The sequence below is a fragment of the Lissotriton vulgaris genome, chromosome 8 (assembly GCF_964263255.1).
Source record: "Lissotriton vulgaris chromosome 8, aLisVul1.2, whole genome shotgun sequence".
NCBI classification, from domain to species: Eukaryota; Metazoa; Chordata; class Amphibia; order Caudata; family Salamandridae; genus Lissotriton; species Lissotriton vulgaris.
Genome location: NC_141696.1, coordinates 819,310,145 through 819,454,323, shown reverse-complemented (window position 1 = coordinate 819,454,323; position 144,179 = coordinate 819,310,145). Strand labels below are relative to the sequence as shown.

The following is a 144,179-nucleotide window of genomic DNA, read 5'->3' as shown; positions in this document are numbered from 1 at the left end:
GAGTAGCACTATAAAAGAAATACACATGAGAGAAGGTCTATGTGAAGATGAGGGGCGCCATTGGAGGGTGGTAGCAAGGGCAAAGTGGCCGGACAGGGCATCAGGTGTTTTCTCTGGGAACTGGAAAGGTGGGGTGGTTTTGTTACCACAAAAAGACCTGCACATTTACTTAAAGCTGTTCGCATACTGAAAAACCCTTAAGTGCACAATTGTCTCGACCTAATATTAACTTTTTTTTCACTTGTACTTAAGTGGTTGTCTATTTATTTACTTATATACTATTGCGCAATCTCCTCTGATGTGTCTGTAAAACTTACCTTTTGTCTTGAATTTTGACCTCCTGTCCTGAATTTTGACCCTTTGTCCTGAATTGTTACACTCACTGTCCTGAATTTGCACCCATGCCAGTTGATCACCCTATCCGCATGGAATGGCGCTTGCAGTGACAAGCTAAAAGATGACGAAAGTGTTTGTAAGAAATGGTGTACATTTTACAATACTGAGATACAACATTGCATATGAAAGGTTGGGAAACAGCCAGATAGGGTTAACAATGTAAGCCATGCTGTTTGCGGAAGCAGAGAACGAGCTGTTACAATCTGCGGGGCGGAAATGGAAGAGAGGGAGGGGGGGGCACAAACGTAGACTTGAAATGACCTTTGCTGAATGTGATTTCGGCGGCCATGTTTGAGTAGGTCAGTGTAATGAATATACAACAACATAAGATTGAAAACACAAATTACTAGGATATTTTTTATCTTTACTAATATTTCTTACGAACTCTGTATTGACAAAGTGTGTATTTTATTGACAATTGGTATTGATATATTTGATATTAAATGTAACCAAATCAAAAAGTAATTTTACATTTAATGTCAAAAATATGGTTAATGTGTTTCCGTGTTTGCAAATGTTAAAAACAAGGAATAAACTGTTTTTTTCGCGAAGTACTTTTAAAGCCTAATGGCACAGCTTATTTATATTCACATCCAAAATGGCTGGATGCTTTTGAAGCTGCACGGCGTGTCCGGTCTCATTTCTTCCTACCCTTTCAGTCAGGGAGACGGTTTACTGAAGGGGATCAGCATAGGGTCAAGCCGGCTCTTTGTTCTCGGCCTGCTGCTACCGAATGTGCCGCGTGCTTCTCTTTTGTTTACGCCTCTTTTGTGGCTCGTGTGCGGCCTCCATCTGCCGCAATCTTGCAAGAGTCGCCCGTCGCCTCGAGTACACCCACAACAGCCGTGCAAGCTGCCTGTTGAAACGCTGACATAATCCCTTGGGGAGGCGGTGTCTCTGAGCTAGACATCTGGCAACCCTTTGATGCTGCCCACACTCCCTCCCCATTCCATTGACAAAGAATGCAGTATCAGGAAGCCATATGTGTCTGAAAACGCATATTTTCAATTATCAATCGAAGGGTTTGCGTCATATACCAATGAAAGGAGGCACACTAAGCCTGACTCCCTGGGGTCAGCAGTGCACGCCTTATATTACGGCCACGGGTGCCTGTTTAATGAATATAGTTCTTATCAGCCATATTCTGGTTGTGTTACGCAGTACAGGGGTGTGCTAAATTGGTAATATTTTGTGAAAACTTAACAAATGACACCATTTCTTTAGGTCTCACTGAACCAATGCGTAAGCATTGTTCGGCGAGATTATAGTAAAGCTTCTGAAAAGTCTCCCCAAACTGCGGATTAGGCACAGTTCATGTGAGCCAGGCGCGTGCACATCGCACTCCATACACCATTTGTCTGAGCCTCGGCATCAGACTTAAAAGGAAGCCACTCCCTGCTCCTCCCTCCATCAGACTTAAAAGTAATGCGCAACCCCGCCCCGCCACAGCAATGCTACTCCCCTAATGAAAGTCTTTACATAGTCCATTCTCCCCACATTTCTGTGCACATTTCAATACCGCTTTTCTGTGCCTCGTACATTAATTCATTTATTTTTATATTCATACAAGTGTTTTCTTTTCAGCCTGTCTCCCAATCTACTTTCAATGTTGGTCTGTCACCAGCGTCCTTCTTCCCCACCAGCTCTGCACTGCTCTTTTTTTACAAGCGCCAACAGTGGATCACCCTTGTAAATTTCAAAATAAATAAAATACTATGTTATCGAAAACATATTCTATGTATCTGTTAGGAGCCTGGCGGTAGCAATATCTGTTCCAGATGTAGTTTTCTGATGACCTGCACTTAGTTTGTTTAGTTCTTTACCTTCTTACTGATCAGCGTGCCCTGTATCTGGAATTTATATGGAGGATTTGCTTTGTATTTCAACCAAACCCTTCCGAGGACCCATGTCTCAGGTTCCAGGCGCGGTTATTCAGAGGATGAGGAGGGCTGATTATTTTTCTTGAGTTGCAATTTCACAACATGCTTCACTATTAACGATTTCTATGAAATTACATTTTTGCCCCATGGTTGAATATGTGTATATTGGAAATGCACAGGTGTGATTTCCATACATCAAATATGATTGAACGATGGAGGTGCGGGAGTTTGTTTCAATCCAAGCAGGTGGTGTGCATTGAAATGCAGGTACCGTGGCAAGCAGGCACTGCGTCAGTTGAGTGAGTTGGCCCCACTGAGACTTGAGAAGAACACGTCTTCTCTATGTAGCTTGATAAGCAGCATCGTTGAATCTACCGCCCTCACTCTACCACTCTACCGCTCTCGCTCTACCGCCCTCACTCTACCACCCTCACTCTACTGCTCTCACTCTACCGCCCTTGCTCTACCACTCTACCGCCCTCACTCTACCCCTCTACCGCCCTCACTCTACCCCTCTACCGCCCTCACTCTACCCCTCTACCGCCCTCACTCTACCGCACTCACTCTACCACCCTCACTCTACCACCTTCACTCTACCACTCAACCGCCCTCACTCTACCGCCCTCACTCTACCACTACCGCCCTCACTCTAACGCTCTCACTCTACCGCCCTCACTCTACCGTCCTCACTCTACCACTCTACCGCCCTCACTCTACCACTCTCCTGCCCTCACTCTACCGCCCTCAGTATACCGCCCTCACTCTACCACTCTACTTCCCTCAGTCTACTGCCCTCACTCTACCGCCCTCACTCTACTACTCTACCGCCCTCACTCTACCACTCTACCGCCCTCACTCTACCACTCTACTGCCCTCACTCTACCGCTCTCACTCTACCACACTACCGCCCTCACTCTACCGCCCTCACTATACCACACTCTCTACCGCCCTCATGCTACCACTCTACTGCCCTCACTCTACCACCCTCACTCTACCACGCTACCCCCCTCACTCAACTGCCTTCACTCTACCGCCCTGATGCCCTCACTCTACTGCCCTCACTCTACCACTCTACCGCCCTCACTCTACCACTCTACCGCCCTCATGCCCTCACTCTACCACCCTCACTCCACCACTACCACCCTCATGCCCTCACTCTACCGCCCTCACTCTACCAGTCTACCGCCCTCACTCTACCACCCTCACTCTACCACTCTACTGCCCTCACGCCCTCACTCTACAGCCCTCACTCTACCACTCTACCGCCCTCACTCTACCGCCCTCACGCCCTCGCTCTACCGCCCTCACGCCCTCACTCTACCGCCCTCACTCTACCACTCTACCGCCCTCACTCTACCACCCTCACTCTACCACCCTTACTCTACAATTCTACCGCCCTTATGCCCTCACTCTACCACTCTACCACCCTCACTCTACCACTCTACTGCCCTCACTCTACCACTCTACTGCCCTCACTCTACCACTCTACGGCCCTCACTCTACCACTCTAATGCCCTCACTCTACCACCCTCACTCTACCACTCTACCGCCCTCACTCTACCACCCTCACTCTACCACTCAACCACCCTCACTCTTCTACTCTACCGCCCTCACTCTACCACTCTACCGCCCTCACTCTACCACTCTACTGCCCTCACTCTACCGCTCTCACTCTACCACACTACCGCCCTCACTCTACCGCCCTCACTATACCACACTCTCTACCGCCCTCACCCTACCACACTACCGCCCTCACTCTACCACTCTCACTCTACTGCCCTCACTATACCACACTCTCTACCGCCCTCACGCTACCACTCTACTGCCCTCACTCTACCACCCTCACTCTACCACGCTACCGCCCTCACTCAACTGCCTTCACTCTACCGCCCTGATGCCCTCACTCTACTGCCCTCACTCTACCGCCCTCACTCTACCACTCTACCGCCCTCATGCCCTCACTCTACCACCCTCACTCTACCACTACCGCCCTCATGCCCTCACTCTACCGCCCTCACTCTACCAGTCTACCGCCCTCACTCTACCACCCTCACTCTACCACTCTAATGCCCTCACGCCCTCACTCTACAGCCCTCACTCTACCACTCTTCCGCCCTCACTCTACCGCCCTCACGCCCTCGCTCTACCGCCCTCACGCCACCGCCCTCACGCCCTCACTCTACCGCCCTCACTCTACCACCCTCACTCTACCACCCTCACTCTACAATTCTACCGCCCTTATGCCCTCACTCTACTGCCCTCACTCTACCACTCTACCACCCTCACTCTACCACTCTACTGCCCTCACTCTACCACTCTACGGCCCTCACTCTACCACTCTACCGCCCTCACTCTACCACTCTACCGCCCTCATGCCCTCACTCTACCACCATTCAAAGAGAATCTACGCCCTAATTCAGGAGGATGAAAGCCCCGGCACCAGTACAGGTTCAACGCAAGCAAACATCAAGCAACTACTATACATGTCCAAACGCATAGTTAACCAACGATTACACGCAAGTACTTTAATAAAGTACCACAAGGCACAGCGAATTCCACGAGGTCTACGGATATCCCTTAAATCAACTCTGTGTAAGAACAATGCTCGCTTCACAGAAAAATGGTTCGCAATATTGAATAAATGTTCCCTTGATCTGATACTACTTATCATAGAAGAATTGGCCAAACTTATTGAAGATTTAAATAAAGAAACAGCTGCACTTAAGGATGAATTAAACACCATGTTAACCAAAGAGGAATGGGACGAAGTACTACAAGACATTAACAAACAACTTGACATCTACACCAAAGAGATCAATGAACGCAAAATTAGAAAGTTCAAAAGGGACACCACTGATTACCGCACCGGAGAAGTATACAATTGGGCAGATATATATGCCCGCAGACGACAACAAAAACCTCAGTACAAATCATCGGACGAGATTTCATCAGACGATTCACAATCCAACAGAAAAGGCCCTACAACTTCAAGAAATGCTCAAAGATCCAGAGATGAAAATCAAACACTTGACTCAAACCAACAACAAGCAACTACGTCCACCACCACATCGACTCCTTTTTTAGAGAGAGGCCATGGACGCCCAAAAGAACCAGGAGGGGGAGAAGCAGGAAGAACAAGAGACCAACAACCAGAAAGTATAGCACAGAACACCAGAAGTCACAGGACCTAGTAATCAACATTTCGAGCCAGAACATCAACGAATTTCAAACTAAAACTCTACAAAAAGGTACATCATTCGTCCCTACTTACCACTCGAACTTATTAGAAACACAAATCTGTGTTTATAAATTTCTAAGGAACTTACGCCTCAGACATTTCTTTTCTAATGTAGTAGAGAAACCAACAACAGACACCGAAACAGACAAACTGAGAGGACTCAGGAACCCCAGCCGCTACATACCACCAGTGAGCCACAAGGTACTCGATGCCTTTGAAAAAGTAGTAAATCAAGACGTCTTAAAAATCTTTAAAGCACCCAGACCCAAAAGAACCAACTTCACCCAAAAGGAGAGAATGGCCATTCAAAATCTGGCGGAGAATAAAAACATCGCCATACGTCAGGCAGATAAGGGAGGCGCCCTTATAATCATGGACACCGAGTTTTACGAAACGAACGTGAAGGACCATGTGAACGACAATAACACTTACATGAAATTGAGAGGAGACCCAAACAACGAATACAAAAAAATCCTGACTACCATCATTCTAAAAGCTGTTGAAACAGGAATTATTGGCAACAAAGAAAAAGAATACCTCATCAAACAGAATCCATCAGTACCCTACATTTACATGATTCCAAAAATACACAAGCACCCCACTGTTCCCCCATTCCGGCCAATTGTTTCTACAGTCAATTCAATCCATGAACCAGTAGGAAAATTCATTGACAAACATTTACAACCACTAGTACAACAGATTCCGACATATATCAAGGACACCACCCACTTCTTGAACATTTTAGAAGAGCACAAGTCTGCATTCACCACTGAGATGATCCTGACCAGCATTGATGTGAAGGCATTATACACTTCAATTCCTTACGACTTAGGACTAACAGCACTTGAGAACACACTAATCAACAGTGAAACGGTTGAAACAAATCTGAAATTGCTAATCATGGAGTTAATGCATTTTACATTATTTCACAGTTATTTTCAGTACAACAATGAATTTTTTGGACAATGCAACGGGACTTCCATGGGAAATTGTGCCGCCCCGGCATATGCAAACATTTTCATGCACTTTTATAAAACAGAGTACATCCTCAATAACCCATCATGGAAAGACAATCTCATATTGTACAAAAGATACATAGACGACATTTTTCTACTGTGGAAAGGATCAACCACCGAACTAACTTCAGCCATTCAAAATCTCAATAATGTCAATGACCGGATCCAATTCACCTACAACATCAACCAAAAACAATTATCATTTCTGGACGTACTAATAATCAAAGAACAAGACAAATTACACACTACAGTATTTCAGAAATCGACAGACAGAAACAACTTGCTGCATTTCCAAAGTTTCCACCAACCCTCATTAAAAAAGCATCTTCCTTACTCCCAACTGCTACGAGTAAAACGTATCACATCCTCAACACAATTGTATGAAGAGCAGAAAGAAAACATGATGAAGAAATTTAGGGACCGAGGATACCCTGCAACCATACTGGAACCAGCTGTGGAAAGAATAAAACAAATGAACAGACAACAACTCTTATTACCATCCACTCCAAGGGAGGAACGGAGATCCGTGTTCATTTCAAAATACTCCACTAGGAGTTACAACATCAAAAAAATCATACTAAAACACTGGCCGTTACTGGCCTTGGAAGATGATTTCAAGGGAATTTTTTCTTCAAATCCCAGATTCGCATATGAACGAACGAGAAACCTCAAAGAATTATTGAAACCAAAAACAATGCAAACTCCCACTACATACAAAGGCACGCTGCCTTGCCATAATTGTGGTAATTGTAATTCCATTATCAGAGGGAATGAAATCAACCATCCTTCCAGCGGAAGCAAAATCAAATTGAAAGTTAATGGCACTTGTGATAGTGCCAACCTTGTGTACATGCTTAAATGTCCATGTGGACTCCCATACGTGGGCAAAACATCCAGAAAAATAAAAACCAGACTGACTGAACATCGGAGTAACATTCGCCTCAAATCAAGTAAATCCACCGTGGCAGTACATTTTAATGAACATCACCACAATCCCAGTCAACTGAAGTTTTGCATTTTAGAAACAGCACCATTACTTCCAGGAAGAGACAATGACCAACACTTGTTAAGACGCGAACTATACTGGATCAATAGACTGTCATCCACAACCCCAAGAGGTCTCAATGAACGTTTGGAATTCAGTTGCTATCTGTAGATAAATGTCTTATTACAATTTGTTAAAATGAATTTCCCTGTCACTTGAACACATGCTAAAGGTGTGAAAGTTTATATATATGAGTTCACGATACTGATTAGTATTCACACAGTATGCATTTATATTTTTCATTTAATTCCTTTAAATCCTTTTCTATTCGTTCCTCATTTTTCCACACCGTTTTACATCCAAAGTTCACCCTCAAAGTATTGTACCGGTTTGAGTGAATATCATGTATCACACGTAGATTCTTCCGAATACACACTCGATCCGTAAACACACCGTCACGGACTGTTTTTAACACGTGACCCTCTGGTAGCCAATGGTAACATTTGGCACAACGCACATACCCGGCCAATCAGCTTCACCCTGACAATACTTTCCGCCCGCATTCAAATCCCTGAACGCGGAAGAATTTTCGAACGCGCATTACCGGAATCCCATCCAGGATTCAACGAGAACTTTTCACCCAGTAAGCTTGCTCATTAAACGGAGACGAGCTTCGTTATCCGATTTTCGTTTCATTTTTTAGATGAACGCGCAGACCAACCACAGCTTACGATGGCACTTATCTTTCTTGTTTTTCCCGTAACAGATATATCTGACGCCTGTGTGGCATTACAACACGTCAGACCAGGTTAGATTTCGTGAACCTTTTGAGCACTCATACACCGTTATGTATATTCTCTAGGCACTCCCAAAACACCTTTATTCACGACCAACATCGTATACTGAGTACTCACTCTTTCACACCCACAGCGTTTTCCATTCCTTAATACCTCTGACACCCTTTTCCTTCCTCCCTTGCATGTATAGAAAATATGTACAACGCTTGATCGAGTTTATACCTACATGAACAAATGTAGAGATAACATTTGTTGAAACTGTACTTTATTTGTCATTGTTACAGAATTGCACAGGGCCCCCGATGAAGGGCACAGCCCGAAATGCATTGGGCCAATGATTTGAATAATCATACACCATGAGATGAATCATGAAAGGAATAATAAGTAAAGAAAAGCTTTGAAACAAAACTACATGTTTATTGAACTTTTTTGAACTTTATTGAACAAATCTTTGAACATTTAATTTCGAGTGCCCTGGGGAGACACTATTCTCGATAGAACAGTGCATCACTGACTCACTCTACCACCCTCACTCCACCACTACCACCCTCATGCCCTCACTCTACCGCCCTCACTCTACCAGTCTACCGCCCTCACTCTACCACCCTCACTCTACCACTCTACTGCCCTCACGCCCTCACTCTACAGCCCTCACTCTACCACTCTACCGCCCTCACTCTACCGCCCTCACGCCCTCGCTCTACCGCCCTCACGCCCTAACTCTACCGCCCTCACTCTACCACTCTACCGCCCTCACTCAACCACCCTCACTCTACCACCCTTACTCTACAATTCTACCACCCTTATGCCCTCACTCTACTGCCCTCACTCTACCACTCTACCACCCTCACTCTACCACTCTACTGCCCTCACTCTACCACTCTACGGCCCTCACTCTACCACTCTAATGCCCTCACTCTACCACCCTCACTCTACCACTCTACCGCCCTCACTCTACCACCCTCACTCTACCACTCAACCACCCTCACTCTACTACTCTACCGCCCTCACTCTACCACTCTACCGCCCTCACTCTACCACTCTACTGCCCTCACTCTACCGCTCTCACTCTACCACACTACCGCCCTCACTCTACCGCCCTCACTATACCACACTCTCTACCGCCCTCACCCTACCACACTACCGCCCTCACTCTACCACTCTCACTCTACTGCCCTCACTATACCACACTCTCTACCGCCCTCACGCTACCACTCTACTGCCCTCACTCTACCACCCTCACTCTACCACGCTACCGCCCTCACTCAACTGCCTTCACTCTACCGCCCTGATGCCCTCACTCTACTGCCCTCACTCTACCGCCCTCACTCTACCACTCTACCGCCCTCATGCCCTCACTCTACCACCCTCACTCTACCACTACCGCCCTCATGCCCTCACTCTACCGCCCTCACTCTACCAGTCTACCGCCCTCACTCTACCACCCTCACTCTACCACTCTAATGCCCTCACGCCCTCACTCTACAGCCCTCACTCTACCACTCTACCGCCCTCACTCTACCGCCCTCATGCCCTCGCTCTACCGCCCTCACGCCCTCACTCTACCGCCCTCACTCTACCACCCTCACTCTACCACCCTCACTCTACAATTCTACCGCCCTTATGCCCTCACTCTACTGCCCTCACTCTACCACCCTCACTCTACCACTCTACTGCCCTCACTCTACCACTCTACGGCCCTCACTCTACCACTCTACGGCCCTCACTCTACCACCCTCACTCTACCACTCTACCGCCTTCACTCTACCACTCTACCACCCTCACTCTACCACTCAACCACCCTCACTCTACCACTCTACCGCCCTCACTCTACCACCCTCACTCTACCACGCTACCGCCCTCACTCTACTGCCTTCACTCTACCGCCCTGATGCCCTCACTCTACCGCCGTCACTCTACCACTCTACCGCCCTCACTCTACCACCCTCACTCTACCACGCTACCGCCCTCACTCTACTGCCTTCACTCTACCGCCCTGATGCCCTCACTCTACCGCCGTCACTCTACCACTCTACCGCCCTCACTCTACCACTCTACCGCCCTCATGCCCTCACTCTACCACCCTCACTCTACCACTACCGCCCTCATGCCCTCACTCTACCGCCCTCACTCTACCACTCTACTGCCCTCACGTTCTCACTCTACAGCCCTCACTCTACCACTCTACCGCCCTCACGCCCTCGCTCTACCGCCCTCACGCCCTCACTCTACCGGCCTCACTCTACCACTTTACCGCCCTCACTCTACCACCCTCACTCTACCACCCTCACTCTACCACCCTCACTCTACAATTCTACCACCCTTATGCCCTCACTCTACTGCCCTCACTCTACCACTCTACCACCCTCACTCTACCACTCTACCACCCTCGCTCTACCACTCTACTGCCCTCACTCTACGGCCCTCACTCTACCACTCTAATGCCCTCACTCTACCACTCTACCACCCTCACTCTACCACTCTACCGCCCTCATGCCCTCACTCTTCTGCCCTCACTCTACCACTCTACTGCCCTCACTCTACCGCCCTCACTCTACCTCTCTACCACCTTCACTCTCCCACTCTACCACCCTCACTCTACCACCCTCACTCTACCACTCTACCACCCTCACTCTACCACTCTACCGCCCTCACTCTACCACTCTACCGCCCTCACTCTACCGCCCACACTCTACCGCCCTCACTCACTCTATTGCCCTCACTCACTCTATCGCCCTCACTCACTCTATCGCCCTCACTCACTCTATCGCCCTCACTCACTCTATCGCCCTCACTCACTCTATCGCCCTCACTCACTCTATCGCCCTCACTCACTCTATCGCCCTCACTCATTCTATCGCCCTCACTCACTCTATTGACCTCACTCACTCTTTCGCTATCTATCTATCTATCTATATCTCACTCTCCCTCCCTCTATCTATCACCCTCCCTCAATCTATCTGTCGCCCTCCCTCTATCTATCTATTGTTTTCCCTGTATCTATCGCACTCACTCTATCTATCGCATCACCACAGCATCACTCAGCACCACCAAAGCATCACTCAGGGGCACAACAACATCACTATGTGCTACCACAGCATCACTGAACGCCACAGCATCACTTGTCGCCACCACAACATCACTCAGCGCCACCACAGCATCAATCTGTGCAACCATTCAACAACAACTGGTTCAAATATGTTCTCTCAATGTTTCAAGCTTTATTACAAATGTCACAAAAAGATGTTATTATTTCACTTCTGTTCTTGGATTTTCGTCACAATAAAATACACTGAACATAATCTTCACAAAAGTTATTTACAAAAGGTTAAGCTATTGCCATTATAAATTACAATAACTTTTATTTAAGTATTAATTATTTAAAAAAATAAAAACCATTGTTATTTGTAATATCAATACATCTAAGTCACGTAAATACAACACATATTGCATTACGAATGCTATAGGTGTCACATTTACGAAAGTTAAAACTATTGGAATTGTAAATGACAAAGCTATTAATTTAGCTATTTATAAAACCAAAACATAAATACAAAATTTGTCATTTACAATACCAATAGCTCAAACTTTCCTAATGCGAGACCTATTGCATTGCAAATGCTTGTTTTAAGTTGATGCCAATATCTTGCATGCCTTCTTTTTCAGCGTGCCTCTCCTCTAAAATAAACAAACAATTGCAATGCAATAGGTCTCGCATTTACGCATGTTTGAGCTATTGGCATTGACAATTACTTTTATTTATGTTTTTAAAACATAAATACAAGGTCTTGTCATTTACAATGCCAATAGCTCTAAATCTCGCAATTGCAAGACCTATTGCTTTGCAAAAACTTGTTGTTTCTTACTTCTTGATGGTGTTATCAGTCTTTGGTAGGAGTGAGCTTTACCTCCGAGATGAGCGAGAACTTAAGATGACCATAATGTATGCCTATGACTATGCTGACTTTAACTGCAATGCCAATTGAGATGTTGTCGGTGATGTTATTGAACATGTCATGATTGAGCCACTGAAGCGCATTGACAAATACTCCGGCCTCATTTCTTGCGTTAAGGTTTAAAAAAAAAAATAAGAATATCTCTAGTCAACGCTATATGTTGAACTATGAGAACGAGTTATTAATCGCAATTGACGTATGCACGCTGGATGTAACCTTCTATTGTCCACGTATTGCTTTTTTAACATTCATACTATAGTCATCTTTTTTTAATATCTCAGGTGTTCTATTTTTTAATATCTTTGTTTATTAGTGTTTTTGCACAGCTAGCGCTCTCTCTATATGCACTGTTGGATTGAGTGCCCTGAAACACTCCGGAGAGTTGTCGTTTTTCCTTACACACCTGCAGACAGCTATTGTTTAAGAAATCTATGGTCTGGAGCCCGTGAACCGTAACAACCCTAATAGTGGGTGCCTGCGAAGAGGGGTGGTGTTAAAGAAGCGCTATGCTATGAGAGTACTGTAATAACCCTAGTGGGTGCCTGCGAACAGGGGTGGGGTTAAAGAAGCGCTGTTATGAAGCAGAGTTTGCACACCGAGGGAGGTGGTTCTCTACGGCGTCACACGAGCTGCTGGTTTGTGCGCCCTCGTGTTTGTGCACTCTTGGCCTCTCAGCCGCGTGTTTCTTTCCATGCTTGCTTTAACAGTGACAATAAATCAATACCGGCAAACTGCAGGGTGAGAGAGCCGGCTCTGAGCTGTGTCTTTGAGGTCATAATTTAAATTTACACCAAACGGAATTCCAATTAAACTTACGGCGCAGCTAACTTTACCCTCCACCTCGGGATGCCCATGAAAAAATGAAGAGCGCAACTCAGGGAAGTTTAGTTTGGTATGGGAGAGGGAAGGGAGGAGTGGGTAGGCTTTCCAATGAGGAGCCAGTAAACAAGCTACCGGCACACCCTCCTACGTCATGCCAAACAAAGATGGCGTCGGCCTGTCCAGATGGGCCATCCGAAAAATGGACAGGGCGGTAAAAATGAAGCCTGATTCCCAATGACATGCCAGCGTTTACCCTAAATGATGATGCCAGCCAATGGAAAAGAGGGGTGGGGCTTCAAGTCCCCTTCTGAAAGTGTATTGATTATAAGAAGCCCTCGCAGAGCGAGCAGCGCTTTGCGCTGCAATGCCAGGCGAGACCTAAAAATGACGGATGGAATGCTTGAATTAGTCTCAGCCACTGGTAATTATTCTTGACCCCAGTCGATCAGTAGTTTGCTCACCCTGCCACCTCAGTTTAGACCCAATTATATGGGCTCATTAGTCAGAAATAGTTTGGTTCTAGTGGTAAAGAATGCAAGGGACCCACATCTGGCTATACCATCACACTTCGTGTCACACTGAAGTATACAAAAAGGTGATGGATAGAATGCCTGAATTACTCTTAAGCACTGGTAATTACATGGGGCCGCAATTCCAGTCCACAGTTATTTTGCACATCATGTCACCTGCGTTTGGGCCCAGCAATATGCAAATAGGTCTTAACCCTTCTCAAATAGGAACAGCCCATCTTGAACTGCCAGGCCCTCCCTGAAATAGAGCACAAGCACCCCTTTAACCGCTTTCACCATTGTTAGAGCTTATCAGTCAGGTATAACTTAGTTCCAGTGGCACAGTGTGCACAGGACCCATGCCTGGGAATGCCTGTCGCCGTTGTGCCATGAATCAGAGCACAAGCAATATCAGATGGGTATGGGGCAATCCATCCATTGCTGTTTTGTATACTTCAGTGCAATGCCCTAAAAGGGACCGGTATGCCCAACCGTACGTCTCGTGCTGACTGGAATGTTGTCTGACAGATGGTTTCTACTATTCATTTTTTAAATTTTGTTTTATTTATTTATTTATTTTATAATTTTAACCCCTTCCATGCTGATGACGAACCCCAGCCGTCATGCACTATGGTGCTCGTGTGCTGATGACGGCTGGGGTTCGTCACGGCCCGCCCCTGTTCGTGCTGTTTACAGCACACCAGGGGAATCACGGCCGCATGGAAGGGGTTAAAGAGAGCGAACCAGACCTGTGAGGGTATCAGAGCGCTTTACAGGATTGAGGGTGGTATACAAAAGAAGTAGGAGGGGAGGGAATCAATTGGGTAAAATAGGTAGATCATTATACAAGAAAAAGCAAACAGTCAAAAGTCCCCGATACAGTTGGGATGAAAAAAAACAGGTAGGTACATTAAAAAAGAAGGCAAGAAGTCTCAACTCTTGGGTGGGATGCCCAGGAGTGCAGGGTAGGTATCATCCGTAAAAGCCATGGATGATGCCGAAGTGGTGGGTGGAACATGTCGCTGAGGTGATTGTAATGTGATCGTTATGCAAGGAATTTGCCCATTAGGAAAGTTTTGATCTCCTTTTTAAAGCGCGCCAAAGACGGAAGTCTTCTGATGGCAGGCGGGAGAGTATTCAAATTACTTACTGCAGTGAACAGGCGAGCAGCGGAATTTGCAGAGTGCCTCATGTAGGAAGGTCCAGGAGACCTTGTCAAAAGCGTTTTCTGTGTTGAGCGCCATCGTATTGGGGGTGAGTACGAAGACCGAGCTTTATCGTGGGCATGGCAGAAGACACTGTTGTTGTAGGTGGCTAGCCTTCCATCCAAAAATCCACTTTGAGTTGGGGCAATGATTTTTTGTAGTACTTTCTCTAATATTTGGGCCAGAATTTTGGCATATATTTTACAGTCAATATTAATAGGCGATATTAGCCTTTAGTTTTTGACTTCCAGTGCGTCCTTCATTTCTTTCGGGATAACAACTGTTGTGGCTTCTGGGGCTGAGGCAGATACTTGGCCTGTAGAGGCAAATGATTGGAACAAAACGTGAAGGGGTTTTGTTAGGGTGGCATAGCAAGTTTTGTAGAAGGCCCCTGTATAACCATCTGGGCCAGGAGCTTTGCCTGGAGTGATGGATTTAATGGCTTAGTAGATTACATCAGAGGTGATTGATGAATTAAGTAGGGATCTGTCTTCTGCTGAGGCTGATGGAAATGAGCAGGAGTTCAGATACGGAGCGCAGACTTTAGGGTTGATTGCGTTTTTTGGTGTTTAGAGGTCAGAGTAGAAGTTATGGAAGACCTCCAGAATATCATTAGGGCAGGCTACAGGGTGACCTAAATAGTTTCTGAAGGCAGCAGGGATGGTTCTGTTTATAGAATATTGTAAATAATAAGCAAGTGCCCTACCAGCTTTGTTTTGAGTGTTCGATTATTCGCATTGGCAACTTCACCCATTTCTGCGCTCTGGTGCTTAGTATTTGGTTGTACTCATATTGTAGTTTGCATAGTTTGGGAATGTCTTGTGGCCCAGCGAAGTGTCTGATGGATCCACTTAGGGACTTGATCACAGATTCGATGGATTTGAGGCAATTGTTTAAGGATTTGTTTTTGTTAGCGGCTAGAGACATTAGGGTACCCCTGAAGGTTGCCTTCAGGGCATCCCACAGAAACCAGTCCTAGGTGTCCCCTGCTCTATTTTCTACTAGGAATTGTTGGATTGTTTCCCTGGCTTTAGATTTGAATAGGTTGTCTTCTAATAGTGTGTTGTTAAGGCGCCAGACTTTTTTGGGGTGGGAGTGTGTCTAACTGAGTTCAAGCAAAATACATGCATGGCCACTAATCAGTATGGGTACAGTTTTGGGGTTCTGTGCTGCTGGTACTAAAGATTTATCTATTAGGATGTAACCAATTCTTGTGAAGGTGTGAGGTGGGGAGGAGTCGAATGTGTAGTTGCTACCAGTTGGGTTGAATAGTCTCCATGTGTCGATTAGATTATTATTCTTGCAACAGTTTTATTGGTTTGTGAGACCTGCTGCCAAGACATTTATGTGCAGAGATTCTATCTAGGACACTGTCAATTGGGAGGTTGAACTCACCGCCCACAATGAGGCCGACGCTATCTGGGATTTCTGGGATACGCTTGTCCAGATCTTGCCAAAAGGCAACAAGTTATTGTTAGCTGCATAGATATTTACTATGGCCAACTCTCTATTTCTTTGTAGTCCCTGGTGATTATGCAAGTGGTAAAGGACAGGGTATACACCCGTTACAACGCATCTTTTACTCCGCACTACCATTACAACGCGACTTTTACTCCGCATACCATTACAACGCATTGCGCTGGGGGACGCTCTAGGATAGGGAATAAGTATAATTTACTATCCAACACCTTCCCTAGGGTCCACGGGGACTGGAGTTAGAATAGTAAATTATACTTACCACTATCCAGCACCCCAAAGCGCTATGCGTTGTAATGGTATGCGTTGTAAATACCGTGTTGTAACGGTATGCGGAGTAAAAGTATGCGGAGTAACATGGTACATCCAAAGGACAGATATCCTGGATTTGTTTGCAAAAAAGCTAATGACAGTGTTTTTCTTGCTATGACTGGGGAATTTAAAGTATCTGCGACCCAGGAGCAATAGAATATGGCATCTTTGATTGACTCAATGTGGGTCTCTTGTAAGAGAATGGCATCTCCTTTCAGTGTATTGCAATAGTTAAAAAAAAAAAAAACGCTATTTACCATTTTGTCATATTCAAATAAGCCTATGGTACATGTCCATAGTACAATGTTTATGATACATACTGCACAATACACGTTACAGCATGCTCTTTACCAATTTCAACATCACCCTCTACCCCTCCATGTACATTCATGCTACCACTCCTTGGAATCTTATGTCAAAAGGTATGTAATCCTTGTACTTGTGATGTGAAGGGGGATCTATCCCACTCCTGTGGGGACTATTCCCGACGACGGATGTGGCGAGGTGGAATTCTCAATCTCTAGTAGATCTGACTTTAAAGGATTCCAAATATCTTTGGGTCTGGATGCCCTGGGTAGTGTAGTTGAATATAAGTCACTATTTGTGTTGCAGTAGATGAGGCTCTTTAACCAGGCCTTAGAAGTAGGGATGAAAATACTCCCCCTGTGTAGAGCTATTTCTCTTTTTTCTAGTAGTTGCGCAATGGATGTTCATCTGCGTAACTGCTTGGGAATGTTATGGACATACCACAATAAGGCCACCTCTGGGGTAGGATGTAAGTTTAAGCCAGTCATGAGAGCACAAATAGCATACACTGCGCTCCAGTAGTTCCCTATTTTAACACAAGTAGATGAGGCTCTTTAACCAGGCCTTAGAAGTAGGGATGAAAATACTCCCCCTGTGTAGAGCTATTTCTCTTTTTTCTAGTAGTTGCGCAATGGATGTTCATCTGCGTAACTGCTTGGGAATGTTATGGACATACCACAATAAGGCCACCTCTGGGGTAGGATGTAAGTTTAAGCCAGTCATGAGAGCACAAATAGCATAGACTGCGCTCCAGTAGTTCCCTATTTTAACACAAGTTCATGTCATGTATACAAAGTCTGCATAATTCGCTTTGCATTTGGGACATATATGTGGTTATGAGGGGTCTATAAAATTAAGTTTGACAGGTTTCAAATAAGCTCTCCACAGAAACCTAAAGTGGAGCAGCTTATGCATGCTATTCAGTGACACTTCATTAATCTGTGCGCAGCAAAAGGACCATTGTGAATCATCATTTGGGTGCCCTAAGTCCCATTCCCAAACCTCCCATATTTTAGTATCTCTGGCGGGGACAAGTGCCATGCATGCCTTATATAGTCTCAAAATTAGGTGATCTCCCTCAGCACTGGTAGTCAGAACTGTCAATGGCAAATAGGACTCTGGTTCTAGGGGAAATTCTGCAATTTGCGCTCTCAACGCACAACGAAGCCTGTTAAGGACAAATTTGTCCATAAAGGGTGCTTTGCGGAATCTTGCTTCTTCAGCACTGTGAAATACATGACCCCTGGGAAAAGGTCTCCACATGTGCCTAAGGAGTAAGTATGGAGCGTGTGCTGTACAAGCTTTCACATCTATTAACTCCTTCGAGCCGGAAGGAGTTCTTATTCAAAGATCATCTTCAAAATGATGAGATTGCCAGTTACTATCTGCATCAATGCATGTGTATAGCTACTAGTCTATGCAGTTGCTGCATCCGTTCCATGTACTTACCAATCGACCAGCGTTTCAAACTGTAGCTGTGTACCTGTAATGAGAGAGAAAGATTAAGTGTACTCCTCTCTCTTTAATAAAACAAGTCCACCCATGGACTCCCAAAGATGACCCCTCAATGTTCGGTCTTAGAAACTCACCCCTCTGGATGTGCTTGTCTGCCTCAAGGGGGTAGTGGGTTCAAAAGTATTCAGTCCCTAAAGATCTTTATTTTTTTATGCCAAAGTCCATCAGTGCTTGCTTCTCAAACCTCCTTAAATACTGGAGGCAACATGGACATAAAATTAGGTCAAGAAACTAAGCGATCAGTGGTGCAAAACTACATGTTCCCACCTACCTGCATCCCTACAACAGTCATAGTCTCCTTACCTGTATTCTTGAGGGCCTCTCACCAACTCGCTGTCAAGTGAGCTGTGGCCGGTGTTCCCTGCTTAAATGAATTGCTGGGACACCATGTGACTATGTCACATGGCCATGTGAGGTCTGCTGTCTGTGAATGCTAACGTGGCGGCCATCTTGACCTCTGTTGCCCCGTCAGGCTAAACGTGAGTATGGAAGCAGTGCGGTGAAGCGGATAGTTACTACCGCAGCCCTGATTGAAAGAAATACATTTTCTTGATAGGCTCATGTCTAACAGAGACTCGTGATAATGTGAGCCGTAATTCCATAGATCAGTGCTTACATCATGTGAAAATGTCACATGGTCAAAAAGAGGTCTGACGCCCGTGACTAGAAACGTGGTGGCCATCTTAACCTCTGTTCCATCATATAGAGTGTAAGGGCTCAACGATGTAGTAAATGTCTACTCACACCCCGAATGGAACAACACAATCACCAGAGGGATGCGACACACCCACTTGTGGTTGTGCTTGTTGAGAAGAACATTAGAGATTTTGCGCACGTAAATGGGAAAACATGGTGGCTATCTTGAAAGTTTTTCCCCCTTACTGATAAAGAAGGTTAGATAAACACGTCAGAGGGTCATACAAAAAGGTGTGACTGAGGGCAATGAATGATTTAACCCCTTGCGTGCGGGGCGTATTTTCCGCCTGTGCTGACTCCGCCTTGCGCGGGCGGAGTCATGACGGAATGGTTCCGTCATCAGCACAGCTCAACCGATGCTGATGACGGAACCGTTCTGTCATCAGCACGCAAGGGGTTAACATATACATTCACAAGATTACAAAGTGGCACATGAGCCAGGACCTGCAGCAGGGTTGTGTACGTCAAGCGCTTGTCCCTCTAAACATGACCCGTTGCTGAACCGAATGGTTGGACAACCACAACGCAGTCGATTACCTCTGACCCGATTGTCATTTTAATGGTGGTGGCAGTTCACCAAAACGGCCACATAACCAAAGTGTAGTATAAATAGGTCATGCCTGGCAGGTTAAGGACAAAAATCAGTTATGTATCAGATATATGTCAAAAGGCCAGTTTGCCTATTCGTTTCCTCAACCTCGTTTAAACCAGTACTTACTGAATCCAAGACATGTACCCACTTGCACTCCCTGGTGTTGAGTTTAGACTCTATGTCTCCTCCTCTCGGTTCTCGTCTCACTTTCTCAATGACCCACCACCTTAGGCTTTCCACTGAGTGTTTTTGTTCATGGAAGTGTTCCACCAGAGGTGATCCTTGTGTCCCACATCTAATCCGGCAGCAATGCTGCAAGGTGTGTTGCTTAACCTTTTGCTTTGTTTGGCCTACATAGATCCTATTGCAGGGACACCTTATTGCATATATAACCTCCTTAGTGTTGCAGTTGGTATGATGGTGTACTGTGTATGTACGACACAAGTGATCAAAGTACCTGCCTTCTGTGGTAAGTTCACAGGCCTTGCACTGCCCACACTTAAAATGCCCTACAAGTGGAGGGAGATTTAGTTGTGTGTGAATGTCAGAATTCTTCTCAGTTTTCCAGAAGGAACTAACCACATAATCACAGATGGTTTTGTTCCTTTTGAAAGCAAAGAGAGGTTTCTGGTGTGTGTCAATTTTAGTGCCGACTAAATTCCAGTATTTTTTAACGATTTGTTTGATCGCATTGCTCTTGGTATTGAAAAAAGTCATGCAGACAAGTTTGTATCCTGTGTCTTCCTTGGATTTGATTTCCAGCAAATTCTCCCTAGTGCAATACCATGCCATTTTCATCGCCCTTAGCAAGAGGCCCCTGGGATAACCTCTTTTGCCTAGGCGCTCAAGTAAAGTGCTAGTCTCCTGAAAGAAATCAGTTCTGCGTGAGCAGTTTCGTCTCAACCTCAGAAACTGTCGTACAGGAGATTGTCCCTTAGATTTCTGGGATGATGAGAATCATATTTGAGTAATGTGTTCCTCTCTGTAGGCTTTCTGTATAAAATGGTGTATAGCTTGGAGTCTTCTACCAGAAGATATATGTCAAGGAAGCTGATAGTGTCTCTGTGGTACGTCATAGTGAATGGGATGTCTGGTGATCTTGCATTGATTCAATTGGAGAAGTCAATCAGACTCAGCTCATCACCGGTCCAGATCATGATAACGACATCAATCAATCGTTTTCAGATTGATATGTTATTCAGGAAGGGGTTGCCATGGTCATATATGTGTGCATCCTCATAGGCATCCATAAAGAGGTTCGCCAGACTGGGCCAAATCCGACGCCCATTGCCACTCCCTTACACTGGATGTAATGTTGGTTCTGAAAGAGAAAATAATTATTTTTCATCACCACACATAAGAAGTCTAACAAGAATTCAGTCGGTTCCTAGTATGGACGTTCCCTCCCGTCAAGTACCTTGCGTATGACTTGAAGAACTTCCTCTTGGTGAATGCTTCTATAAAGCGATGCAACATCTAATGTCACCAATAATTGTCCAGTCTCATCAAATGGTTGCCCTCCTACCAGCAGTATAATATGCATTGTGTCTCTTATGTTTGATCTTGTTGTTGTTTAAGGAAGCTGCCAATATATTTGTTGATAGGCTCCAGGACATAACCCAACTCCAACAACACTATTGGTCTACCCGCTGGTTGTGTCTGATTCTTGTGAACCTTAGGTAGTGTGTATATTGTTGGTATACAGGATCCTTTTGGTTCAAAAAGCCTGGTTCCTGTTTTATCAGGGAACCCCCTTCCACCCCACTCGTTGTCAGATCATGTATAAGTTCCTGAATCTCTGATGTAAGGTCTCTTGCAATGTTGAGGTAACTGTCTTGAACCCTCAATTGTTTCACAATTTCCGTAATCAGTTGTATCTTGTATAACTATTGGACCACCCTTATCAGCTGCCTTTATGACAATGTCTTGATTGTTTTTCAGGGTCATTAAGCTGTATCTCTCTCTGGCTTTGTTACATTGTATTTAATGTAATATCAGTTCTTTAAAGCCGCCATTATTTCTTTCAAAACAATCTGCTCATAACCCAAGATTTTATGGGATACCATTTGCGCCGCTGGCGTGAAATGAGAGGGAGTTCTAAATGGTGTTGCAGCCTTTAGCCTGTTTTGAGGAAGGTTTGTCATAAAGTAATACTTCAGTCTGATCTTTCTAAAAAGATGGTGTAATTCAACCTTGGTGTTAAATGAATCTGGAGGGGTTGTGAGGGTAAATGATAGTCCCTTACCGAGGAGGCTTTTTCTGACTCAGTGAGAGTGTACTTTGATAGATTCATGATGGGGTTCATGCGGTCATTGGACAGACAAGGTATGGGTGGCTGTTCAAGATTTATTTGGTGGAATTGTTAAAGTGTTCACACTATTAGTAACTGGCTGGAGTTTGATGTAGAGGATAACTGGTTATGATTGACTAAAGTGAATATGGTAATTATCATACTATGAGAGACACACAGGCGACTCAATGGTGAATGTTAGTATAGAGAAAAAGGACAGGTGCAGTTAGGTGTTCACAGGTGTGCTAAAGCGTAATGGTAAGCACATGGACAGACGATTATAGAGGACAAACTCAGTGACTGGTCAAATAGACATGTCTGTTCGGTTCGCTGTGTCCAGGAAGGCCTGAAGATTGGCAGGAGTGCAGCTGACCAGTGGTTTGCCTTTGAGGAATATGTGGAATCTCGCGTGCCAGTAAAGCGTGCCAGTAAAGGAAAAGGAGATGTATTCTCTCAGATATTGTTGCAAGGCCAGGAAGCCCTTCCGTGTGGCTACAGTTGCTTTTTAGTTGTCCTGGGGGACCGTGTTGCGTGATCCCTTCTATATAACTTGTTGGTTTTTGCTCATGTGGGCAAGAATTAATTTGGTGTGACGATAGTGCAATGGTCTATACATGATTGTTCTGGGGCGAGTCAAGTGACCAGATGCAGAGTTGGGCGGAGTGCTCGAGCGGATCCTGTACGCTCGTTTAATTTCAAAGTCTCTGTCGAACTTGATGGCATCGTTCTCTGCTTTCTCGGTCAAGCCAAGATACGAAGGTTTCCTCTCCGCTTACGGTCTTCAAGTTCAGAGATTTCTCTCGCCATCGTTTTCATTGAGCAATATGAATGATCCTGGTGTTTTACAGTTGATGTGTTAGAGTTCAATGGGGCCACTTCTAGATTCAGCTTCGGTGAGTCTGCTGGAGAGACCCCTCACGTCGTTGTGAAGATCTTGGATACCTTGCCATATGGCAGGTCTGGATTTTGTAGCTTGGGTTAGATCATGGAGAGCACCCAGACATTGGATGATGACTTCCATGTTGGCAGACCTATCTCCTTTAGTTTTCACTGGGGAGTCCGGTAGTGGAGTGTCAGGTTAGGGTTGCTTGTGGGGAGCTTGACTTCTTTGTGCTCTTTCTGATCTTTGAGACCTTTTCTGTTTTGTGCGTACCATCTTGGAGAGAGAAGTACAGAACACTCTGTAAGTAGAGAAGACAGCAACTGCTGAGTACTGTTGTCTGCTGACTGTTGGATAATACATGTAAGCAGATGATGTCTGTTAGTATCTATAAGCTGTAACCCCACTGGTTGTTGGGAACCAACAGGTTGTTCACCAATGTTCTATTAGTTTAGTTATCTGGAAGATCTTCTGTCGAGTAGTTGGACAATTTGCCAGATGTAAGATGGTTTTCCTATTGAGTAATCTTTTTCCATGTTTTGGTTCTGTTTGTCACTCCAGATGCAGCTGGTATATAAGCAAGGGAGAGGGAGCCTGGATATGTTCTGTATTGTTTGATAAAACAGTTGCTTGATAATACATATTGACCAATGTGTTGCTTGTTAACACCGACTAGACTTGGCATGCAGAGGTCAGGATAGTTGTTTTTAGGTCTTGACTATTATATCGCACAGGGATTAATAGGCGAGTGTATAGTAGTTTAAACAAACTCTTTGACCAAGCAGAGCCCAAGCGGATTACGTGCAGTTCATGTGACCCAGTCTTGTGAGACGCGCGTCCACGTCAAACCCATAAGCCTTGCAGCACCAGACTTCAATGGAATGCCTCCCAAGCTGCTCCCCCGCCCTAAACGCTTCGCCAGCATGCGCTTGGCCTCACTCACACCCCATATGCTCGTTCCCTCCCACTCGCTCGCTCCCCTGCTCCCCCGCCCCCCCACCCCCATCCGCCTCGCACACCACCATGCTCCTTCCCTTCCACTCCCCTGCCCCCCCACCTCCATCTAAGCGCCCGCCCCCATCCGACTTGTATTACAATGAGTTTCGCTCTGGGCAAGCTGCGGCAATCAGCAGATTCTGACAGGAGCCCCTCTCTCTTGTTCCCCAGTACATACATGCAGTATTTCTGCTGCTCCCAGGCGGGATTTATAGAATAGCCCATGGCTAGGTGCTACCAGAATACTTTAGCAAGTGACAAAACCTGCTCCCCTGCCCCCCCACACCCATCCACCTTGCACACCACCATGCTCCTTCCCTCCCACTCGCGCGCTCCCCCGTCCCCCCGCTCCCTCCAGTCTGTGCCGCGCATCATCGCATCAGGCCCCATTCATTGCAGTTAAGAAGTGATAACATAACATAGACATCTATGACTCATGGCTCGCTCACTCTCCTGCTCCCCCGCCCCCCCACCCCCTTCCGCCTCGCACACCACCATGCTCCTTCCCTCCCACTCGCTCGCTCCCCCGCCCCCGCCTCCCGCTCCCCCAGTCTGTGCCTCGCATCATCGCATCAGCCCCATTCATTGCAGTCAAGACGTGATAACATAACATAGACATCTATGACTCATGGGATGTACTTCTCGGTTAACTTAGCTGTGATTTACAATACTTGACAAGGGGCAGCGATGAAAGGGTAGTGATACGTTTCAGGGTGTAGAGTTCTTTGTCACACATCAAATGGTGCATTTTATTTGCTAATTTAGCCTGCTAAGTTAATGTGAGGATTCTTTAGTTCGTAGCCACAGATAACTGAACAATTTTTACATTCCAACTGGGTCAGATGTCTTTGGGCCTGAGCATCACTGTCAGTATCAGACATAGGTGCACATAACTCTCCCCGATACATGTTCCATTTCCCCTATATTTTTGTCCATTTGTTCGGACAACTCTTACTCTTATAGATTACCACGCCACAGAATCACTCAGCGCCACAGAATCACTCAGCACCACTGAATGCCACAGCACCCTCAATGCCATAGCACCCCTCAACGCCACAGCACCCCTCAATGGCACAGCACCCCTCAATGCCACAGCACCACTCAATGCCACAGCACCACTCAATGCCACAGCACCACTCAACGCAACATCACCACTCAGCGTGCAGCATCCCTCAACGCCACAGCATCACTCAACGCAACAGCATCACTCAGTGCCACAGAATCAATCAACACCACTGAATGCCACAGTACCCCTGAACGCCACACCACCACTCAATGCCACAGCACCACTCAATTCCACAGCACCACTCAGCGCAACAGCACCACTCAGCGCACAGCATCCCTCTACGCCACAGCATTACTCAATGCCACAGCATCACTCAATGCCACAGCACCACTCAACACCACAGCATCACTCAGCACCACTCAATACCACAGCACTACTCAATGCCACAGAACCACTCAACACCACAGCACCACTCAACACCACAGCACCACTCAACACCACAGCACCACTCAATGCCACAGCATCACTCAACGCCACAGCATCACTCAATGCCACAGCATCACTCAGCACCACAGAATCCCTCCACGCCACTGAATGCCACAGCACCCCTCAACGCCACAACACCCCTCAACGCCACAGCACCACTCAATGCCACAGCACCACTCAGCGCACAGCACCCCTAAACGCCACAACACCACTCAATGCCATAGCACCACTCAATGTCACAGCACCACTCAATGCCACAGCACCACTCAGCGCACAGCATCCCTCAACGCCACACCATTACTCAATGCCACAGCATCACTCAACGCCACAGCATGACTCAGCACCACAGCATCACTCAGCACCACAGCATCACTCAGCACCACTCAACGCCACAGCACCACTCAACGTCACAGTATCACTCAGCACCACTGAATGCCACAGCATCACTCAGCACCACTGAACCCCACAGCATCACTCAGCACCACTGAAGGCCACAGCATCACTCAGCACCACTGAACGCCACAGCATCACTCTGTGCAACCATTCAACAACAACTGGTTCTAATATGTTCTCTCAATGTTTCAAGCTTTATTACAAATGTCACAAAAAATGTTAATATTTCACTTCTATTCTTGTTGTATCAGCCATACAGCTGACATCCTAAGGTCAGGTGGTGAGTTGTGCACTCCAAATGGGTCGCTGGTCATGTTAGGAACAGGCCTGACTTCAGTGGGTTTCTAAATGTCAGCTGCATGGAGAGCGGCCGCGTGTATGCTGGCGTCCCTGATTCCCCGCTGGGTTTCCATAAGGTAGGCCGTAGTGTGAGTCATGGCAGGAGTCACAGCCAGAGATACCGTCAGACGGCACTGCGGAGGTGATGCGAAATTGGTGCAATGCAGTCAGGAATAATTAGGTTGAGCATGGGATATGTGGCAATTGCAGGGGGCAGGGCCCATTACCAAAGGATCACTCATTGTGGGCTGAAATATCACAGGAGGCCGGTGTGTCATAGGCTGGGGAAGGGTCTTGCCACTGGCAGTTGGGTAGGCCTCCAATGCTAGCCATGTGGTGGGTGCTGGATTTTGGTCTAGATTCTCCGAAGCACCGTTGAGGTTTCATTGACAGCCTGATGGTGAGCCTCACAGAGGGGCGGTGTAGCAGCACTGGAGCTGGGTTGGATCGCAGCTAACTGGGACAGGTAGGTCGTACGCAGCAGATGTCGCTATTGCAGTGGGAGCTTCTTTATAGCATAGGGAGGTAGATCGCAGGAGCGCTTCACTCTAACAACCAGCGGGAAAACACTGCAGCAGTGTGTGACCCTATTACTGCAGTCGGTGCAACCTGCGAATCGCTTTCTGATTATGCTAAACAAAGTTAGAGGATGCAGTCAGGGGATTCAAAGCCGCACTGCCTGAAACAGTCACTACAGTACACAAAAGAACAAACAGAGAATACCGTTGCCCACCTCAATGGTCAGCTGCACGTTGAACATACATTATAAACATTTAAATACCCAAAAAGAAAGGCAACAGGAATGTATATTTAGTGTAAACAGATGATCGTAAGTCTTGAGTATTGATGCAGAGTTTATCTTTAATATATATTTCATAACAAACGCAGCCAACGTGTTTTACCTTACAAAAGGCTTCATCAGGGCTGCAAATACGAAAAATACATGTCATAAGTTTGAAATATGTACAGGCTAAGATGTACAAGATAATAATTAAAAACTGTTATTTTAAAAACATTTTAACTACATATAGCACTACATTCACATGACAGTCTACTGTTTAAGAAAAAAGGAGAGGGCTGAGTCCTATTTTCACAGACCAAAGAGACATAAGTATTAGACAATAAATTCTCAATCCATAACATTGGAAGAGTAGCAAAATTTATTTCTATACCATGCTAGACAAAATAGGCAACTCACACATGTGTGATTGCCTGCTCAAGGACTAAAAAACACCAGAAAGTGTAAAACCATAAGTATGGATTACAGACAGAGGAATGTGAAAAATGGGAAACAGCCATAATATTGCATGCCTTACATCGCATGCCTTTACAACGTGGTTGTTACAACGACTGCTTTGTTACAATGCGAACCATTACATCGCAAGTCGTTTCACGACTTGCTGTAGGGGGTGCACTGGGGTTGGATTTACAATTCAACACCTTCCCCGCTGTTGCAGAAACTGGATTAGGAATAGTAAATTATATTATTCCTAAATCCATCGCGCCCTCTATAGCAAGTCGTTGAAACGACTTGCGATGTAATAGTTCACATTATCATGATGCTGTCATAACCACTGCGTTGTAAAGGCATGCGATGTAAAGATGTGTATTCATGAAAAATAGTTCAGTATTAGGCCACGTGCACATCCGATTCTAGTTTAGTGATCTGTAAAGTTGGAAAAGAGGACACGTACACAGGTTCCCATACTACTGTCCATACAATGTGAGCTTGGAGAAACGGAAAGTCCACATTTATAGTGGGTCTATTACCCAATAATCTGAACCACGGTCAACGCGAGAATAATTTCAGGTAACTCCTGTTCTGACCAAGATCTCACTCGCAACACTACATGAACTATAAGTCGTGCCTTTATGATGCACCGCTTATACCCTGTGATATTACTTCACAGAGACCATGTGAAATCACAGCATTTGTAACAACACTTAAGACATCTCAAATTACATAATTTGTGACAACACTGTGCATGGTAGAGTGCTAAATTTTAGGTAATGTAATGTGAGCGAACTGACAATTCTGTGTACAGTGTTGTACAGCAGAGTCTCATACAGTGTAATGTAGAGTGGAGTGCTGTAGAGGGGTGTGTCATACAGTGGACTGTGGTAGAGTGTTGTACAATGGATTAGAGTGGCAGAGAGTGGAGGGGTATATTGTGGAATAAAGTCTTCTAGAGTTGAATGAGGTAGAGTGAAGTGCTGTGTCAGAGTAGACTTGGAAGGTCGTGGAGTATCTTAGAGTGGAGTGTTGTATAGTGCTGTGTCATTTAGAGGAGCGTCATCAAGTGAAGTCCTGTCGAGTAGGGTGTCACTGTCAGAGTGGAATAGAGTGGCGTAGAGAAGGGTTGAGTAGAGTGTTGTAGAGTGCATTGTCATTAGTTGAGTGCTGCAGAGGACAGTGGAGGAGTGGTCCGTAGAGTGGAGGAGAATGTCGTAGAATGGATTACTGTTTCGTATAGTGGAATGGTATGTCATAGAGAACAGTGGCATGCCCTAGAGGGTTATACAGAGTAGTAGATAGGCGTACAGAGGATGAGCATTAAGTGGAGTTGTGGCATAGAGTGTGGTGGAGTGTTGTAGAGTAGAGCTGCATGCAGTGGATTAGAGTATTTTACAATTGGAGCAACATTTAGTGGAGTATCGTACAGTAGCGTAGACTGGAATCAAGCTTTGTAGAGTGAAGTAGAGTGGAGTAGGGTAGCATAGAGTGGAGCAAAGTCAAAGTGGAGTGGCTTGTCGTACCATATAGTGGTGTGACGTGCACGAGAGTGGAGTGGCGTAGAGTTGAGTAAACTCTCACAAATTAGGGCCATTTCATACAGTAGAGTGGAGTTGCATTTCGTAAAGTATTGGAATGTTGTAGAGTGGAGTGGCATACAGTGGAGTAGCATACAGTGGAGTAGAGTGGAGTGGCATACAGTAAAGTGTCTTAGAGTGTGATAAAGCATAGAGTGTCAGAGTCAAATGGCATAGAGTGGAGTGGTGTACAGTGGAGTATTGGAGTAGAATGGACTGTGTTGTCAGAGTATAGTGGAGAATAGTGGGGTGAAGTAGCATATAGAGAGTTCCATAGAGTGGTAGAGAGGCATAGAGTATCGTATATTGGCATAGAGTGGAATAGAGTTTAGAACGCATACAGTGGAGTACAGTGGAGTGTAGAAGCATAGAGTGGAATAGTGTTGTAGAGTGGCATAGAGTGTAGTAGAGTCTTGTAGAGTGGAGTTGCATAGAGTGGAGTGGAGTAGAGTAGAGTGCCCTACAATGGAGCGGCGTAGAGTGGATTGGCTTAGAGTGGATTGTCGTAAAGTGGCATAGAGTGGAGTAAAGTGTCATACAGTAAAGTTGACTGAAGTGGAGTAACGTAATGTGAAGTTAAGTATCATAGAGTGGACAGGAGTCTTGTAGAGTGGCCTGGAGTGGTGTACTGTGTAGTGGTGTGGCATGGTGTGATGTATAGTGGAATAGTGTAGCATGGAATGGCGTAGAGTGCAGTGGTGTAGAGTGCAGTGGCATACACTTGAACAGCATATAATAGAGTGGGGTAGAGTGGAGCGGCTTAGAGCAGAGTAGGATGTCATAGAGTAGAATGGAGTTGCTTGGAATGGAGTAGCATGTTGTAGAATAGAGTGGAGTGTTGCAGAGTGGGGTGACATAGACTGTAGTGTTGTAGAGTGGAGTAGCATGCTATAGAGTGGAGTTGCATAGCGTGGTGGGTCGTAGAATAGAGCGGAGTGGCATAGACAGGAGTCGCATAGAGTGGAGTTGCATAGAGAGTAATAGCATACAAGGAGTGCGTAGAGTGAAATAGTGTATATTGTAGTGGCATAGAGTGGGGTGGTGTAGAGTAGAGGTCTTCAAACTCTTGGATGCAGAGACCCCCCTGTCAAAAACATTTAGGCTTAGGGACCCCCTACAGACAACATTTTCTAGAACTTCATTGATAACTATCGACAACCATAAATGCCCCCAATTCATTTAAAGGTGTGGCTAAAAACAAAGGGCCTCATTTATGAGGAAATGGCATAGGTCAGTGCCGCAAGTCTTCTTGCTGCGCTGCCCTACACCAATGTGAAAGGGCAGAAATGCACCTTATTTATTAAATATGGGGCTTTCCTCTCCTTTCCCCCTGCTTTGGCGCATACATTGCTGTCTAACGCCAATGTAGGCAGAATTGTTTTTGTGCAGGAAGGGGAACCTTACCACACAAAAACAATCCAGAGAGGGGTTTTCCTCTTTCCATGTGTGCTGCAGAATGCAGCACACATGAAAAGAGGAAATAACGTGGAGAAATAAAAAAATTCTCCCAATTTCGCATACTATGCGGAAGAGTAAGGTTTTGCCGCTGCCCCAGGTTTACATGGTTTTGTAAATCTGAGGCAGCGTCAAAATCCAAATGAGTTGCGTGGGAACACCTATCCCATGGAATGCCTACTTGACATAGAGTAAGGCAACACATTGAGTTTCTCCATATCTGTGAGGCCATGCAAAGCCACGCAGAGTGACTTTGCGCAGTGTCATAGATATGATTGAGACTCTTGTGCTGCCGGAGCGTCAAAAAAAGTGATGCTCCGGCTGCGCAAGCCTCTCATAAATTAGTACCAAAATATTTTGTTAGTTCTTTAGGTCTTTCACCGTCAGGTATCTACATATAATATAATGGGTAGCTTAAATGAAAAATACATTCAAAAAGTTGTTGCTCAGAGGGAAATGCACTGTACAACATTATGAAACCTCTATTAGTTAATGCACTGTAGAGGTGTGTGCATTACCAGCACGCCACTGAATTAAATTTGGTCGGTGCAGAGAATAGTGACTTGTGTATTTTTAGTGCTACGAGGTCACAGCCTGTGACAGAAAGCACTTTGAATGTCTGAGTCATTATTTTATGCTTGCAATAGACACATTATAAGGTAGACTGCAACAAACTGTGCAAATAGTTTTAGGATAAAATGGTGCTTCCAAAATGTAGATTTTAGTAACACATGACCATAAGTAATGCATTTGTTTTTGGCATAACTATCCCTTCAACACCTCCTCAGGGGTACTAAGCGCTGTGTAAATAGAATTATGGTTAAAAGCATGCACTTCACAGCCCAGTTGTAAAACTCTTAGTACTAACACTCAAACAAATAACTGAAGCTGAAGCATTTTAAAGATCAGAATGAAGCATCCCAGACCGGGAGCACATGTTCTGGATTCCAGGCAGAAACAAGGCCTGGAAATGCTCGACCCCCTTCCCAAGACTCCATGGCCCCCTTGGGGGTCGCGACCCACAGTTTGAATACCTCTGGTGTAGAGGCATGTCATAAAGTGGAGCTGTGTGTGGTATACTGGAGTGGCATGTTGTAGGGTGGAGTGTCGTAGAGTGGAGTTGTGTGGCCTGTCACACAGTAGAGTGGACTGTCTTAGAGTAAACTGGTGTGTTGTACAGAGGATTGGTATACAGTGGACTGGTGGGTCATAAAGTGGCGTGTAGTACAGTGTCTTAGAGTGGCGGGACATACAGTAGAGTGTTTAAAGTGAAAAAGGAAGTTGCAGAGCAGTGTGGAGTAGAGTTGGTAGCATACAGTGGAATACCGTAGAGCGAAGGGGCATTAGTAGAGTGGAGCAGAGTGACGTAGAGTAGAGCGGTTTGGAGTAGAGTGGAATAGCATAGATTGAGTGGAGTACAATGGAGTGGCATAGAATGGAATATCATCAAGTGGCATAGAGTGTGGCGTAGAGTGGAGTGGCCATAGTGAAGTGGAGAGGTATAGAGTGGAAAGGAGTGGAGCGGCATGTCTTAGAGTAGAGTGGAGTGTTATACAGTGGAGTGGCATAGAATGGAATAGAGTACAGTGGAGTGCATAGAATGGAATAGTGTAGAGTGGCGTAGAGTGAAGTGGCATGTTGTAGAGTGGAGTGCCTTGTGGTGGAGTGGAGAGGCATGTGGTAGAGCAATGTGGCATTGTAACATTGAGTGGTGTGGAGTGTCCAAGTGGACTGGACTGTTTTAAAGTGGAGTGGGGTGTCATAGAGTGGAGCCACATGTCAGAGTAGAGTGCTGTGTTATACAGTGGAGTGGTGTGTCGTACAGTATTGTTTAAAGAGAGGCAGTATGAAAATAGCAGAATGATTGTAGATGAAATTTGTTAGAAATATAGCTTGAAAGTTATAGTGTCTGATTCACAAAGGTAAACTTACAGTTTTGTGTAAGAGTACGATTTTTTAAACACAACTAAAGTGTCATTAAAACATGGCGGCCTTTAACTTTTGCAATTAGCCAATCGCATAATGCCTTGGCAACAACATGTACCGCAGTAGGTTCGCAAAATTTCACAAAACTATAGCAGCCTGATATATCACTAAGTTTAAACCCTTATAACTTTGAAGATGCTTACCCTACATACCTGTACTATTAAAAATGATCATCTGCACATCGTAATCTATAAACCTGCCAAATTTCATGAAACGTCAACTGGCTATTTGGCTGCTACACATGAGAACAAAGTCTCTGGAAAATGCATTGGGGGAGAAATGTGTTTTGGGGCATCCCTTTTTTCTGTACTCTCCTTGACCATTCAACAAAACGCAAAACTTTGCATCCTCCACCAATGTACAAAAAAAGGAATAGGCCTACAAAGTTTTGTATAGATTCATCAAAAGGTTGTGAAGGTATTAACGGTCAAATATCAAAGGAATGCCTAAATATAACTTGAGGAAGGAGTGTCTCTCTCTTTCTTTCTCTCTCCTGACTCACCCCCCCCCCCCCATTTGCAGCAATTATGATATTTGTAAAGAACAGCTACAGGAGCTTGTTAGATTACTCCGAAGGCGGGGCTATCCTTTTCAAATTCAAATCCTTTTCATTTGATAAGAGAACAAACTGAACACCAATAGCAGGAAACCAAAGTGACAGAATCCGATTTGTAGTATGCTACCACCCAACAGCCCCTAACTACAAAAACATAATGCAAAAAACATTTACCTCATTTTCTGCCTGTGAAAAATGACAAAAAGGTTTTTGCAAAACGTTCAGCCATTGCTCATCACAAGCTTCCAATTTTTAAGTTCTTGTTTTGAGAGGTGAAATCAAACAAGCTGTAACAAATGCAGTGCTTCACTCCTTTTATTCTGAAAGGTACATCATTTATGAATAACTTTAAAAACCCTGTCATTAACAAGTTCTGTATAGGCAGTATCAATGGCATACAGAACATCTGACATGTTGATCAATGCACGTCATTTATGTGATTCAGTGCCAATGCCGCAGCTGTAAAAAACAACATGCAGGCCAAACTGTTAATGACGTCTGAACTTGCTTCAGGAACCTCAAATAAGCAATACTTAATAAGAAACTTGAACCTCGTGGCAGAAAGTGGCTGTTGCTGCCATCCATCTAGAAATTCCTTGTTTTGATACTGGAGAACCTTTACATGAATTGGAAAATAGAACAATAAACTGATTACATTCTCTAAAGTCTTTTCTCCTTTCTAGATAAACTTAAAACGTATTTGTATGTCGGATGAGTGTAGTGCTCTTTCTGCTACACCTGAGGGGTTCTTTTAAGAAAGTCTTGACAATTATTGACTCTTTAGTGTGAAAGTCTGTCGGGACCTTAAAAATGAATCGAGGATTATTAAGTAAGATGACCTTGTCCTTGGTTAACTGAAGGTGAAGGCTGGTATCTCCCCGACTCTTCTCACAGAGGTGATACACAGTAGTAGAACTGTTTTCCGTAAAAGAGATTTGAGGAGCTTTTTCGATTGGCTCATGTGGCCTTCTCTTTAATTGGGATAATATCCACAACTCCTCTGCCAAAGGCCTCCCAAGCTCCTCCGCCAAACCAACCCAACCCTTAAGCATAGTTACCAGCATCTCATCCTGTATAGCATGATATAGATTAGAAATATGTTGTTTAGGGGATATAGCAGACCATTTGTTATGTTGTTGTTATGGTAAGTTGATTTGTATAGAGCACTAATCCCCTGCCAGGGTATCCAAGCACTTGGGCAGGGGTCTAGGTTTGTGGTCCCCAAGGTGCTTATTCGAAGAGCCAGGTCTTCAGCTTCTCGCAGATCTTAAGAAGTGAGGAGGAGGCTCAGATGTGTTGAGAGAGGTTGTTCCATGTCTTGGGTGCAGCGTAATAGAATGAGCTACTCCAGTTTTGCTTTTGCAGAGGTGGGGAAAGTGTGAGAGGCAGAGCGTAGGTGTCTGGTGGGTTGGCGCAAGTGTATGCAGCGGTATTCTGGTCCTTGTTGAGTAGGGCTTTTTATGTGTGCGCAAGAAGTTTGAAGTGGCTGCACTTGTAAATTGGAAGTCAGTGAAGCGTACTGAGGTGCAGTGTAATGTAGGTGTGGCATAGAAGGTTGAGTACGAGTCTTGTAGCAGTGTTCTGAATGGTATGGAGTCTGTGTAGGAGTTGTTTAAAGATTCTGGCATACAGAGTGTTGCCTTATTCCAGCCTGCTGGTGATGAATGCTTGTTTGACAATCCGTTTGGCATTCTGAGAAAAACATTTGAAGATTTTTTGCATCATGCATAGGATGTGGAAGCATGAGGTGCACACTGCGTTGACTTGAGCCGTCATGTTGAATATGTCGTCTAGGAGGATCCCTAGAGCTCTTGCGTGGTCTGTGGGAGTGGACACCAGATGGAGTTCCATGGCGAGGTCTTGTTGCCGAAGACCAGTACTTCCATCTTGTTGGAGATGAGCTGCTGGCAGTTTGGTTTGCATCCAGTCTGCTACCCTGGTCATGTAGTTGGTGAAGTTGATTCTGGCGGTGGTTGTTTTATCTGTCAGGGGGAGGACGAGTTGGGTGTCATCGGCATAAGAGATGATGGTGATGTCTTGTGATCGGATGATGTTGGCGAGCAGTGTCATGTATATGTTGAAAAGTGTGAGGCTGAGGACTATCCTTGTGGAACGCTGTATGTCAATTTCTTGGTCTCTGATGTGAAGGTTGGCTGCGATGAGTGCTGTTTTGGTGCTGTGGTTCTTTCTGAATACAGATTGAGTGTTGTCTAGAAGATAGTAAAATTTGAGGTTGGTTGTAAGTTAGTTGTTGATGACCTTCTCAATCACTTGGCTGGAACACGGAAGCAGGGAGATGCGTCAGAAGTTGCTCAGTTGATTTAGGTTGGCTGTGGGCTTCTTGAGCTCAGCCTAGTAGAGGTGTTGACATTGAGGTGTTTTGATTTCGAAGTCAATGATGGATTGGTCGGTCTACATGAGCGGTGTGGTGGAGTTGTATATGATGATGTCACTTGTGGTGAAGATGGGTTCCAGTGTGTGTTCTTTGATGTGTGTTTGTTCTTGGAGGGGCTGAGTGAGCCCGTTGTTGCTCAAGCGTTCAAGGAGTAGTACGAAGCAGGGTTTTTGTCAGTCTTCCAGGTGAAAGTTCAGGTCTTCAGGTCGCCGAGACGAATGTAGGCTCAGTAGTCCATGGTGAGCAGAGCAACAAAGTTGGTGATGAAGTTAGTAAAGGTGGCTGATAGTCTGGGTGGTCGGTAGGCAAGGGTTTCTTTCAGGGTGAAGTTTTCTGAGATTTGCAACTTGAAGTGTAGGTGTTCCATGAATGGGGTGGTGTTCTCTGTGGATGTTGTGCATTTGATGGTTTCCTTGTAGATGATAGCGAGTCCCCCTGGCTTGTAAAGATGGTCCGGTTAAGTGATCTTGTAGCCTGCTGGTATTGTCTTGGTAATGTCGGTACCTGATGAGGGGTTGAGCCAGATCTCTGTGATAAAGAGGATGTCAGATGCGTTGCTACTCAGCAGGTCCCATAATTAAGTTGTGTGTTTGCCGAGTGATCGTGGGTTTAGAAGCATGCATGCGAATGGGCTTTGATGTGTGGGTTTGCTGTGGCATGTGGTGTAGTGGTGTAGGAGTTGTTGATGCTTGTGTGGTATGTGTGTTCAGAGGGGGTGTTAGGAGCAGGTGTTGACAGCATTGTTAGTATTTGCATGGGGGTATGGGTGTTTGAAGCTACTGCCATTAAACCTAACCATCCACCCACCCTTTCATTCAATCATCCATCCTTTTGCTCATTCACCCACCCTTTCACTCCATTTATCCTTTAACTCCATCATCTCCCCTTTCACTCCTCCACCCAACCTTTGACCCATTCATTCATTCATCCTTTCTCTCATGCATTCATCCTTTCACTAATCCGTCCATCAATTCACCATTTCACTCATCCATCCATCCCTTCAACCAGCCATCCATCTACCCTCCCTTTCACACATCCATCCATTCTTTCACGCATTCTTCCATCCACCCTTTCACATAGTCCATCATCCAGTCTTTCACTCCAACCATCCATTCACTCATCCACCCATCCATTTATGCTTTGACTCATCCATCTGAGGTTCTGTAAAATCTGCCTTGTCCTGTTATATTATGGTTCCGTCACGATTTTGGTGATGTTGTACCGTATTTATCAAGTACGGCTAATATGGAGTGAATTTGTCATGTTAACTAGCGAGTTCATTACGTATTCAGAGACTTTGTCTCGAATATGGGTTCCATTTTGTTCGTACCTCCATTTTGGTGTTGCCATCACGTAGGCCCATGGAGGTAACTAGACGAACGAAGTTGCATGGGCTTCGTTGTTCATGCACTTAATAACTAAGCCTTTTCTTGACTCTAAGCTGCATTGTAATGAACTGACCTCTTTATCTGAAACTGACCCTTTGCGAGGCCAATTTCCTTAGTTGATCCTTATCTGAGATTGCAAGTCAAAGTTCAGGACATCGTTAGTTTTAGCTTTTCTACACATGCCTTATCTTGCTCGTTATCTATCATTGTTTCCTTTTTATGTTCCTTCGTTACATGCATTGTGCTTTCAATTATGGGTTTGTCCGGCTTGTGGAAATTGAATTTGGGACCTCCTAATAATTAACTTGTGGGGTTGGTACAATGTAAAGTGAGCCTTTTTGGAATGTGATAATGTATAGAAATGTGTTTCTATTGGTCAGAATTTGCTGCAGTGGGTGTCCATTTGTAATGTGAATATTGTGTATAAATACTGATGTCTTGCTCTACAAAATTGAGCAGTTTCTTGAGTTGTACACCGTGTTGTGTTGCTGGGATTACTGCTACTAGCTGCAGCTAATAAATTTGATCTCTGACGCCACCTAGAAGTATTCCGTGTCTCTGTTTGCCAAGACAGGAGAACCCGAAGACTTTGGGCGTGTCCCTGGCGCCGCTGGGTTCTAAAAACCCGGTTCTTCAATTGGCGCCCAACGTGGGGTGACTTCAGCGGTACCGGTCCAAGCCCGAGGATCGTGAGGAGCCACGTGAAAAATTTCTGGAGGAAGGCCACCACTTCATCGACCCCTGCATGTCGACGTGGACCGAAGGTATTTTCTGCGAGGCTTCCCGCTTTCCGACGGCTACGAAGGACTGCTGCCCTGACTGTCGCCCTGTCTTGGACCCTCGATAGATGCTTTGTAGAGCGAGACGATAGACGATCTTCTGGTGGCGTGACAGATATTTTGGTTAAGTATAAGTGGGTCGCTCCCACGACTTTGTTTGGTTCTTTGTTTGGTTCTTGGTTTGATTCTTGGTTTGGTTTGATTCTGCTACTGCAGTAATCGAAGCCGAGGGGCTCGTATATTTGCGAGAGTATCGATAGTTGATAACCCCTTGAAGTTTGAAGCTAGATTAGTGAGCTATAAGATGCCTGGTATTAGCAAAATTAGGAAATGGTTTAGTTGTGGTTGCAACAAGGATTCCCGATTGGAGGACTCGTGTCCGATACCTCCGGTTGGAACTCCAACTTATGAGCTGTATTCAAAACACGGAGTGGGTCCTATCACCTATAATGAGGTATGGATCCGCTATACTAGGAAAGATTTTGTCTTACGATGGCTCCAAAATGGTAGTTTCGAATCAAATATTTTAGATAACCTAGAAGTTGTGCTGTTCACGAAGAAAGCCCGGCTGGCAATCTTTGACTCTTTACGCCTTTGGCGAAAGGAAGCCAAACAGAGAGAAATTAAACAAGCAAAAAGAGATAGGAAAGATAAAAATATGTCAGTATTACAAGCTGCTAGGCAGTTTAAGGAAGATGGAGAAGAACGTGTGAGTGCAGTCTTAGATAGACAGCGTTGCATGGGCTATCGATAAATGTGGTCTGGCCTTGCCGCCTTCCCTTCCAAAAGTGAATGAAGACCCTGAAAAAGATCCTTTGATCTCTCATCTACTGAGATTGCCACCCCCCTATGTGCAGGGTGCTACTGCACCTCCATTACCCCCGGTTGTTCCACCCTTTGTTGTTCAACCTCCTGCTGTTGTTCAGCCAACCGGTGCTCCACAGATGGTTTTGCCTCCTCCTGCGCAACCTATTCTAGGGTCGCCAGCTTTGCTACCAGCTTTGCCTCAAACTCCTTTGCCTTCTGCTTCTGCATCTTTTACTTCTACTGTTCTTGTCCCAACACCTTCTTTGCCTCAGAATACTTATTCTCCTGTTCTTATGTCTACTTCTTCTCTTTATGCTCGAAAACGAATGACCAAGACTGTTGTTAATTTGTTGTCACCATTGTTTGGGTCACTGAATATGATCCCTGTTTCGGAACGCAAGCAGAGTCGTAGTCAGCTTCCTAGTTCCCAGGAACGGTCAGTGTTGGATTTGTTGGCTCGTAGGTGGATTTTAAATGCTCCGAGGTATGATTTGCCAGCGGTTATGGATGTTTTCTTTCAGTGGGAACCGCCTAAGCAAAGGTATGTTTTTGATGCCATGTGTACTTTTCTGCGTTAGGAATGGGAAGATAATGAGTTGGGTCCGATTCCGCAGGATGTGCTCGATGTTCAGTCAGAGTTTGCTAAAGGGATGATAGTGGAATCCGATGTTACAGATGCCGTAGAGACGATACTTGCTTTCAGATCTAGGCTTTCGCCTCAGACATTGTATGAACCTGATTCCTCTGTTAGGAGGAAAGTGAAACAGTACCCTATGAGAGAAGTTCCTCCTGTATGGAAAGAAGCAGTTCAGGCTAATGTAAATCAGGGTATTGTTGCCGCTCCGGCTCATTTTCCGCGAGTATGGGTACATGTCCCTTGGAAGAGAGCAGAGGTCTTGGCTCTTAAGCAGACCTTACCTGACCCTCGTAAGAATCCTGCTGGTTATTACAAGGAGTTGTCCCAGGCAGTTGAAGCGTGTATTATGAATTTAGCTGACATCGATATGTTGATGGGTAATGTAGTCCCTCAACCTTTGTGGGCAAAGATTCGTCATGAGAATCATGCTGCTGAATTAGGTGATACCTGGCGAATATTGTTGCTGCAGATGGTAGACAGGAGGGAGGTGCTAAACCTGAACCTTTAGTTTCAGAATTACCAGGTAGAATTATTAATTTGATGAAACAGATGATGCCCGCTTTACGAGTGAATTGGGATAAGTTAGCAGCATGTAAGCAGAAGAAAGACGAGAGTGTATCTGATTTCTTCACTAGGTTTGAAGAGACGTTTATTGATCATAGTGGTCAGGATATGAGTACGGAAGGTGGCCAAAGGTTGTTTGTGGATAAATTTGTCTTTAATTTGCTTCCCGAACTTTCTAATAAGTTAAAGGACTCTGAGAGTTCATGGGCTGTTTCTTCGTCGGCCCAGATATTGGCTACTGCACAATATTATGAGAATAGGGATAAAGATGAGAAGGATAAAGTAGAGAAGAAAACTAAGGATCTAAAGACAAAAGTTCTTTTGAAGCAAGCTTATCCACCTCGTCAGAATCAGCCTCAGTTTCAGCAACCTCCACAATTTCAGAGATTGTTACAGAAGCCTGAGCCCTATGCTCCGCGATTCTTTCCTGGCCCTAATCAGTGTGCTTATTGCAGAGAGGAAGGTCATTACAAGAATAGTTGCCCGGCTTTGTTACAGCGTGCGAATGGTGTACCTAGTCAAAGAAGTCGTCGTAGTTTTCAGCAAGCTCCTAGGGGTAGGGGACGTGGTGTGATCCCCCAAAATGAGCGTTCCTCTTCCCTACAGAATTCTGCGAAGTATTTTGACAGACAGAATGTTCCAAGTGGTCAGTCTGCCCAGTATTATGTTGAGGATTACTATGTCGAAGGTGAGAGTTTTGGTTATAATGATAACTAGGACAGCCAAGGACAAAGTGAGGGAGTAGTGTCAGTTCCAGTAGATCAGAGTGGACCTTATGTTTAAGTGATTACATCAGGTGTGGTAGAACCTTTTCTTTTGGATACTGGTGCGATGAAGAGTTCTATTATGCACTCTAAACTTCTTGGCGCACCTTTGTCTGGCTTGACCAATGTTTCAGTAGGATTTTCAGGCGCCCCAGTTCGTAATCCGGTTTCTAGTCCTTTGTCCCTTTCCATTGGCCCTTGTGAATTGGAAGCTACGCTTATTCTAACAACTGGTTGTGGTGAGAATCTGTTGGGTTTGGACTTGCTGAAAATATTGTATGCAACATTGCATTGTTCTCCTTCAGGAGTACCACTTACCCTTGGTACAAAAGTGATTTCTCCAATGTATTTGTCTAAGGATTGTTTGCCACTGGAATTGCGTTCGCTTCCTGATGCACTTTGGGCCACAGGTCCAAATGATGTTGGTCTTTTGCAGATTCCTCCGTATGTTGTTACCCTTAAATCAAATGCTAGGCTGCCTCGTATTCCACAATACAGGAGTTCGAGCGATGGTGAGAGAGCTCTTTTAGCGAATGTCTATGATCTGGTTGAGAAGGGTGTAGTTGAGGAAACGAGAGGTAATGTGTGTAACAGTCCTGTTTTGCCTGTCCTTAAACGTACTGATGCTTCTCAGCCACCTGTGTACCGGTTTGTGATTGACCTTCGAGAGGTCAACAAGATTGTCGTACCACAGTTTCCTGTGGTACCTGATATCACTGCTTTGTTGACTCTGATTCCTGCTTCGGCAGCTTGGTTTTCTGTCATCGATTTGAAGAATGCTTTCTTCAGTATTCCTATTGCTGAGGAGAGCAGGGATATTTTTGGCTTCTCATTAGGAGGCCGAAGCTTCCGGTTTAAGAGAGCTCCCAAAGGTTATTGTGAAAGTCCCTCCATCTATAGTCAAGCATTGAAAACTCAGCTTGACTGTTTTGTGTTACCTGTAGGTGCTACTCTTATTCAGTACGTCGATGATTTGTTGATTACTGCTGATAATGAAAAGATTTGTAAAGAGGCTACTCTTTCTTTGTTGCGGTATTTGTCTGACCTTCATCATAAAGTGTCACCTTCAAAGTTGCAATATTGTCGCCAAGAAGTGACCTACTTAGGTCATCTCTTGTCGAAGGAGGGAAGGAGATTGACCCCAGAACTAATTCAAGCAATTTCGCAAATGAGTGTGCCATCCACACAGAGAGAAGTGCGTGCCTTTTTAGGTATTACATCGTATTGTAGACAGTGGATTCCCAATTTTTCACTGTTGGCGAAACCTTTGTTAGCATTGACTCTGAAAGATACTCCGCATCCTCTTCCTTGGTCTGACGAATGTCAGAAAAGTTTTTCTGAACTACGCGATGCATTGTGTTCGGCTCCTGTGTTGGGTACCCCAGACTATAGTAAGCCTTTCACGTTGTACGTGCACGCAAGAGAAGGTTGTGCGTTGTCAGTGTTGACACAACCATTTGTGGACAAGCAGCGTCCATGTGCGTATTTTCATCGACGTTAGATCCGGTAGTTAGAGCATTGCCAAGCTGTTTGAGAGCTACAGCGGCCGCTGTTGTTTCTATCGGACAGTCTGCCGGTTTGGTATTGGATAATACATTGATTGTGATGGTCCCACATGCAGTGGATACCTTATTGAATGGAACCAAGACACAGCACCTTACTAGTGCTCGTTTGTCAGGTTACGAGTTGACGCTTTTGGCTAGTCATGTGCACATTAAAAGATGTAATGTGTTGAATCCAGCTAAGTTGTTACCGATCTCAACAGAGACGGATCTTTAGGAACAGCATGATTATTTTCTTCGTACAGAGGAAGAAAGGAAAGCTAGAGTTGACCTAAGGGATACTCCCCTTATGGATGTTGATAGTACGCTGTGGGTAGATGGTTCGTGTTTTAAGCTTCCGAATGGTGAGACGACTGCAGCGTATGCTATCACAACCTTACATACAGTTGTTGAGACAGCATGCATACCACAGAATTATGCGCAAGCAGCAGAGTTGATTGCACTGACTAGAGCGTGCGTGTTGTCAGAAGGAAAGCGAGTGAATGTTTACACCAATAGCCAGTATGCGTTTGGTGTTGCCCATAGTTTTGGGCGTTTGTGGAGAGAGCGTGGGTTCCTTACTTCCCATGGAACGAAGATTTAGCATGGACAGTTGGTGAATGAACTTTTGGAATCTCTCACTCTCCCAAAGCAGATTGCAATTGTGAAGTGTAGTGCGCATAAGAAAGTTGTGGACGATGTTGGTCGAGGGAATGCGTTTGCGGATGAAGTTGCGAAGGATACGGCAAAAGACATGATGAGCCATATGTATGTTGCAGGCCCAGCTAATTGGGTTATGGCTGGTGGAATGTGTGAAGACACAATAGAAAGTGTGAAAATGATTCAGGCTGAAGCGACTGAGAAGAAAGTAAGTACGTGGAGAGAGACTACGGGTATGTTGGATCCTACAGGTTGTTGGGTTGAGTTGTCAGAACACCAGCGATGGTTGTTGCCAGACGCGTATGTGCTCCCAGTGGTTACTATGGCTCATGGAATGGCTCACATCAGTTCAAAGGGAATATGCAAGTTGTTGGCTCCAGTTTGGCAGAATGCTGAAATTCCGAAATGTGCAGAGAATGTGGTGAAACATTTTATGATTTGTTTGAAGTATAATCCTGGTAAGGGAACTCCAACTCCAGCTGGTCATTTTGCTCCTCCGAAGTATCCGTTTGAGGTGATACAGCTAGATTATATTCATATGGAGAGATGCAATAATTTGAAGTATGTCCTTGTGGTTGTTTGCGCCTTTTCCAGGTGGATAGAGGCTTACCCCCTAAAGGATAATACTGCCTTGTCTACAGCCAAGGTTTTGCTGAGAGAATACTTCCCTAGGTATGGTTTGCCGAGGATTGTATGGTCAGACAATGGGAGTGAATTTGTGGGTCAAATCATGAAGAAAGTGTGTTTTGGTTTAGGAATGAGGCAGAAGTTCCATGCAGCGAATCACCCCCAGTCTGCTAGACTTGTTGAATGCTATAATGGTACCTTGAAGCTGAAAATAGCTAAGGTACAAGTGAGCACTGGTCTTACATGGCCGGATGCCTTGCCGTTGGCTCTTTTGTCAACAAGGATGACAGTGCATTCTCGTGTGGGACTTAGCCCATACAAAATAGGTTTTGGTCGTCCAGCGAATGTTTGGGGTGTGCCTCGTCCTAAAGAATACAGCAGTATTGAGTACCCTATGTTGGTGGATTACTTACATGACTTGACTGCTAAATTACGTGTTCTCCACCAACAGGTCTATGACCGTTTGCCGACAGCTACTACAGATCCAGGACATTCAATCCTACCTGGTCACTACGTCCTGGTCAAGAACTTCCAGCGTACCAAGAATTTGGAACCCAGATGGACTGGTCCTTACTTAGTCCTTTTGGTTACTAGAACCGCTGTTAGAGTAGCTGGCAAAAAGAACTGGGTGCATGCCACCCACTGTAAAAAAGTTCCTTTGCCTTTACCGTATGATCAGTGGGTGAGGGATGGTATAGCTGATACAGATTGCGAGAGAGTTCCCACATTCGTGCCTTTCAGTGATGCTCAATTGACATGGACACGGTCAGAACGCGAGGATGATGATGTTCTGCAAGCTGCTGTGCCTCCTCATCTAAAGATTGACACCACCAATCCGGAACTTTTATTTAAGGATCCAACTGTACCTGATAAAGAACGTTACGATTTGAGGCCAAGAAAGCCTGTTGCTATGGACAAATAAAACCGAATTTTTTTATATAGTGAATTACACCTTGTCAGATCAAGAGACTTTTTTACTTTTTCCTTTTTCGAGTCACCATCCGGACTCAGCTGCAGGGTCGCGGTACAGCCTTAAGGGGTGAGCCACTTATTGACACAAGGTCTGTGGTTCAGGGTCGTTAGTGCGATCTTGGCGCACACTTAAGTGAAGAAGGTAATAGCCGTGAGCAGCACGTTAGAGGATGGAGTTTTTTGAGTCTGATAAGTGTGTTAGGAAAGTGGATTCTAAAGTCCGAATATGTATATTGGTCCGTAGCAAATGTTTTTTAATAATGTGTTTTCTTACGCTTGTGAATATTACGTTAGCTTGTGTGGGTTGGATTTACTATATCACACAATTGCCGCTTACATCTACCTGCCAACCTACTCTTTCTTTTTCTACTGTTTCTCCACATGAGTTTCATACGTTACCTGAACATGAGCAGACACGAAGATCAGAATTTGTGAACAATTCGTTTATACAGATGTTGCATCAGCATCAGCTAGTCATAAATACCATGAATTGTTGGGTGTGTGGTCTTATGTCACATACTACAAATAAGGGAATGCCATATTTGGTTTTGCCTTTTTCGCCTAATGGGTCAGTTTGGGCACTCCAATCAATGTTTATCTATGCGAATGAAGCCTCTTCTGTACGTTCTGTCAAAGACAATGCGAGTAATAATGCCTTGATACGGGGAATAGTTGATATGATTAGAGATATCGATGCGTATAACGCTATCCCTAAAGATGAGGTACGAGCATATGTCGTTTGGAATAAGACGACATATAGTGTTAGCTTGACGGAGAAAGAAAGACAGCGAAGGTCTCCTCCTATTTGGATTGTACCCTACCGAGGTCATCTTTGTTTGCAAGGTAATGGTCAGAATACGAGAGCTCAGCTTGGTAAGAGTGTGTGTGTTCACGCATACGTTTATACGTCCCAGAAATCTCCTCCATTCGTGCCAGCTAAAGGCACGTATTTTGTTTGTCACGACAGAGCCTACACATGGTTGCCATCTGATATTTCTGGCACATGTTATGTGGCATTTCTGCTTCCCCCTACATACACTGCTGTTTTCGATTACCATAAGACAAGATATGGTAGAGGTGTTATTGATGCGAAAGATACTGTCGCACAAGAAGCTGGAGACTTCTTTAAGGGTTTCCTGCCCTTTTGGGGTCCTATGGCTAATAGTAGGAATATTCGTCAGCTTACGAGAGTGGTTGAGGCCACTATAAATGAGACTACAGGTGCCCTTAGCAATATTACAGCTGAGCTTCAAGCGGATCGCCTTATGACATTACAGAATCGCTTTGTTTTAGATATTATACTTGCAGATAGAGGTGGGGTATGCAAATTGATTAGATCTAGTTGCTGCGTTTTTGTCAGGAATGGCCAAGGCGCCTGCCTAATAGGTAAAACTACATCTCCCAGAAGTCCTGGAGGTGGGCGTGGTCCTATATAAGGCTGGGTGGGACCAGTCAACACTGTTCGTGATTTTGTAACTAACAGTGATTTAGTTCTACAGTAGTTTGTTTACTGGCGAGCGTCTTCCCTGGTTCCTGCGAGGGAAACTCTTGAAGTTCTGAGGTTCGTTTACTGGCGAGTGGAGGAGCCGCTGGTATATTGATTTTTGCTGTCTCGGGTGTTTACCGAGTAGCGGGAAAGTGAATAGGCGTCTGGCGTCTAAACTCTTTGGTCGACGCTGGAGACTGTGAACTGCGGAGCAGAGATATTGAGGGAGAGCGGACCCCTGACAACGACCCTCGTCCTGTGAGTAACCGGCAGCGCGAGGTTTAATGCGCTACCAGCACGTAGGAAACGTATTCTTGTAACTCTTTTAGAGACAGTATGCTGATCTGGAACTGACACGGCGGTGTTCAGTGCTTGGGTAATTTGCATATCGAGAGAGAGCGGAGTGTTGTGGACAGGCTTTCTCTACGCACTACCGCTACGAAGAAAAGCACTAGTGTTTCTTGATTCAAGTGCCAAAGCGGAAGGTTGTGGGGTTCTACACCTTGCCGTGTTTGGAGCAAGGATTTATTGATGATTCAGTGGATATATATTATAGAGCGGAGGACAGTAGTGGGAGGCTACGTCTTGCCGTGTCTATTAAGAAACCTTTCTCTAGTACATTTTATGGATTAACTTTCAGTTTTCACGTCACCTATTGTTTGGATTGAATTCACTTGGAGTTGTGGGAAGGAAACACATTTATATCATGGATGTGAACTAACACAAGGCGGGGTACGTTACCAGCTGAACTAAGGATTTCGTATGGTGACTGGTATGGTATAGGAGTTAACCTCTTCTTGTATTTTCTAGGGACCAGAGATTCTGTTATTCAATACATAACTCATCAAGGAAGAGGTGGAGCACACTTTCTTCATTAAGGTGAATCATGTGTTCTGTTTAGCGAGAATGAAATGAGTGTAAGGTTAAGCTGTGTTCATTTATAACCGTGTATTCAATTTTCTTGTCTTTCAGCTATCCCTTCCCTGCAGTCCCCTTCCGTCCCCTCCTTGTTCTGTTTATTTTCCCTCGCCCTATCCCTCGAACACACTGTGTTTTGAACAGCAGTGTGTTGGTGAGGTCGGGAGGTGGAGTTTTATGTGCATCAACCGGATCCTGCAGCGTGGAGTCTGACAGAATCACGAACCCACAAATTGCATTCTGCCTAGTCCGGTTGGGGTACATATGGCCACCTTGGAGGATGTATTACGGGCGTCGGTTTTGGTCCAACAAGAATTGGCATCGTCCAAGGCCGAGGCAGTTGCCCTTAAGGATAGGGTTGAGCAGTTATCTAAGAATCCTTTTTCCGCTAGCCCTTCCCAGATACAGGTTACTGTTCCTCCCCCTTTTCCTTTAGCTACCCCAGAAAGATATGGGGGTGATCCACGCAAAACGCAAGTGTTTCTGACACAGGTAATACTCCACTTCTCATGTAAACCAGCCTCTTTTCCTACGAACCACTCCAGGGTTGCGTTTGCTATCTCTTATTTGGTGGGGGATGCAGCCAATTGGGCAGTACCCCTGATAAAGAGAGACAATGCCATATTGTCAAACTGGACGGCTTTCAGGGAAGAATTTGAGAAAGTGTTTGACAGAAGGGCCACTAATTTCAGTGCGGATAAAGAGTTGTTAACCTTGCGTCAGGGCAGAAGTGATTTGATAACGTATCTAACCACGTTCAATCGTTTGGTGGCTGAAACGGAATGGCCAGAAGGAAAGAGAATGTCTTTGTTTTATCAAGGGTTGAGGGATGAATTGAAGGATGTGGTGGCGCAGATAGACCCTCAGCCCACTACATGTGTAGACATGGTGAATTTGGTACTAAGGTTGGATGGTAGGCTAACTGAGCGGAGTGGGGACAGGAGGAAATGGGACAAGGGTTATGCCCGTACCGCGAGCTTCCCTCCTAGGGCTATGGGTACCGCTGAGGCTGGTGTAGAACCAATGGAAATAGGAGCTATTAGACCCCCTTTGTCCAAAGCGGAAAGAGAAAGTAGAAGAGTCCAAGGCCTTTGTATGTATTGTGGGAAGAAGGGACACTACGTACGAGAGTGCCCTTCTAAACCCAAGACTCCCACCAATTGGAACAAAAACAAAAGGGTGGCTGTTTCCACTACAGCTAGAGAGTCTGACGATGTGTTGGAACCTTCGCCTAGGGCGGGAGGGACCCCCGACTGGAAACTCACCTCATTGTCTTCCTCTGGGATAGGGGAAACTGAGTCCCACCTGGTGCTAGTTATGACCTTGGAGTGTGAGCAGAAAACCCATCAAGTAATGGTTATGCTGGACTCGGGTGCCACGGGTAATTTTATAGACAATGGGTTGATGTCTCGTTTGTCGATACCTAGGGTATCCAGAGACAATCCAGAGGAGGTTTTGGCAGTCGATGGGCAGCCCATCAAATCAGGTCTCATAACTGAGAAAACAGGAGAAGTAGAATTGTCTATAGAAGTGTCAGAAGGGAGACATGTGGAAAAGGTGGAGTTGAATATAATCGATGCTCCTCAATACGAGATCATTTTGGGGATGCCTTGGTTCACATTCCATAACCCTTCTATTGACTGGAAAACACGCACAGTGCATTTCTCATCTGGGTTTTGTAAGGAACATCTGGTGCCTTATGTGTCTTCCCCTGTAGCAGTGCTAGCATTACAGTTTATGGTGGCTACAGCCGCAGAGAAGGAGGTGGTTCTTCCGAAACAATATGAAGCTTTTCAGGATGTGTTTAGTGAAAGCAGAGCTGAGATATTACCACCTCATAGGGCATATGACTGTCGGATTGATTTGATTGATGGGGCAGTGATTCCTACATGTCGAGTGTACGCCTTGTCTGTCCCTGAAACCACCCATTTAAAGGAGTACATCGATCATTATGAGAGCATAGGGTTTATAAGACCATCACGTTCCCCTGCAGCCTCTCCCCTTTTTTTTATTGCAAAAGCTAATGGTGATTTGAGGGCCTGTGTAGACTACCGCGTCTTGAATAAGAATACCATTCGCAACCGATACCCTCTCCCCCTCATTACTGTATTAATTGACCAAGTGAGGGAGGCTGTGATCTATACTCGCTTGGACTTGCGAGGTGCCTATCACTTGGTCAGGGTTCGTGAGGGGGATGAGTGGAAGACGGCATTCAAGACGCGGTATGGCCTATACGAATATCTGGTCATGCCATTTGGGCTATGTAATGCCCCTGCGGCTTTTCAGTTCCTGATCAATGATGTCCTGAAGGAATATATCGATTTGTTCGTAGTTGTCTACATTGATGACATCTTGGTGTACTCTATGGAGGAAGACAATCATGTGGAGCAAGTATGCAAGGTACTGGCTAAGTTGAGAGAACATAGCCTATTTGTGAAACTCAGTAAATGTGAGTTTGGAGTGTACAGTGTGGAATTCCTGGGAGTGATGATTAGTCCTTTGGGTTTGCAAATGTCCGAGCGCAAGGTGAAGGCAGTGCGAGACTGGCCAGTTCCGAGGAATGTGAGAGAGGTCCAGAGTTTTTTGGGCTTCGCAAATTACTATCGTCGCTTTATCTTGCATTTTTCGCTAATGGCAGTGCCCATTACAAGGCTATTGAGGAAGGGTATACCTTTTGAGTGGACCCCTGAGGCAGGTGAGGCTTTCCAAACCCTTAAGTCTTCGTTCACTACCGCTCCGGTACTGTCCCATCCCAATCTAGAACATCCCTTTGTGGTAGAGGCTGATGATTCGGATGAAGCCATAGGGGCAGTGTTGTCTCAGAGGGATGTAGGTACAGGGCAGTTGCACCCTGTGGCCTTTCTGTCAAAGAAGTTGAGTTCGGCTGAACTCAACTATACAATAGCGGAAAAGGAATTGTTGTCTATAAAAAGGGCTTTTCATGAGTGGAGGCAATATCTTTGGGGGGCTCTTCATACCATCACAGTGTACACTGACCATAGAAACTTGCAATACATGTCATCTGCCAGACATTTAACACAAAGGCAAATGAGATGGATGCTCTTTTTTGCTGAATACAATTTTGTGGTCACTTTCCGCCCTGGGTCTGAAAACAGAAAGGCTGATGCCTTATCCCGACAAACAATGCCAGCAGAGAGTGAGGAAGAGAAACAGGCCATCATTCCTACTGGGAAAGTCTTATGTGTGGTGAGAGCTGAGACATTTTTGGATGACGTAAGAAGTCATCATTATCCTGGAGGCTGGATGTCATGGGCTCATGGCATAGTGGATAGGAAGGTGAGAGACGGGCTGCCTTTCTTTCAGGATAAGTTGTTCTTGCCCTCGGTTCCTTTGCAGAAAAAGGCTTTCAGCTGGTGTCATGAGGGAGAGCTAGTGGGACATCCCGGTATTCGTAAGACCATCGATACCATCCAAAGACATTTCTGGTGGGCTACCCTGATCAAGGATGTTACTATGTGGGTGGCTCGTTGTGATATCTGTGCCAGAGCCAAGGGAGTAACCACGAAGAAAGCGGGGAAACTCATTCCCATGCCTACACCCAATCAACCTTGGCAGAACATCAGTCTGGATTTCGTGTCAGGTCTTCCGTTGGATCAGGGTTTCTCAGCCGTTTTGGTAGTAGTAGATAGCCTCACCAAAATGGGACACTTCATCCCTTGTAAAAATCTTCCAACTGCAAGTCAAACTGCACAGCTGTTAGCTAGCAACGTTGTCCGTCTGCATGGGATACCAAGAGTGATTGTGTCAGATAGGGGGCCTCAATTCATTGCCCGGTTCTGGCGCATGTGGTGTCGCGCCCTGAATATCGAGTCCAATTTGTCTACCAGCTTCCACCCTCAAACAGACGGGCAAACGGAACGTCTGAACCAGACTTTGAAGAAGTACTTGAGATGTTTCTCTAAAGAAGCTCACGAGTCATGGATAGATCTGTTGTGGATGGCGGAGCTGGCCTATAATAATGCTTGGCATAGTTCTACGGGGATGCCTCCCTTCGAAGCTAATTTCGGATTTGATGCAAACACATTGCCTGTTGACATACCTGCTAATCTCCACGATCAGCCTTCTGTCAAGGAAAAGGTCTTATTGTTGAGGAAGGTACACAAGGGGGTGCAGGTGCATTTGAACAAGGCCAAGGAGGTGTACAAGAAGTGGGAGGATCGCCGCAGGATAGAGAGCCGGCAGTATGTGGTGGGTGACAAGGTATGGCTGTCAACCAAGAACATTAAGTTTAAGTTGCGCAGTGTGCTCCACCCAAGATATATCGGCCCTTAAACAGGTGAACCCCGTAACATACAAACTGAGACTGCCAGGTTCGCTGCGGATACACCCGGTGTTTCATGTGCAGTTGCTGAAGCCCGCTCTTACATCTCGCAGGGCGGCCCCTCCGCCAGTGTTGTGTGATGGGGGAATGGAATACGAGGTGAAGAGCATCCGTGACTCCAAGTGGTGCAGGGGTGTTCTTAAGTACCTGGTGTCTTGGAAGGGCTACACCGCAGAAGACGATTCTTGGGAGCTTTGTTCTGATGTACATGCTCCTGGTGCGGTACGATCTTTCCATAGGAGATTCCCTGCTAAGCCTGGCCCTAGGAGGCGCTAGGGACGGGGACATACTGTCAGGAATGGCAGAGGCGCCTGCCTAATAGGTAAAACTACCTCTCCCAGAAGTCCTGGAGGTGGGCGTGGTCCTATATAAGGCTGGGTGGGACCAGTCAACACTGTTTGTGATTTTGTAACTAACAGTGATTTAGTTCTACAGTAGTTTGTTTACTGGCGAGCGTCTTCCCTGGTTCCTGCGAGGGAAACTCTTGAAGTTCTGAGGTTCGTTTACTGGCGAGTGGAGGAGCCGCTGGTATATTGATTTTTGCTGTCTCGAGTGTTTACAGAGTAGAGGGAAAGTGAATAGGCGTTTGGCGTCTAAACTCTTTGGTCGACGCTGGAGACTGTGAACTGCGGAGCAGAGATATTGAGGGAGAGCGGACCCCTGACAACGACCCTCGTCCTGTGAGTAACCGGCAGCGCGAGGTTTAATGCGCTACCAGCACGTAGGAAACGTATTCTTGTAACTTTTTTAGAGACAGTATGCTGATCTGGAACTGACACGGCGGTGTTCAGTACTTGGGTAATTTGCATATCGAGAGAGAGCGGAGTGTTGTGGAGATGCTTTCTCTACGCACTACCACTACGAAGAAAAGCACTAGTGTTTCTTGATTCAAGTGCCAATGCGGAAGGTTGTGGGGTTCTACACCTTGCCGTGTTTGGAGCAAGGATTTATTGAGGATTCAGTGGATATATATTATAGAGCGGAGGACAGTAGTAGGAGGCTACGTCTTGCCGTGTCTATTAAGAAACCTTTCTCTTGTACATTTTATGGATTAACTTTCAGTTTTCACGTCACCTATTGTTTGGATTGAATTCACTTGGAGTTGTGGGAAGGAAACACATTTATATCTTGGATGTGAACTAACACAAGGCGGGGTACGTTACCAGCTGAACTAAGGATTTCGTATGGTGACTGGTATGGTATAGGAGTTAACCTCTTCTTGTATTTTCTAGGGACCAGAGATTCTGTTATTCAATACATAACTCATCAGGGAAGAGGTGGAGCACACTTTCTTCATTAAGGTGAATCATGTGTTCTGTTTAGCGAGAATGAAATGAGTGTAGGGTTAAGCTGTGTTCATTTATAACCGTGTATTCAATTTTCTTGTCTTTCAGCTATCCCTTCCCTGCAGTCCCCTTCCGTCCCCTCCTTGTTCTGTTTAATTTCCCTCGCCCTATCCCTCGAACACACTGTGTTTTGAACAGCAGTGTGTTGGTGAGGTCGGGAGGTGGAGTTTTATGTGCATCAACCGGATCCTGCAGCGTGGAGTCTGACAGTTTTCATACCAGATAATGCCCCGACAGTGTACCAAGCCATCTTTAGGTTAGGTATGTCTGCTGAATCTATACATGTAGACGAAGGTAATTGGTCGTTGATGGGATGGTTATGGGAATTGCTGTCCAAATGGGGATGGAAGATTCTGATGTTCCTTGGTATGGCGTTAGCTATCCTTTTCTCGTGTTGCCTATGCATCCAGTGTGGTCCCACCATTTGTAGTCTTTGTGCTACAATCTGTGTGAGAAGACCCATCCCGAGAGAAGTGAAGGCTAATAAGATGATGCTACAGCAACACCTTGATGACCTGATGAGAATAGATATAGACCTGGATTCAGATTGACTTGAGTTTAGGTTCTTGCCTACGTAATGGCAAAAGGAGGGTCTGAGGTTCTGTAAAATCTGCCTTGTCCTGTTATGTTATGGTTCCGTCATGATTTTGGTGATGTTGTACCGTATTTATCAAGTACGGCTAATATGGAGTGAATTTGTCATGTTAACTAGCGAGTTCATTACGTATTCAGAGACTTTGTCTCGAATATGGGTTCCATTTTGTTCGTACCTCCATTTTGGTGTTGAAATCACGTAGGCCCATGGAGATAACTAGACGAACGAAGTTGCATGGGCTTCGTTGTTCATGCACTTATTAACTAAGCCTTTTCTTGACTTTAAGGTGCATTGTAAGGAACTGACCTCTTTATCTGAAACTGACCCTTTGCGAGGCCAATTTCCTTAGTTGATCCTTATCTGAGATTGCAAGTCAAAGTTCAGGACATCGTTAGTTTTAGCTTTTCTACACATGCCTTATCTTGCTCGTTATCTATCATTGTTTCCTTTTTATGTTCCTTCGTTACATGCATTGTGCTGTCAATTATGGGTTTGTCCGGCTTGTGGAAATTTAATTTGGGACATCCTAATAATTAACTTGTGGGGTTGGTACAATGTAAAGTGAGCCTTTTTGGAATGTGATAATGTATAGAAATGAGTTTCTATTGGTCAGAATTTGCTGCAGTGGGTGCCCATTTGTAATGTGAATATTGTGTATAAATACTGATGTCTTGCTCTACAAAATTGAGCAGTTTCTTGAGTTGTACACTGTGTTGTGTTGCTGGGATTACTGCTACTAGCTGCAGCTAATAAATTTGATCTCTGACGCCACCTAGAAGTATTCCGTGTCTCTGTTTGCCAAGACAGGAGAACCCGAAGACTTTGGACGTGTCCCTGGCGCTGATGCGCCGCTGGGTTCTAAAAACCCGGTTCTTTACATCCTTTTACTCTCGAATCCATCCATCCTTGCTCTTATCATCGGTCCTTTCATTCATTCATCTAGCCTTTCACTCATCCATCTGCCCTCCCTTTAGCTCATCCATCCTATGACTCATTCATCCATGCATCTTTCCATTCACCATTCCTTCCATCCATCCACTCCTTTACCTTCCCACCCGTTAACGTTGATTATGAGCCTTTGTCTGCCAAGCTGCCGGCAGAAGAGGCCCATCAAGAACCCCACCACCGTCTTAACTGCTAAAGCGGGAGGGGAGGAAGGATGGTTGACAACGCGCCTTGGCTCTAGATGTATATAACCTCTCATACCATCATGCAAAGACACCCAAAATATTGGGATTCTCCTGCTGTGTGCGGAGCTGACTACATCTGACTCCAGGACAGAAATCTCAACGCTTGGGAGCTTGATAAATATAGCCAGTGATCTTCCAGGCCTCTCGATCTCACCATAAGCCCTGGCCAGGACATATTTGCCATGAAATTTACACTCTCTCTCTGCCACTTCTTCAAATGCTGTTAATTTAGATCTAATTTGTATAAATGTCAGATTCCCCACCTTCCGCCAGCACCCACTCCAACCCAATAAGCTTGCGCTCTAGGCGATTCAGATCAGTAAGAAGGGATTTCCAAATACCAGATTGGTTTGATATGCAGACACCCAAAACTGTGACCTTAAATGCCTCCCATGCTGTAAACATAGACTCCATGGTCCGCAGGTTGAATTGAAAGTAGTTTTAGATTTCGGATTTTAATTTGTCAGCGAAGGCCATGTCTAGTAGTGTCACTAACGCTACCCTTGCTTTTTTGATGAATCGACGTCCATGCCTAACGATGCATTACAAAATCCTAGTTCAATAATATATGTGCCGTAACAATTGATTATTGTGATGCGAGTCCCTCGAATTCTACCACAGAGAATAATATATTTGCCACCATCGTCCCTTAGGGACCCGTGAGCAGTAATTTATGTGCCTTTTTAAATTCAATATGCCCAACCCTCATGCGTAAGTGGAGTTGGATGAGTTAATGCAATAAGAAGCCCATCTATTTGCTATATTATGGCCATTATTGAGAGAAGTGTTGGTTTCCTGTCCAACTATTAAAGAATTTTCCAAATGTTTTGGGGATTGCTAAATCTCCTAATATTCCAAGTTAGAAAAGTTAGTATTGGTTTAGCCAGTGGGGCTGACATGTAGTTAGTTGTACAATGATTACGTGGTGTAGAACGATGTGAGTTGAGATTGCATTGCTTTACCCGTGTCCCTTGACTACAATAGACAGCCTTGCTAGTTGGCAATATAAAGCCCCATAAAACACCCCAATCAACTCAGCCTCCCTAATCCTCCCATACAGGTGGCCCAAGCCCACCGTGTCTGAGCCCAAAACCAGTCAACTAGCAAGTAAAGGAAAAAAACATATCCCCCTACTCAGATACCAGGAGAGGGGATTAAAGATCATCAAGGAGCACCAATAATAGATTTTGACAAGGTGTAGAAACAAGCAGTTTTCCTTGTAACGATTTTTCATTTTTGACACTAACTGTTTGCGAATGATTCACCTTAGCCAGAAACTTTTCATAGGGTGCCACATATACGCATAACTAGCAAAATCATGCATTGGTCATAGAGACGATATGCCCAACCCAAGAAGGTTGACTAAATCCGGGAAGAAAGATACCTTGTATCCCTCAAAGGATATTTTATGTTGTGGTAGGGCCAGTTTTAGAGAACTGTCCCTATACCTGAAATTGAGTAGAAGGGCAATGATAGGTTGTGCAGGTGAGCCCGATGGCGCTGCCAGAGACCTGTGTGCCAGCTCAACTACCAGGAGGCGGGGCAAGACCCCGGAGCACAGTGGAGTCTGAAGTATCCTGTCCATATAATCTTCCAGTTGGCCAATGTCTGCAGATTCAGGCATGCCCATGATTCGAAGATTGTTCAGAGATCAGGCCTCGAAGTCCTAATTTTTTATGGCAATGATGCACAGAATCTTTTCCATGTTGGAGAGTGGATCCCCTCTAGCCACCAAAATGTCTTCTGTGTTTGAGATTCTTTGTTCTGCCCCTGTAAGCCCAACATCATGTTTCTTGAGCTTGCAGGAGATAGTATCATTGTGTGTATTAAACATATTTATCTTTTGTACTATGGACATTAGACTCACTTGCATAGCCATAAGGATTGATTTTACGTCTTCTTCACGGTCTGTGTTCTTTGCTGACTTAGGAGAGTCATCACCATAAAACCTTTATTTGGTTGACTTAGGGGAGTCCAGGCGTGTCTCATCTGCCATGGATCCTAGCACCCCTGCACGGTTCGAATGGCAGTTGTTGTTTTCCATTGATTTTGCCCATGGTTGTTAGGAGTAGGTGCCATATGGTCGATGTCAAGGGGATTGGTTGTCTCTGTAACTAACGGATAAGCACAGACTTATACCTGCAGCCCAAGTATCAATCAGTATGTCTTAAACAAGACACGGCCATGCAGGCAGCTGCCTCCTAGTATAGACAGTGGGCAAGCTGTGGGCCAGCGAGGAGGAGTCGACTAGCTAAGTGTTGTCTATGCCAGCTGCCATCTTCTTAGAGCAATTGGTCTGAAAGAGCCTGCAGAGAAGCACACAGTATCCAGGCTGTAAAAACAGGGTCCCTCCTCACCCCCAGCACTCCTATATTTTGGGCACATCAGGGGGGCATGGAAGTACTACGGAGGCGTTCCCAGCCACAGCTCGATCCAGTCCGGGGGGGTCCCATTGCTACGTTTCCCCTCACCCAAATGTGTTCTGTGCTCACCTTCAAAGTCCACTTTGGAAGTAGGGGCGCATCGTCTTCCTTGTCCCCGCAGTGTGTGCGCCCAGGTCTGCCGTCCAGGGCCAAACACTCTAGAGACAGCACTACAAGAGCCAGGCCCCAAGCAGCAACCACCTACCTTCCTGGGGCCCCTACCAGCCACACCAATAGCTGCTGCACCTTGCCACTGATCTCCTTCTATACAAGGCCATTGAGGGTACCGCTCCGTTGCAGCCTGGCACTTCCATCCGCAGGCGTGACCCACCCCTCCCTCACCCAATCAGCCACCGCAGTGCACCTATGGCTCAGCAGACCTAGTGTCTCTGGAGGTCTCCACCGGGAGGAACTCTTCCCCCATAGGTGAAGTCACAGTCTGCTAGCAGAATCAACAAATCCAGGCCACTTGTACTCTGGCCTCACAGTAATAAGCCCTGTCGGGGTTCAGCAGAAACCCATCCCAGCATACAGTGAGCAATTTCTGGCATAATTCTGTTGTCAAACCTCTTGCTCTTTTGGTCCCTTATCGCACAGCTAGTTTGTGCGCTACTATTGTGGATCATGCCAAATTTTGGTCTCCAATTGCACGAGCCTCACAGCAGTGTGCCAATCTTGCTCTGCTGTTCTCCAGCACCCCCAAGGTGAATAATACTGTAATAGGTTCTCACTTAGGGGCATATTTAGAAGGAAAGTGGCGAAGCGTGTCATTAAGCCAGGAAGGCTAACAACACACACTGTCACTTTAGAAACGCAGGGCTGCACCATATTTACAAGAATATGGTGCAGCTCTGCGATTCCGCTTGCGCTGGTGCTAAATTTAGCTGCCTAGCACCAACGCAGGCAACCTTGCACCACAGTGCAAGGGTGCCTGCGTAGAGGGGAGTGATTGTTCATGCTCAGGAAGGGACAACTTGCTGCACATAAACAATCTTTAAATGGCGTTTTGTAACTTCTATGTGTGCTGCGTAATGCAGCACACATAGAAGTTGCAAAACGTCATTTAAAAAAAATATATTGTTTATGTAGAGAAAGGGACACCTTCCTGCACATAAACAATCAATGGCCTTTTGCTGTTTCTATGTGGGCTGCACAACGCAGCACACATGGAAACAGCAAAAATTAGGAGAAATTAAACATTTCTCCCAATTGCGCCCTGTTAAGACCAGCTTTTCCCTAGTCTTAGTTTTGGCACTGCCCCATATTTACGCCACCCTTTTAAAAATATGGGGCAGCGTCAAAATCAATGGGTGTTGCGGTGGAACGCCCACAGCAACACTTATTACCCTCCCCTTTCACACTAAGTATAGCGAGAAAGGGTGCCTTATTTACAAGGCAGCGTTAAGCCACGTTAAGTGGCAAAACACTGCCTTGCCCCAATCGCCACCACACTGTCGCGGAAAGTGACATTGTGGTGGCGACAGGGGATTGTATATATGTCCCTTAATTTGTTAAAATATATGTAAGTCATTGATACATCCTAAATTGGGGTAGCCCTTATAGAGTAAGCATAACACAGACATATAAACCACGGAGGCTTTTAATAAATCTGCACATGAGCAGGTCCACATATCCTTTTGTTTTGGGATATTTAATATTTTAATTTGATACTTATGTATTTTCAAGTCAATCATCACTGTGTATTTCTTCAGTGAATAATACTATACAAATACTTTTCTGATACTTCACACCTATAATAAAAAATATATGTCATCCATGGACATTTAAGGTTTAAATCTTCACAGAAAGCTGTTTGTTATTATATGCATAAATAAATTAAAAAAAAAAGATGAACAGACCTACATAGTGTAACACTGCCGTTCTTCATGGGTAACGTGATTTGCACTACTTGTAGCTGCCTTCAAAATATGCACATCGAATGTTTCTGAGTGTAACAATGATAGAGGAACTTTTTTGCACATTTATGTTTTTACAACAAGTCCCTGCTTGTCAAGGACGGATTAATTTTTCAACTTACTACTTACCAAGATGGCAGCTTTTCCGCAGTCATACATTCGGAGTCGGGGCACAAAAACGTTGCGGTCTGGGAAAGGGATAGGAGATTTATACTGGGAACGTGTTGAATACTCGCAGTTGTAACTTTGTGGATATTCAGTCATTACCAAAGGGGGTTCACACCTAATTTGTGCATTTTACGTTTGTGCTAAAAAAAATGAGTAAATACACTAAATTGGGTGTAAAAGTGCTCGAACCCCTCCCTCCCTTATTATTATGGGTTCTGGGAAAGCATTTCTCGGTGCTCCTTTGTCCTTTCTGTACTGTCCTTAGACCCTTTCATCTCTTTCTCCAGCACCCACCAATGTTTTGAGTTGACCTGAAAGTAACATTAAAGTGCTATACAAGTAAGTTGCATAGCATTTCATATGATATATTTTCCAAGTGGAGACAAAATGGTGGAAATTTGCAAATGCACCTTTTCAGTACACTTATATCTACCAATTAACCTCCCTGTAGAGAAGCTGCAGGACTAAGTATAGGGTTATAGGAATGCTCCTGAAAATCTGGGGCTTACATAGGTTTTCCAAGAAGGCACCCACGGATTTTTGGCTATCTACACGCATGTAGATATCTACGCAGATGGCGCAAGTGAATCTCTGCGATATGAGATTTCTGCATTTATTTTGACCTGTGACCAGAATAGTCAGCCATCGAAATGAATGAGGTATGGATAACTGACAGCGGCCACCAGGTAACTCACTCCTTGCAGGACTAATCCTAAAAGAAATATAATCAAGCGATATACCAAATACAAATCAGGTTGGGCCTCAGAGCAAACAAGTATGAATGCAGCAACGCACTGAAGTTAAAAGAAAAGAGTACAACATTTCCCTCGCCTATGGTCAAAGCAACTCGTCAAAAAATAGGTCTAACTTTCCACCAGTTACAGATATTATGGTACGAAAGGACAGAAATTTAAATTTGGATTTTTATACCCTCCTAAATAGGGTTGGTTGCTGCTTGTCTCCATCCTCAGTGACTCGCCTTGTCCAAACTTCTTCCCTGCTGGGTGCTATTAATAAGTGTTTTTTCTCCCTTTCTGTGTACTGATCAGTGTATGATAAATATTGATAGTTTGAGCTCACAGCAGTTTGACTGATAAACCTGTGAAGATAATATACTTTAAGTTCTTTCCAAAATGATACTTCTACTTTTTACAATAACCCAAGAACTGTGTGAGAAATATTTTTAAAACATAGTCTCCCTTCTTGCAGATGCTGGAGACCGGTATTAACAATATATTTCTAATCAGCTTGTCTAACAAGCTTGACAAGGCAACCTACTACTGTGCGTAACGCTTTGACAATTGAGCGCTGTTTCGTATTTTTAAATTCCCTGTTTTTCTATTTTAGTTAAAACATACTTTTATTGTTCGTCCTTGTTTTTAACTGTCTCCACATTCTTGCACCATAATTGTGCCCCACACCGCGGTTTCAGCGGCTCTCCTGCGCGCTCCCTGGGAGTCTCCTCGCCATCTTGGGGGTCTGAAGGGGACACCGGCCGGACGGCATTGTGGTTAGCGCTCTAGCAGTCAGGCTGACTGGCTAGAGCCCACTTAATCCTGAATATGCAAGCGCACGGCGCATGCGCACGGCGTGTGTGCCGTAGTAACGCCAGAGTCACACCAGAGTCCAGCCCGTCTGCGCCTGTCCGCGCTAAGGACGAGCTGGACGAGGGGGCGATCGGCCCTACTGGGAGTGGACACGGTTATATCCGGTACCCACATCAGTTCCTGCTGAAATTTAAACCTTCCCGGTTGCCGTGCCACTATTCGCTTTCCCCCGAGGCTTTCCAAAACTCGCCTGCTTGTAGGTGCTTTAGGACATCCTGCACGGGAGCTGTGCTGCCTCTTGGACCCTCTAATGCAGTTGCTCAATGGATGATTGACAATTCATTGAGGCTGAATGGCGAGAAGACAGAGATCCTCGTGTTCGTCGGGAAGGATGACATCTGGTCGACGGAATGGTGGCCCTTATCTCTGGGGACTTGCCCTGTACCCACTCTGTTGGCCCCAAACCTGGGTGTCATGATTGACCCGGCCCTTACGATGGGCCATCAAGTGAATAGGACAATCTCCACTTGCTGGGGCATTATCAAGATCCTGCGGAAGATCAAGCACTATCTGTCCCTGCAAGCCCGGAAGCAAATTGTGGTTGCACTAATAGCCTCTCGGCTTGATTACTGCAATGCCTTGTATGCTGGAATAAATACGTGCTTACTACAGCGACTACAAACTGTGCAGAACGCCGCGGCTAAGTTTGTGCTGGACTTGCCTAGGAGGTCATCAGCCACTGTCGCCAGGAAATCCTTGCACTGGCTTCTGATTGAAGCCAGGATCTCTTTTAAGATTCTCTGTCTGGTTTATGGGGCCTTGACCAGAAAAGAGATGGGAGGAATAAAAGATCTGTTGGTTCCATATGCTCCTTCTAGAAACCTCCGTTCTTCAAAGAAGCTTCTTCTATCAGTCCCCCGAGTCCGAAGAGCTAAGTGGGGAGGCAGGGCTTTTTCCAGCCTTGCTCCTAGATGGTGGAATACTTTACCTTGTGAAATTAGGTCCCTGCCATCGATGCAAGCTTTTAGAGAGGCCCTGAAGACATGGCTTTTTGCCAAAGCTTACCCTTAGTTTTTTGGGACCTGCCTTTTATGATTCTTTTGATAGGCGCCTTGATGCCTCCGGGCAAAGTTGCGCGATACAAGTTTTTATTCAACTCAATTTTTTATTCAATTAACAAGATCATTTCCAAAGATTCTATGCTGCTAAAATTTGAATAAATCATCTTATAGTTGGAATGGTTGTAACTCTAAATTTTACTGTATAATACACTTAAACAATGAACACTGACAAAGGCATTCGATAGTGCAATGCAATTTAAGTTATAGGATATAATAAAATAAACCTGAAGTCTTTGTCAGTGGCATGAGACATGATAAGATGTGGCTTTTCACTGTTTGCTCCTAACCTCTTCCTCTGCCCAATCTTGTGCTTCAGGGTGTTAAACTAGTTCAAGCAATTAGTTGCTATGCACAGGTTGGGGTTGTGAAGCACTTTTTCCGAACAACTATAACAACAGCTGCAGCAGAAAGACCTGTCTATTTGAAGAGAAGGTGCTTATTCTTTGAAACACAAGTTCAAGATGAAGAAATAATGGATGCCAAATGACTTTGATGATAATATTTAACCCTTAGGAATTGAAAAGTGATTGGATCCGATTCATCCCATCCACTCACGCCCCAACATAGCAGGATGATACCTATTGATGAAACAGACCATCAATCAGCAGCTGTGCAGCGCCACTTGGCTCCTCTAGCTCTACCAAACAACAAAAAGACAAACTTTTATTTCCTAACATTCAAGACTTCCATCAGCTCAGCCTCCAATAAACTCCTGTGTAAGGGCGCAGTGAGTAGACCGCTATATTTAACCCTATCCCTCCCTGCGTCCAAAAGACCAAAAAAGAACAAGGCGTTGAACGAAAGTTGAACTATTAATATTCAGTATTTGCTAATGCTTTAATTTGAGAACTTAAAAAACAAAGGAAGGCCTATAAACTGAAGCAGGTGACCCTTTTATCACGATCTGCTTTGCACGTTGACTTCCCACTTTTTCCTGTTTCTATAAGTTCATGTTTCTGTTTGTTTTTTATGGAGTCCTTTACCTCTGAAGCTTCTTGGGGCTATCGCCGTTAGCGGCTAAAGCCTGGAACAACCTTTATTATTCACACACAATACCAAAATAAATACATAGCGCATGACTCGCCTGCAGCAGCACTGACAGATTTAATACTCTTGTGAAACATGCTAAACAAGAGCAAGCATGCAGAGAGAACACTTCTGTGGTGTGGTTGACGCATAACCACGCAATGTGTGGGCATGACTAACGATTGAGCAAGTCCACCTGCATCAGTATGTCTGACAAGATGCCTTCCTTACCTGGTTGCAAAACAATGTTAGTCACTCCAGTAATTGAATTAAAATGGCAAGGGGAGAACTGGTTCCTACAATACTAGGTGGCATGAATTCCTGCTGCAGATCCACAGGATTTCCCAGCTTGGTGTCACTACTTGAATATTTTGAGGATTCCCCCATAATTGTAAATTGACACTGTACCCAGAAGTTAACCTACAGGAGCAAGTGCACAATTTGTTTGGGAACCAGATCCCCTGTTAGAAGCTCCTTTCGGTAGGTAGAACAGCATAGCAACGTTTCAACAACATTCATTAGAGTGCTTTTTTGTGGGTGTTTTTTTTTTATAGGATGGTGCTCTCTTTCTTCAATCGCAGTTTCACATTGAGGTTTCATATGCTCCTTTAGACATGTCCATCTCTCCAAATCTTTCTTCTTTTTGTTTATAGTACGAAAGACAATGTCCCACCGGGGTCCTCTAAAATTTCACATCTGTCTGGAGACAGTCTCCAATTCTCAACACTGTTTTCAAGTGTACAAGTAACTCTTTGGAGTAGGCTATTTTGGAGAATCCCGTTAGCCGCTATTTGGAACAGCGATTAAATATTTGTCTGTGTCGATGGTGGACACCGCTCCATACCAGTTCTGGAGGCAGACATGTTCTATGTTCATTTTCATGAATAAGCATTCGTAATTGCGAGGCCACTTTCTCATGCCTGGATGCCTGAAAAAGTGGGAGACAAGGAATGAAGAACGACACATATAGGCATGGAAAAATGTATTAAAAAATTACACAGTCTAATGTTAGCCATACTGGAGTAGATTATAAGATGGTTCAGGGAAGTGCCACCATGGTTTAGGGAATCTCTATTTCTTACACGAGGGGCTTATTTACAAGCCCCGTGCGCCTACAGTGCGTTACTTTTTTGACGTACTGCTGGTGCAACCTCCTGCCCCATATTTACAAGGACACGTAAAGCCACCCTGCGTGGCTTTTACTATCCTTGTAAATATGGCCCCTTCTCACGCAACACTGCGTGAAAGGGGCGTGACATGGGTGTTGATTTGGGTGTTGCCACCACACTGCCGCATTTCCAGTTTTACGAGAATTCGTAAACCTGGAAATGCATCAGAATGCTACGCCACCCCAGGGGTTGAGTAGCGACGCGCAAAGAGTGGAATTGTTTCTCATAGTTTTTTCCTCTTTCTACAGGTGATGCATTCTGCAGCACACATAGGTAGAGGAAATCACCTCTTTTTATTTTTGTTGTTATTGTTTTTGTGCAGAAAGGTACCCCTTGCTGCACAGAAACAATCTCCCCACCATGTAGGCACCCTTGCACCATGGCTCAAGGATGCCTATGTGGGGCCTGGCAGCCAATTGTGCGCCAGCGCAGGGGAACGTACAGGGATGTGTCCTATTGTTATAAATGTGACTTATCCCTTTGTAAATATGACTGCGGCGCTTTCTTGTAAATAAGCCCCATAACAAGCAGTTTTTTTCGCAAAATGGGCTCAGGTTTTGAGGACCTCCAACCAACCTGTGTCAGCTTTGTTGCCGATTAAGGGTATTGGGTCTTTAACCCCTCTAAACAAATTAGATGGTTGCTTGTCAGAGTCTTACTAGTGCAATGTTTGTGGATCTTACATTTCTCATTTTAGTTCGCTGTTCCTAATCTAGGTTTTATTGGAACCGAGCGACCTTGGGTTCTTGTTTGCATGTCACTTTGTAGTTGGGACAGGCCTGTCCATATCTTGTACTGCTTCTGGTGTATTTCAATGCTAGTGCTACCAGTTTTCCCAGCCTTCTGTTGCTCTTTGAGTGCCCTTCTGTCCCACTAATCCCTGTACCTGTGTCTACCTGTCCCCTCGTTTTTTCTGTCCCACCAGAGTTGTCTCTCAGATTCTCTTTCTCACACGGAGTTCTCGTTCTCTATGGCCTTCTGTTCCCTGGGTTTTATTTATTTATTTTTAAATTATTTTTATTTGCATTTCCAAAAGTTTTATTTTAAACATAATCTGATAAAGGACTTTTATAACAGATTTAAACCCGTGATTTCAGGTCAGAGTAACAGGCCTACTAATCGGAGAAAAGAAAGTCTTAATATCTGCTTAATGGAAACACTTCTGCTGTCTTTTAGCAACTATTGACTTTAGCCACTGAAGCCAGAGAACAGCCGACTCACAAAGCCATTTGGACAACTTGTTGAATGTAGGTGCACAAATAGCTTGCTTTATGAGTGGTAATTCCTGTTTGGTCTTAAAAAAAAGTAAATCTACACTTCCAAATTGATTTTACGTTTGAGCGCATTTACTCATTGGGCTCGGAGTGGGCGTTCTAGGGAAGAGTATTCACAAATGTTTGTAATGTACACGCTCACACTGAAAAAGCTTGGAGAGGAACTCCAGTCAATAATAATAATAATAATAATAATATTCCACATTTGTAAAGCGCACAATCACCCGTAAGGGTCTCTAGGCGCTGGGGGCCGTCGGGAAGATTAAAAAAGCTATTGCCCAGAGTCACATGGTGCTGGGCTAATCTGCCGCCGGTGCCAGGGATCGAACCGTGATCCCCAGATTCCGGAGTCAGTCGCCCTAGCCGCGGCGCGACACCTCTTCCTCAAGAGCAGGAGAAAGTCTATGGGCTTGATTTAGATCTTGTAGGAAGGGATAGTCCGTCACAAAGTTGACTGACATCCTGTCCACCAAACTATAAATCCCATTGGATAGATTCGGATTTATATTTTAGTGGACGGGATATCCGTCACCGTTGTGACGGAGTAACGCGTCCACCAAGATCTAAATCAGGCCCTATATCCAGGAGGTTGTATGACGTTTCAACGCATGCTTTTACAACCCATGCCTTTATGACGCAACTTTTACAACGCAAGTCGTTACAACGACTTGCGTTAGGGGGCGCTGGATAGTGAATAGTTTAATTTACTATTCCAACTCCAGTCCCCGTGGATAGTAGGGAAGGTGTTGGATCGTAATTAAACTATTCCCTATCCTAGAGCGCCCTCCAGCGCAATTCGTTGTAATGATTTGCGTGGTAAAAGTTGCGTCGTAATGGTAGTGCGTTGTAAAAGTTGCGTTGTAAAGGATGTTTCCCATCCAGGATGGTCATGATGAAGGCAATTTATAGGGGTGTAGAAAAAGCTTTTTTCTCCACAGGTAAACTATGTGCCTTGTGTAAAAATCGTTTAAAGTGTAAATGCCCTTTTCTAAGTATTAACACACGTAAAAATAGAACTGCTACATTTACTCATCCTAATGCTTACATTTGTGAGTGATCCGGTGTCAGCTTTCTAGTGGTACTCCATGAATTTTTTGAGACTTCCCACGAAAAAATTACAAGCTGCACTAAAAGAAGAAGCAAACCTACAATAAACATACCATTTTGTGAATCGGACAATAAGCGAAGAGCTCGCTTCAGTAGAACAGCAACACTTCAATAATATTCAAGTGCTTTTTAGATGGGACAGAGTTTTCTGGAATGAGAAGTAGTTTCTTTAATAATGGGAGGCTTCATATGCTACAAATTAGTCCAATTTATGAAGGTTATAATTATTTATGGCTTCACATGAGGCCTGAGTACTATTTCTTGAACGTGTAATTTTAATCCATCATGGACACTTATTCACCTGGTTATGCACTCAGCATTAGAAAGTCCTAGTATGGTTCTCATTATGAGTACTTTCCTATTCCCAATTCTTAATATTATTATTAACCATTTATAGAGAGCAACTATCACTCAGCGGGCATCATGGCGCTAGTAATTTATAAGTACAGAAGAGGTTCTGTGAGTAGTTTACAGAGGACAATTGGTATAATCGCATTGCTGGGGATAAAGCCAGGTTTTTAAATTTCTCCTAAAACTCAGCAGATTAGAATCCGTTCTGAGAGAGAGAGGTAGTGTATTCCACAGTTGAGCCGCTTTGAAAGCCCTATCTCCAAACTATGGCTTTTTAAAAGAGGGTATACCGACCTTGTGAGCAGGGGATGATCTAAAGTTTCGTGTGGGTTTATAGTAACCAACTTTCTATTGTAGAGACCTAGGTCCTTTGCCATTCAGTGCGCTGTGCATTATGCACAGGGCCTTACATATATACCTTTCCTTCACTGAAAGCTAATGAAGTTCTTTCAATGTGCCAGTTGCAGAGTCAAATCTCCATTTATTTAGCGCTTACTTGGCAGCCTACACCTGAATCAGTTTCAGTTTCAGTTTGACTTTATTTCGATTTTGGTTTAAAATCATAAAAAGCAATTACAAAAGAGTACATTCATTATTAGTAAAAGTACATTTAAAAACAAGAGTAAAAGAAAACTATCCAAGTTTTTCTTTTTCTTTAAAAAGTCCAAAACGGTGTAAACAAATTAGCAATGAACAGCTTATGGGTTTTCTATGGAAAAAGGTTGTCTAGTTATACCATAACATGTATAGGCTCTAGCTTCTTACGTAATTTAAAAATGCCTTTAAGATAGTTCGAAATAATCAAGACCATATATTCGTCCTGTAAAAGCTGTAAAAAAAGAAGAGCGGGACGACACTGTTTAAATCCATTAGACTTTAACACAGGAATAAGCCATCTCTTTCTAAGGCTGGAGTAGAGTTTGCAGAACATAATGGTGTGGAGGGTCGTCTGCTGGGAAGTGGCATCACAGGGGCATGGAGGTAAGATCTTTGCCCAATTGTTCATGGTGGGAAAAGTCACTAGCCTGTGAACAATGTTTAGCCTGAATCTGACAAGCAGGAAGCGTTCATAGCTTGTGGTATTATATTTAAGGTATGGTTGCATGATCGGTGTAGATTGAATCATCAGGCTATGCTGAACTAACGGCTTGGAGACTGCTGCCACCAGTCTCTGTTCCTCCAAGTGTGCTAAGCACTTCACTTTTAGGGCTTTCCTGGATATTTCACATATCGTGGTTGGATTTTTAAAGAAGTTTTCTAGGCCAATGTCGTAGAGAAACCTTTCAATGTAAGAAAGCCATTTGGAGTTTTTATAATGGATCATGGAAAGGCAATCCTGTATGAGGTTCTGTGTCAGGATTGCTGTTTCTGAAACCCAGATCCTACGCCACAGGAGAATAGGTTCGAGTCTGGCCAAGTCAGTTAGGTGAGAGAGACCCAGTTCAAGATGGCATGAATATGTGCTAGTGCTCCGTGGTACTGCCAGTATGAACTTCAGGAAAGTGTTCTCGATTTTTTGAATACTACTTGTATCGCAAAATCCCCACAAGCTGGCCCCATAGAGTGCCACTGAGCAACATTTGGCCTTATATATCTTTATGATTTCTGTTGGGGGTCTTTTACCAAGTCTTCTAGTGAAACATGTCAGGGCGGAAGTTGCTTTCAAAAATAGGAGTTTCCGTGCCTGGATTGCCTGTTTCCAGGACATCTTATCATAAACCGTGACACCCAAGTAATTGTATGTTCGAGTTATAGCTATTTTGCTTCTGTTGAGATAAATTCCCCTCATGGTGTTAACCCGGCCCGAGCCAATTTTCATTACAAAAGTTTTAGAGATGTTGATTTTGAGGTCCAGGCTATCCATGAAGGAGGCATATCTGTCCAGGTTGCGTTGCAACTCATTTGGGGTCCGCGCCAGGATCACTGTTTCATCAGCGTAGAGTAACGCTGGGATAGGCCGTTTTGCTATATTGGGGAGGTCTTTAGCTTCTTTTAGCATTGCTTCTTCCAGGCCGTTGGTGTAGAGGGTGAAGAGCAGGGGGGCCAGAACGCACCCCTGCCTAACTCCCCTTAGTACTGGGAATTCTGTTGTTAGTTCCCCCCCCAGACCATACCGGACTTGGGCTGTTGCGTCTGAGTACAACTCTCTCAGGAAACTTAGTTCACCTGAAGGTGCTCCCATCTTCTCAAGAGTTGTCCATAATTTTGAGTGGGACACGCAGTCAAAGGCCGCTGATAAATCTACGTACACCATAAACAGGTCTCCCCCCCTTGATTGTAACGTACTTTTCCGTGATCAATTGAAGGTTAAGAGCCTGTTCAATGGTTCCCAACCCTTGCCTGAAGCCGTACTGCAAGTCTGATATAATCTTGCCCTCATCCACCCAATCTTGCAAAAGCTGGAGTATAACTCGCCCAGCTACTTTCCCGATGGAGTCAAGTAAGGATATTGGGCGATAGCAAGTAGGCGAGGATCGGTCCCCCTTCTTAAAGATTGGGATCAGTATTGACTTTGACCAAGACGCCAACAGACCAACGTTGCAAGTGGCGTTCAGTACTCTTGTCAAAAGTGGTGACCAGAGATCCATATGTGCTTTGAAAATGTCGACAGGGACCCCGTCTGGTCCGGGAGCCTTGCCTTTTTTGCTGGCCATCAGTGCTTGGGTAAGTTGAGGCAGTTCAAATTTTAGTTTGATGGGAAATTTGTAAGGTTTTATGCCTTCTGGCCCAGACTTTTCGTTGGGTGTTCCATGAGATTTAGGGCAAAAGATGTTCGAGAAGTGTTGTACCCAGTCTTTTCCTTTGATGGCCACTTCTAATTTGGGTTGAGTCTCATCACTATTTAGGAATGGTAGTTTCACTATGTTCCAAAAGGACTGGGAGTTCTTACTATTGCAACTTTCATGCAACTGGTCCCAAAGTTTGATTTTTTTCCTCTGTTTTAAGGCGGCATTGTATTTTCTCCTTGAGTACACAACCTCTCCGGGAATCCTGGGCTGTTTCTTTAGTGCCGTTTTGAGGTTGGAATATGCGACAGTACAGTCATGATCGAACCAACCTTTTTTGGCTTGTTTTGTCTTTTTTATATCGACCCATAGGGCATCCTTGAGTGCAGTGATGATTTTGATGAAGTGGGTTATCACCTCTGTGTCATTAGATTCAAGGCTAAGGCATTTTTCAAAAGAAGGTTGAACACTCCCTAGCACTGACCTCATCATGTTTGGTTGTTCAGCATTCCCCCATTTCAAAGTGTAGCCATTCCTTTTGTTGATCTCTAGATTTTTCTGAATGAGAATAGTACCCAAGTTAGTACGGGATTTGGTCAACCAGGGAAGGGAGATACTGATCGGGAAATGGTCACTAAGTGAAATATCATGAACGATGAATGAGGTGTCTGCTCTTTTTGCCCCGGGCGTTATTAGAATATTGTCAATTACTGTCTGATAACCTCTTCCGTGAAAGGTTGCCGCTAATGGAGTGCCAGGTTTATTTATAGAGTTCGCCAGTTGGAAGTCCATTTCAAATATTAGGTCATTGATATATGTACCCAGTACTGAGTGTTTGAAGTGGGTGATTGGAAGAGCTAGTTCGTCCTGGATTCCGCATGTATTTTCCAGAGGACAGGGGCCCAGATTAAAGTCACCTGCCCAGATTATTTGTGCGGTGTGGCTAGATCTCTTGAGCTGACTTAAGAGAGTTTTCCGGATTTTGTGTATCTCAGTCAGCGCGGCCTCGTCAGAGAAATTGTTATAAAAGTTAACCAAAATGAGAATGCTCCCGTTTGGTAGGGACAGCCTGAGGATCTGCACACTTGAGTCCATTACTAGTGTAGAGATTGCCCGTGTATTTAGTAAATTGGAAAGGTAAATAACTAATCCCCCCTTTGCCCTTCCAGAGGCAGATGGCAGTGCTGATGATGAATAAGTACCGAACCCTTCGATGTGGCAGCCTACACCTGAATCATTTGAAGCCACCTGATCAGATAGTCTGGACTTCCTATATGCAATGAGTTGCAGTAGTCTAACATGATGGGTACAGTACACTGTACTACAAACTTCCTAGAAGGCTGTGGGAGCAGAGGGACAATTTTCTTCAGATTTTTAAGAAGTCCGTGGTTGACAGCTACAGTTTTATTGACGTGAGCCTCCATTGAGTCTTTTGTCAATTTGGACTCCAAGATTCTGCACGGAATGTGCGATCTCCCAATCTGTATTATTGGTCCATGACCAGAAGTTAACTTGGAGCTGCTGTTGTAAATTCCCTGGCAAGCAGCACAAAACTTCTGTTTTATCTCAGTTGATTATTTTATTTTTTCACAACAAAATTTTATTGTCAACAGCCATGAGACGCCTGTCAGGGCGTTACACCAAAGCGGTGATGAGTACATAAAACAATTATTGATGTTGACATTTTGTATTAAGCTATAAAAGGGAAGATCATGTGCATAACAACTTGTTACAATAACAAGTAACTGAAGTATCATTAATCCACTAAAAAGTATAAAGCATGTAAGGTCAGTCCATAGCTGCAGAGTCCACATTACTACAATCTGTTTATCCGACCATATAGCAACTATATTCAAATCAATCTGTTGTTGGATCAGGAATAGGCTCTAAGTAAATCCCCCGGAAGTCTGCCCACCTCTTCCATATCTTCGGATGTTTCCAAGGGCAGCCCCGAGCAGCAAAGATAGGAATCTCCAGCCCATACAGAAATCCAGGCCCTTTTTCCAAACCCCAAGAGAGGGCGGGGATATGTCTTTCCATTTTGTCGCAATGTCTCGCTTTGAGAGTGTGAGGCCCAGCAACAGTAGGTGGCATTTGTAGATGTTCCCCCCCAATGTCATCAGTGAATTGTAAGAGGGTCAGTCTGAGTGAGTGGGGGACGTCCCAACCCAAAACCTGCGACAGACATGTAATAACACCATGCCAGAACTTCGAAAGTGATATACATAACCATACTGTGTGGAGGAAAGTACCTTCGGCCGCACGGCATCTCAAGCAAAGCGGACAGGCAATGACTCCCACCCGCCAGAGCCGGTGTCTTGTGTAATACACCCGGTGTAGGTATTTAAACTGTATGTATCGGAGTCGTGTTGCTATGGCAGCACCTCGAGTTGAAGCCAGCGCCTTAGTCCAGTCCTCGTCGTCCAATGGGCCCAGGTCAGCCTGCCAGGCATCTCATGTGTTGGATAGTGATTTATGGCTATTCGTGACTAGTGTGCGGTAGATTTTGGTAATCTTGTGTTCCCCTAAGTCTCCCATGAACACCTTAGCCTCGAGAGGGCTAAACTCCGGTATGGACTCCTGGAGTGCCAGATACGGTGAGAAGTCATGACGGAACTGCAGATATTTATAAAATTGTGACTGAGGCATCGCATACTCTTGCTGCAGCCTCTGAAAGGACTTCAGTATCTGTTCATGAAAGACACCCCCCACAGTAGAAATGCCTAATTTCTCCCAGCTCGAGAAACCAGGGAGGCCAGCCAGCTCCGGCAGGAGGCCATTGCACCAAAGGGGAGCCTCTTTCGTTTTTCTGCCCCACCACCCCAGCTGCCGGAGAGTGCACTTCTAGAGTCTAAAGACCGTGGCAGTCACCGGAGGCAATGCCTTCAGGATTGCGCCCGCATAAAAAAAGGATGCAAAGACTGGGCGCCCATCAACCAACACTCGACCACATAGGCGGAAAATGACCTATCCCGTACCACCAGTCGTTTAAAATGAGTAGTTGTGAAGCCGCATAATATGCCTGAATATAAGGGGCAGCCAATTCAACGCAATAGGTTGACTGAAAACAGGTCCTCAAAGCGACCCGGGCGGACCTAGTCCCCCCAGAGAAAGCATCGAAGTGTAGCATTGAGTTGTATAAACCAACTAGGTGGTATTAAATATGGATGGTTTTGAAGTTGGTACAATAAATTGGGGTAAAATAGCGGATCTACTAAATAAAGAGATTGGTAGATGCAACCAGACGCAAGTCTGCTCTTTCATCTATACCCAAAGCAGAGCTAGATTTCTTTCCCAGGACAGGGGCTGCGAGGCAGCCAAGAAGACCCCAAGATATTTAAAACCGTCTTGCACCACCGTGACCTCTCCGGACCAGGAGCAGAGTCATCCTGTATTGCGTAGGGCCATAAATAGGGATTCTTGAAGGTTCATGTAGAGCCCAGAGGTCTCACCAAAGATCAGCATGATCCTGAGGAGTCAAGGCCCGGAACGATCTGAGCGCGTATGAAAAAAATATTGTGTCGTCCGCATATAACGATATGCGGTCTGACGTTGCCCCAGGCCACTCAAATCCCTAAGCATCCATCCACACCCACGCCGCAAGCAGCTCCATAGCAAGTGGGAAAAGATACAGGAAGAGGGGGCAACCTTGATGGGTGCCTCATCTGATAGACAAGGTTTGTGAGACGGAATCAGCCACACGGACAGAGGTGGTGATATCGGTATATAGGAGTTCAATATACCTCAAGAGATGGGGACCAAAGTTAAGGCGGCTCAACAGCGCAAAAAGGTACTACCAACTTAAAGAGTGAAAGGCCCTTCCCATATCCGCCAGCAGGAGAGCAGCTGGTTCACCCAATCGATCTACTGAGCCAATGGCGTTGTGGGCGCGTCGAATATTGTGCCACGTAGTGAGACCCGACATAAAACCTGCCTAATCCGAGTGGACCAAATCTGAAATTTGTGGAATTATATGGTTGGCTATAATTTTGGCTAGGAGTTTTGCTTGGACATTGAGGAGAGATATCGGGCGATAGGAAGAGTAGAGTTCAGGGTAAATATTGATGGCGTGCAAAGAGTGTGTTTTGATTAAGAGTGCAATAGATGTACACACATTTAGTCCACAAAATAGTGCTTCTGCGTAGTTCGCTAGTCGCAGCACGCCCCTTTTCGCAGAGAACTGGGATGGCCCCAATGATGAAGCATGTCACCGTGGGGAAACCCCGGTGAGTGAGGGGACTCTAGAAAGAAATTTTTCTTTCTCATTTTGGTACACACTGACAAAATTGCCAGTAACCACACATACCACACTAGGTCTCTGAACCCTTCAAAGTGGGTTCCTGATTTTCCTATATATATATATATATATATATATACATACATATACATATACACATATCAATATCACCATGGTGCATATATATGGAGTTAGGTATAGAAAATCTATACTTACCTTTCGATAATTTGGATGCTATGTTTTGGCCTTGATATTTGCAAGTGTAGAGCAAACATAGGAACTTGAGAAATGTGTGTGAAATAGGGAAAAGGGGTGAGATCTACACGGATAAAGAGGTGTGAGAGAGACCTAGAAGGAAATAGATTGAGAGATATTTGAGGGGGGAGGGGGTAAGCTGAAATAGTGAAGGAGGTCCAGAAAAATTTCAGTTTTTGTGAGAGAGACAGAGATAGAGGAATTGATAAAGAAAAATGGACAGAGGTAGACATAAAGCAGTAAAACAGAGAGGGAAATGAAAAGGAAAAGAGGCATAATGAGAGAAAGGGGAAGTAGTGAAGTGAGGTAGTGAACTAATGGTGAGGTAAATTGATATTTTATGTAGGGAGGCCGGGGCTAGAAAGAGGAGAGATAGTGAGGGAGATATGAGGTAGAGAGAGAAATGAGATAGAGTTGTAAGGAGGAGAGGTGGAGTAGAGAAAGGTCTGAGAGAGGTAGAGAGAGAAAAGGCCATAGAGACATGGAGAGAGACATAGAAAAGTTAGAGATGTGTTAGTGTGAAAAGTGAAGTCAATAGAGGAGAGATACAGGGAGAACAAATGAAAGAGGCAGTGAGGTAACAAAGAGGAGAATGAGGTAGGGAGAGTTGAGATAGAGAGTGAACGGAATAGACATAGGTACAGAGAATGTTAGAGAATGGGCCTGGGTCTTGACAGAGACATAGATGGAGATGAAGTTGAGAGATTTATATTGGGTCTTTGAGAAAAAAGTCTGTTAGACAAAGCTGACGTAGAGACAGCCGGGACAGAGAGAGGATAAAAGTGCATAAAGAAGGAGGGATACTGAGGTTAAGAGAGAGGATTATTGTAGAAGAGGTTAGATGAATTTACGAAGAAGAAATGACACTGAAATATATATATATATATATATATATATATATATATATATATATATATATATATATATATATATATATATATATATATATATATACTGTAATTGCCACTAGTTGCCTGTGAGTGTGAGCATTAAGGCAGGACAGGTCAGGCATGCACAGACAGATATTATTAATAGTTAGCGCAACTACCAGAGTGGATGGGTAGGTGGGTTTGTGTATGGTCTAGCATAGGGGACTGTGCTCGAGGCATACTCTTTTGGTGCAAAAACCCTTGCCTAGATTGTTTTATAACATTCCACACATTGTATGTGTGCTGTAAAGTGCAGTACATATGCAATGTGTGTAATACTTGCAGAAATCAAAATATTTCTCCATGTTAACACCTGCTTCAAGCAGACTGTTCTTTTAAGCAAAGCCCATCTGGTTATTTTAGTAAATTGGGCTTTACATTGAAAACTTTGTTTGCTTGCACTAGCCTGCACAAGGTACAATCAAGTAACACCCCTCGATGCAAAGTGGTGCAAAGTCCTACTTAAACTGATAAAAGCCACCTTTCCAGAACAAAATACTATTTGCGCTGAAAAGTAAATACCTTTGCAAGAGATTGCACCACCTTGTATGACTTTGCCCTGGGCCAAATCGTTTGCAAATCTGGCCCTAGGTTTCCGTTAAACATGCTCAGTCGTCAAATTAGAAAAAGAAGCCGTTATTTTGTGAGCAACGTTATTATGGTCGGAATTTCCACTTTCTCATTTACTTTATAGAGGGCCAGTTGGAAGGCTGAGGCTCTGGGCAATTGCTCATTTTTGCCCAACCCTTAAAATGCCAAAATGTTGGCAGGGTATGCCCAGCCGTGTGTCCCTCGCTCGCTTTGCCACTGGATTCAAGTTAGCCTGGCTGATGAGGGGTGCTACCCAGAAACCGTTTCCAGGATGCTTGTTTCCAGTCAAGGGAAGACCTGGCTTCGCAGTTCTGGCTGGACTGCTGCCATAAGGAACAGTGTCAAGACTGATTTGCAAATGGCTGGGTCTGAACTGGGGTGGCGAAGGGAGCTAAAGAATGATCATGGATTGAACCCAGATCTGTGACTGTGGGTGAAAGTCAGCGCTCAGTCCATAATCTCCTTGTGTTCGCTTAAAACGATTTTGGCACCAAATTGTGCATTTTAAAACACAATGTTGACATACATTGATTAAAAAGACATAGGCCTTGAAAGGGCACCCAATAAATATTCAAGTACTTTTATGTTGTGTCAAGGCAATGCGCTCTGACACCCACCAGGAATTTACTTCAGCTTTTCAAAATGTGCAATGGGTGCCACCCCCATATGTCATTAATTATCTTCATTATGCCAACATTTGTAATATATTGCATCCAGATACCTTGGTTATGTGATGTTAAAAGAGCACCCATATGTCACAAATGACTCTAGAATGTCAGGACCAACATTTTGTGATGGTTGGCTGGCCCCTATATGCCATGGTTGTCCTCACTCATGCCAACAAGTGTCTACAGTATGGCAGTGCCAGCATTTTGCCACTGGTGTTCTACGTGCAATAAGTTACCTCGTGTATGCCAGCACCAGCATTTTGCAAAGGATGTTCCATATTCCAAGAATTACTCCAGGTTTCAGTATGCCAGTGCCAGCATTTTACCATGGGTGCCTCTGCCAGTCACAAACTACCACCAGTACGCCAAGGGTAGCAGGAGACTTGCAAGCATAGCTGATAGACACACACACATGCTCATTTACTCACACAGTCATTCATTCTCACTCTCTTACACCTCCCGGCATTCTTTTTTCTCCTCCTTCTCACTCACGCTCATCCTCACTTTCGCACACTCAGTCTCACTCATTCATTCATTCACTCTTCCTCCTTCACACTCATTATCACTCATTCTAATTCCGGACTGGCCATAGCGGGCACCGGGCAATATCCCGGTGCGCCGCAAGGGTGGGGGCCGGTTTTGGGCCCTGGGGCCGTTTCTGTTACAGGGCCGTTTTTGAAGCATAGTCGGCCGAGCACTTTGCCAGGGCCGGTTTTGGTTCTCAGTCCTACATTGCTCATTTGCACTAAATCTTACTGTCACTCAGTCTCACTCATTCTCACTCAAAACACTTTAGTTATTCTTTGGCTGAGAAACCTGATCTGCGGTACTTCAATCTACTCTGGGTTCTAAATAGTATTCTATTAGGCCCCTTGTCCCCCAGTTCTTGTGTTTCCTTGTGCCTGTATTCCCTTTGTATTCTCATTATTTATCTGCTGCACGGTGTTTGGTCTAATTTGGTTTCCTTTTCAAAGTTCTCTCTCTCATATCCCTCTGTGATAGGAAATCAAGGGAGGTAGGGGTCTATCCAGTGGTATTCAATGGTTCATGACTGACCTGGAAAACAGTGCTTTCTTGGCAAAGTCCATCTCTTCTGGAGGCACCATTATCACCTGGCCGGTGAGGGTTAGCCTGGCACACCGTGGGTCATCAGGATCAATGCTGTACTTCCTGTGTGGAAATGTGCAATGTCAATTAATCTCGATTATTATAGCTTGCATAATAATTCTGTGCTACAGTGGTACTATGTAGTGTGCTAAATACAAGTTCACGGTTAAATGAAAAGAAATAAAAACAAGCATTGACAAAGCCAATATGACTCACCATTGAGACCTATTGGCTTTGCCAATGTTTATGTCATGCTGTACATTACCCCAGATGCTGTGCAGCATGACTAAATAAGAAAAAAAAAACGATGACATGGATGGCACATTATGCGCCCTACAAAATGACGCAACAATTTTTTAATTTTTTTATTAGCTGATCTGAGTTGGATCTGCAAATAAAACAAATTTGCAAATGTGTTTTTTGGGAGGGGGTAGCAACAAGAAGGGCGTAACCAGCACCAAAGCCATTGCCTATGATGGTAATCTGTGAGCTTCAATTAAACTAAATACCTACCTCTAGCCTTTAATACGATGTAATAATTCTACGGTTAAATGCCTACTATTTGAAACATATGCGTATAAAAGGTAAGTTGGGCCTCCTATCTTTGGCGTAACTATAATCTATATAAATGGCTTGTCTTCATAACCAACTCAGGATTACTGTATTGAGCACATGTCAGCCATTAGCCACATAATCAAAGATCTAAAAGATGTACAACATTTACCAAATTACAGTTTCTAAAACAATGCGCAGCCCATCCTAGTTGGGTCTGACAAGGTTGATCACAATGCCAATTTTCTCCCTCTAGGGTCTGTCAGGGGGGTAACCAACACCAAAACTCTTAACTAGTACTGGAATCTGCAAGATTCCTTCTAAGCACATACATTCCTACAGGCTTTAACACAGTGTAATAAAAGACCATCATCAATGGCCTGTTGAATTTAACATAAACTTCACAATAAATAGATGAGGGCTGCTGTCCTGTAACTTTTCATAATATCCAGATAATATATGACATCTAACAAAAGCTTTCCAACAGAACAAATCAAGCCTGTAGTCTTGATCATTAGCTTCTGCCATAACCAACTCAAGCTTACTGGATGGAGCGTACGTTTTCACAACATGTAAAATTAGTAAAATTGCAAAATGCTTTACATTTTACCAATTTTTTATGAATAACATACCTATACAGGTTTTCAGCCAGCCCTTCTAAATCAAGGGTTTGTTGCGGTGTCATTCTCTTTTTTACCTGCCACCACAGCATATCATTAGGACAGTGATTCAACCCACTTTAGCCATTGGCTAGCTTCACTGTGAGTGTTGGCATGTTGTCCTTCACGAGCAGTATATCGATGTGCAAAGTACCTCCCTTCAGTGCCAGAGACTACTTTGGTAATGTGTGCTTATGGAGACCATGCAAGTTTTACAAAAACAATGAGAAAGCAAATCATGCATCTATAAAGCCAAAAGGCTGACCGAATATGCCAGACCTATTGGCTTTACCAGTGCTTCCAATGAAAGCACACACCTAATGGATCAAAAGCTTGTAGAAACAAGCATTGGCAAGGCCAATACATCTCACCTATGCAAGAGCTTTTGGCCAATATGTTTTAGACATGTACACCAGAGCGGCTGCTGTTCAGCATCGCTAAAACGTAGTGGTGTAAAGGAGACTGGAATGGAGTGGTGTGGAGTGCAGTGGAGTGTCAAAAGGTGGCGTAGCAATGGGGGTGGTGCGGGTAGTCCGCCCCGGGCAGCATGAGTTTTGGGGATGGCACTTACCTGCGGCCATCGCTGGGGAATCACCAGCACCTCTGCTCTTAGATTTGCCGCCGTGGGCGTGAAACCCAGGGGCTGTGACAGGTGGCAAAAGGCCTAGCACGCCATTGGGTGTCATGGAGTGGAGTGGCATAGATTGGTGTAGAGTAGAGCTGAGTGACGTGGAGTGCCGTAAAGTGTTTTAGAGTGATGTTGAGTGTTGTGGTGTAAGTAGAGTGGAAGGGTGTAGAGTGGAGTAGAATGCCAAGGAGTTGAGTGGCGTAGAGTGCCATAGAGTAGGATGGCATAGAGTAGAGTGGCATAGAGTGGAGTGGCGTGGAGTGGCTTAGAGTGGAGTGGCATAGAGTAGAGTGGCATAGAGTGGAGTGGCGTGGAGTGGCTTAGAGTGGAGTGGCATAGAGTAGAGTGCATAGAGTAGAGTGGCATAGAGTAGAGTGGCATAGAGTAGAGTGGTGTAGACCAGAGTGGAGTGGCTTAGAATGTGTTGTGTAGAGTGTTGAAGAGTAGAGTGGAGTAGATTGTCATAGAGTGGTTTGGCATAGAGGGGAGTAGTGTAGTAGAGTGGAATGGCATAGAGCAAAGTAAAGTGTTGTAGAGTGTCAGAGTGGATTGGCGTATAGTGGAGTAGAGTGTCAGAGTGGAGTGGCACAGAGTGGTGTAGTGTGTTGTAGAATAAAGTGGAGTAAAGTGGCGTAGAGGGAGTTGAGTGGAGTAGTGTTGTGGAGTATCATGGAGTGTAGTGTTGTAGAGCGGAGTGTGTCTTAGAATGGCCTAGAGTGAAGTGGCGTAAAGTACGAGTAGATTGGTATAGAGTGCATTGGTTTTGAGTAAAGTGGTGTAGAGAGCATCAGAGTAGAGTTCAGTGATGTAGAGTAGAGTGGTGTGGTGTAGAGTGCCGCAGAGTGGAAGTGCCACAGCACAGAGTGCAATGGCACAGGGTGGAGTGGCGCAGGGTGGAGTAGAGCGGAGTAGAGGGGCGTAGAATGCAGTGGCATACAGTAGATTGTTTCAGAATAGAGTGGAGTGGTGCAAGTAGAGTGGAGTATTGTAGGATAGAGTGACATAGAGTGCAGTGATGCAGAGTAGAATAGAGTGACGTAAAGTCTAATGAGGTAGAGTGCAGCAGCGTAGAGTGGAATGATGCAGTGTAGACTGGAGTAGAGTGAAGTGGCATTGAATGCACTTGCGTAAAGTGCAGTAGAGTGGCGTAGAGTTGAGTGATGCAGAGTAGAGCGCGGTGGTGTAGAGTGTGTATTGCAGAAGAATTGCGTAGAGGTCAGTGGCAGAGAATGCAATCTTGGGGAGTTGAGTGTGGCAGAGTGCAGCAGTGTGGCGTACAATGCAGTGAGAGTGCAGTGTTGTAGAGCAGAGTAGAGTATAGTAGAGAGCAATGGTGTAAAGTACAGTGGTGCAGAGCAGTTGGTGTAGAGTGCATTGGTTGAGTTAAGTGGTGTAGAGTGCATTGTCAGCAAGTGCAGAGTGGTGTGGAGTAGAATGGTGCAAAGTAGAGTGCGGTGGCATAGGGTGGAGTGGTGTACAGAGCAGTGGGATCGAGTGCAGTGGCGTATAGTAGAGTGTTTCAGAGTAGAGCAAAGGGGCATGGCTTTTACTGATGAAGGGTAGAGTGGTGCAGGGTAGAGAGCAGTGGCATAGATTAGTGGCGCAGAGTGCACTGGAGTGGAGTGGTACTGAGTAGAGTGCATTGGCATAAAATGCGGTGGCTTAGAGTGCAAAGTTGCAGAGTAGAGTGGCATAAAGTGGAGTGTCGTAGAGTGGAGTGGCCTAGAATGGGTGGTGTAGAGTGCAGTGGTGACTAGTACAGTGTTGAAGAGTAGAGAACAGTGGGGTAGAGTGCATTTTCATAGAGTAGAGAGGTGCAGAGCAGAGAAAAGTGGTGTAGAGTGCATTGGCATAGAGTACTGTAGAGTGATGGCGAGTAGAGTGCAGTGGTGCAGAGTAGAATGGTGTAAAGTTCAGTGCCAGAGAATGCTGTGTTGTAGAGTGTCATAGAGTGCAGTGATGTAGAGTGGTGAAAAGCAGAGTGGCATAGAGAGTAGTGGCTTAGATGAAAGTGGTGCAGAGTAGAACAGAGTGGCGTAGAGTGTAGTGGTGTAGAGTGTTGCATGGTATCATATAGTGGCGTGGAGTGCAGTGACGTAGAGTGCATTAGTGTGGAGCGCAGTGGCGTAGAGGGCAGTGATTTTAGAGTAAATTGCAGTAACAGAGGAGAGTAGGGCAGAGTAAAGTGGAGTGGCTCAGAGTATAGTGGCACAGAGTCGCATGGTGCAGAGCATAGATTGCAGTGGCGTAGATTGGCACAGAGTGGAGAGGCGTAGAGTAGACTGTTTCAGAGTAGATTTAAGTGGCGCAGAGTGGAGTGGTGCGCAGTAGAGTGGAGTTGTGCAGGGTAGAATGCAGTGGCGTAGAGTGGTGTAGTGTGCAGTGGCACTGAGTAGATTAGAATGGGGTAGAGTGGATTAGAATATAGTGGGTGTAGAATGGAGGGGTACAGAGTACAGTGCATTGGCAAAGAGTACAGTGGTATAGAGTAGCGTGCAATGGTGTAGAGTGGAGTGGAGTGGCCAAGACTGGACAAGGTATAGAGTGTAGTGGTGAAGAGTGTAGTGGTGCATATTAGAGTAGATTGGTGCAGAGTAAAGTAGAAAAGGCATAGAGTGGAGCGGTGCACTAATGTTTTAGTCTGAAAGCCAAATGTTTGCTGGCACTGCCACCAGATTCCACTAACTGCTTTTGACCACATCATGGCAAATGCACCCCTTTAATTTAGTAAACTGATTTACCCACAAGCTTGATGGGCATTGTGATTTAGATAATTCATTTCGTTATGGGATTCCCAACAAAAGCTTGACATTTTTTACTCTTATAGACTTACACCTTGGTTCGGGATAAACATCCTGCTTTTCTGGAATGTTTCAATAAATCCGAACTAAAGTGACACTGCAACTGTTGCAGCTTTCCAGCAGTACCCACATGCGTAACTAGTCAGATATATGCAGATCTAACATGTGCAGGTAAAACAGGGAAGTGGATTAAGTGTAATGTATATTTGCACATCTGTAAATATAACTAATGATTGCATTTGAACTTCCAAACCTTTTTTATGTCTCTTAGGAGTTGTTTTTCTCCCATGGAGAATACTCCACATTGCAACCCACAACGTTGTGGTGTTCCTTGCCCAATGCCTCTCTCGATCCGACCATCTTTTATTTGACATGAAACATATCCTCCACTGCATCCAGGGATTTTTGCCTATAGTAGTTGAGTACCCACAAACGAGCATGTTTGTGTATATTTACCTAGAGAGCCAGGCATTTCCAGCCTGGCATGCATGCAACCTACTTGGTAAGCAGATTTAAAATCGCATAAACTTGGAGCACGCTGGTATAAACTACCCACCAACGTCAAATGACCAGAAAAAGTAGGATTATTCAGGTTTCAGAAACATCAGTGAAAACAGCAAAGAGCATAATAACAACATCACTGGAAATGACATCACTGGGCTTTAGGTTTGATGACATTACACACAATGAAATCACATGACATTGAATCCAGATCACAGGAAATGACAGTATGGCTTTAGATCCAGATGATATCATTGGAAAGAGGTGACATAAAGGAGTGGCTTTTGAGCACTGTGGCTAGCTTTAGCATCCTTAACAGTAAACATGTCAATGCAGTGCACTGTTGGCAGTCATTAACTCCAGAAGCTACCTTGAGGAATGCATTTCAGGGTGCACCACAGCTTTCAGGAGGTTATTGGTACCTGGGTAAAAGGAACTGACTTTCATCTTCATGGCTGAAGTATGTAAAAGAGTCCCTCTTTGTATTGGGATTGCCTGACCTGTGGGCATCACTCTGAGTCTATTACCTCTTTCTCTGCCCAAAAAAGTAAACCTAGTGTTCAGAGACAGCAAATGGTTGAGGCTTATGTTATCCGGTCACCCACAAGCCGTGGCAGGCTCGCAGAGTTCCTCTTAATACTCGAGTACGAACCAAAGTATGAAAAATTTTCGCGATGCGAATGACGCTCCATTCACTAGGTCACTGTATATTAAATTTAGGATGGGCACACTACCATCAGCGTTCTTTATTACCAACTGGAGGTGCCGACGTGAGGACATCACTCTTTGCCCTGCCTGTCGGGGAGCTGATGAAACGGACGACCATCACATTTTTTCTGTCCTAGATATGGGAGGCAGCCTAGGCGTTGGTTTGTGCCTCTGTGTAGATGCTTGGGAATAACCACTATAAGATGGCCCTGACAATTAGTAGGTCAGATACCGGGCCATGCAATGGGCCTCATTTATGAGAAATGACGCATCGCTGCGTGAAAGCAGCGATGCGTCACTTCTCAGTGCGCACTCCTTGCGACATACCTGATGCGTCATATTTAATGTATGACGCATCACGTCGCAAGGAGTTACAGATACGTCAGAATTTCTGACGTATCTGTAAGCGCAAAAGTGACGCATTGCTGGAGTGTGTCACAAAAGTGACGCAACTCCAACAATGCGTCCTTTCTGCGTCAGTCTTCCGCCTGCTGTGAGGCAGGCGCAAGATTTTGACGCAACAGCGTCCTAGAAGTGACGCAGTGAAAACTCATAGATTTCACTGCGTCACGTCTACGAAGCTTTTTGTGGGGGAACGCCCCCCTGCATACATTATACCTGACGCAGGTATAATGTAGCGCAGAGGTTTACAAAGTGACACATCTGCTTAGATGCGTCACTTTGTAAATAGAGCGCAACAGGAGGCATGTTTTACGCCGCCGATGCATTACAAAAAGCGACGCATCGGAAGTGCAAAACTGACGCAAGGCCTCATAAATGAGGCCCATTGTGTTTTCTGTTTCCAAATACCTAGAGTCAGTTTGGCCCATTCGCTCTAAACTTGTAAAACAGTAAATAGCTGCTCCTGCCATCAATAAGATCTAACTAACCACTAGGAGAAAAAACATCTGTTGGTGTCTTCTAGTCTATACCACTGTGCTTTCTCATAACAAACTATTATAATCACAATGATTTGTTGTCTGCACAGAACTACTCCTGCTAGACAAATGGCTGGTTCCCTTTTTCTAAAACAATTGCTTTTTAAGCACTTTTATATGTCAGTTTTTTTAATATAACTCTTATGGAAGTACTATTTTATATTGTTATGTGCTTCGGTTAAATGTGGCATAATCGGGAAACGGCCTCTACAACTAAGCCGTTTCCACAAAATCCTTTACCACGCATGCTTTTTACAACGCATGCGTGGTTACAACGAGAATCTTTACCATGCATACCTTTACTACAAAATACGTAGTAAAGGCATGTGTGGTAAATGGAAAAAAAAGGGGGTTTGGGGGGTCTCCCCCATAAAAAATAAATAAAGCGTTGGGATAAAAAGGGGGGCTGGGGGGGTCTCCCCCCCAAAAAAAACAAAACTTACCTGAAAATCCGAAGTGAAGACGAAGCTGAAGCAATCGACGTCGTTAGAGAGGAAACGGAAAGTAAAGTAACTTCCGCTTCCTCTCAACGACGTACGACCGACGTAACCAAAGAAGAAGGAGAGAAGGCGAGTTGAAAGGTAAGGGGCATTTTAGTAAAATAAATATATATATATTAAGGGTTAAGGGCAGGGGTAAATATAAGTAGTGGAGGCAGGGGGCATTTAAGGGGAGAGTTATAACCTTTATCAAGAGTATGCCCTCACCATGCATACATTTACAACGAAAAACGTTGTAAATGTATGCGTGGTAAAGGTATATTCGAGGTAAAGGTTAAGCGTGGAAAACGAATTCCGTTGTAACGCATGCGTGGTAAAGGCATGCGTTGCAACGGAATTCGTTGTAACGTCATACATTTGGCATAATCTTTCATATAAGGCTTAGGAACCTGCAATGTGGAAATGTTTTTTATATTCTGCCACTTTTATGGTTTCTGACCGAAATAAAGTAATTGGACTGACTGACTTTCACCTGTTAACAAGTTCAATTTGCAGCTTCCCTAAAAGAAGTATGACGACTCCAATAAATGAGTAGACTGTAGTCTGTTGAAAATGCAGAACCCTACCTTTTAAATCAGCATGGTTGGCACATAGTTTCTGAAAATGTTTTATTGAGTACTGCGCATTATAAACATGTGTACACAGTCAATAGTATGCTTTTGGTTACATTTTCAAGATCAAGTTAACTTTAATCTTACATGTGTTCTAAAGCCAAGAATACATTGAGTGAACCCACTCATCATAAATGGTTGGCACATATAGTGCAGTTTTGCAAATAGGTAAATCTGTTTAGTGTAACTTCAAATTTTGTAAATAGCAAATATGATTTTACTGAGGTAAATAAAGATATTTATTAAACCAAATTCGATATGGGTGCAGAACTAGAGGAATGATTGTTTCCAAAACTGGTCCAAAATTCCTGCGCCTACTGTGCCCGGTATGGCTGAATTGCAGGGCAGTGCCATAGTGTAGGCTTGAATGTACCTCCAGCATCCCCACAGGTCGGGGAGACTGCCCTCCCCATGCAAAGCAGGCAGGACCTGCCGTAGAAGACCCAAGGTCGGATCTGGAGTTGGATCATATGCAGTTGTGACTTTATGGTCACTTCCCTTGGGTGCATCAAGTCCGCCTCTCAATCAATTACCGCCAATTTACCCACATCCACCTCCTATATGACCCTTAGTTTAGTCACTGTGTCCAGTAAATTCTTGCTCAGCAGCTTATAGGTGAGAGAGAAAGCCTTGTGTTCTAATTCCTCAAGTAACAACCTACCCTCCATTAGGGCGTGTCTCCCATTGTCATCACATTTTTTTTTATTAGCAAGCTGTCTGGTGGCAGTAGTGCTATTGAGTGGATGTATTGCACAGCCTGGCGGTTGGTGAACCTAAACCTCTTTGGATCTAAGAGCTTGTTTGCAAGTTTCGAAAAGCTTAACTTAGTCTCCCTCGTATAAACCAACTAGTATTCTGCAGTTGCTTGACACCAAGCGAAGCCTACAGGATTTACCTTCATTAGCTGGTGTGAAGTCTTTGTTACAGTAGATAAGTGTTATTGGTGAAGGAAAGGTTGTAAGGTTCAGCAAGCAGGCTATAGTGCCCCACATTTCCAATACAGTTTTTGTGATCTGGCTACAGAGGAACTGTTGGATCTGGTCTATACATGTACACACAAGACATCCCACAACATCTTACCAGTCATTGCTGGATCCACATGGGCTTGGTGATGACAAGATCTTCACTGGGACCGTTCCCCTATATTTGTAAGTTGTAATGCCCTATTATAGTTTTTAACATTGGGATACCCTAAGCTACCTCTACCTTTTAAAGCCCTTGGGATCTTTTGTGATATTTTGTTGCCGTACTTTGTCATACAAAGGCTAACAGCATTCTCTGTAAGTTTTGGAAAGTGGAATCCTCACTCCCTATGTGGAGAGAATGGAAAACATAGATCAGTCCTGACATGATCATCTTTTTAATTGCAGCTATTCTACCTAATCAGTAGGTATAACGAATATTTCAACTATTGTGAGGGTCTCTTGATGGCTCGTATCTCAGGTATTGTTTTAGTCATGAATAGGTTTGAAATCTTACAGATTAAATGAACACCCAAATATTTAAGGAAGTGTTCGTTAATTTTGTCTCTCGGAGTGTTTTCTTACCTTCTTCAGATATACATGTTGGTAACAGTTCTGAGTTATCCAATTTTATGTTATACCCTAGCATCATTCTAAATCTTTCCAAAACAACTGAAGCAGAGTTGATTAATGTTTCAGAGGTGGTCAGTGAAATTAAAACAATATTCACAAATTTTATGAACTGTTCTTCCCAAGTCTAGCTCCATAATTTATTCTAGCTGTTTAATCGTACGTGCGTGACTTGATGGCCATGACAAGGAGGAGAAGGGACATCGTACAACCCTACTGGGTACCTCTTTGTGTCTTAAACGTCTTGGAGAAGACGCCATTCACTAGAATTCAAGTTCTTGGTTCTATGTAAGCCAGCATGACCATCGTAATTCAATTCTCCCTCCAACCAAATTTCAGCATCACTTTCCTCAAAAATGCCTAGCTTACCCTGACAAAAGACTTTTTTCACCTCAAATTCTAGAAAAGGTAGCGGTATCTATTTTTTGTTAGATTGTTCGATAAGATGAGCTGTCCTGATGTTATCAAATGTTTGTCTATTCTGGATTAACCCATATTTGGGTTTCAGAAGAACTGTTGCCAGTCAAGTGGCCAAAGGTTTCCGAGAGAGTTTATTGTGTAAATTCAATAATGCTATGGACCGGTATGATGAAAGGCCAGACCTCCAAAAACTATAGGTGCCTCCAAAATTACACTGTATACAAAATCAGGCAGAAGTTATGTACCACAGCAAATGGCAGAAAACCCAATACCAGAATGCATGAGTCGAATGCCAGGTAGTCCTAATCACTATAAATAGCTGCACCTCTGAGTAAAGAACACAAAACAAAGACGCATGGTAGTGAATAAGGGAAAGGAACGCTCTCACGGGGTACACAATATTTAATTTTTATCAGTGTGAAATGTGAATTAGAGTAGAGTCTTTACCATCTGGAGGAGGGTGGCTCACTGGTTAGAGGAGGCAGACCCTGATGCAGAGGTCAGACCCGGGACCAGGGTTCAATTCCCGACGCGGCAGGATCTTGAGCTCAAAATGTCCACGGACTCGATAATTCTCACCTCGGTGCCTACTCGAATCATGGGTTCACACTCTGCAACTCTGGGCAATAGCTTGCTTAATCTCCACTACGGCCCTACCGCGATGGGATGCCTGGTCTTCACCTTGGGGATGCCCAGTAGGGGTTATCTCGCAGGGAAAGCCAGGACGGGTTCCCAAAGCAAGCGCTAAGAGACCTGTTGGTGATTTGGCGCTATATAAATCAAAAATTAACTAACATAACATCTAAATGTATAGTAAATTGCGACAGCTTGACAACCCAATTCATCCCAATAACTTTAGGTACATAATAGTCAGCTCACAATAGACTCCACTCCCCTTCATTACAATCATACAGTCCATGATAACGGCAATAATAAAGAACTATATTACAGGCAGTCAGCAGTAAAGTAGCAAAAAATAAAGGTGCACCAACTTTCCCCATACTTAAGAAAATGGCTGAAGTGATGAATAAATAATCATAATGCTGATTCAGGTAAGGTCCTCAAAGTCCTCTTGTTGAAAGACTAAACCAACTGAAGCAGTATCAAAGGAAATGACGCAGTACTTCCCTACTGACATTGTTGGAAACATTCCTCAGAACACTGTCAACATCAAACACGTACAAAGATTAAATACGTAGTCCTGATCACAATGCAGCCCAAAACAGGATTATGGTGAGTGTGCAAATTACAGGGCTGTGCTCCTGGGCGTTTTGGTTGGGGAAACATTGTCCAAGTCACAGGACAAAATAGAGGAACGACACTATTTCACTCACTCTGACAAGGTGGAACAAACATAGGCTATTTGCTTGGTATTCCCCATTGCTGCATAATTGCGCACCTGCAAATTTACAGACGCCTCTCCATGGCCTATTCAATCTACTCCAGTAAAATGTGGCCTAACTAGTATTTTTTTGTTCTAATAGTTTATTAGATTAAAAAGAGCATATAAAGAGCATACAAAAGATGGATGTGTGTATACTGATTGCCGAAAAGTTAGTAACCGTGCATTGGGGGGGGGGGGGGGGAGGGATCCGGGAGCGGCGGGGGGAGGGGCAGGTGGGTGGGGAGGGGGTAGGGGGGGAGGGGGGAGGGCTGTTTACTCTTGTTATATATGCAAAAAGTCATGATGGATTGCGATGTCACACATGTTTCTCTTTGCCTGGCAGATATCTCTGGGGTACAGAGCTCTGCGATTTCCATGTGATCTGTCAATAAAATCCGTTGCTAAACCGAGCGCCCAACCCTGAGGTTGGCGCCCCCGCCACAGGCCGGCGCCCAGCGCGGCCGCACCAGTCGCACTGCCCTAAAGCTGGCCCTGTTTGGTGATCAGGGGCAGAGGTGATTTAGACAACTGGCACTGATAAGTAGGCAGTTACTGGTTTGTGACATCAGTGTTTTGTGGAAATTTTTGGTGATAAAGCTGTGAAATGAATGGTATTTCTTTTCCAACAGATTTCCATAATGACACAGTTCGTACACCCAAATTTGTTTGCCCTTTTCGCACCGAGGGAACCTGTACCGTACCTGTTGCTTGCTGCTGGAGGAACTACCACAGGAAAAACACCATAACCAGCCATGCTGCTGCATTGCTTCTTACATTAGAGGGTTTGAGATGCGAGTGTTACAATCGTGCTGTTTTTCGTACATAAAACACCCGATACCTTGTGAGTTTGGTACAAATATCTCTTGAATAGGTCTAGACAGTGGCGTCATGAACCCCCCGCTTTAGCAGCTAAAGTGGGGGTTGCCACTGGACACAATGTCCTGGCAAAACGACCCACTGAAAGGTTTATTTGTTACGTTTTAGATTCTGCAGACAAAAGCCCATAAAAGCGCATTATGGGAATACTTGGTCAAGACTGAGACGGTGGTCAAGGGCTGCTAAGTGAGCCAAGTTCATTTAAGGAAACAGAAAAAGAAATGGGGCAAACATCGGAAACAGGGAGGCAGCAAACAGAACAAAAAAAGAGAGCGAAAGGTAACAGGAGAAAATAAAAAATGAGAAAAGAAATAAAGATTTGAGGTAGAAAGTGCAAAGACAAAAAGAAAGGGGGAAAGTAAGAAAACGTGAAAGGAAGGAACTAACACAGGATAGAGAGGAAAAGGGAAATGATAGATGAAAGGAAGGAAGGGTAAAAAGAAGAAAGGAAGAAAGAGGGCAAGGCTAGATGGAACGATGGATGGGTGGATGGAAGGGTACTGGATAGAATGGTAGATGGATGAGCGCAACGATGGATAAACGTGTGAACTGATGTATAGAATAGTGAAAGGATGGATGAAAGTGTGAAATGATGGAAGAATGGAAAGGAGAAAAGGATGCATGAATGGAAAGTGGATGGAACTATTCAAGGAAGGGTCGCTTTCCTCACTCGGTCATTAGCGGTTTAGTTATAAGTGAGGGGTATTTGAATTTTCTGGCTACTCCCTTGGTACTAGACGTAGCCAGTGCTTTAAATGGGCTGGTACTCACCGCTTTATAGTACCACCAGTAACAGCACAATATATTGTCGTTCTCAATAAACAAGTCATAACACTTTAATGGAGTTTCAGTATCTTATATTGCATAACTGCGCACCAAGCTGCAACATACAGTAAAAGACAGCTTGTTATTAATGACATAGGCGAAACCTATTGCATTTACCAATGCTTGTTCTTGTTTGCATCAAGCCTGTGGACATCCTGGCTACGCCACCGTTCTTTGTCAAAAACGGAGCCACGTTTTCTCTTTAAAGTGCAGGATGTGTTTAGGCTTCTTGGTGACTCAAAGAGAATAAATATATTTGGGCACGCGATTGAACCCGTTTAAAGACTTTCTTCCGGGAAAAGTTACGCAATGTGCCCTATTTACGTTTGTGTTGTAGTTTCAGCTCCGAGGAATGTTTTGGGCGTACATCCCAGCCAAACCTGCATGCAGGAAACTCACTGGCGGGATGTCTGTCCGTTGACTGTTTTGCCAGAAGCAAATTGTGAAGACATACCTTCGCAGGTCGAACTCCGGCAGGAAGATTCTTCCATTGGAAGTGTGCACATAAAATTAGAGCCGGGCTATTTAATGTACATCAGTCACAGGTTACCTGGATTAACAAGTAATCCTCGATAGTTGGTGTGTTGAACAGAGACCTAGAAGTCTCTCCATTTTTTTAAAGTTGTTTTTTTTAATACAAAGGATAATAATTGTGCCAAAATCTACAGAAATATGAAGTGCCACTTCAAACTGTCAGCAGACATCTTTGTATGGATATCTGTGCAGGGACCAAAATATGAACACATATTGTGACTTCTTTAAAGGGGCCATTCAGTGACTGGTGTCACAATACTTCTAAAAACCTCAGTGGACGTCATCAAAGCAGCATTCTAGACTGCCCCCTGTCGGTGATTGTTTGTGATGCAGGACTAGGGGAAGAGAATCATTTTGTTTCCCCCAAACTGCATGCTCCGTTTAAGGCAGAGGTCTTCAAACTTTTGTAGCTTGAGCCCCCCCAGCTGAATTTTTTTAGATGTTGGGCCCCCCCACCACCTGACAGAAATTTCTGGACTCGACCGCCACGCGCACATTCCGGGCATATTTAGCTCATGTCCCGGTTTTTAGAGAGGTTCGACTAAAAACAGGGGGAGGTGTTTTTTTAGGTTTTACAAAGCAGTAGTTAGCAGTTGTACCTGATTAACAATCCACTGTGGGCGGACCATTTCCCACAGGGTGATAAACATTTGATATTCTTCAAATATTTTCTGTAAATCCGAGCTCCCTATTCTGGTTACTGCCTTTAAGAGGGGCGGTGGTGTGTGTTCTTCCCAAAGTTGCTGCCAAGGTCTCCTCAGATGTAAAGACCTGTTGGCATTCGATCGCCCCCCTCCGGCCTCGGTCAGGCCGACCCATGGTCTCTTTACCAGAGGCACAACCAGAGCCGAATTTCGGGGGGGGGGCTGAACCTTTAATCAGTAGGCAGGGTGGAGCTGCAGGGCCTCCAACAAGGGGCGAAACGACAGCCAGGCCTAATTAGCATTCAAATGGTCTTTTAAAGACCTGTTAAATGATCGGGTGCGGCTGTGTGTGTGCCCGGGATCTGTCTCATCCCGGGCTGCCACACACGACGGGGGGGAGGGGGGGCTGAAGCCCGGTGAGTCCAATGGGTGTTGCGCGCCTGCTCTTTACCCATGTGCTCAGATCTGATAATCTAAGTAACCGGGGCCCACAGCTCTGCCAGTAGCCAGATCAGACCCCCTCTGCTGCTGGGTGCTAGGGTTGCATCTTTAGTAATGGTGCCCTGCGCAGGGTTGCCTTACCATCTGAACCGGTCCCTCCCATTGAGGTGAGGTGGTCTTGCTGGACACAGTCCTTAAGCCCAGTGCGGTGCCTCCTGCCAGTCTTCACGCAGTGGTCTCATGTGTGTCCAGATCTGTGCATCCCAAACTGCCCACAGCCTCTCTCCACCCAGGCGTGCCACAGATTCTCCCCGTTTCAGCCCCGCAGTCTCCTCTCAGGCTGGCACAGCTCTGCATTTCCGCCCCGCAGTCTCCTCTCAGGCTGGCACCGCTCCGCATTTCAGCTCCACATTCTCCTGGCGCTGGCTCAGCCTGGCCCTCTCCTTATGGCACTACCTGGCCCTGTTCTTATTTTAGTCCCTGGGTCTCCTCACGCTGGCCCTCCTCCTTATTTCAGGCAGCTGTCTCCCCAACCTTGTTCTGCATTGCCATTCCCCTTGGATGGAATCTACATGGCATTTATGAGGGGTTCCCCAGTCTGTTGCTGTTAATAACCTTGATTGTCCACTTACAACAGTACAAATTTGGGGACTTAGGTGCACTTTTAAATTCAAGCCACACTATTGTCCTCTGTTGAACTACCAACCATCTCCTCCTTTGTACTTTTGGCTTCATGCTGAGAGAAAAGAATTGAGATGTATGAATTGGCGCATTCAGAAGTTGTCAGAACATGTCTGAGCAGCCTGAACACGTGGCATTAATGTACCAGGCTATCAAAATCTTAACTTATGCTTCGCAAGTTATATTCCAGTTCCATTGCCGGTGGATTGGAACAGCCCCCATCAATCTTAAAGATGTGGAGTTTGAACTTAATTCCAGGCAAGTTTGAAGTGTATCTTGTACTATTCGGAACGGCGTTAGGTGTCCTTCTGAAGGATTGAGTGGCAACATTTGTTTCTCTTTGGATCCCTCTTGGAGCAGATGGAGTAAATGCAGATGCACTTTCTCCCATAATGGGTTCTCTGCAGCCCTGGCTGGGAGAAAATGCGGCATGATATAGTGGCATTTGTGATCTTTCTCCCTGTCTGTGGGTGCTTTTCTGGTCCCTTATTTCGTTTCTTTGCTGCCACTGGTGAGGCTTACCAGTCTCTCAGTAGCCAGTTTCAGTGCACATATGTAGACCCATCAAGCTACTTAAATCAAAGACTGGTCTATGGCATTGGTGTCTATTACTATCCCTGTGTTTGAGTAGCATCCCTCTGATACATTGACCTAATCTGCATGTTTTGACTCTGTATTAGTCTTGTCACCTGATTCTTTAGCCACTTGTTTTTGTTAGGCGCAGGGAGATTAAGTGATTTGCCCAGAATCACAGGATGTTGAGTTTCATTGCGGAGACTCGAACTCTGGAAACTTTGTCTACGTTCTGAGAAGAGCTAACTCTCCCAGGAGGGGGTTAATTCAGCTGCAGTGGGAGGCAGTCTCCTCTGCTAAAACCGAAAGCAAACAAACAGACACGCTTTCAGTTTTAGCAGAGGAGACTGCCTCCCACTGCAGCTGAATCTGTCAGCTCGTTGAATTAACCCCCTCCTGGGAGAGTTAACAGGACAAAAGAACGGGCACCTCCTGCCCCATCGATCTCCCCTCCCTCCCCCTTCCACATACCGGAGTCTTCTTGCACGGACGCAGGGAACAAAGGTGAGATTTAAGTGGAGTGCGGGCCCCCCCTGGGAAGGTGTCGCGCCCCCCAGGGGGGCACGCCCCACAGATTGAAGAACACTGGTTTAAGGGCAAGCACTGTGAACGGGATGTTGTGGAAAACCTCACAGATTTGTAAAGTAGAAAAGTAACTAGAAGTGCAGCAAAACCTTAAAAAACTGCTGCTAGACTTTATGGTAGTGAATGTTGTGTATACGGGAGCACGGACGTTTTAACGCAATGGGAAAAGGGGGCCTTGGCCCCGGGACCCAGCCTTTCGGGGGTTTGGGGCCCTGATAGATTAAGCTCCGTTCAGGGGCGGCCTTAGGCATGTGCAAGCTGTGCACCTGCACAGGGCCACCAAACCCCAGCGGCCACCACACCAATATATACCCTTAATATAATAATCCTCTGAGGATGGATACATATTTGCGTGGCGGCCCCTGGCAGGGATTTGGTGGCCTCCGGCTCTGTTCCACTTCCAAACACCCTGACCCCCCCCTCTTCACTGGCCTCCGAGCTCTGCCCCGCCCGGACCCCCTCTTCCGGGATCCCCTACCTACGCTCCCTGCCCAGGGCCGCCATGCGCCTAGAGCCGCCCCTGCTCAGTTCTGTAGAGAGTCTTGCCCTGATGACCTTGAACAATTCCTAAACAGATTACACACTATTCTTAAACAGAATACTTTTTTCCTTTAATTTATTTTTAATGTGAGTGATATGATCATGTACAATCCATAAAAAAAAGCTTGTTTTATATCAAAACAGGACCTTACATATGAGAAATGGGAGGAGATCACAATGATTATTTGCAATATTAGTGAGCTGCTGCTGCATTATAATATCGAAAAAAATGCCACTATGCCTGAATATTAGATGCAAACAGATTTTGAATTTGGACCAGTGTGCCTGGGCACTGGCCAAAGATGGAACCAAAGGGGTGAACTGGATCATTAATTCAAAGTTGATCTAAACAGGGGGCCCCCAAATGTCTTTAGACCCCCAAATCCTTAAAATGTCCCTGTACAGGAGAGTATATGAGTGTACCAGAGGTACAAATACGCTTGAAACTTAGTTCAGTCCTAGAAAGCAAGAGTCTGCATGGTTTGCTAGCAGAGAATCCATGCGGGGCGCTGGCCCTGCTGCCCCAGCGTTGCAGAAAAATATTCTTTGAGAGGGCTCAAGCATGGGTAGGGCACTTGTGGTATGTGGGGAGAATCCTGATGGACCAATAGAGAAGGATGTGTACCACTAGGCTGAGCATGAGCCGGCAACGGGCAGTGTCCTGGGGCCTGCCTGATCCCCAGACCGTCTGTATGAGGTGCAAAGGAGAAAGAGTACTTGGAGAACAGTCCGGATTCAATGACGTCAAGTGGCATCAAGCAGTCATCTTCCAGACTGGCTTAGGTGGTGTAAAGAGGGACCTGCTCCACTGTCCAGGGCTGAGCCCTGTCCCCGACGGGAACCTGTGGGAAGTACTAGCCACAGAGTCCCTCACCAGGGACTTTGGACACACTATTCTTTGCTGGACCTGTAGTGGGCACAGGCGGGTCATACTCACACCAGTCAACATATCCCACACAACTGCTTATCTATTAATTAAGGCATAATAAGGTTATGGAAAGAGCTGGGGTGTTTATGTATCTATATGGGGTAAAGTACGAACACATACTCCGAGACAACACTATGACCAAGGACGGCGGTGGTGTCCTGTAAGGAGTAGAGACCAGGGCGAACACACCACCTAAGGAGGGTGTCCCCAAGAGTGGACAGCAGAGGCTGCACAGTAATAGGCACTCTTTTGGTGATTTACTTCCTCAGCTTTCTGCTGAGGCCCAGAGTCTGTCAAGAGGTCCACAGAGCAATGGGATTGGTCAGTAAGCATGTGTTATGCAAGGAGAGGGTCTCTGGGTATACATGCTCTATTTTATAGGGTAGAGTTGTGAAGGCATGTTTTGTGCTTCTTCATGCATCTTTCTGCATCAGACCTGTGAAGACAAAGAAATAGATCATCGCATCACTGCCATGAGAATAGAATTCAACAGAGTCTAAGATGAGTGTTCAGTGTAAGTGCTAAAGAGACTGAGGGTGTTGGAAATTGGGTTTTTGGTTATGGGGGTGAAGTCCTACCTAAGCAGCAACCACAATCTCTGTCAGGGTAAAACACAAGCAAACCCCAAATTAACCTGTGTTTAACCCTCTGATGGCCTGGCATAAAAGCAGTCCGGATTAACTTTGAAGTGTTGTATAAATACTTTACACATTGTCTCTGACCGTAATAAAGTGAAAACAAAACACAAGAAGAACCCCACACCAATTTAGAAAAATAGAGTAGAATTTTATAAATAATTGGATAGCAAAACGAGAAAACTCCAATCAGTAGAACCAGAGATTTAAAAATTTAAGTTAAATAGCACCAAAAAGCACTAAGTGCCACTCCCTTATATCTGGTCATTTGAGATCGGGTGAAAGTTACAAGTTCAGGCCGACTGTGATAGAGTGTGGACCAGACAGAGGGGCCAGATTAGTTCAGCTGAAAGAGTTACTTTCACAGTCCAGCGTAAAGAGTTCCGTTCACGGTGGAAAAGGCAGCGAGGAGAAGGCTGGGCATTGCGGGCGGCTGTTGCAGGAGGTTCGCTTTGGTGGTCACAGAGAGCTGTTGATGCTGTAGTGCAGAGGTCTTCAAACTTTTGGATGTCGAGACCCCCCTGTCAACATTTTCAAGCGTAAGGACCCCCTCCTGGCAAAAATTTCTAAACCTCTAGGTTATGAGGAAGGTGAGGACCAAATTATGCGACAGGCTTGACTAAATTGTGTGAGTAGAAAATGTAAATAATGTTCTGTGATGCTGCGTAATTTGGGGTAGCATTGCTTTATTATTTAGACTTTTTTTAAACACAGTAATACTGAGGAAAGATTTCACCCCATCAGTACCAGTTTATAACCAAAATACAGCAATTAACCTCAGAAAGATGTCTAGTCAACCTCTGTGAAGGGCCTCCCAATCCGCTGGAATACATGCTGCCACATTAGAAGCTCACCTGGCCATGGCCGGGAGCAGCAAGGGTGCATTCAAACAGTGGTGGTCTTGTGCAGAGTTAAGCAGTTTACCCATGCCCCTTTCCTCTTACCCCCTTCCTTCCATCCCTCTCTTCTCTCCTCTCCCAGCCCCGGATCCCTCTCTCCCATTGCAGGCAGATGGTTTTTAGCACCTTCAATAAACTGGAGCCTCAGGGGGAACACAGGGTTCAGGCCGCCCCCCACTCAACTTGCATTAAACACAATGTGGCCTGTCCCTCCAGACACTCTTACTCTTTCTATTTTACACACAGGAACTGTAGCGGTGTAGAAAAACTTTTACTACCACATGCCCATTATTTTTGGGGTGTTCATAACTGTGCAAGTGTCGAAAATTATCAAGGTACACAAAAGGCTTTGTTAAAATTGTCACAATACCATCACCAACCACACAATTTGTGAAGAAAATGTGGAGAAGAAGAGTGAGCCCCTCATGGTAGTACCGCCAAGTAGGGTTATCTGGCTAGCAATTGCCAGAGTACTCATTTGTCATCATAGGTGACTCACTCTTATAATAGTGGAAAGAAAAGACAGACACAAGAAAAAGGCCAACACCATATACCAGTACTTTTTCTTAACATCAGCCAGGTAGTATACACTCCCAGCCAGGGCTTGTCCAAGCACTGGTCGCACACGGTAAATTGTAAATTGTTGTGTCTTGTAAAGCGCACTGCTACCCGGAGGCCTCGTAGCGCTATAGACCGCTGGGGAACCCGTCCTGGCTTTCCCTGTGAGATAGTCCCTCCTGGGGGTCTCCAAGGTGAAACCAGGCATCCCCGGCGTTTGTGTGGGGCCGTTGTGGAGATGAGGCAAGCTAATGCCCAGAGTTGCCGAGTGTGCTCCCTGGTCGGAGTAGGCACCGATGCGAGAATTATCAGTCCGCTGATCCTGGTCCAAGACCCTGCCGCGTCGGGAATCGAACCCTGGTCCCGGGCCGTTCTCTGCACTCGGGTCTGCCGCCTCTAACCAGTGAGCCACACCTCTCCACAACCTCTCCACGGTGCAACAGTCTTTCCACCTTCTCTATGAATTCCCTCACTACCACTCACCAACAATATACCTCATCTCTCTATAGCACCTGTCTGACAAACATTTCATTTTTTTATAGCGCTACTCATAGTTTACTCTCACTCAGTTCTGTGATGTGCATGGTACATCTTCTTTGTACCAGGCACTTTAACCTTCTGCACTGTGTGGGTGACGAGAGTGCCCATGTGACTGCACGGTGAGCAATGCAACAGTGTGAGAGTAGGGTAAAAGGAGTGACTGCAGGGTGAGTGAGGTGACCATATGAATTTGGGTTCGGCTGTAAGTGCAGAGTGGGACGAATTAGTGCATGGTTAGTGATTGCCTTGTTTGAGTGAGCTACAGATTGAGCAGTAAGGCGGGGACAGGTGAGTGAAGTGTCACATGAGTGCAGGGTGAGAAGTGTGCTCGTGTGACTGCAGGGTGAGGTACAGAGTGAACAATGCAAGCAAATTTTTAGTGCAGAGTGATCACTGTGAGAGCAGGGTGAGCAGGTGAATGTTGTGAGTGCATGGTGATCACTGTGAGTGCATTGTGATCACTGTGAGTACATTATGATCACTGTGAGTACAGGGTGAGTGGGTGAATGTTGTGAGTGCATGGTGATCAGTGTGAGTGCATTGTGATCAGTGTGAGTGCATTGTGATCAGTTTGAGTGCATTGTGATCAGTGTGAGTGCATGGTGATCACTGAGAGTGCAGGGCGAGCAGGTGAATGATGTGAGTGCATTGTGATCAGTGTGAGTGCATTGTGATCACTGTAGGTGCAGGGTGAGTGGGTGAATGTTGTGAGTGCATGGTGATCAGTGTGAGTGCACGGTGATCAGTGTGAGTGCATTGTGATCACTGAGAGTGCAGGGCGAGCAGGTGAATGATGTGAGTGCATTGTGATCAGTGTAGGTGCAGGGTGAGTGGGTGAATGTTGTGAGTGCATCGTGATCAGTGTGAGTGCATGGTGATCAGTGTGAGTGCACGGTGATCAGTGTGAGTGCATTGTGATCACTGAGTGCAGGGTGAGCGGGTGAATGGTGTGAGTGCATCGTGATCAGTGTGAGTGCATGGTGATCAGTGTGAGTGCATGATGAACGCTATGAGTGCAGGGTGAGCGGGTGAATGGTGTGAGTGCATGGTGATCAGTGTGAGTGCATGGTGATCACTGAGTGCAGGGTGAGCGGCTGAATGGTGTGAGTGCATGGTGATGTTATGTTATGTTATGTTATATGTGGATTTATAACGCGCTCCGCTAGTCAAGACTGTCCTGGCGCGGGAAAGAAACTGAATCAGAATGGAAAAGGAGTCTGCTATTCATGAACTTGAAAGAGGTGAGTTTTGAGCAGTTTTTTTAAAATTGGTCAGATTGGGAGCGTGTCTAAGGGCGTCTGGCAGGGCGTTCCACATTTGAGCTCCCTTTACCGTTAGAGATTGTCCACCCAGGCGGACTCTTCTGAATCTGGGGACGACCACCTGCTTTTTGGAGGTAGATCGCAACTGACGGGTCGGGAGGTAGAGTGTGAATCTTTTGGCTAGATAGGAAGGGCACGGTCCATTGAGGGCTTTATAAACGATGACCAAAGTTTTAAAGCGCACTCTTTGTGCACAGGAAGCCAGTGAAGCTCCTTAATCTGTTTGCGAACGCTGAGTCTTCTAGGGATGTTAAAAATGAGTCTCACCGTGGCGTTCTGGACTACCTGTAACTTTCTGATCATATAGTTAGGAGCCCCTATATAAAGGGCGTTTGAGTAGTCCAGACGGGAGAGTACCAGAGCTCTGGCTACCGTTTCTTTGGCCGTTTGTGGAAGGAGGGGAAAGAATTTGCGAAGAGTGGTCAGGGTTCCAAAACACGTCCCCGCCAAGCGCGAGATCTGGTCGCGGAAACATAAGTCGGCTCCGAACCAAATACCCAGGTTCTTGGCAATCCCACTTTCTCCCGTTGGGCATGTTGATTCACAGGGCCAAATAGACTCCTTAAAGTCAGTGGGGAATTGGCCGTAAAGCAGAATTTCTGTTTTATCCTCGTTGCATTTGAGGCATAATTTAGCTAGCCAGGCAAATACAGAGGATAGGCATTGGCGTACTCCAGAGGTGCACAAGCTCTCCTTTTTCTAGGTGAAGAGAAGCTGGGTGTCGTCGGCGTAGGCCATTATCTTGATCAGTGTGAGTGCATGGTGATCAGTATGAGTGCATGGTGATCGCTATGAGTGCAGGGTGAGCGGGTGAATGGTGTGAGTGCATGGTGATCAGTGTGAGTGCATGGTGATCAGTGTGAGTGCATTGTGATCACTGTGAGTACATTATGATCACTGTGAGTGCAGGGTGAGTGGGTGAATGTTGTGAGTGCATGGTGATCAGTGTGAGTGCATGGTGATCAGTGTGAGTGCATTGTGATCAGTGTGAGTGCATTGTGATCAGTGTGAGTGCATTATGATCACTGTGAGTGCAGGGTGAGTGGGTGAATGTTGTGAGTGCATGGTGATCAGTGTGAGTGCATTGTCATCAGTGTGAGTGCATTGTGATCAGTGTGAGTGCATTGTGATCAGTGTGAGTGCATTATGATCACTGTGAGTGCAGGGTGAGTGGGTGAATGGTGTGAGTGCATGGTGATCACTGAGAGTGCAGGGCAAGCGGGTGAATGATGTGAGTGCATTGTGATCACTGTAGGTGCAGGGTGAGTGGGTGAATGTTGTGAGTGCATGGTGATCAGTGTGAGTGCACGGTGATCAGTGTGAGTGCACGGTAATCAGTGTGAGTGCATTGTGATCACTGAGTGCAGGTTGAGCGGGTGAATGGTGTGAGTGCATCGTGATCAGTGTGAGTGCATGGTGATCAGTGTGAGTGCATGATGAACGCTATGAGTGCAGGGTGAGCGGGTGAATGGTGTGAGTGCATGGTGATCTGTGTGAGTGCATGGTGATCAGTGTGAGTGCATTGTGATCACTGAGTGCAGGGTGAGCGGGTGAATGGTGTGAGTGCATGGTGCTCAGTGTGAGTGCATGGTGATCAGTGTGAGTGCATGGTGATCGCTGTGAGTGCATGGTGAACGCTGTGAGTGCATGGTGAACACTGTGAGTGCATGGTGAACACTGTGAGTGCATTGTGATCGCTGGGAGTGCAGGGTGAACGTGAAAGTGAAGGCGAGAATGAGAAGTGAGTAGTCTGAAAGCAGGGTGCATTCCCAGAAATTAGAAACGTAGGGTTTCAGATATAAGTTAAACTATTGCTATAATGGCATTAATCAGGTTTCGAGGGTGGAGGAAATAAATAATGTGCTGATCCTGCAACAAACTTCCAGTCTAATGATTAGGGTTACCAGCTCATTATTTTGATGACCCAGAAATAAGCAGTCACCTACAGCTGTGTTTCTTGCACTTATCTGTGAATACTTAGAACAGCAAATATACATAGAAAGCACTTTAAATGTGTTCTAGAGAAGCCTCAATGATCCATGACTAATAATTAAAGAGAATAAAGACAGAAAAGTCACATAACTAATTAATACATACTTTTTTATTTATAACTCAATTTAGTGCCGAGCAGGTCTCTGCAGGATCTTTAAACAACACATAGCAGGCATGTTTCTTTTGGCAACCCAACTTTATATTTCTTTTCATTAAATGCATTCTCACACTACAGCAGTAAGTGTAAAAATACAAATGTAAGGAATAGGCATAGTGGGGGCCCAGGGGGTACTGGAACCATACAGAAACTAAGCTTCAGTAATCAGTTAACAAAGGCATGTAAATATGCTAATGGTCTTTAAAGACCTGTGAAAAACTCGAGCCGGAGATAAGACTCCAGGCACGGCCCAGCCGAGGCCCCAGGAGCGCGAGCTGCACTGCAGCAACCCGGGCTGAGACACAGGATGGGGGAGGAGGGGGGCTGAAGCACTGGAGGCCAGGGCAGAAGTGACACTGTGAAGGCGCGACCCCCTTTGCATCGCTCCACGGCCCCCCTGGGGGTCGCGCCCCACAGTTTGAAGACCCCTGCTGTAGTGCGAAGTGTAGTTTGCTGAAACTTCACACTACCAGGCGGTGCCAGGGGCAACATCTTGGCGCAAACAGGCCTGTTTGCAGTCACAAAAAGCCCAAAAACCTCAGGAAAGCTCAACTAAGGCCACACCAAGGACCCAGGGTTTAAGGGGCACCACTTGGGGGTCAGGAACTCAGTCCAGCAGAGGCCATCAGGGTTCAGGCAGGTCCAGTTGCAGGTCCAGACAGAAAATCAGCTGGGTAGTTGCAGGGTGCCTCTGGAGCTTATTACATCCTTGTAGCACAGAGCAGGTGGTCGGGTGGCTTAGAGTCACTTCTGCCAGGAATGAAGGGAGCAGGTCCAGCCTTCCTTCTCAGAAAGCAAGGCAGCAGAGTAGCTGTCCTTCTAGCAGCAAAGCAGCACAGCAGTCCTACTTCTGTAGTATCCACAGATCCAAGAGTGTACTGAAGTGTTGGTGTCGGTGTCCAATATTTATACCAGATGCCCACTTTGAGGTAGGTGAGTCTTCTAGAGGTTTTCACCCCCCAGAGGTGCTTGGAATGGCCTGTCTCCCTGTTAGCCCCAGATTGTCTGGGGTCACAATAGACTAGTGTCAAACCCTTTTGTGACTATGCCCAGGCTGGGCATTTGTGATTTCCACGTGTGGCAGGTGACAGCACATCTCCCTCGTTGATTGAGAGCGGCCCATCCTACCAACACCTAGCTTCCCTTTGTCTCACTGTCTGGGAGCAATACGCTAAGACAAACTGCCAAGTACACCTAGTCATGTGACCCAGGATACAGGCAACAGACACCAAATGGTTGGGACAAGAAAATACAAACTTTCTTAAAGTGGCATTTTCAGAATGGTGAATACAAATACGGGTTTATCATTAAAGAGTGCTTTTTTAGGGATGCGGAGGTTGAGCGGAGTAGCAAAAACGTTGGTTTGAACTACTGGTGAAAAGAACCCTTTCAGTCCGTACTAGGCTGGGTTTCCTAGTTTTTCAAAACAAGCACTGGCAAAGCCATTGGGACCTATTGGCTTTGCCAATGACTTTTGGTGATGCTGTACAGTATGGGCAAAAAACACATTTTGTCACTGCTGTGTAGCATGGCCAAAAGAACAAAAATGTATGGTGACACGACCAGTAGCAGCAGTATCATTTTGAATTTGTGATCATGTGTGACGATGTATGCAGGTATGCATCATCACGCAAGTGTGCCTGCATCACCACACATGTGCACCTATGAAATGAGGAAGGCCCCATTATTTTTATTTACAGATCCGAGATAGGTTGTAATTTTTTTTTAATGCAACTGAAGTAGCGTGAAAGCACTGTTTTAGGTGGAGGGGTCAGCAGCTATTTGTACGGCATGCAACTCCACTCTAATCTACAACACACTATTGCAGAGGATCCGCAAGCTCAACCACCCATTATGATTTGACGCAACCTGAAAGACAAGTTGCAACTGCCCTCTTAAGACTCGTCCTGAGTCCTAAAAAATAAGAGAAAATAGATATATGGGGTAGGATAGGGACACCCTGAGCCCCTGGTGGCCTTATGGGGGGTTATCAGAAGGATCCCTTAGGTCTAATTTGGAAAAAACGTTTTTATTTGGGGACTCTGTGGATATGCAGAACCACCACGGAGCTAAACATGATACCTCGGGGTATTCGCTCTAGATCAGCGGGTTCCAATAAAAGTGGGAACAGCCACTGGGTTTATAAGTCTACTTTGGAGATATGTGTGTGTATGTGTAATCTATATGCCACGATCTCAATCCTGATAAATTTGCTTCCTTAACAGCAACCTACTGCCATTATGGAACATTGTGTGAATGTGTATTAAAATCTGCAAGCATCACACATTTTGCTTGTGTTCAATTCTCAACAATATCTGCTTGACAAATCAAATAAAATCATGTTTAACTCTGTAAGCATGTACAGATGTGGAGGAAAATACAACTTAGTGGGGGTGGGGGCACACAAACATACACACTCACACCCATGAATTCAAAAGCAGACATGTGCATACACACCACTTACTCACAAATATACATACATTCACAACACTCACAAATATACATACATTCATACATGAACCAAACAGTCAATAAAAATACAACACTCACCTGCTGCAGCTCTCGGGGAGGTAGCTTTGCAAGTGCCAGGAGGGGTGGGACTGCTGCCTCTCCTCAGCAGCAGTCCCTACCTCGTCACAGAGTAGGACTAGGCCAGATAGACTGCTGACCCCACTCACTGTGTGATGAAGTGTCAGTGGCAGACTCTCGGCCCTGGGCACTTCAGGGCTTAAAACGGAAGCACATAGGTACAAGGCTATCAATGACGCACCCCCCTGTCACAAGGATGCGGGCCTCAAGGATGTTTACCGAGCTGAGGAGGTCACACCCACAGGAGCTGTGACATCCTCAGCCCAGCAAAGTTCAGCTCAGGCAGTCAGGAGCCTGTGCAGTTAACGCATGTCTAGCTCCTGGCTATCAGACCTGAAAATAAAGAATGTCTGCCAGGCAGACTTTTCTCAGTCTGACACACTCTTTATGCCCAAAAGGTGCAGGTGTGGCCCCTCTGCTCTTAAAGATGGGCCACTGTTGAGCATGTAGCTGAACCAAAAATGTTAAATGCAGTTACCCATAGATTAAAGGCTTACACAATTATTACACTTTACCTTTTTCAAAAGGTCCTTGACTCTGCCCTCACCACCCCACTAACCCTACCCCTACACCCTCCATTGCACTCCACTTTTTATACATTATGACTACAGGGCATAGACTTTCCTGGGCAAGGTCCAAGTCCTAACAAAGAAATGCAGCATCACCAAACAGACAATGTTGTTGCTACAGAGTTACCTGCAGAAATCGGTCTCAGGCAGTGTCAGGGAAGCCATGGGGTTCTTCATCAGGTCGGACATGGCACTGCCTTTGGGGGTGACACAGAAGAAAGGGATTCCTGTGTTGTTGTCAGCAGGGCCGTCACTCACAGATAAGACTGTCCCAAAGGGCACTCCGCGGATCTGTGCAAAAAACACATCTGTTGGTTAAAATATGCAAATTAAACCGTCCTTCTAACCAATCCAGAAACGTCTCAAAGGCCAACCTGTCAACTCCCCCCCCCCCCACACACACACATACATACAGCCACATGGCGAATGCTTGTCTCCCTCCCACAAAATTCACAACAGGCCATTCCTACACACCCTAGTGCCACAATACCTTGGTGAATGGACAGCCTACTTGCCAACTCACACAGTTCCACCGTGTGACACGTGACATTATCGGCTCTAGGGGCGTAAGAAACATCCCTGCATCCCCCGCGTTGCGGGGGGCCCCCAGTCTCTAGTAGGTGAAGGGGGGCCCCCTCAGCTCATCGGTTGAGTTCAGATCAGTGAGAGGCTCTGAAGCAGGTGCAGTGTCTGCAGCCTGCCCTGAGCCCCTCACTCTGACCCAGGACTGAAGAGAAACAATGTAATAAGTTAATAATAATAATAATAATAATAATATGAAATTTATAATGCGCTCAGCTCAGTCAGAGCCACGGCCCAGCAAGAGAATGGAAGTGGGGGCCCCTGAGAGCAGGAGGCAGTACAGAGCACTGCTCAGGACCCTGACAGGGGTGGGGTGGGGCCCTCAGAGACAGCATTCCCCACAGGGCACACAGCCTCTGAGAAGGGAGAGGACAAGGATGGGGGTGGGCCCCCAGAGAGAGCAGGAGGAGGCACAGAGGAGAGCTGACAGGGGAAAGGATATGGGTGGGGGCCCCAGAGAGAGCAGGAGGCAGCACAGAGGAGAGGAGAGTGTATGTAATGTGTATGTAATGAGAGTATGAACGTGTTAGTATGTTGTGATTGGTTGTGTGATATCAGGGGCATATGTATTGGTATAAATTGTTTTTTTCACATATAGTTATTGTCACTTTATTTCTTTCTTTGTATGAGCCATGAAATTATTTATGAAATGTTAATATTGTGATTACATGTTTCTCATGAATTCTAATTCAAATGAAAAATATATAAACTTGAAAGCAATGCTAAAAATAAAAAATTTAAAGCTTCATATATTTTTTGAAGAAAATAAAAAGTCTGTTGAGAATCTGTCACCTTTAATACAAAGAATGTGATGCATACCTGTAAAGAATAATTGTGGCCATTGAGGGAACTTCTTCTTCTGTTGTGCTTTATTTCTTCCCCTCTGTTCCCTGGCCGTACTTTAAATTTTGAGGGGGTCCCATCATTACTGCTCTTAGCACAGAGGAGAGCTGACAGGGGAAAGGATGGGGTGGGGGCCCCAGAGAGAGCACAGGAGGCAGCACAGGACACTGCTCAGGCACCTGACAAGGGTGGGAGTGGGGCCATAAAGAGAGCAGGAGGCAGCACAGAGGAGAGCTGACAAGGGAAAGGATGGGGGTGGGGGCCCCAGAGAGCAGGAGGCAGCACAGATGAGAGCTGACAGGGGAAAGGATGGGGGTGGGGGCCCCAGAGAGCAGGAGGCAGCACAGAGGAGAGCTGACAGGAGAAAGGATGCAGGAGGGGGCCCCAGAGAGCAGGTGGCAGCACAGAGGAGAGCTGACAGGGGAAAGGATGGGGGTGGGGGCCCCAGAGAGAGCACAGGAGGCAGCACAGAGCACTGCTCAGGACCCTGACAAGGGTGGGAGTGGGGGCCCTCAGAGACAGCATTCCCCACAGGGCATTGCCTCTGAGAAGGGAGAGGACAAGGATGGGGGTGGGGGCCCCAGAGAGAGCAGGAGGCAGCACAGAGGAGAGCTGACAGGGGAAAGGACGGGGGTGGGGGCCCAAGAGACAGCATTCCACACTGGGCACAGCATATGAGACGGAGAGGACAAGGATGGGGGTGGGGGCCCCAGACGGGAGCGAACAAGGATGGGGGTGAGGGCCTGAGAGACAGCACAGGAGGCAGCACAGAGGAGAGCTGACAGGAGAAAGGATCGGGGTAGGGGCCCAGAGACAGCACAGGAGGTAGCACAGAGGAGAGCTGACAGGAGAAAGGATCGGGCTGGGGGCCCAGAGACAGCACAGGAGGCAGCACAGAGGAGATGACAGGAGAAAGGATGGGGGTGGGGGCCCCAGAGTCAGCGCAGGAGGCAGCGCAGAGGAGAGCTGACAGAAGAAAGGATGGGGGTGGGGGCCCCAGAGTCAGCGCAGGAGGCAGCGCAGAGGAGAGCTGATAGGAGAAGGGATGGGGGTTGGGGCCCCAGACACAGCGCAGGAGGCAGCGCAGAAGAGAGCTGACAGGAGAAAGGATGAGGGTGGGGGTGGGGGCCCCAGAGACAGCACAGGAGGCAGCACAGAGGAGACCTGACAGGAGAAAGGATCGGGTGGGGGCCCAAAGACAGCACAGGAGGCAGCAGAGAGGAGAGCTGACAGGAAAAAGGATCGGGGTGGGGGCCCAGAGACAGCACAGGAGGCAGCACAGAGGAGAGCTGACAGGAGAAAGGATGGGGGTGGGGGCCCCAGAGTCAGAGCAGGAGGCAGCACAGAGGAGAGCTGACAGGAGAAAGGATGGGGGTGGGGTCCCCAGAGTCAGCGCAGGAGGCAGTGCAGAGGAGAGCGGACAGGAGAAAGGATGGGGGTGAGACAGCCCAGAAGAGAGCTGGCAGGAAAAAGGATGGGGGTGGGGGCCCCAGAGACAGCGCAGGAGGCAGCGCAGAAGAGAGCTGACAGGAAAAAAGATAGGGGTGTGGGCCCCAGAAACAGCTCAGGAGGCAGCGGATAGGAGAGCTGACAGGAGTAAGGATGGGGGTGGGGGCCCCAGAGACAGCACAGGAGGCAAAACAGAGGAGAGCTGACAGGTGAAAGGATGGGGGTGGGGATGGGGCTCCAGAGACAGCACAGAGGAGAGCTGACAGGAGAAAGGTTGGGGGTGGGGGACCCAGAGACAGCATTCTCCACGGTACTCTGCTCCTCTGAGGCAGCACAGAGCTGAATTTGGCCAGAAAGTTTACAGTTCCAGAAACAGGATCTGCTGGGATGCATTTGAAGGTGAGAGTTAGAGCTATTGATGTTGTAAAGGACAATGCATTTTACCTATGCGTTTTCTGTTTAGAGTGAAGGGAATGTGTGTGGTGTCAAGTGGACACATATGGTTTGGATTGAAATTGTTAGTTGTGGAATTGTGTTGCGTTGATTGGGTGTGTGTAGTGAAATAATGTTGCATGGTGTGCAGTGTAATTATGTGGTATTGAGTGGAGTGAGATTGTGTGTCTTGGAGTGGTATTATCTGGAATGGTATTTTGTGTTGTGGAGTGGGATGTAGTGGAGTTTACTTATGTGGTGTGCTGGTAAATATTGTAGCATAATGTGGAATTTTGTGGTGTAGATTGGATGTATGTGATGTGTTGTGTATTTGTGGTGTTAGTCTGAATTATGTAGTTTGTTGTGAATTATGTGGTGTGGAATGACATGTGTAGAGTTGAATTGTGCAACGTGGAAGTGGTGGTGTTGAGTGAAATTATGTTGAGTGGTATTATGATGCATGGTGTGAAGTGTAGCTATGTGGAGTGTTGCTACGTGGCATAAACTGGAATTATGTGGAGTGTATGTATGCAGTTTGGAGCAGAGCATAATTATGTGGAGGTTAATTATGTGGAGCTGTGTGGTGTATGTGGAGTGTTATTATGCCGTGTGATAAATGGTGTGGGAATGAATTGTGGAATTGTGTGAAGTGTGGAATTATGTGGCGTGGTGTATAATTATGCAGAGTGGACTTATGCAACATGTTGCAGAGTTGTATTTTGTGGAGGGTAATTATGTGTTTTAGAGTGGAGTGTAAATATGCTGTGTAAAGTGTAATTATATAGGTTGAAGTTGAATTATGTGTAGTTGAGTTGTGTGGAGTGTAATTATGTGGTTGGGAGTGGTATTAAGTTGTGTGGAATGTTATTCTGTGATGTGGAATTATGTGGTACGGAGTGAAGTGGAAATATGTGTATTTTTAGGATTATAATTATGTGGTATGGAATGTTGTAGGGTTAAATTATTTATAGTTGGATTGTGTGGCCTGGAATTATAAGCAGGGGCGTAACACAGGCCCCAGGGGCGTAACACAGGCCCCCGCAGCCCCCGTGTTGCGGGAGCCCCTGCACTCCAGGTGCCCCCTCAGCGGTGCCAGCAAGCACTACACATCAGTGACCGTCTGGGATAGGTAATTAATTAATATAGGTAGGTAATGTAACTTACGATCGCTCTAGACTTTTATTCATAAATTAGATGGTAAAATGTAAAAAAAATGGTAACTGGTGCCCACTGCGCAGCGTGCATATGTCTCCACTGCCGCGTCTGTGCGGTCTTATTCTTCACCCTTAGGGTGGGGTTGGTGACCAATTCTCATGCGTATTGCTGACTGGTGAAGCGAGGAGGCATCCCAGAGGCCAGAGTGGAGACAATTGAGAGGTAACGTGCGACGGCAACCGCCGGCCATAATTTAATTATTTCTCTGGCTAGCCTTGTTTGCCCTGTCTTCTGCGGCCCGCGCAGGTGAGTCTGTCTGCTCCCCCAGTCTATGCCACCCCCCCCCCGCAGACAAGTGCACCCTACCCAAAATTCATTGAGACGACCACTTGTGGGCGTAAGGTCTCCGGTTTAGAGTGAAGTCATTTAGTAAAAGAAAGGCGCCTTGGTACATGAAGGTTGTTTGGAAAAGAGGTGGGGGTTATGCTACACATTAAAGATTAAAAGTGCGTGTCATCAGTTTCACCTGTGATGTATGTTGATTTGCGGATTTTATAGAAAACACAAAAATCGTCATTGAAGTTTGTGGGCGCAAGAAAATGTACCCTTCACCTATGAATTTACACCTTCGTCTGTGACTTTGGGAGAAGTTTCCCGGTTTAGCCCGACTTTATCAAGGCAAAGTGGTACCCACTTCCCCCCCAAAATTGACCCAATTTCTTTTGTCGTTGATTTCTAGTTTCCGAGTGATGTCAGATCTGAATGGAACGGGTCCAGCTGATCTGGATATCAGGGTGTGAGTGGGTGGAGTGGGGGAGGGTTGGGGCAGAGAGGGCGAGGATTGGGGCTGTGGTGGCAGTGGTGCTACATAAATTGCAGCTTGCAGAAAAAACTGGTTTCTAGCTGAGACAGATAAAAGTTACTAAAATACAGCAACATGCATTGCTGCACAGTCTAATTCCCTTCGCTAAAATTGACAGGCCACCTTTCAGTTACTCTTTGCTGTTTAGTTGTTAAACTGAGAGAGACTGAGGTAAAACGTTTGCCAGAACAGTCTTAAAAGGTGTAAAAATTACAAAACATTAAGTATAAGTATCACAAAATGTGCAGCATTAGACCGCATAACTTGCCTTTTCCTGCTGCATATTTGAGTACCTGCAGCCTAATTCTCATGGCACTGCATACCGTGTACTTCCCCTCTGTTTACAGCTGTCGCTAAGAGCCACCAATCCTACCCCATTTGTATGAAAGGAAAAAAATACCATTTACAGACTCTCTACATTACGAAGCATATTCTACCAGGCACCAGCGCGTGTGACTCTCTTCTCTTTCTGGCCTGTTTTTTGTTTTAACACCAGCACAACCTACCTCATTTGCAACCTTTGAACTGTGCACTGCGCTCCGTGCACTTTTCCGCCCTGAAGCCGCTGTACTCCGCTCAGTAGCAGTAAAAGGATCAATGTTTCTGGTCCATAAATGTCTCCAAATCCCTGACCATGTGGGTGTGACAAGATCACCCAGCATCCTGCCCCAGATACCTGCCAGCCTCACAGACCTCCCCAGGCAGAGAAACCAGCTAGCTCCACAGACCTCCCCAGGCACAGAAACCTGCCAGCCCCACAGACCTCTCCGGGCACAGAAACCTGCCAGCCCCACAGACCTCCCCAAGCACAGAAACCTGCCAGTCCCACAGACCTTTCCCAGCCAGAGAATCCTTCCAGTCCCACAGACCACCCCAAGCAGAGAAACCTGCAAGCCCCACAGACCTCCCCGGGGACAGAAACCTACCAGTCCCACAGATCTCCTCTGGCAGAGAGTCCAGCCAGTCCCACAGATCACCCCAGGCACAGAAACTTGCAGGCCCCAAAGACCTCCCCGGGCACAGAAACCTGCCAGTCCCACAGACCTCCCCGGGCACAGAAACCTTCCAAACCCACAGACCTCCCCAAGCACAGAAACCTGACAGTCCCATAGACCTCCCAGGGTACAGAAACCGGCCAGTCCCACAGACCTCCACAGGCACAAAACTAAATCATTCAAATCATAACAAGCTTTATTCGACCATATACAGAATCTGCCATCCCCACAGACCTCTTCAGGCAGAAAAAACTGCCAGCCCCACAGACCTCCCCAATCACAGAAACCTGCCAGCCTCACAGACCTCTCCAGGCACAGAAATCTGCCAGCTCCAAAGACCTCCCCAAGCAAAGAATCCTGCCATCCCCACAGACCTCCCCAAGCAGAGAAACCTGCCAGTCCCACGGACCTCTCCAGGCAGAGAGAAACCTGCCAGCCCCACAGACCTCCCCAAGTACAGAATCCTGCCAGCCCCACAGACCTCCCCAGGCAGAGAAACCTGCCAGTCCACCAGACTTCTCCAGGCGGAGAAATCTGCCAGCCCCACAGATCTCTCCAGGCAGAGAAACCTGCCAGTCCCACAGACCTCCAAGGGCACAGAAACCTGCCAGCCCTACAGACCGCCCAAGCACAGGAACCTGCCAGTCCCACAGACCTTCACAGGCACAGAATCCTGCCAGCCCCACAGACCTCCCCAGGCAGAGAAACCTGCCAGTCTCACAGACATCCCAGGGCACAGAAACCTGCCAGCCCCACAGACTTCCCCAAGCACAGAAACGTGCTAGCCCCACAGACCTACCCAAGCACAGAAACCTGCCAGCCCCACAGACCTCCCAAAGTACAGAATCTTGCCAGCCCCACAGACCTCCCCAGGCAGGGAAACCTGCTAGACCCACAGACCTCCACAGGCACAGAAACCTGCTAGCCCCACAGACCTCACCAAGCACAGAAACCTGCTAGCCCCACAGACCTCACCAAGCACAGAAACCTGCTAGCCCCACAGACCACCCCAGGCACAGAAACCAGCCAGCCCAACAGACCTCCCCAGGCACAGAAACCTGTGAGCCCCACAGACCTCCCAGGGTACAGAAACCTGCCAGTCCCACGGACCTCCCCAAGCAAAGAAACCTGTTAGCCCCACAGACCTCCCAGGGTACAGAAACCTGCTAGTCCCACAGTCCTGCCCAGGCAGAGAAACCTGCCAGTCCCCCAAACCTCTCCAAGCACAGAAGCCTGCCAGCCCCACAGACCACCCAGGCACAGAAACCAGCCAGTCCCACAGACCTCCCCAGGTACAGAAACCTGCCAGTCCCACAGACATCCCCGGGCACTGATGTCTGCCAGCCCTACAGACTTCCCCTAGCACAGAAACCTGCCAGTTCCATTGACCTCCCCGGGCACAGAAACCTGCCAGCCCCGCAGACCTCCCCAAGCACAGAATCCTGCCATGCCCACAGGCCTCGGCAGGCAGAGAAACCAGCCAGTCCCACAGACCTCCCCAGGCATAGAAACCTGCCAGTCCCACGGACCTCCCCGGGCACAGAAACCTGCCAGTCCCACAGACCTCCCCAAGCACAGAAACCTGCCAGCCCCACAGACCTCCACAGGCACATAATCTGCCATCTCCACAGACCTCTCCGGGCAGAGAAACCTGTCAGCCCCACAGACCACCCCATGCATAGAAACTTGCCAGCCCCACAGACCTCCCCAGGCAGAGAAACCTGCCAGTCCCACAGACCTCCACAGGCAGAGAATCCTGCCAGTCCCACAGACCTCCCCCAGGCAGAGAAACCTGTCAGCCCCACAGACCTCCCCGGGCACCGAAGTCTGCCACCCCTACAGACTTCTCCAAGCACAGAAACCTGCCAGCTCCATTGACCTCCCCGGGCACAGAATCCTGCCAGCCCCACAGACCTCGCCAGGCAGAGAAACCTGCCAGCCCCACAGACCTCCCCAGGCAGACAAACCTGCCAGCCAAACAGACCTCCCCAGGGTACAGAAACCTGCCAGTCCCACAGACCTCCCCTAGCACAGAAACCTGTTAGCCCCACAGACCTCCCAGGGTACAGACCCCTGCTAGTCCCACAGACCTCCAAGGGCACAGAAACTTGCCAGTCCCACAGTCCTCCCCAAGCACAGAAACCTGCTAGTCCCACAGACCTCCCCAGGCAGAGAAACCTGCCAGTCCCACAGACCATCCCGGGCACAGAAACCTGCCAGTCCCACAGACCTCCCCAAGCACAGAAACCTGCCAGCCCCACAGACCACCCAGGCACCGAAACCAGCCAGTCCCACAGACCTCCCCAGGCATAGAAACCTGCCAGTCCCACAGACCTCCCCGGGCACAGAAACCTGCCAGCCCCACAGACCTCCCCGGGCAGAGAAACCTGCCAGCCCCACAGACCTCCCCAAGCATAGAAACTTGCCAGCCCCACAGACCTCCCCAGGCAGAGAAACCTGCCAGTCCCACAGACCTCCACAGGCAGAGAATCCTGCCAGTCCCACAGACCTCCCCCAGGCAGAGAAACCTGTCAGCCCCACAGACCTCCCTGGGCACTGAAGTCTGCCAGCCCTACAGACTTCTCCAAGCACAGAAACCTGCCAGTTCCATTGACCTCCCCAGGGGGGCTGCCTTCACTCACTTGGGGGATCGTTGCAGTGGCTACGACACTCTTCTGGGTTCCTGACTGGGTACTTCTCCCTCCCGCCGCCACTATCCCTAAACAGCAGCCGCCGAGCGGAGCGGAGGAGTGGAACCACAATACCCAGACTCCCCAGCGGCACTGACATCAGCCGCCAACGACGCTTACGCACCCGGAGGCGCTTTAAATCACAGCGCAGCCCCGCATCGCGGGAGCGCCGGGCGAAGCCCGGGCAAAGGGCGGGCCGTCTATGGCCGTCCGGGGCAGGAGGAGGCAGGGCAGGGCCACCCCCTTGACATCACCCAATAGGTAAGCGCAAGAAAACCTTATTAAGGTGAGAGAAGGCAAAGTTACCTAGACACTCAGAGTCTATCATTTCTTATCTGTCATCTGCGGTGGGTGCGCTGTCTAAGGAAATTGCAAATGCCAAACTTGAACTGGGCTTATCTGCCACCCGACCACCCACGTCCCCACAAACTTCTGTCGCCAAACATGCCCCTGTTATCCCTCTCGAACAGAAGGTGGTTATATCTAATGTGAACTTGCCGTCTACACAAACTGTTTGCTCTCCACAAGGGCACTCCTCGGCCCCGAACCTGACATTGAGTCAACAAACTATTGGCAGTGCTGTTACACGGAACTCTGAGAGGATGGAGGACCCTGAGGGTATCCCAATCGCTCCCCCTGGGCCAAATGCCAATCTTGGAGACCAGTTAGAGACATTGTTCCTTGCTCGAATTGAGCCTTTGCTAGTGGGGATCGCTAAGGACATTGTTGACACATTGAACACTTGCCTTTCTGGTTTATTGAATAAATGTTCATTAATTGATAATCTGGTTAAAGACCTTACCCCAGACTCTCATTCAGCTACAGGGGTCACTCGCTCGATATTGGTAGAGGCTTGGTGATTACAACCCCAGAGCCGACTTTGCGTAGCTCCGGGCCGCTTGTAGCCATGGAGGGGGTAGGAAATCCTCACAGTGCTAACATAGGCGCAGGACCAGGGTGCCCTAAGGTAGGACATCCTTGGAATGTTAGTCACTCATCCAACCCATTCAATCCAGTCCCGAGCAAGAGGGTTAGGGGTAGCAAAATGAATCTTGATTTACCCCCGGGGGCAGCGCCGCTAGTGGCTATTTTCGTTGACGTATCCCCATTAGAAGAGGGAACAACGGAATCAGCGGCTGACTTAATAATTAGGGCAAAGTCATGGTGTGCAGAAGTCAGCAGTGGTGGGACTCGAGTAGCTGACAGGATCATATTTGCCAACAGGGTGGGTTGGATTGGGAAACGACCCAAGTTAGTACAGGGGGATTGTGTTGTAGTCAATTTCGACAGCCCTGATATGGCCGATAGATTATTCTGGGACGGCTCTGACATTAGGGGAGGAGATCAGATAAGACCAATCCCCCTGGGGGTCTTTTACCCACCACCAGTGACTCACACTGGGCTTAACTACCCAGTGCGAGAAAGAAGGAGCCTTAGTAGCGAAGTTGGTGGGACAGGGCGAGCGGCTTACACACATTCCAACTTAAGGCGGGATCTTAGTATCCAGACATCTTCAATCACACAACCTATGCACAAATTTAAGGAGACTGATGGGCTAGCCTTGAGAAATCGTTTTTCTCCCCTTTCTGATATTGAGGCAATAGATTGACAGCCAGCTACTCCGCTGTCTGGCAGTGATAGCACCATCTTCCCTGCTGATCGTGAACTTTGTAAACTGATTAGTTAGAACATAGCTGGCTCCAGAGCAAAGAGGACTGACGCTACTTGGATCGGGTATATTAGCAGCCACGACATCATAGCTTACCAAGAAACTTGGGATACCTCTCCAAACTTCTGGTTGGATGGCTTCACTACCTTTGCCATCCCAGCTGTCCCGAGCTCAGCCGAAAGAGCAAAGGGCGGTTTATTCCTTTTATTTTCACTTAATCTCAAGGGCACCTTCAAGATGATCCCAAGTGGATCACCAAACCTACTAATTGTAGAGTGGGTAGCCTCACATAGTTGTAAAATTGTCTTATTAAATTTTTATAATTCTTGGGATAGGGATAAGGGAAACAATCACATAGGTACTCTGGATCACTCCCTTACTATGCTCAGTCAAAATAAAAATTACACTAACTTCGAATTCATTTTATTAGGTGATTTTAACATTCACCCATGTAGTGATCTGTGTTTTTTAGGAGAACAGGCGGGCCTGCTGGGTATAGGGACCCCCCATTTCGAGCACACTAAGTCGGGGGAGGCCCTTGAGGAGTTGCCTGCCAATCATAACCTGTATGAAGCCTGCATCTCTGAGGCATGGACAAGAACTGTCACGTATAAAGGATCTGACCACGGCACCATATTGGATTATATCTTCATGACCCCGGGTATCTTACATAGGGTTGCGTTTTATAAGGCTATAGTCCCAACCTATAGTGACCATAACCCGGTCTTGCTTAAGTTACTCTGGGAAGACCATATGGAATCTAAACCCAGTCCTGACATTCCGGGGCCTGCCTTACGCCCTGTAGACCAAGGGAGAAGGCTTAAATGGGCCAATGTATTGCCGGGGAACTTTATGGATGACTTACTCCCTACCATTGAGGGGTATATAACAATTTGTCAGGACCATTGCGCAACAGCTCAAGAGATCATGGGGGCTTTCGAATGTATTTGTGTTCAAATCTCGGGAGCCTTGAGGGCCAAACCATCCCAGATGGTGAATAAGAAACATAGATGGTTTGACACAAAGTGCTCCAAAGCCTATAAGGCTTTAATGGCAGCCCTAAAAACTCACCCGAGAGATAGGTTAGCGGTGGCCTCCTTAAGAAAGGAATATAAGGCCACAATCAACGGGAGGAAAAAGGATATAAAAAATAAGGCTTGGGAAATTTAATGTCTACTGACGTACTTTGTGATAGCTCTCAGTTTTGGGCCATAGTTAACCAACCTCTCTTTTCAGATGTGGACAGCACGGTCTTGGATTGTGTTGTTCCTGATGAAAAGTGGATTAGTCACTTTAGAGAGGTGTATGGTGACAATGAGCTTGGCGCCCCCAAGAAGTCGTGGACGGCCTTGGAGTGCAATCCCCTACCCTTTAACCTAGCCGAGGTGGAGAGAGGTATCTTGGAGACCTCCAAGAAGAAAGCCCCAGGGCCGGACGGGGTTCCGGCTGACTTTTATAGGTACTCCCCAAAATTCTGGGCTGGAGTTTTAACCCACGTTTTCACAGCTGCAAATGGAAATGTCTTCCCTAGTAGTTGGTCCACCTCAATCATCGTGTCTATTTTTAAAAAGGGCCAACGTGACGATCCAGGGTGCTATAGGCCCATTTCCCTCCTAGACTCTGCAATTAAGATCTTAGGCAGAGTCTTGTTATTTAAACTTAGAGGTAAAATTGAGGGGTGTGGAGGCCTATCAAACATCCAGTACGGTTTTTGGGCAAAAAGAGGTACCCTGGACCAGTGTTCCAACCTTCACCTGTTAATATCCAAGTATACGGTTGCCAAGGAGGGGTCCTTGTTTCTGGCTTTCATGGACCTCTCCTCGGCATTCGACTTGGTGAACAGGTCAAAATTAGGGGAAATCTTACTGGAGTCTGGGATTGACAAACCACTTGTGAATTTCATGGCATCCCTTCACCAGGACCTGTTTGCCACAGTGCGGATTACCAAGGAGGGCAGGTGCACTGACCATTTTAAATCGGAGAGAGGAATCCGTCAGGACTGTATCCTGGCCCCCCTCCTCTTTACCATCTACATAAACAGTTTGGGTAAACATCTTGAGGCACTGGAGGGGGACGTTCCGCGTGTAGGAGAAGTCAACATCCCGGCTCTCTTTTTTTTTTTTTTTTGGAAAACCTTTATTTGTAGAAAAAAGTACACGCTATTCAGCCATACATCCCGGAGGCCAGGCAGCATAGAGGAAGCAGGTAAAATCGTGTACAGTACAGTACGCAGAAGCAATCAGGTTTAATTTTCAATAGCATTGAACTTAGTAATAAATAAACCAAAGAACAAGAAAGCCTCAAAAAAGGCTAAAAGAAAGAGGTGTGCGCCAGGCACGAAAGTGAGTCAAAGAGAAAAAAGAGAGGCTGAGGACAGTACAAAAGTAGTGGATTTGCGTAGCGGGAGGGGGTCGAGGGCCGCACACCCAAGACAGCACACAATAACAGTGACAACAGTAAGGCACTTGGGGGGGTTAACACAGCAGGATGACCTAGCCGGAATTGCGGGAAGGGGCTCTACGGGGAAGGCTGGACTTCAGAGTCAATCTCTACTGGGGGGTCGCAAATGTCACCTCTATAGGAGTTCCAAGCTCCCCACACAGACCTCCACAGTTTAGGCTTGCCCCTGGCCACGTACACCGTCTTTTCACGCAGCATGCACCAGTCCATATTGGTTTCCCATAAACTGAGTGAGGGAGGGGCAGGCGCACCCCATTTCTGGGCGATGTCCCTCTTGGCCACCATGTTACCCAGGGTGACCCAACGGGTCTGGGCTACACTGTAATCATTCGGACACCAAACATTGAGAAGGCATCGCCGGGCCTCAGCCGGCAGGGCCACTCCAGTCACTTCTTCCATCACCTCATGCACTCGTGTCCAATACCGGGCAACTCCAGGACATTCCCATATGATGTGCAGGAAAGTAGCAAGCATACCACAACCCCTCCGACACAGGCCGTCCGCGGAAAGTCCCATATGTATGAGTCTAGGGCCGGTGACATACACCCTGTGTAGTATTTTCAACTGAACAAGGCGGAGTCGTGCTGATATGGCCACCTCCCTGGGGGAGGAGACCGCTGATTGCCACTCCTCGTCGTCCATCTCTATACCATCATTCACCCAGTGCATTCTCAAACGTTCGAGCAGATCCACTCTCACATTGATGAGCTTTTTGTACGTCAGGGAGATAGCGCTGTCCGGCATGTGGCCGTCCAGCACCCGGTCCTCCAGGGGTGATGACTCAGGGATCGCCTCTCCTTCCGAAATGTGAGGGGAGAGGGCATGATGAAGCTGGGCGTGTCGGAAATATTCCGTCGCCGCCAGCTGGAACTCAGACTGTAGCACGTCAAACGACTTGATCCTCCCCCTTGCCATCATGTCCCCAACCTTAGATATCCCAATGGTGTCCCATCGGTCGAAACCCTTAGTTTTCCACAGCTTACCCAGTATGTCTGAGTCATATAAGGGGGTGGCCATGGTAACCCTATCTTTCCAGCCCAGGGTATCAGTGACCGAGCGCCATATCTGCACCATCGTTTTGGTGGGCCCCGTCAGCTTCCGGTCCAAGGACCTGGAGTATAATGCTCTATAATAGTTCCCGTCGTTCACGAGCCACCGATCCATGGCGTAGCCCGGGCTGGCCGCTGGGCCATAGAGGCCGTGGTTGATAGCCGTAAGCTGGGACGCCCAGTAATAGCGTCGCATATCCGGCAGGGCGATACCCCCGTCGTAGCACGGTATGGTCAGCTTGAGCAACGAGATTCGTGGCCTACCATCCCACAACAGTGCTCGTTGCAAGGATTCGATCTCTCCAAAGTATTTGGCCGGGACCGGATCCTGGGTGTTCTGCAAAGCGTAGAGGAAGCGAGGTAGCGCCATCATTTTGAATAACGCAGCTCTGCCCATTAGGGAGATCGGCAGCTTCTTCCATCCCTCGACGTCCCTGCGTAAACGCGCCAGCGGTGGTAGTAGGTTGTGGGAGTATCGGGCTCGGGGGTCTCGCGACACATAAATGCCCAGGTACCGAAAGCCCTGCTGGGCTATCTGTATTGAGCACCCACGGGGGAGGCGCGGAGTGTCTCCACACAACGTGTATAGTGAGGATTTAGACCAGTTGATCACCAAGCCGGAATGAGTCCCGAAGGTCCCTAGCAGGTCGAAAACCACAATAAGCGAGCGGCAAGGAGAGGTGAGATACAGGAGGATGTCGTCCGCGTAAAGCGACACTCGGTCCTCAAAGCCAGGTGACCACGTAATCCCGGAGACATCAGGGTGTGTCCTGATCCAAGCCGCCAGGGGTTCCAGTGCCAGGGCGAACAGAAGCGGCGAGAGCGGACAACCTTGCCTGGTGCCTCTGTGCAGCGCAAAGGGGGCCGACAGCCGACCATTGACGGTCACATTAGCCAACGGTGCAGAATACAGCAGCCGGACCCATCCGATGTAAGTGGGCCCAAACCCCAATTTGGCTAGGACTGCCCACAGGTAATTCCACTCCAACGAGTCGAAAGCCATAGTGGCGTCAAGAGAGGCGAGAACCGCAGGGTCACAAAGCAAGTGAGCACGTGCCATGACCGCGTGAAGCCTCCTCAAGTTGAGTGCCGTGTTCCGGTGCGGTATGAAGCCGGATTGGTCCGGGTGAACCAAGTCCGTGATAACTCCCACCAGCCGGTTGGCCAAAAGTTTGGCCAGGATCTTGGGTTCGGCGTTCAGAAGCGAGATGGGTCTATAGGACCGGCACAAATCACGCGGTTTTCCCTCCTTGTGGATCACCACAATGGTGGCGAGTCGCTGGTCGAGGGGGAGTTCTCCCGTCTCGCGGGCTTCAAGGAACATATTTAGCAATGGTGCGGCCAACGCGTCGGCCTTGAGTTTATAAAGCTCGACCGGGATACCGTTGGGTCCCGGTGCTTTGCCGGAGCGTAGCGAACGGATCGCCAAGGCTACCTCATCCACAGACAGGTCCCGATCCATGTCGTCTCGTTCGAGATCCGAGAGGCAGGGAAGGTCGATGCCCTCCAGAAAGGAGGCCGAAGCAGATTCTGGGAGAGGATTCGCGGAGGTATAAACCCCTTCGAAGTATTCAGCGAAGGACCCAACTATAGCCGCCGGGTCCGTCAGGGATAAGCCATCCTCACCCACAAGCTCTGGGACCACCCGGGACGCCAGCTCCCGTCTATCCAGCCACGCCAAGAGCTTGCCCGCCTTATCACCCGAGTCATATATCCTGCCCTGCTGTTCCCTGCTCAAGGCTTTCGCCGCGTCAGTGGCGGTCGCCCGGAGTTCAGACTGTTTGAGGGAGAGAGCGTGAAGTAAGTCGGGAGACGGGCCTAGCGCCAGTTGGGCGCTCAGGTCGGCGAGGTCGGATTCCAGCCGCACCACGTCCTCATCCCGGCGGCGGCGAGCCTCCGCAATCAGGGAGAAGGCCTCGCCACGAAGCACAGTTTTAAAGGCCTCCCAAAGGGAGACCGCGGAGTCAACGGAGCCAGTATTCTCGGCAAAGTACCGGTCCATAGCTTTAGTCAGGAGGGCCCTGGTCTTCGGATCGCGGAAGTACCACGGGTTAATGGGAGCCACGCGTGAAGACGCGGGTATCTGGAAGTCAAAAGAGACCCAGACCGGGGAATGATCCGAAATGCCCCTAGCTAAGAGACGCGCGGTGGATACAGATTGCGCCTGGGCAGCCGGGGTGAGGACGTAGTCTATTCTAGAAAGGCTACCGTGGGCACCCGAGAGGAAAGTGTACTGCCGCTGGGTAGGGTGTAACAATCTCCAGCAATCAACCATCCCCATGGAACTCAGAAAATCAGGTAGCCAAGATTGGGAAGGGCGGAGATCCCTAGATGGAAAGCGGTCCAAGTCCCCCGAGACTACAGAGTTGAAGTCGCCACCCACCAGCAACAATCCCACGGGGAGACCTAAAATGGCACCTCCCAGGTCCCTGAAAGTAGTTTCCTGCAGCCCCGGGGGAACATAAACCGAAACCAAAACCAGCGTGCGGCCCTCCCACTTGCCCACCACCGCCACGTATCTGCCCCTTTCATCAGTAAGTACAGACTCCACCTCCAGCGGGAGGGACGTGCGCACCATGATGCCCACCCCCCTGGAACCCGAGGAGAACCCTGAATGTGCCACCATTTTGTAACCACGTCTATTCAAAGCCTTACAGGCATGACCCACCAAGTGGGTCTCTTGTAGAAAGACCACATCAGGCGAGCAGCGCTTGAGCATCTGCAATACAACGCCCCTCTTAATACGGTCCCCAGCCCGTTCACATTCCAGCTCAACAAATTAAGAGATTTACCCCCCATCATCAGGGACGATCCGCACCCCTTCCCCCACCCACAATGGCGCCCACAGCAATAACATATCAGTCCAGTAGTACCTCAGCCAGAACGAAGAGTGAAACAAAGAAAGAGGTCAAAAAAACACACCCCAACTACCCACCACCCTGCACCCCTGCATTAGACTATAATCCACCCCAACTAGCAGTGTGCCTGTCGACCCTTAACTAACCTACAAGAAGCCCACAGAGGAGAAAGGAGGCATCCCATCCCCCCCGTCATCCCCCATATTAATTACAAAACGAGTCAAAATAACAGCAGCAATGTCAAAGGCCGAAGCCCCTCACGGCAACCCAGCTCCCGGAAAGCAAGTAACCAAATAGTTATTCCCGTGCTTCCGCGCCTCCGGTGGTCTCCTCCGTCTGGTCGGTCGGCTCATGTAGTTCCTGGGGCAGGGTATCAAGCCAGTGTCCCACCTCATCCGGGAAGTCAAAGAAGAAGGTCCGGTGGTCACGCTCGATGCGAAGCTTGGCAGGATAGAGCATGGAGTAACGCAGGCCCATTTCCCTCAGTCTCCGTTTCACCCCCGTAAAGCTCTGGCGCTTTTTCTGGACAGCCTGGGTGAAATCCGGGAAAAAGTTCACATCAGAGTTCTGGAAGCGGAGAGGGCCCGCAGTCCTCGATGCTTGCAGGATAGCGTCTCTGTCCCTGTAGTTGAACAGCCTCGCGATGATGGGGCGAGGGGAGGCACCCGATTTCGGCGGCCCACCCGGGATCCTGTGGGCCCTTTCCACCGAGAAGAACTTACTCAGGCCCCCCGGTGCCAAGTTCTTAACCACCAGTTCTTCCACAAAGAGCTCAGTCGAGTCCTCCTCGGCCTTTTCCGGTACTCCGGTGATGCGAACGTTTTGGCGCCGTGCGCGACCCTCGAACTCGTCCAGTCGACGCGCCAGCATACCATTAGCCATTTTCAGGTCGCGCACCTCTAGCTGTATATCGGACACATCAGTGACCAGGCTGGAAGTCTTGAGATCCAGCGATTTCACCCGGTCATTAGTTTTCCCGAGGTCGGTCCTGATGAGGTTTAACTCAATCTTCAGGGAGTCAACCTTGCTGGACAGTTCCTCGCGGAGAGTGTGCATCTCCGTCTTCACCCCCGTTATCGCTCCCATAACGTCCCGAAGTGTTATCTCGGAGTCGTCCGGCGATTCATCCCTTCTCGAGTCCTTAGTATGACCCGCCAGTACCGGTGATCCCTTAGACTGGGAGAATCGCTCCAGAATGGTGGACTGGGACTGGGATGGTTTCCTGTTGAGCCGCTGAGACTTGCTTGCGTCTGAGCCACCCTTGCCCGCCATGTTGGCACTCTCGGGACGGGGGGGACACCAGGGGCGAAAAGGTCCAGTGTAGTATGCACAATGCACACAGCGAGAACTCCAAAGTCCTGGGTTGAGGCCGCACAGCAAGGCGCTCAAGGATCAGAAGCACCCATCGGGAAGACGAAGCGTAGGCAGGGAGGTACCATGTGGAGTCACCGCTGTACCCTACTACGGTCGCCAGCGACGCGGGCGGAGCCTCCGGGGTCCGTCGAGCTAACTGAGTCTAGGAATGTCCGATTTTCATTCCGAAAGCGGGTGCCGCCTCAGGACCGGCTTAGCAATCGATTCCCACAATCGTGGGACAGGATGGGTCACAGGATTATTGCGGAGGATCGGGAGGTCTTCGGAGCTCCGAGCTCACGCGGCCATCTTGGTTGCCGGCGAAGCTCCTCCCATCCCGGCTCTCTTATACGCGGACGACGCAGTCCTAATAGCACGTACTGGGCTGGGTCTTCAGCGTTTACTGGTATCATTTGGTGCCTTCATAGACCATTTGGATTTAAAAATCAACGTGAAAAAATCCCATACGATGGTGGTGGGCCGCAATAGAAATAAGGGTAAGCCTATATCCTTTTTCTGCAAGGGTGAGGCAGTGTCTAGGGTGACAGTTTTCCCCTATCTCGGGGTTAGCTTAGATGACAAGGGTTCGTGGGGACCTCAAATTAAGATCAAGAGCCTATCACTGGCGAGAGCCTCCTCAGCCCTCATAGGGTTTGCAAACAGGTTAGGGGCCAGGCCCATGGAGGCACTTTTAAAAATGTATAACTCCAAGTGTATATCTATAGTTATGTATGGGTCTTCACTATGGGGTTACGTCTCTCAGGACGCAATACAAACAGTGGAAAATAAGTTCCTGAGACGCCTTCTCTCTGTACCCCAGTCCACCCCTATTTTTTCTATTCATGGGGAGGTGGGCCTAGATTACGTTACTGATAAACTTACACTGGCTCCTTTATTATTTTGGGTAAAGACTTGGCTAAATGATGAATTAACTCAACCACGCTATTTTGCACAATGTTATGTCCTTGGACCATGTAAAGAGAATAGCCTGGCTGGAGTATGTGAGACACACTTTCCTACAGCTAGGACGTCCGGAATTATTTAACTCCCCTTCCTGTATCAGGAGGGAGGACATTAACTGGACTAAATTGCATTTTATGGATAGGGCCAGATTGGCTCGGGAGGAGCAAGAACTGATTAAATCAACTGTCAGATCACATTATATGCTATTGATTTCCCCTTCCCTTGAGCCCTACCTCAAAATTGTAACCAAGCCCTTCCATAGATACCTGTTAATCAAATTCAGATTTAATTTAATTCAATTAATTATTTCCTAGGTAGCTACCTATCCTGGAGCAAACCAGAAGAGGGCCCTCCGTGTAAATGTGATGAATTCTCCCACCAGAACACTGTGCATTTTACCATGTTTTGCAGTTTATACTCGGATGCTAGGAAAAAATATCTGGTTCCAATTTTAAGAAAAGCCGGCTTTGTTCAAGTTAGGCCGGCTCTAGTTTACTTACAGTCCTTGGGCAGTACTACCATCATATTTGGTGTAGCTAGCTTTCTGGTGGCGGCTCATAGAGTGAAAACTAATTTGGTGGCATCGAGGGATCTTGCCTAGCTCTTTGAGCCGCACCTCAATAATTTTTCTGTATTGCTCTTGTGTCCTAGTGTTGTATATAACGCCCTTGCTTGGTCCTGTAAATCCATGCAACTTGTAAATTTGTAAATTTGTATATAAATGTTTTAAATGTCTTTTATGATTTTTAACAAATCGAATAAAGTGTACTTGACTGACTGACTAACATTGACCTCCCCGGGCACAGAAACCTGCCAGCCCCACAGACCTCCCCAAGCACAGAATCCTGCCAGCCCCACAGACCTCGACAGGCAGAGAAACCTGCCAGTCTTACAGACCTCCCCAGGCAGAGAAACCTGCCAGCCCCACAGAGATCCCCAGGCACAGAAACCAGCCAGTCCCACAGACCTCCCCAGGCACAGAATCATGCCAGTCCCACAGGGCTAGACAGGCACAGAATCTACCATCCCCACAGACATCTCCAAGAAAAGAAACCTGCCAACGCCACAGACCTTCCCAAGCACAGAATCCTGCCAGCCCCACAGACCTTCTCAGACAGAGAAACCTGCCAGTCCCACAGACCTCCGTCGGCAGAAATACCTGCCAAACCCACAGACCTCCTCAGGCAGAGAAACCCGTCAGCCCCACAGACCTCCTCGGGCACAGAAATCTGCCAGTCCCACAGACCTCCCTGGGCACAAAAACCTGTCAGTCCCACAGACCTCACCGCCGGGGCACATGAGAACGTTTTTCTATTTTTGTGCTGTTGCCAAAATAGAATAAGCTTACTATGGGCTAATTATTGTAGCTACGTCAGTGCAAAATGAATTTGTTCAGTTTTTTTACCTGGTGTTAAAGTGGATGTCTTAAGCCCGAAGTTGTAGGTCTGTTGTTTTTCTATTGAGATAGCTCCATAACTGAAATAAGAGGCTTTTTTGGCATCTTCACAGTGGCATAAAATAACCCCCGCAGCCCACTCGGTGCAGGGTGGGCTCTCAAGCTCCAAGGGGCCTCCTCTGCAAAAGTGGTAGGTGGTGGCCTGGGGAGGGGGCCACCTCCATGTACTTTGCAGGGTGGCCCCCTCAACTTTCGTTACGCCACTGATCGGCTCCCATTGCACAGTCTCCCGGTGAGGAGCCGATATCACACAGTGGCAGGGAAAAAGAGCTGAAAACCAAGTGGTTTTGCAGCTTGTTTTCCAGGGCTTTGAACTGCTGACGTCCATTATAAGGTGAGCAAACACCCCAGGACATCCGCACCAGACTCGGCAAGCTTTTTTGTTTTTTGGGGGGGGGGGGGGAGGAGGGAGCTTGGGGCGGGGTGGGTTCAAAAGTGACTCGCAGGTACATCTCGGCATGAGGCCCCACCCCGTTAAGGCTCCGCCCCCTCCTCACAGGTGAGATTGTTCTTCAAGTCGGCAGGTATGGGACTGCGATCCACAAATTAACACAAATACTCATGAATAAATAACTCCTTCCGCGCTTCTTTCTGTAAAGTAGTAGTGGGTCTCCCTTGCAAGTATGAATATTGTGCAGATTTGCAGAGCGCAGTATCACTCAGGAGGGTACCCTGGCACTGAGCAATTATGAGCCTAGGCGCTCCTGGGAAGTGGGGATACTCACAAAGCCAGGCCTTCAGCTTCTTGCGCAATTCGAGAAGTTAGAAGGCTTTATGTAGCAGCAGCTCGCTCCATGCTTTAGAAGCGATTTAATATAATCCTGGGTCACATGACTCAGAGGCGCTACAGAGTTACCAATGGGCGGCACGTTGTAGCTTTACTCCAGGATTTATCTGCTGCGCGTCTACCATGGCAACAGGCCCGCTTGTGGCGTTTGCGTACAACTAGGGCAGCCCGTCTCCAGTGCAGGAGAGGGCGTTATTTATGTTCGAAAAGCGCGAGACAATTGTGAAAATTGATCAGCGAGTGTCGTTTGGGTAATCTGGTGTAGGAATATGTTCTAAAATACGCTCCGGAGTGCCGCTTCGTCGAGCAGTGGCTATTCTTAAGGCATCCCGGTTAACACTCCTCTAGTCAGAAGCATGCTACCCTGCTAAAAAAAAAAAGCAAATCACAAAATTAAACAGCTAACCATGACAACCATGTGATTGCTAAAGGCTATGACATTTGCTTCGAAATATTTACAGTAACGCTAGAAATAGACATTAAAAGCTAGTGGGCGCCCCAGCATAGCCAGTGAGCTCAGGAACACACCAAAACAAGTGGTTATTAGGTCAAGAACACAAACATAAACTGACTTTACTAATCAGAGTGCATGAATCACTGTCTCGTCGTGCCTCTTGTACCAGCGCCGACAGCACACATACACAGGCTCGAGGCGCTGCATTAAGCGCTACATGATGGATGTCGATTTTCATTTTCTTGGCCCTTCCGTACCTTTTCCTGAGTAGACTCCGTCGCCAGGAAGCCCCAGTTGTTGGACTGGGCTAGGAAGCGTGCGGTCCTGGCCCCCTGCTCCTGGGGGGAGCCAGCGGCCCGCGAGGGGCTCGCCGTCTCACTGGCCCCTTCCCTCTTGTAGGAAAACATCCTGGAGGGCGAGGACGCCTGCTTGGAGCGCTCAGGGCCGGGCCTGGCCTTGGCCTCCCCATCTTCCTTGTACAAGGATGCCGGGTAGCTGTGCTTCCAAATGCCGAGCGTGTCCTCCAGCAGCGCGGGCAGGGCCGCCTCGGTGGAGGCGCTGTAGACCACGAAACCGAGTTGACAATGACATACCCGGGAGCAGGCGACAGCACCGCGCTGGAGGCCAGAATCCACAGAAGCCAGGCCCCCGATACAGCCCCCTTTCTCTGGTCTGCGGGATAACGGGGCTCAGACATTTTGCAACAAGGACCAGCCCACGCAGGAATTCATAGGTAGGTAGACAAACTGTCAACGTCTCGAAGGGACGCAGCCCCCTCGTGTGGTCAAATGTATCAAGGACATGCACATTTTTGCACCATATTATATAGGTGTGCTGCAGCGGTGAACCTGATTTTGAAAACCTGCAGTTTGCGATCTCCGACTGTTTCGAAAATTAGGAAAATCAGCAGATTAATAAAGTATATATACATAAAAAAGAAAAATATGAATCTGGCATTTTTTAAATTCTCTTTTCTGTTTAAGATTTTGAAACTGGAAGCCACAAATTCAGTGGGTATTCCTTAGCTTGATTGTGCGAGCAGCGCAGATAAAGCAAACACAATATCCAATTTGAATTGGCAATGGTATTCACTGGGAAAAAGAGAGAACCTATTAGGAGCAAAAAAATAAACTGTTATGCTGGAGTCTCACATATTGCACCACCTTTTAGAAATAAAATCACATTTGGAAAAGCTACAATCTTCGAATTAAAATTTCATTTGGTAATATTTTTTGTTTGTAATTAAAACTTTTTGGGTGTGTATTACTTGATGAATACTTGTTTCTGTATTGTATGTATTGTTTGACGGTTCAAATCGTAGAAACTACTTAAGGCCGTGTTCCCTGTCTTCCAGAAGAGAGCAAGTAGGGGTCAACATATTTCCAAAAGTTTCGGGGACCACAGATTGTCAAAAGTTTAAGAACCGCTGAAATTTAGCATCTTCAAAAAAAAATGTAATATTGCAGTTTTCAATAAGAATATTGCGTTAATTCACAATATTTGGGTAGGCAAACGGTACAAATCAAATTATTTATTGTCGTCAACAAGTACTTTCTATCAATTATCCAAAAAACAAGCTTGTAAAATAGTCACAATTTCCACATCCAGTATAATAACGACATGTGTATTCTTGACCCAATGCACAATAAAAGATTCCAAAATCAATAAACCAAGTCAACAATCCCTACCCCCTTCATAACCCCAACCACCCATCCGTCAGTCATGCTCATCGGCAAGTTGATATGACGTGGGCATACCCCGAATATAGATCTAAGGGTCAGTCAGTAGAGCGGCGTCTCCTAGTGGATCTTAAAGAACCTTTCAATATTATCAGGTGTCGTGGGTGATGAGGTGGTAAGGGTTTCACTTAGTTAAAGGCAGGGCACAGGTCCTAAAAACAGAAGTGGCGTGACTAACCAGGTTAGGCAGTATGCAAGTGAAATCATGACGCGTCGCATCACAGCACATGATGTCACGACCCGTGACATTGCACATGACATTACAGGAAGTGACCTCACTGGATGTGACACCACAAGAAGTTTAATCAGATATTCAGTCACGGCTCATGGGGGGGGGGTGTCGCGGAGGGGGGGGGGGAATTAAATAATAAACCAAAAACTTACCTCACAGCCGGTCCGCGCCACCTCTACTCCCCTTGGCGCCTTCACGTCGGCACTGGAGTGGACTGGCAGCCCCTCTCAGCCAATCCTGGCAGCGCCAGGATTGGCTTGGGGCACAGGTTACTCTTCGCCCGCCACCTGCCCATTAGGAGACCGAAGGGCTCCTAATGGGCATGTGCAAACAAGGGAAAACACAAGTGCGCATGACTGGACACGGGCAAAAAATTCGCCCTCTGTCCCCACTCACATGCACTTGTGCTGCTGCCTGTTGCCCCTGGTATGACAATTATATCAGTCAACATGACGCCAGACCTCCCACCTCCTTCAGACTCTGAAGGGGGTGGGCGTTCCGACGTCATGCTGACTGACATGATTGTCAGTTCTCCCTCAGCGTCTTTGAACTTAAGTAAACTGATTCAGTTTACTTAAGTTCAGAGACGCCGAGGGAGCTGCGGGCGGGGGAGCTACGCCCTTACGCCCCAATGGACGCACCGCACCTGCAGATATTTAGTCCTCATACATGTTTATCAGGTATAACATGAGTACATTTAAGCACCTTATGGGATTTAATAAATTAGATTTGGCGTCAGAGTTGTGCCAAAAACATGGTGCAATTCAACGCAAAATCTGGGCCTCAACTAATATATTTCGTTTTTTAAACCCTGTCACAAAGAAATTGACAACAAGGAGAAGCGTGGCAGTATATCTGTTCTGTTTAATTGGCTGCAAAATCTGCATTTAAAAATATTTTATGGGTTAAGGCATCTGCTGTAAAGGTGCCCAGTAAATCTCAGGGAATAATAATAATGGTGAGATAGCTATTATTTATTTATTTTAAAGGTTTTATATAGCGCTGGCTAGACCCGGAGGTATCAGAGCGCTTTACATGAGCATCAGATCATAGTTACAGGTTACATCGTTACAAAGGTTACACAGTTATTAGAGCATGGCAACATAGTTACTTGTAAGGTCAAGATAAACAATAAGCACAAATACGTAAGGGGAAAAGCAGGCAAGGGGAAGATTCAGGGGAGGGGGAAGGAGCTGGGGAAATAGACATGTAATGAAGACAGGAAAGAGGAGGGGAGGGTGAAGGACATCGCATCGAAAGAGGAGGGGAAGGGCGACGGGGACACAAACCGGTAGACGAGTAAGAGCCACGTCCAAAGTCCAGTAAACTGTGATCCCAGGGGAAGTGGTATCGCTTCCCTATTTCTGTTGCGGGAGGCTCCCTTTACGCAGTGGACTCTTTCAGAGGGGTCTCTGAGACTCCAAGGCCTACATACTGGATCCTTCCCCAAAAAGGGGAGAGGGAGTGCTTTGGCAAGGGGTGCCATACTATACCTCAGCTGTGAGTGGCTCCTTAGGCGCAGTGGACTCTCTCAGTGGGTACGCTGCGACTACAGAGTATATATTGGATCTTTCCCCAACAAGGCGAGAAGGAGTGCTTAGTCAAAGGGCACAAACAACAGGGGGCTAGGCAGACTAGCAGGCAAGGTAAGAGATTCAGGGGAGAGTGGAAAGGTGCTAGGAGCTGGGGAGGTAGACAAAGGGAGAAAGAGTAGTAAAAGGGAACAGATTTAAATTAATGAGATATTATATAGCGCTGGCTAGACCCGATGGAATCAGAGCGCTTTACATGAGGGACAATAATGTTGCAAATTACATCAGTTAAAAATTACATAAGTAGCAAGAAAAGCATTTAAATAACATAGGGGACAAGGTGAATGGAGCAGGAAGGGTAAGGGGATAGGGTAAAGGGGTAGAAGGAAAACAGGACGTAGAGACGAGGGGAAAATCTGCCCAAGGTCCGGCTGGGTAGGTGACGTCAAGGAGGGGGAGTACACAACCCATCTCCTCTTTAGCTATATGGTAGCTCTACCGGGCATCAGCCAAATCGCTAGGTCTCCACAGTCTGGGGTAAGTTCCGCAGGTTCCAAGTCCTGATTTGTAGGGAAGTTAGGGGATAGGTTCAAGGTCTGGTCAATGTCCAATTGTTGTCCCAGGGAAGTAAAACAACTTGTAGGGCACCACTATGGAAGCCATCTTGGGGTCAGGCAGGGGACTGTACTGTACACTGGTACTCTGGTGGACATTCAAAGGTTAGGCATCAGGCAGTTAACCCCTTTGGCGCGGCCACGATCTGCGCCTGTGCGGCACATTCCGATTGCAGGTGCGGTCATGACGGCCGGGAGCCGTCATCAGCACACGAGCACTGTGTGCCATGATGGCTCCTGGCTGTCATCAGCATGGAAGGGGTTAAAGTCAATATCCAGGACAGCGGCCGCCAGAAAATAACAAATCCAGCATGCTCACACCATCACACGCACAGACATGCACAAGCACCCACCAATGAGAGCACACACTCTCCAATGCGCACTGACGCACACAGACAAGCACATAGCCAGAAACTTCCAAGAACACAAACACACATAGAATCCCATGCTCTAATGCAAAAACACCCATATACATGTACACGCAAACACCATCACATGAACAGACATGCACAATCACACACAAATGCGCTCACTCTCATATACACACAGACACGCACAGACGCACATACAGAAACTATCAAGAACACAAGCACACATACAATCACATGCTCCAGAACAAAAATACATAAAGACGTACACACAAATACATGCACACACACACACCATCACACGCATAGACATGCACAAGCACACAACAAATGTGCGCACACACTCTCATACGCGAACAGAGGGCGCACATACAGAAACATACAGACGCACAAGCATACATACAGTCCTATGTTCTAATACAAAAACACTCAAAGAAATAAATGCACACACCATCACACGCACAGACATAAGCACACAAACAGAAACATCTGCGCGCACAGACACAAGCACACATAGAATCACATGCTCTAATACAAAAACACCCAAATACATGTCCACACCATCACACGCACAGACATGCACAAGCACACAACAAATGTGAACATAGTCTTTCATACACGCACAGGTGCACACACACACATATGCGTTCACACACACCCCCTCATACACGCACAGACACACACACAAGAGCACTCCCATGACACATTTCTCCAGGACTGCCGCAGCATTGATGGCACACAAAGGCAGAGTCAGCGGTACTGATGTCCTGGGGGCGCCTTGGTGTAATGGAGCCTATCCCTCCTCTCAGCCGCCATCTTAGGGTTAGGCACTTATTGGTGCATGATTGTGGTCGGGCTAAGAACATAATGCAACAAACATTGTCTTGCAAAAAGAGGGGGAGAAAGGCCAGTACGAGCCTTACAGAATGGATGCTGTACCTTATGGGCAGGTTAGATTGAGTCTCTGTTCATCTGCCGCTTTGCAGGGTGAGGTCACGCAAGGAGAGGTGCGCACCCCGCAGCCTCAAGCATATCTGGTGGCAAGAGCCGGGTATTTATTTAGTTTGCTGTGCTGCTATGTGTTTAGTCAGGTGCACCTTATGTCCCTTCATATGCTGCTTGCAAGGACCAAATAAGGAGGGGGGCCGCTATGTATCCATGCCCTCTGGTGAGACCTGTAGCCTCTTGTTTCACACTGTGTAGGGTGTCTTACCTGGTGGGGCGCCGAGGTGCGCCTGCGCTTTAGTGTCACTGCAGGTGACCTCCTCCACAGACGTCACAGCACGCGTCCGGTTCTGAGACTCTTCATACAGATTCTCCGGCCGCCATCTTATAATTAATGTTGCTTTGCTTGAAGTCGTGGTGTGGCTTACCCGTTGTTGCTCTGAGGCGGCAGCGACTTTCCGCGTGTGATGTGTGGGCCTCCTTCTCAGCATGCTTCTCATCCCAGCACGGATCCTTATATGCACTTGCCTCTTAGTGTCCTTGAGATTCGGGAGGGAAGGGAGGTTGGGCGATGGGCTCACTGCAGCACTCAGTTATTGTTCACCTCTTCGCTGCAGCTGGTATCTCTTGGTTTTCGCCTGTTCCGTCTATCTTAGTCACTTCCGATGGGGTCTGTCTCCGGGGCACTGTGTGCGCTCAGGCAGGAGCCGCCATCTTAGGGTCAGGCATGTTTTGTCTTTCTCGTTGTACCCTTGAATCAAAGTAGTCTAAAAAGTTCATGTATTTCGTGCAAAGCACAATCAGCAGTGTGCAGATGACAGATTTTTATTTTATATAGATAGTAAAGTGGGTTATTTCTTTGAACACAGATAATTTTGTTACCTGCAGTTCATCAATTGTTATCCTTGTAATATAGCACAGTGATCTATGAAGGACATGTGACTCCCTCACTTTGTAACCCTGTTTAATGTAACTCATCTTGTACATTGATTTACACATGTACATGATTTATTGTCAATGTATAATGTGTGTGTCACTTAAAGAGCTCTGACACCCTGAATTGGTTTGCATAGCGCTATAAAAGAAATAAAATAGTGCTATTAAAATTGTTATTTGTGTAAATACTGGGACAGACCAACACACCTGACATTCTTACAGTGCCTGCATCTCTTACATACAAGGCCTGAACAAAGGCAAAACCATGCCTCTCTTAAGTACCTGTGAAGAGATAACAAGCTGTGTGCACTTGTTTGCCCTCTGTGGCATTTACATTTAAGTGTGCTGTTACAGGCTGCCTCCAGTCAGGATATTCAAACAAAAGGAGGACTGATGGTCCCTTTAAATGCGGCCCAGCTGGAGGTGAAAAAAAGCTCTCAGGCTGCCTGCACGTTGCTACTGGGCATGGAAAGCAGACAACATGCAGGCACAGCTGAAAGTGTCCCAGTGACTGAAAATTACACCAGGACAAGTTCAACATATTTCTGTGGGGTCCAAGTTCTTGGCGCAGGGCCTGCGTCCATTCTGTAAAAATAGTGGGTGGACGCTGTGTACCTGCGTGTACCCCAAAGTTGTGCCCTGGTTAAAGACTACTATTCATTATCTTCCTGGGAGCAAAAGGACTCCAGGACATCATCGCAATCATCCCAATAGGTTGCTTACAGAGGCCCTTGTATTCCTCCATGCGAAGTGCACAACTCTCTGCTATAGCCCAGTTTATAACCATGTCTCTCCAGTTCGAGGTAAGAGGCGCACAAAAGGATTTCGAAAGTCTCTTAATCTGACGTTTCGCCAGAAGAAGCGCTAGGTCTGCAAATTGTTCCTTGGTTTTGTAATTCTTAGGTTGGGGTAGAGTCCCATGAAGAGGCAGTGATACAGTATCCCAGTGGGAGTCGCCCGTAAGTTTATTTTGAGTTCTTTATTGATATCTGCCCAATAAGGTGTCAGAGAAGGGCATGCCTATAACATGTGGAGCAGATCTGCAGTGTCCGCCGAACAGCGAGGACAATTAGGTGTTGATGTATGAAAGTGAGCACTCAGCCCTCTATATAACCATTTAACGACAAATCTACCTGTGCCCATCTCATACACCGCTTTAATCAATGCATGTGCATCCGGTTCAGACCCTGTTGGCGCCCAATGTGAACGTATATATCGGAGAAGTGTGGCATATACCAAGAAGAGGTAGCCTAACACTCCATGCTGTTGTATAAAATCTTGGAGGGTCCACTATGTGCCCGCCCTGAAGAGATCTCCTATTGTGGTTAACCCTTTGTCCTCCAAAGGCGCCAGGCGGATCAAGGTGAGTGTCCCCATAGGTGTAGGTATACCACGCAGCGGGACATTGGGGCCATAGTTTGGGAGGGAAGACGCATACCAGAGAGTACATCACCAGTATGTCAAAGCATTACTAAGCAACTATGGCAGGTTAGGGGGTCGAGTCACCCCAGTCAATACCAACCTAGGTAGTGGACCTCTATGTAGTTCACCTCTAGAATCAAGGGATAAGCGTTCCGTTGATGTGTGCATTCCCATAGGCAAAGGGGCACTGATTTTTAGCTGTAGACTTCGAAGCAAAAACTCAATATGCCCTAGTTTATTCAAAGGCAGCACCATTTTAAATGTCATTTTCTATATTTAAGTTAGGCCACTAACAAAGAAATTAACAGAAAGCGGCCTGAAGAGTATTTTGCCATGCATGGGGTTCTTCAGTTTCATACAGCTGACATAAATTGAAAGTGAAGAGGCCTAAGGAGGAACAAAACACCAAACAACCAGTGATGTATAATAAAATAATTTGAAAACATAGCCCACTTCAATGCGTAATAGGAAAGAAATGGCATATAAAATGTTACACACCGCTTACGTTCAAACCCTAGCATCTCTGTGAGAATGCATATATTTTGTTCATCGTCCCTCTTTCTCCCTCATAAAAAGGATACTCAACATGTTTTGTTGTTTAGTGGAAAATTTTATAGCAAACTGTCAGTGCAAAAAATATTAACCTCACTACATAGGCGAGTATGTGACAACTTTTTATTCTTGCAATGAGTTCCAATGCTAAAGATTCACAGAAAATAACAGAGATTGGAAATACATTATTCCCTTGTCCATCTTCCTAGTCTTAGCACTTGTATACTTGAGGTGAGTACTCACTCTTAGACAGACTGCAGTACCTTCTCCCCTCCACACATCTAGAATGTGAACTGTGACCGGGTCAGCCAATCAGAAAATTTTGGTTCTGTGGATCCTTCTCAGGATCCGCGGATTACAAATGGCAAATGGGATCCTTAATGGCCCATGTTAGATTTGGGGGTCTCTAGTTGGCAGAGGTAGGTACCTTTGACCAAATAGGGACCCTTGCGCCTAGTCAGGGTAAGGGAGTACACTCCTATAATAACCCCTGCTCACCCCCCCCCCTTGATAGCTTTGCACAAGCAGACAGGCTTATCTCAAAGGCAGTTTGTAAAGCATTTGTAACCCAGTGACAACACTACAGATGGACACCACACAAGTTGTAGTATACAAATAAGTATTTTATATACCACAAATGACAAAAATCCACAATACTGTACTTTAAAAATGGTAGAAATAGCTTAGTTCTCTTTAGATGTAAAATGCGACACTTTGAGTTCAATGTACCTTTGGATGCGTAACGCTATACAACGAAAGTGTTGCAGGGAAGGTGGTGCATCAGTTCCTTACACGCAAGAACGGTGATACGTTGGGTCCCTACTGCTGCGTATGGGATGCGCCGGTTCTTCTCCGCGTGGGGAGGTGATGCGTCGGTTTCTTACTGCACTTCCGTGGTGATGCGACCAGCCGCGCCGTGATGCGATTAAGATCCGGTGCAATGAAACAAAATGGTGTCTCCTTCTTAATGCGACAACGATGCGTGCACGCCTGACGGTAGTGCGGCGACTTAACGATTCTTCTGAGCCACAACAGTCCCTGCGATACGCTTCTCCGGTGATGCGACAGCATCTGCTGCAACAGTGACACTCTTCTAGGGTGATGCGAGGTTCTTCGGGTGATGTGATGGCGACAGCGGCGGCACACTTCTCCAGTGATGCAATGGCGTCTGCTGCGACGGCAACACTCTTCTCCGGTGATGCGACGACATCGGCTGCGGCGGCGACACACTTCTTTGTCTTGAGTCACGCTTCCAGCTCCCAGCGACACGCAGTCTCTCAGAAGGTCCAGCTCAACAGCAGGCACTTCAATTCCCAGCAAAGGAAGGCAGGGGAGCTGGTTCATGAAGTCTGTTGTCCCTGAGACTTCAGCAGGAGGCAAGCTCTATCTCAAGCCCTTTGAGATCCTTTACAAGTTGATTTGAAAGTAGCACAAAGTCCTTTCTCCTTTCTTTGGCAGTCAGGCAACTACTGCAGGACAGTCCCCCAAACAGCACTCAGCTTAGGGGTAGGCTCCTCCTTCAATTTCTCTCTGGTTCCTCTCCTCAGATAAGGTTCTTCTTGTTTCCCAAAAGTGATCTAAAGTTCTGGGGTCTGGGCCCCAATATTTATACTACTATTCTCTTTGTTCTCTGAAGGCAGAGAGTGTCTGTACCTAGTCCAAACCAGTTCTGGCCAGTCCTGGAGCACTTTGTTGACAAGACTCCTTCTTTCCTTTGACAGTGTGGGCCAGGGACATCAGACACACCACAGGAGGTGGAGCCAGCATTGTGGAATGCAGGCACAGCCCTATTCAAGTCCCAGGTGCAACTCCTCCCACCACTCTATATGCAGATAGCTCTATTCCGCCCTGTGCTGACTTACCGTGCCTCCTGGAACCCCCCAGCCCCTGTCCCTCAAACTCCAGACAAGGAATATACAACCTAGCACAGGCAGGCTTGGATAGCTAGGCAAGAAAATACCTACTTTCTAAAAGTGGTATTTTCAAACAATGAATGTTAAAACCAACTTCACTAAAACATGTATTTTACCATTCTGAGTTCATGCATACTAAACTAGAATTACTACCAAGTTCCCTGAGTCAGGTAGGATTATAAGATGTTATAATCAAACTGCCCATTCTGGCCTATGGGGAACAGGTAGCCTTGCAAAAGTGAATAACAAAAATGGCTGTAATTCACTATCAGGACATGCCACACACATCAGGGCATGTCCTACCTTTGACCTACAATGCACCCTGCCCTTGGCCCTACCATAGGGGTGACTAATATGCAGAAAAGGGAAGGTTTAGGAACTGGCAAGTGGGTGCTCTTGCCCAGTCAACATGGCAGTACCAGACTGTACACAGGCTCTGCAATGGCAGGACTGAGACACACTTTACAGGCTGCTTCTGTGGGTGGCACAACCAGTGCTGCAAGTCTACCAGCAGCATTTGATTTACAATCCCTGGGCACACGCACTAGCGTCTGATAAGTAAATCAAACCAGCCAATCATGTAGTCACTAATCCATACATCAATTTATAATGGGTACATCATATGCACTTTAGCACTGATCAGCCGTGGTAAAGTGCCCAGTCATAAAACCAACAACAACAGGTCAGACAAAACTACAGGAGGAAGGCAAAAAGTTCAGGGATGACCCTGCAAAAAGGGTCAAGTCCAACAGCCCAGATATCACAAAACAGTCTTGAAGCTTAACTCTTCATGCACAACCAGAGTCCATTATTAAACTCTAGTTTCTTTGAAACTCCTTTAAGGTTTTCCACTAAATAAAAAAAGTCACAGTCCTTGAGTAAAATTGCACTTTTGTTACATTTTGTTTAGTCCATTTTTCTGAATTAAAGAGCAAAAGTTCCTATAGGAATTAAAGTGGAAAATTATACTTTTGCCCCCTCCCTTTTTTCTTGGTCCCCATTTGACCAGTTGAGGTATCTGTACAAAACAAAGAGTATTCAGATCCTCTAGGTACAATCCTCACATCAAACACTCAAACTATACATACAATCCAAATGCCTAACATAGCACAACCAAATACCACATACGTTTAGAAAAATATATATAACTTTAATCCTGTCATGCAAACAAAATAACATTTCACATTTAAAAGCTCATATGTATAACCACCCATTTATAAATAAATATATATGTTTTTCATTTCCATTTGTGTTCTTTGATTTATCCAATCAAAATTGAGCACTTGCACTTTAAATAAGTCACTTTCACTCACTTTCGCTGTCATGTGAGCAAGGCACAGGGGTGCCGAAACGTCATGAAATCGACAGGCGAATAAAGATTGAATGCCGAAAAATTTGGTCCGTGCTTGGTGTATCTGTGCTTGCTGTGATTGCTACGCGCGGAGTATACTTTGGTTTTGGATATATTTAGCCGTTTGGATCTACACGGCTATACACGAGACCCTCCCCAACAAGAAAACGGCAACGTGTCAGGTCAGCGCGACTTCAAGCGGATTCGTACCCGGGTTTCACCTGGGTGTTTTTGATCTTCCGGGAGGAAGAAAGCGCTTGACCCCTTCATTCGGTACGGAGTGACCGGAAGCAGTTGGAGCCCTTGGGTCAGTCCACGCCTGCAGCAGGTCTGAGAGACGGGAAACCCGGGATGAGCATCGGAGCACCGGTGAAATAGAAAATTCTATCGTATTTGGAGGAGGGGAGTAATACGGCATCGGGGTAAGCAGTACGAGTGGTAGATTACTTACATTCGGCAGCGTATACCTCGTAACATTTCGCATCAATATTATGTCGATTGACAGCGTGAGGGAGCGGGAGGCTCGAGTCCATGCCATGTTCTCGGAGGAACTCCCAGTTGCGTCCGCTGATTTACGTGAGAAGACAGACACACAGGATAACATTAACCCTGAATCGTTACACAATAAGATCAAAGCCCTTGAGAAAAAGTCACGCCAGGAAAAGAGTAAATGGTGGGAGGCAAGGTCCCTGCAAAAGTATGCGAAAGTTAACAGGGTGCCGAGGGGACTACGAATTTTAACATCACCCACCTATGACAATCCAAACCCTGATTTGATGCGCGAATGGGCGGAAAACAATTTGGAGGCATTGAGGCGCTCAGTATTGATTCTTATTAAATATGCTGAAATAGATCGAGCAAAATTGCTAGAGGAGATAGCTGTCATGAATGAGGAACTCGATACATTAGGCGAATCCGAGGAAAAAACAAAGCTGTTAAAAGAAATGTTTATTCGCCTAAAAAAAGAAGAGGAAAAGATAATTGCGCGTAAAACGTACAAGTTCGCAAGAGATAGACAGGACTATCTTCTAGGGCAAATTTTCACTTTCTCGAGAAAATACGATGTAGTGAGAAAACCGGCTGCTGGTATACAACAAAAGGCACAAGGAAAAAGGAATTACAAACGAGCACAAGTGAATGCTGGGGACACTACAGCGTCCGATTTCAGTTCAGAACCAGGGAGTGAAAATGAGCAGGAAACTAGAAACAATGATACCACAGGCAGTAGCAAGAAACCATCTCCTGGCGAAGAAATTGTTTTTTTATGCGAGGAACGCCTCCGTTCCCTAAGACCAGGGACGAGAAAAAATTACAAAGAAAATGGAAAAATTACACCCGCAGAAGAAGGAGGGGGGCAAGGGCAAGGGCGGGGTCAAAATCAAGGCAACACGAACCAACAGAAGAGAAGGGGCAGGGGTCAATGGCACAAAAAATGAGTGACTGCACCGATCAAACAATAGTCAATTTAACATCAATGACATTAACTAATAGGGAGGAGAATATCCTACGATTGGGTTTATCTTATGCTCCCAGAACCAAAATGAACTATGCAGCTACACGAGTAGACATTTATAAAGCAACTCGTAAACTGAAATTAAAAAAGTTTCATAAAATGCGCCAGGATAGCAAAATTGAGACCACCCGTGATGCGGAACAAAATTTCTCCTTAACTCAGGAACTTGATACTTTATGGATAAATGAAGGCAATGATTCTCTCAGCGATAATGTAAGCGAAAGTAGCAGATCAACAACAGTGCCCTCAATAACATCATCCATATCAATGCCACTCACCCCTTTCAAGCCCCCATCAACGTTCTGCCCCATCATGCCGCGTGATGCAATTGACGTGTTTCAAGAAAATTTAGTGAGCGACCTCAAGGATCTGCATGGCAAAATCAGCAAAACAAAATACAAATATGATCAAACAACTATGGATTTTGAATCAGTGGTGGAAAGAATCAAGAAAGACAATAAAATAATTGTCCGCCCCAGTGACAAAGGGGGTAACATTGTGCTCCTTACTAGGACAGACTATGACAAGGAGGCATATCGGCAACTCAACAACAGGGACCAATATGAAAGACTCAAGGGGAATGAAATTAGGAAGATGCAAGATGAATTTCATCTTTCCCTGCTAAAATGGAAATACCAAGAACTACTTAGCAAGTCGGAATATGAATATCTCAAAACGGACCATCCAGTGATACCCTCCCTATATTTCATCCCAAAGGTCCATAAAGACAGGAACAATCCCCCCGGCAGACCCATCATCTCAGCCAGGGGGAGTCTATTGGAACGAACATCAATTTATATAGACTATTTCCTCCAGACTCATGTTCAAGGATTAAGATCCTATGTCAAGGATACGGGGGATTTCCTGTCTAAAATCTGCAACATACAGGTACGAGAGGGTGATTGGCTAATTGCCCTTGATGTGACATCCCTCTACACGAGTATTCGCCACTCAGATGGTGTGCCAGCTGTAGAGTTCTACTTGGGGAGGAGGGATGAGAAATTTCAGGTACATAATGCAATGCTGATCTCAATGTTGAAGTTTTGCTTCACGCATAACATCTTTATGTATAATAGTCTAATTTACAGACAACTGCAGGGTGTGGCTATGGGGGCCAGTTTTACTCCAAGCTTCGCGTGCCTACACATGGGAGCTTGGGAAGAACTGGTCCTCCAGGCTCGTTTCCAACTTGAAGTGGAGAACCATGTCATCTGTTGGCATAGGTTCATAGATGACTTGTTTGTAGTGTGGAGAGGGGAAAAGGAGGAGGCAATGAAATTCATCGAATGTTTAAATGACAATGAATTCAATATCCACTTTACTGCTGAAATAAGTCAACAGCAAGTACCCTTTTTAGACACTCTGGTATACATACGAGACAATGTTTTGGAAACGAAACTACACCGCAAAAGTACTGCAGGCAATACTACACTGTATGCAGGGAGCACACATCCAAATCACCTCATTATGAGCATCCCGTATGGGGAGATGCTGCATTTACGCAGACTGTGTAGCAACGATGAGGATCTAAGGATAGCCCAAGAGGCAAGCGCAATAAGATTCAGGGCAAGGGGCTACAGCCAGAAAACCATTCAAGAGGCAATCAATAAAACTAAGAAACTCGATCGCCAATCCCTACTGAATAAAAGCAACTTGTCCACTGATACCATCACTGAGAAAACAACTACAGACAACATCCCTGCTGTAGGAGGTGATGCCTTCAGGATTATAATTGGTTATAGCTCCAACCATAAAGAGGTTAGAAAAATCATCAATAAAAGCTGGCCCATAGTGTTACAAGATCCTATAATAGGACACAATCTTCCGAAACGGGCCAACATTACTTTCAGCAGGGCTCCCAACATGCGAGACAGACTAGTGGACACTGGACCTGAGGTCATTGCCAAAACAGTATGGTTCCAAAATAAGGGAGGATTCCATAAATGCAAATCGTGCAAAGCATGCACACATGGAATCAATCGTACCAGTTATCGTGATGGGTTCTGTAACAAGGAACATAAGATCACGAAAACCCTTACGTGCAAAACTGATTTTGCCGTATATATTTTGGAGTGTACATGCCCACTACAGTATGTGGGCAGTACAAAGTTACCTGTACACAGACGTATACTCCAACATTTACGTGCTATATCAACTCAGGATAATACTTATCCGGTTGCACGGCATTTTAAGACCCACCACAACATTGACAATAAAGATCTTAAATACTTTGTGGTAGATTCTGTTTTGGCCAGCAGAAGGGGTGGGAACCGAGAGGCAAAATTGAGAAAACTCGAGACAAGGTATATACTGCAACTAAACAGTAAACATCCAGGAGGTCTTAATGTGACGGAAGACATATACACCTGTTTACATTAAATTAAATCACAGTATCTCTGAAATAAATAGTTATAGAGTATAGCCTTGCTTTTGAGTGTATATGATGTTTCATGGTAGAAGCTGGTATTCTCTGTAGATCTAATGAAAACTCCTCTTGTTGTTTTATTCAACAGCTCCTTTTGTGGACACCCTAAAATGTTTTCATCTTTGGGGTTCAACCTCTAGCATGTGATGAGGACTTATACGTATTATATGATCTTTCAATCGCCTACAATCAGCTATACAATATGGATAAAACATGTAAGGCAATCGTTTCTGCATCTGCAGAACACGATTGAAGTCTGTAAAATTATCCACATAAAACCACCTACATAGAACTATTGTATTTACGCATGAATATTATGAGGTCTTCTGTATGATGTTTAGTTGACGTAGCCTGCATTGATCATGTGTCCTCCTCAAGTGAGAAGTATTGCTTAAAATGTATTTAACTGGGCTCAGTTAAATAGGTTAGTGTAACCATATGGTCTGCAATTTTCATCAGCAGTACTGAATACAAATAGGGAGAAATAGAATGAAAAAAATCTCTGAGAAAAAGACTATATATAAAAAATAAAAATAAGAATTGTTTTTGAGCACAAGTCACTTTTGTTATTAGATGTGGACAGAATAATTTGTATTATGTCAAATTTATCCATTTTCTTAGGGTGGTTAGTGGAAATAAAGGCATATCACCAGTGGATGATAATATTAAACAACACGGAAATGTATTAGGGTTGGACTCAGGGCATACATTATAAACTAAATGAGATGTACTATATTTACATAGGCATAGGGACTAATTAATCTGATCCTATTATCAATATATGAATATGTTGCAAATGAGGTATTTTAATATATGTGTTTTAGCTTGATATTTTTATTAGATGCACTCAACAAAAATATCCTTTTGACATTATAGTATGGAATGTTTATATGTGTGCATCTTTACAGGCATGTATAGTATGTATATATTTTATAGGTATTATGTTTATAGATATATCAACACAATAACATATTATAATTAAGTGTTACTCTGCTATGCCACTGTATTTTACAGTTATTGTCCCCCTTTACAATATGTTTTTCATTTCCATTTGTGTTCTTTGATTTATCCAATCAAAATTGAGCACTTGCACTTTAAATAAGTCACTTTCACTCACTTTCGCTGTCATGTGAGCAAGGCACAGGGGTGCCGAAACGTCATGAAATCGACAGGCGAATAAAGATTGAATGCCGAAAAATTTGGTCCGTGCTTGGTGTATCTGTGCTTGCTGTGATTGCTACGCGCGGAGTATAATTTAGTATTTGATATATATATATATATATATATATATATATATATATATATATATATATATATATATATATTACCCACTGGCAGTCACCAGTAGGTATATATAGTTAGGACCTAGTTTCCATAGGAAATCCGCAACATTCTTTTGGGAATAACTTTGGCGCCGGTCGATGAATCTTCGTGAATTTCTCAAAGAAGATGGCCCGCTCCGCTCCTTCCCTGAAAGTTTTGGGGGGATTTGTCAAGTGGGGGCTGAGAAAAAAGGGGGTTCCCAAAACGTGTTTTCCCCATTTTATTTTCCATAGGACGATTGGACACGGCTACAGCCCGAACGGCTGAACGGAATTACACCAAATTTGGCGGAGAGGTAGAGTTCGGTTCACAGATCGCCCTTTTGCTTAAATGGTGTAAATCCCTCCAGTAGTTCCTGAGAAAATCAAAAGGAAAAACATTTATATATCTATAAGAGCGCACCGTACGCGTATACCGTACGCGTACCGTGCGCGCACCGTACGCGTATGTGCGCGGACCTTCGCATGCGCGAGCTGCATGCTGATTGGCTGCCAATGTCTGTCAACACTCCAAAACAGAAATTGTTGGCAGCCATCTTGTGCCTTGGTAGACTGAGGCACAGGAAAGCAGAAAAACAAACGTGTAGAACTCAAAAAGAGGGCAGGGTATAAGCACCCTGACCCCCTTGGCGTGTTTTCCACCTTTGTTTCACTGCTTTCTTGTACCTTCGTTCTACCGAGGCACAAGATGGCTGCCAACACTTCCTGGTTTGGAGTGTTGACAGACAGTGGCAGCCAATCAGCATGCCTTCCCGAGAACTCAGCATGCTCATTGGCTGTCAACACTTCTAACCAGGAAGTGTTGGCATCCATCTTGTGCTAGGTAGACCGAGGCACAAGAAAGTAGAAAAACAAATGTGTAGAAAAAAAAGGGGGCAGGGTAGAAGCACCCTGACCCCCTAGGACTGCTCAGGGGGTCCCACAAGGACCCCCAAGGCCAAAAATGTTTTTTTTTTAAACCCGGTATGTTTATTTAAAAACTACCCCCCAAATTTGAGATGTCATCAGTGATGTCACTGACCATGTCATGAATGATCTAATATGTGACATCATCAGCAGTGGATTGCGGGTGCGCGAAATATAGTTAGTACAACTAACTATATAGGAGCAATTTCAATGGTTTTGTATGAGTGAAATGTTCAGCTAACTAAAACACCCCTAAAACTTATAGCTTTTTTAGTGAATTTCAAAGGTTTTTTAAATGCTAATTCCTAACTATATAAGGCCTGCAACCTATGGTTTTTTCAGTGAATTTCAAAGGTTTTTTAAATGCTAATTCCTAACTATATAAGGCCTGAAACCTGTGGTTTTTTCAGTGAATTTGCAAGGTTTTTCAAATGCTAATTCCTAACTATATAAGGCCTGAAACCTATGTTTTTTTCAGTGAATATATATATGTATATATTGTATATATATATATATATATATATATTCACTGAAAAAAACCATAGGTTTCACACCAGTTTTATCTCCAAATTGCAGATAATGCGGACATTGAGCCCAGGACCCTGCCGCGTCGGGACTTGAACCCTGGTCCCGGGCCTGATCTCT

General features: G+C 46.1%; 1 protein-coding gene across 1 annotated transcript; it reads right to left on the bottom strand.

The window, feature by feature from the left end:
* Positions 1 to 61,898: 61,898 nt before the first annotated feature.
* Positions 61,899 to 126,482, bottom strand: CREG2 (cellular repressor of E1A stimulated genes 2). Its single transcript, XM_086934711.1, is given in 5 exon segments — positions 61,899 to 63,039; positions 76,475 to 76,588; positions 103,835 to 103,998; positions 126,022 to 126,326; positions 126,329 to 126,482. Coding segments are annotated over 5 exon segments (864 nt in total). The 5' UTR covers positions 126,462 to 126,482; the 3' UTR covers positions 61,899 to 62,891.
* Positions 126,483 to 144,179: the final 17,697 nt, after the last annotated feature.